Source organism: Haemorhous mexicanus, chromosome 4, assembly GCF_027477595.1.
Source record: "Haemorhous mexicanus isolate bHaeMex1 chromosome 4, bHaeMex1.pri, whole genome shotgun sequence".
NCBI lineage: Eukaryota > Metazoa > Chordata > Aves > Passeriformes > Fringillidae > Haemorhous > Haemorhous mexicanus.
The window spans coordinates 6,855,733-6,977,199 of record NC_082344.1 but is presented as its reverse complement, the minus strand read 5'-3'; the positions used below and the strand labels follow the sequence as shown (position 1 = coordinate 6,977,199).

Below are 121,467 nucleotides of genomic sequence, written 5' to 3'. Positions count from 1 at the left end.
CTCAGAATTTGGCCCAAACTTGATTCAGTCTAAATACTCGTAGACTTTAACTCCAATCAATATGCAAATCATTATAGCAAGGTAATTCTAACAGAGTTTTCTGGGAACAACAGGGCTGATTTAACAAAGCCAGAATGGACATTTGAAATTACAATCTCATCATCTACCACAGATTCCCTCCTGTGCCCCTTGCAGAATTCAGTGTGACTTTTCTGGTTTCAGTTTTCAAACTCAACTCGATTCCAAAGGGCTGTGCTGTACAGGGGGGCTCACTGCAACTTAGGGCCTGACATAGCCAATCACAAATATCAGCATTCCAGATTGGGTTACAGGTGGCATCATTTGTTTCCTCAAAATTAGAGCTCTTCCAGTGTGCAATGGCTTTTAACACCCAGCCTTTCAGATCCACACATCACTTGAGACTCTGCCAACCTTTCACCAGGAGACATGGAAACAGCCTTCAATACCAGTGCTAATGGAGCTCAAGCAAATGTGAAAAGCTTCAGACTGCTTCTGAAAACCAGCTAAGATATCAAATGCAAGCACATAGAGTGTACTGAAAGGTGCACAAGCAAAGAAAGTTCTTCTTAAAAAGAAAATCTCAGCATACTCCTTTTGTCTCCACTTGTGTATTGCTGGTGATGGATACTCAGCAAAATCAGAGTCTGACAGCAATCACAAACTCTTCTAACAAGACCTGAGATGCTTAGGTGATTTCTAATGCAGTAGAAGGGCTCAGAGAACATGGAACACAAATCCAATGGAAAGCAGGCTTCACAAAACAGCTTTTAATTAGGATGTTCTAATTAGATGCTGAAGAGACACACAATCACCCACAATTAATTCTGCTCTTGATAAGGCTTAGGGAACAACACAGCTAAGTCAGAAAAGACACAGGCAGTTTAACACTTTAACTTTCAAACCTGAATCTTCCAAGAGGCAATGGGAAAACATTCCTTACTTTTTACTTGTTCTCCCACTGTGTGGCCTACTGAAAACCAAAAAACTCATTTTGCATAACACCTGCAATTTATTTTTAAACAATCCAGTCCTTATGACCATAATTAGATTCATTCCATCTGCTGAAAAACTAGGCAATTAGTAGTTCTAATAAACTAGCCATTAACTTGTACTTAGAAATGACTGATTTTAATAGCAGTATATTTAACAGTTTAAAGGAATCATCACATTTGTCAATTAGCACCATCAATTTTTAATTAAATGATCTTCCCACAAGTGGAGGGGAAAAAAAAACCACCCCGATGTTTCATTAAGTTTATATGGAGCAGAGAATTCTTCTGACTTAAAAGGCAATTTTTAAAGGCTGTTTTGGCTAAATCAACATTTTGAGATGTAAGTTGATACACAAGCTAAAGACAGAAAGAAGTTGCACAGATCTTCAGACAAAGATCTTCTCTAAGGAAGTTTTGTGGTCTTGCTAATCAGGAAAAAATAGATTTCATCAGGAAAAAAAACACAGACATTGTTGAAAACTACAAAGAACTTTCAGAATACATCTATGAATCCTAGAGGGAGAAGGTGTTAATAACCAAAGAGGTTATTTACTCAGCATATTGCATTACAGTGAGCACAAAGCAGTCAGTCAGTGCAGGTGACACAGGATGTGTGCAATCGCCCTCATTTTAACAGATAAATTGCACATCTTATAAGCAAGGCCATCAGGATTTGAAGCACTTCAGGCACTGTAGACTCAGGAGGATGAAAGCAAAGACTTGGCACTCTGAAGCTAACACATGCAGAATGTGATTAGTCTTTCCTGTGTCATTTACTAAACCTGCTAATTAATCTGGAGGGCCTCACACAAGCATCAAATACACAGACTAACTGATATGGAAAGCAGTCCATTTACTTCTCTATTATACCTAAACAGGTGCAGAAATAAAAAGGGGTGGGGGGGGGAATCCACTTCTCATTAGCTCAGACATTCTTTTCCAATCCTAAATGTTAAATCTCAATAAGTCTTGACACTTCAGAGGTGCAGCATGTGGAAATGGACTCAAGTCTGAAGGATATTACAGCATACAAAAAAATTCCCCTTGTCTTTAAAGACTCCCTTTGTGACTTGAAAAAATCTACTGTGGGCACAAAAAGGCATGTCAAGCCAAAAGCACCGGCAAGATAAAGATGTCTCCTTTTAGGCAGCAGCCTGCACTTAAAATCCAAAACCATTTTTCATGTCAAAGACTTCTCTAATGACCATCTCATCAACAATATCTGAACAGATAAAATATAGTCCCCACTTCCTACTCAAAGAACAATATTAACAATAATCTGACAGAGCTTGATGTATGAGATCTCTTCAAGGAAGACTTGATTCTTGCTTTGTGCACAGATTTTATCAACAATTTAAAAATACAAATAAGATAGTCTGACCTATTTAAGAGTATAAGGAAATATGATTGATGTTAGTTTGAACAGTGATTTTTGATATACAGGCTGGTAGCATTTCACCTGTTGTCTTCAGCACAAAAGAGACTGCAGAGGTGATTGAAGGGATCCATCCAAGGATATAAAGGAGCACAGAAAGGCATTGTTGCATCAACCACTCAAGAGTTCAGAGGTGATCAAGTGCTCTGCAGCCTTATACATTTTATATTTAATTTCTAGCCTATGACCATATGATCCTACACTCCACTGAACAACAGATATCATGTGAACTTCACTGAAAGGGTGATCAGACAGGAACCAGGACTGTCTACCCAGTTCAAGGAACTGGAACAGGCTGTCCAGGAAAGTGGTAGAATCACCACAGTCCCTGGAAGTGTTCAAAAAATGGGGCACCTGGGGACATGGCATAGTGGTGAACACAGCAGTGTTAGGTTAACAGCTAGACTCCATCTCAGAGGTCTCTTCCAGCCTTAACAATTCTATGATTTACGCTGTACTCTCATTTCACCCGATAGAGAGCATGAAGAGAATGAATCTGTTACCAGCAAGACATGTGGAGATTTCCCATTCCCTCTTCATGGTTTGCACTTAGCCCACAACAGCAAACTCTGAGCTTCCCAATTCCCTGAATTCTGGCAGAATTTCTTCTTCTACTTCTCACTACCTTTGCTCAGCAAGAGAGTTTTGAGAACATCAGCAAGGAGCTCTGCTTTGCCCCCAGCTATTAGCACACAGTTCTAGTATAGCTTGGAAGTAATGAGAAACCACTACAGGGAGTCACAAAACAATTCCTTCAGTTGGGTTTCCAGCTACAAAAAAAGCTGCAGTTTCCAAGCCATCAATCCATACAGCACAGTGACCTTTTTACATAGGTAGATGCCTAAAAAAGAGTAAGAAAGAGAGCATTTGCTTATGCTATCACACTCCTCACTTCAAATTATTTTATGCAGAGAGGATTTCTTTAATCTGATTTTATATACTTTAAACCCATCCCTTCATCTTTCTGCCGTGTACCTTTTCCAGTCAGCCTCCCACTGAGTCCACAGAACCCTCTCAAGCACACAGTGGCAGCAGAGTTAAGGGAAATATCACCTTCCTCTGCTCCCAGCATGGCTCAAGGCAGCCCCAGCCTGAACAGCAGGTGCTCCCAATCAAAGGGCATTCCCCATCACAGAACCTGCCCCTGCCAGGCAGAAAGAACACTTCCCACTGACAAAGTCAAACCCTGGCAATTCTGCCTGCCAGGGGTGGATTCCTGCTCCCAGCAGACTCTGCAGAGAATTCACCTCTCAAGCTGTGCTCTTCTGAAGCATCTGAAAAGGTGTTTCACAGAAATTACAAAAACACTCTGGACAATATGGACCTCTCGCCAAGTCCCAACATTTCATTCCAGAAGTCATAGGAATTTAAGGAGGTACAAGACCACAGTTCTGTCTTCTGACATCACGAACTACCCTTCCTCTGAAACCACTAAATATTTTGCTGAAATGAAAAAGGTTTAAAGCAGATACTTGGCATAAGAGGTTACAGCCCACCCTGTTAACATTTAGGAAACTAATATGCAATTTTAAAACAAGACCCAGTTCTTTAAAGTGCCAGACACTATTAAATATAAATGCCATGGCTTGTGTAAGCTATAAAACAGTGAGAAAGTACCAGTTTCCAAACAGTTTCATTTGCTGAAGGAAGCAAACTCAGCAGTTAGAAGTGAACCAATTACATTGCCTAGAATTAGAGATGAATACCTTTATGACAGCCACTAGTGGCACCAAGATAATAAATTTCATTGCCTGCAGAGACTGAGTTCAAGAGAAATAACTCATGAAATGAAAGGCAAGATTAAATTGGCAACAAATATACTCTACAGAGGGAATTTCTGTATTATAAAAAGGTAACATCTGAAAACTAATTTTTTTTCCCCCCCACAAGAATCTGTTCCATACTCCAAGAAAGCCACTGGACTAGTCTGGCTGGGCTGGTTTTAAAACAGCAGTGAGGACATGGTAATTTAATTTTACTTCAGTAATGTTTACTTCAGCTATTTTAACACTATTTAGTCAGTTCTGGTCTATCACATTTAAAAATACATTTGTATTTGCAAATACACTACAGATCTGGCAGAGAGTATTTACACACATACTTTGTGAGAGTCTACAGCATAATTTCTGAAAATGAAACAGGAAAATATTTTGGTATGTTCATAGCCAGTGCAGACACAAACAGTGCCTCCTGATCCATCACTGGAAAGCCTCCCACAGACCCCCTGCAGCCAAGGCTTTTACTAGTTTAGAAACAGACTAATGAAAACAAGCTTGGATAGAACAGAATTCTCCTGACAATACTAATTTCAGCAGACAGACAAGTAGATGGATAAAGGCCTAACTGCAATACAGTTTATGATAAGTGTTGTATTGATCTCACTGAGGCTGTTTATATGTTTATACACAGCTGTTTATACAACCTGTGCAAATAAATCAGGTTTAACACACTTCCCTGTACTTTTGCTGAAGCACTGCTCAGAGACACTGCAGCAAACTAAAGCACTCAACAAAAGAAAAAAGCAGGGAATCACCAACTAAATAAATGCAGGTTAACCATCAAATTTCAGCACCATTATTCTAAATGTACCATAATTAAATGCAACGAATTCTACTTTAGAGAATGCTCTGGTACCAGGGAAGAATTCTTTTAAACTTTATGTGCAGCAAATTATTCATTGTGCCATTCACATTTCCAAAGGATTTCTACACGGTCAGAATTTAAAACACAAAACATTCTGTGCTGTGCCTTTCAGAGGCACAAAACAGCCTTGAAAAAAGGAACTGCAAGCAACGTAGTACCTAACATCACATTCAGCAGTAACTTATTATCATGCTGCTGGGCAGTACAAATATGAACCAACTCATGTATGTAATAACTAGAACAGATAATGCAGTAGCTGTATCAGCCATAGCAGTCAAAATATATAGTCCTGAATGAAATAAGAGCTTCCTAGCTGACCTAGGATATCAGAAAAAAAAATATTTAAAAGTATACAAAGACATGAGTAAAATTTTACTCCTGTGAAGAGTTTTTGCCTCCAAAATGTGCAGGATCATTACAAGAAATATTAGATGTTACCTGACAGCTTCAGTTGCTCCAGCTTTGTATTAAAGGCACAAATCACTTCTACCAGTAACAAACATTACCACTCAAGTTTTCTTTACATAATTTTTTTTTTCATTTTTGTATTGAAGAGAAAGAATTTTCTATCCCTCTTAAACCACAGTTTTTGCATTGTTTCACTGCAGGTTGTTTGAACCACTGAAGCCTCACCCTTGAAGGCATGCACCACCTCTCACAAATCAGGCAGTATTAAAAGAAATAAATTCCTTCAAAATTCAAAACAGCCTTTTTGGAAAGTTTGCCAGAGACCATCCAAGACATTTGCAAAAAAATTTAATCCAGAATAACACTTAAATCATTTGAACACCACAAAACTACTTTTATACTACAGATTACTGACACCTCATGGAATTTATCTTCTGTTGGTTTGGTCTCAAAAATTATTTTTGAAAATAGCCCTGCAGGAAAACAAACATCAGAACTGTAACTGCACAGCATGACAAGTGTTTCTTGCAACAAAGATGTCTCAAATAAACCAAAATAAGCCACCATCAGCTTGACTGAAAGATTCTTTTTTTAAAATCAAGGATACAGTAAGAAGGAATGGATCTGTAAGGATAACTGGGCTGGCAGCACCAAGACACAGTTTAGACAACCTTCTTCTCCCACCTAGTGGCAAGAAGCAAAAAGAACAAGGTCTTTGGGAGTGCAAAGAATTTCCATTTCCTGGAGCACCTAGCCTTTCCTACTGCAAAGACAATGGTTTTACTTTAAACTACTTATATGGGGAAAATAATCTGTTATTTCATCATTTACATCCAAAGTCAAATCCGAAGCAGTCAGTTTGAAGTAAGAATAAACAAGAGATAAATAAAAAATTTTATTTACTGTCCTTTACATACAAAGTATCATTCCTCAGATGAAAATGTCTGTGAGAAAAGCAGTACACCCATTCTGAATCTCTGCACACAGTTTTTTGACAAAATTTTTAAAACAAAGTCTAAAAGTTTTGCAAAATGGCATTTTGGTTTTGACTAAAATTTTTAAAGCAGCTTTGAGGCATCAATGTCTAGATGATACTTTAATCACTATCTATTGAATTATTCAATAATTCAGACAATTATTCAGTATTTTAGAAAACTGTACATGGATAGAAGGTAGAAAAGAAGCCAAACAACTGAAGGTACAATACTTACAATTTTCAACAGATGGCACTTTACAGCAAGAAACCCATACTGTCTAATTGAAACAGAGCAAAAGCAACTGGAAGGCTGAGTGCACTGACGTGCCATAGTCTGCCACAGGGGGAAAAAAAAAACCTAATATCTTCAAATTTGAAGGCACAGTTCTATGAAACTGAAAGTACAAAGAAGGAATCTAAAGCTAAACAAAAACTGTGAACTAACATGCTATCTCAGATATTAACCACACTGAGATGTTCTTCACAAAGGTGAGATATTCCCACCTTCCTTGCTTCTCAGGCAGAACTTACAGCTTCACTCTTGCTGTAAGACAGCAAAGAAAAAAGGACCATCAAAATGTCTTTATTACTGCATACTGGCAAGGATCTAAGTAGAGGGCAAGCTTCACATTTTTAAAGCTAATTTATATAAGATTAAATCAGCAGCCACAATCAAGCAGCAATTACTATGCTAGACAAAAAAAAGTAATATATGATTTGTAAATCTTGTGAGGGTTTATAGATTAGATGTTGCCACCTAGGAATATTCACCATTGTTAAAATGACTCATGCCCATACACAGAAAATATACACCTAGAGTATCTCCTGCCCTCAGAAGCATGCAAAAAAAAAAAAAATCCTCAGACATCTGAGATGAATTCTTGAAGTGATATGACAAGTCTTAGAAAAAAACCCCCACATTGGCACACACACAACAATACCAAAAGATTTTACTGAGCATGATTTGTCCCAGAAACTTCACCTGAAATACAGAAAACCTTTTGTAAATCTTTCCTCTGCTCCTGAACACCATTAGGGACTCCACAGAGAGGTCTGTGGGACTGAATAAGTTCTCCCTTTGGCATTAAGCAAGGGAAAACTTCAGGCACAGGAACATACAAGAAAGGGCAGTGTTACACCTCTGGCAGGGCAAGTACTGAGCCTCCAAAATCCATGATAGCTACATTCTTCCTCCTGATTGTAAGCAAAAAATCTAGGCACATAAGGATCTCCTTCAGCAGTCAACAAACAAACAAGCAGCAGTGAAGATACAGCAGAAATGCAGCAACTACAGTAAACCAAAAAAATTCAATCCAGGTGTTGGCCTGGACAGACTTCAGAGCTCTCACAAAAGCACAGCTGCAATTTCAGCACATTTTTCTTCCTGCACTCAGATGCATCTCTTGCACAGATTAAAAACTCCAAGCTATTCATACAATTAGAATCAACAGATCCACATGCTTTGCCGTTGATTTTCAGACTGATCCATGATTTTGGTGCCAAGGAAAGCCTTGCTAATCTGGTACCTACAATGAGGAAGTTGTTTCCACACAGCTCCAGCCAGCTTCAACATCATAAAAATTTATGCCTCAATCCATTCATTTAGTGAGAGATTTCCATATATCTGATTCAGGCTGCTTCCAGTCTTCTCCTGTTAGTTCTTTCAGGTTCAAGTCTTTGAAAAACTCCAAACGATGACTGCAAACAGAAGAGAAATAAACAAAGTCCTAACTTCTGTAATAATCTGTAAGAGCAAAGACAAACTGAGAGTAATGAAATCAGAAAGAAACAGTCTCTTCACACAATTTCATCTGCTACTAACATCTGAAAAAGACAAGAGGTTTTTTTTGAAAGGGGTACTATACAGAGAATCCTTCTTAAAAGATAGTACAGCCATTCTCCAGTGCAATACAATAAATAAAAATAAAATAAAAATTCCATTTGTCACAGAATACTGATGTGCTTTATTAGCAATAGCTCAGATTTTTTTTAATATACAGTTGCAAAGCTTAATTTTTCTTAAATAAAGTAATTTATCTAAAATTTACTCATGTTGTGTGACAGGTTTCATAAGAGCTATAGTGTGTCCTCTAGAGCTGGTTCATTTATACAAAATGTCCAGGAGTAACAGGTTTTGCCAGATCATCTCAGCCTCACAGGCAAAGAAAATAAACAGGCCCAAAGCACAATTTAAAAATCCAAGTTCTCTGTTTTTTCTATTGATATGGGGTATCCTTTAATTCTATTTTTTGTGTTTAGTCTGCCTTTTCCATTTTTTCCACAGCATGGAACCATCTGTAGAGGTGAAAGCTTTCAAAACAGTAGGGGAGGAGCAAAAGAGACTTACTGGAAATGTATCTGGTCAAGTTATCACTAAATGGCACTTCAGGAGGAGCTGAAGTCAAGAAGGAAAAGTAGAACATCCTACCCATGATTTAGATGAGGAAGGTGATGAAAGCAGATACCCATGGTACTGAATGTGTAATCTTCTATGTCCCTAACATGGAAACCAAGCACTAATTACAGTGCCACACTGCTTTATACAAAATATAGCCCCAGTGGACCCAGAGCTAAGTACTACAACAAAAATACTAGGGCGGCACTCAATCCAAAAACCAGATCAGCTTTTTCAAGTATTCCAACAATAGTGCAACCCTTTTACAGAAGAGCTCATTTTATGCTTACAAATCTGGTTCCTGTCCCTCCTGCAGCTGGTGTGGAGGCACAGGAAAAAGTGCTTCATATTTTCTCTCTTCTCCTGAGCCATGAATTGCAAATGCATTGAACTTGTCAGTGCATGGTGGAAAATAACTCCAAGGAAGAAGAGTTTTACCCTCCCATTTGGTTTTCCTTCTGGTCACCTCAAACTCCAGAGGAAGTTCTTCCTGTTAAATGTAAGGAAAAAAAAATAAATAAGAGGTATTGGCTATCTTTAGATGAGAAAATAGGTAAATAAAAAACATTATGCATGTACTTGAGCACTTACTTTCCATGCTTTTCTTCTGCCAGAAAGCAGCAGCAGTAAGTACTGCCCATGGCTGTCAAAGAATCAGAGCAGTTTTCCTAAAATTATGTCGAGTTATTAGTGCATTATACCACCACAGATATGTACACTCCCCATACTGACACAATTTCTGTGTCTAGACCCCCTCACACATGTGCCACACAGGCATTAGAACTGCAAGTGTAAATTAACTTTTGGGATTTTATCAGTGCTGTACTTACGGGCAAAGCTCAACTTCCAAATACTGCTCAGTTCTGTCACTCAGAAAGAATGCTTCTACAACTGAAAAAAACCAAACCAAGCAAAAAAAATTAAAAAAAAAACAATCCCAAGCTGTCAGTATTTTATATTAACTACTCTGAATTATCCTGACATCTTCACATCCCATTAATGCAACTCAATTTTCACGGGTTTTGACCTGGGCCACGCCAGAGCCTGACTTGCTACTGACACAGTGACTACAACCCAAATATTCAAAATGCTGTGCCACAATTCCAGCTTCAGAGCTCTTATTTTTAGTTGCTGTGATCACAATGAGCTTTATAAAGTACTGTACTGACTTTATTAGCTTTACCAATTCCAGTTTTGAAAACACTCACCTTGATGCAGCAGGAAAATGAGGGAAAGAGGATCATACATTCAGAGCAGGGCACGCACCCCACAACTAAAAATGTTAAATCTCAGAAATTATAAGAAAGCATTTAGCTCTTCAATGGTTTTTCCTTGTAAATGGATATTTTGGACAGGGGATTACTTCCAGGTGTACTTGAAAGCTTCATATGACATTTGAATCACATTTCAGGAAAAGAAAGTGGTGTTTCTCATGTAAAATTACAACAGTGCTTCTCACAGCAATGGCATTATTAGAAAACTTCAGTTAGAATTATGATATGACTGATATCTTTATTTATTTTTACTCAGCATAAAGTATGCTTTACTAAGCATAAATATGCTTTACTAAGCATATTTATTATAATAACATCAGAGGATTTCAGTAGAGCTTGAATCATTATATGTCAATAATCAGGAAGTAAGGAACTGCTAGAAATATTCAATTCTTGCATTACTCAAAGCAATGGGTAAAAGTGACAGTATGGACAGGAAAGGAGAAAATACCCAGCACTGCTATGAGAGTTTTCCCCATTTCATTTAGGTACAATTTGAACTGCATTTCACAAGGTGAAATTTGTGTGTTTCACACCTTCCTATTCCTCAAAGGATCTTTGGAAAAATGATTAAAATACTTAACTTCTTAAAGCAAAAGTGGAATCAGTCTTTAGGATTTCACTTCTCCTTCCACAAGGGCATTTAAAGATATATAAACCACAAAGTTATTTTGATACCCAACTACATCAAGCCTCTGATAGTTCACAAGTTACATCAGTAACCCAAAAACTAAGTTTGAGTGCATATACTATTGACAGGATCAGGAAGTCAACATGAGAAATATTGAAATCAACCCAGACCACTGAACTCCAGTTTTGGGAGTTTTCTTGTAAAAAACAACCATCACAGATTAGGAAGTCTCTTTAAGAAAAGACCAGGCATATCAAATACAGAGGAACATCAGTGCCTACAGAAATCAGATATATTTGCAGAAGGGTTTCACTTACCCTCATAGTCCCAGAGTCCACCAAAAGGTTTCCCTGGCTCCCCGGGAGGTGCTGGGGGGTCATTGAAGAAAGGAGCACGAACTTCCATCAGCAGCCCTGCACTATCCGGCCTCAGCCCAATTGTGACCGGCTCGTGGCTCACAGGCAAACCATCCCACGTGTGTTCAATGCGAAATTCCATCTTCAGGCACTACACGGCTGAAAAAAGAAAAAGTTCTGTCAAAGATCTCACATTCCAGCTCCGCAGGAATTGCTCTTTGGTTGCCCAGGAGGAAAAAACAAACAAACAGTACAAAGTCAATTACCAAATCATGTTTATAGACATCAGATCTGAAACAAACTAGCTTTTGTAACAAAAACCTAACAATGTTACCTAACTGTGACAATCAACAGTTACATAAATGCTGTTTTTCATAGTTTTTATAGCCGCAGGGTTACAAATGACTCTGAAGTCTTATTAAGCTTAAAGCTTTTCACACATACATCTAAATAAACACCTTCCAAAACCACCAGAAATATTTATGAAGAAGACAGATAAACAAAACGGTCCCCACTACAGGAATTTAGAGGATTTGGTAACATCAGAAAGACTGAGGGGAAAAATTTAATGTTTGAGACATAAGGAAAGGAAGCAAGTAGCTAAAGCTTCCATTTGCAGTCACTGCCAATCAGCCTTCCCTTAAACACCTCCAGGGGCGGTGGGCAGCTCGTTCCAAAGTCGAATCACCCTTTCTGTAAAGAAATTACTCCTAAAGTCCAACCTGTCTCTCCCAGGTGCATTCTCGGGGGGTGTCCTCTCCTCCTGCCGCCGCTTCCCCGGGTGAAGTGGCCGCTCCCGCCCGCCCACAGCCTCCGACGGCCGGAGCGCTCCGCGCCGCTCCCGCTTCCCCGCTCTGCTGCTCCGGCCACAGCCTGCTTGTTTTTCCCGAAGGGAACTTGCAGCGCCGAAGGGAACTTTAAGCACCCATCCCTAACCCACGGCCCCCCAGGCAGAGTCTAACGAGGCGTTCCTCCCACCCGGCCCCAGGGCCCCGCCATGGCCGCTCCCCACGTGACGGGGGCGGCGCTGGCGGCCGGGCCCGGCCCTGCCCCGGCCCTCGGCGGTTGTGAGGCTCCTCCGCGGGGCCCTGCGGCGGCTGTGGCTCCGCTGATACCGGGGTACCTCCTCACCGAGCGGCAGTGCTGGCAGCGGGGAGGAGCGGAGCGGAGGGGCGGCTCTCCCTGCTGCCCCCGCCCCGGGGCACCGGCGGGTGAGGGGAGCGCGTCCCGCCCCGGCCCGGCGAGCTCCGGCCGCCTCCCCTCCTCCGGCGCGGCTCCGGCTGTCCTCCCCTCCTCCGGCGCGGCTCCGGCCGCCTCCCCTCCTCCGGCGCGGCTCCGGCTGTCCTCCCCTCCTCCGGCACGGCTTTGGCTGTCCTCCCCTCCTCCGGCACGGCTTTGGCTGTCCTTTTCTCCTCCAGTCCGGTTCTGGCTGTCCTCCCCTCCTCCGGCACGGTTCTGGCTTTCCTTCCTCCCCTCCAGCCGGACAAGCGGCTTTCCCCCCGGGGCTTCGCGGAGTTCGCTCGGGGGAGGCTGGGAGCGAGGCACGGCCGGGTGAGTGTGGGCACTGAGGGTTTATATTCGGGAGCAGTGCGAAGGTTTGTGTTCCGTGGGTTTTTCCCAGTGAGGGAAGTGCTTTTAGTTAGCGAAACATCAGCGATTAATAGCTGCTAATGAGGGTGATGGCCAAAAGCACATGAGGTTTTGTATGAATGGGTCTTTAGTTACGAAACCGCAGTGTGAAAAATGCGTATTTTATGATTGGCTTTTCGCAGATATTAAAATGAATATTATATGTGTCGTGTTAGAAAGTTATGCTGTGTTAATTTTTTTGAGTAGTGGTTTAGGTTGTAACAATAGGTTAAAATGGAAACTATATATGTGAGATATTTTTTTAAGAAAGGAATGAGGTACTCGCACCAGATAGCAGCCGCAGGACACCTAAATCTTTCAGAGAAAAAGAATTTATTGCTCCATTATCAGAAGAAACTAACTTCTTCCTGCCTCGATCAGCCCTGAAGACACCATCAGGATTAAGAGGAAGAAGCTGACACTGCCCAGACAGAATCCTGTGTTTGAATGGAATTTATGCATCCTGTATGGTGTATGAACATGCAACAGGCTATTGCTTTTTAGGGTTAACCCTCTGTTAACGTGTGTCCTTTTTCGGGCTTATTTTGCCCAGAAAAATATACCCAGAGGTCTGTAACTCTTTGTTTTTATTGTCTCGTGTTGTCCTAATGACAATTGTTCAAACTTTTATTACACTAATTATATTACTATTTTCATAACTATTTTATTACTATTAACTGTAAAAATTTTAAAAACAAGTGGTTGGCATTTTTCACACACAGGGTTTCCTACGCTTTAGAAAGCTCTCTTGCCAGTTATTCCTGAAATTTGCTTTGTGCACTAAAATCGGTATTTTTAATTCTGTGTAACTTGATGGATTTAATATAACTTAACATGACTTAATCAGAGTACATCTGAGTTACTCACCAGCAAAATAACTGGCCAGACAAATTTGCTTCTGCTGAGTTTGTATTCCTGGGAGCTGGAGATGGGGTAGGTGCTTTGTCCCAAGGAATGTCGCTGTCCCTAATTAGTGCTGCAGGAAAATTTGGCAGCACAGCAGCAGCAGCAGGAGCAGGTCACAGTGCATGCAGCGTTTGCAGCTCCATCACTCAGACCTCAGAATTTCTCTGGGTATCAAGTTCCGTGTGGTGGCAAAGGTGAAAAACCAACTTTTGATTCCAAGGATAGCAGAAAAGCTTCTGTGTGAGATAACACATGCATTCTGGTTCAAAAATCATTATCTCTCTTGGGCTTTGCAAGAGTGTTTATTATTCTGTGATGTGAAAAATTATGTTTTTTCAAATCTTGGAATGTTGCCTTTTTGTATATATTTCTTTTGGCTGTTTATTTTGTAAGTCTTTAGAATCTAAGTAGAACTTGGACTAAATTCACTGTGAAATCACAGAATAATGAGGTTGGAAGAGATTTCTAAGATCATCGAGTCCAACCTGTGCCCTACCACCTCAACTATACTACAGCACCAAGTGCCATGTCCAGTCTTTTTTTAAACATATCCAGAGATGGTGATTCCACCACCTCCCTGGGAAGAGCATTCCAGTACTTTATTATTCTTTTGGTAAAAAAAAAATTTCCCTTTCCTATCAAAGAACTTAATCCTTTAAAGAAAAAATTATATGTTTTCACAGTTCAAGATTTGAAATTGACTTCTATGCCAGCTGAGCCCGAAGTTGTTTTAGGCTTACTCTGAACCTGATGCATGAATTAATGTTTCCCTTGCTTCACAAATGTGAAATCAGAGTTGTAAAACACTGAATGTGTGCAATGCATCTGAAATGAGATTCTCTGAGCAGTATTATACTTAATGTTGTAGAGTGTTTGTCCTGTTAAATATGTAGCTGTAAAGAAGGTTGAGTTTTACCTGAATTGTTTTTGAAATATTAGTAACCAGACCTACAAATAATAATCCTCTATTCCATTCCATACTTTTGTGGTATATGCTGAACTTTTTTCAGGATGTATTTACTGCTTTACTGTTGAAAGTGAGCTTCTATAAGTGATGTTTAAAATCTGTCCCTTTTTGCACCTGTGGCATCTCAGGTGTGCATCCTGTGGCTTGTAAGAGCAGCAACTCTGCCCTTCCTCTTTCCTAACATTCCTTTGCTGTTACCTCCTTCTGTGCCCACTGTCTTTTTCCTGTGTTTTCCTTTAGAAGTTTAGAACTAGTAAAAGAACCATGGGATGTGTATCAACAAAAATAGGCAAGAAGTTGTTTAAATCAAAATAGAGCCATTGCATTCCCAGCTTCCTTTTTCTTTGTTACCCATTGCAGTTACAAAAGCGTTACTCAGATTCTTACAAAACAGAGCCAAAATAATTCTTAAAGAAAACAGAATATAACAGGAATTGAATTTATTATTATTATTTTTATTATTATTATTACAGTTCCTATAGATTTTTTCAAGTCCTGGGGTTGTTTTTTAAACAGTTGTGCTAAATAGAAGAATTTTAGAAGCTTTTTTTTTTGCCCTTGAAGCATTATATTGTTAAACATATTTCTGACTGCCAGTTCCATTTATTTAGATTGAGACCTGTGTTATAACCATGATTCTCAAATGTGGTGTTTTTCAGATCAGAGGCTAAAAATGGCACTTGGACACTCTGAAACCAGTGAGGTTCTGAGAATTACTGCTGAGCAGGTATGTGAACTCAGGCATGGAAGTAGTAAAACTTTTTTTGATTATGTTTTGTCATAAACAACTTTCAAATCATGGAGCACAACTCACTTAAGTGTTGCCTGGCCCTGTTTTGGGTCCTTCAAAAAACTCCCCTAACAGTGAACTATGGTATTTTTGGTGCATTTCCAAAAGTTTTATCCCTGAAAAAGCACTTGATTTGTAATTCAGTGCACTTTTTCACTTTTCTAAGAGACTGGTCTCATGTTGGGCTAGCTTTTTGTGCTGGGTGCCATAAGCCTGTCTGAAAGCTTGTGCAGAAGCTCAGGCTTCATTGCTTTCCTGTTGCTGAGATGCATGGAAATGAACCAAGCACTTACACAAACCCATGGTTGTTCTTATAAGATTGAGTTGATTTTCCCTCAGATGTAATTATGCTTGAAATCAAAGCATGTCCAGGGGAAAAAAAAATTAATTTTTAATATTGGGGCAGCACTCAAAGTTTTTTGAACATAAATCTGAAAGTGATTCTGTGGCATGTTGTGTACAAATTACTGTACAGACAGATTTGGGTCTCATATAAAAGTTTAAAACCACATACATTTATCTGCAATTACTAATGAGTAAATTATTATTCCAATACAGGAACATGCCCTTGGTGGTGATGGCACATCAGGATTCAGGATGATGGACCAAAGGTAACTGATTCCAAGTGATAATTGGGAATACTGCAGTGTATTTGAAGGAAATTGTCATGTGCTCAGAGGAGTGTAAATATCCAGGTGAACTGGGTCTTGTATACATCTGTCTGTAGAGGTCTTACTGTAAAAGTTGGTTTTAGGTGGTATTGTGTTTATTCAGTAAGTTAAATTACTGACTTTGCTACCACAAGCTGTAAAATAAAGGATAAAATATGAATAAAGGAATTTCTGGTCTAAGTTCTGAGAGAATAAATAGAAGTTCTGGTAAGATTGCACTGATCTAGGTAACACAGGTAACTGCTGTCTGTTGAGATTGGGGGATGTTTTTAAAAATGGGTTTTTGACACTCTTCAACTAACAGTTGTCTATCAGTAAATAATTTCATCATCACTGTAATTTTCTCTTACAAAAATAACCTAGATTTTCTTGTTAACTTTTAATATAGAATTTTCAGAGAACTGCTTTTAGTTATGAAAATATTAGGACGGAGAATGTATATAAGTAGAACTACAGTGTTCTGCATTGTCTTTTAGGCCATTTTTGCTATTGGATGTGAAAGCAGCAATGAAGTCTAGTCTTTTAATATTTGGTATTCTGTGTGAATCAATGAAATATATTAATATTGTATTAATGGTCATTTATTATTTCCCATAATATGTTCTATTTCTGTTATGTAACACCCTTGCTGTTAACGATCATTATTTAAAAGTAGTGATTAAATTTGTTCATTTGATTCTGGGGAATGTTGAGCTTGGGACTCAAGAAAAGTGACTGCTCTGTTCTGGCCTCTAGATTAAGAATTCTTTAAAACTAGTTAATTATCTGAGCATTTCAGCATTTATGAGACTCATTCTGATAGTGTTTTTCAATTTCTTAGCTTGTCAGCTCTAATTACAGAGTATGGAAAACAGGTGGAGGAAATGAGAGAGCAGCTACAGCTTTATCAGGTATGGGCATTCCCTACATTTCAGACTGGAAATTTCTCCTTTTAGTGCTATGAATAGGTAGGGCACTAGTTTTTGTCATGCTTCACAAAGCTGCTGGACTGCAGGCTGCCTCAAGGGGATGAATGGAGAGCTTTTGTGAAAAGGTTGGGAGATTGTCCAGATTGCAACAGTGTAATCCTGGGGGTTGAGGTGGAAGGGATCCATCTTCCTTTCACATCACTGAAAACATAAGTGATATTAAAACTTTTGGTACACAGAAAGCAATTTTTGCTTGTGATCTTCATGCAGAAATTACACACTGCTTTTGGTTTAATGCCCTTAATTGGTTTGATCTGTCCATCATAAGGATTTTGCAAATAGTCTTGCAGCTTGATCAATTTTTGGACGCAGCAGAAGCACTATGGCTTCCTTGCACTAGCAAACAAAACATCCAGTTTGGTTCATGTAACTGGAGTTTCTTCTCAGTTAATTGCTAAACTTTCTTCAAATGCTTGCAGCTTAAAAGATGAGTTATCCATTCTACCCCTAAAAACTTGAGTTAATTAAAAATCAATCTGTAAAAGCCATAAGAATTTTAAAAGGTTAAGTTTAATGTCTGTAATAACCTCCAAATGCTGAGGTGTAACAGAACTTGGCAGCCATTAAATTCAAGTGGCATCCTGTGACTTGCCTTAGAAAAGCAATTGACTTTCATTTACTGTATTGTGCTGGACTGAAATGTCCATCTTTTACAGTGTCAGTCAGAAATACAGGATGGCAGTGTTACCAGAGTTTGTGTCACTTAAATGAGTGCTAACTCTTGAATGTCTTTGTGTCAGGCACAAATGGGTGGGATGAAGAAAAAGTTGGAAGAAGTAACCAAGGAAAATGAAAGGTAAATAATTGTACTGCCATGTTGCTACTACTGTTTCTCATGATTTCTAAACATTAAAAAGCTTTTTTTTCCTAGAACCTTGATATCTTCGAAATCTTCTACTTAGTAAATTCAGGAGCCTAACATTAGAGTCTTGAAGTGCTTAATACAGATTACAGCACCAGATAGAGGAGATTTTACCATGTCACTAAAAGAACTAGATGTGAAACTATTTCAAACTGTTCATTTTGTTTATAGAACATAACTGAATAGATTTAAATTTAAATTTGACTTGGAAGGAAGTAGTATGTTCAGGTGAAAGGCGCAGTACATTTCAGTTGTTTAAAAAATCCCTTTTAAAGTAATACCTTGCTGAACTTAGTTCTTTGAATTTCAGGCTGCATGCAGAGTTGAAAGAGCCTCTTGAGAAGCAACTGGAGGCTCTTCCTTTTGTGCATCTGGAAACTGATATTCCTGCAGGTGAAGGCACAGTGAGAGCCCTTCAAGAGGAACTACAGCTGGCAAAGCAAGTGTGTGAGATGAAACATTTAGATTGTTTTATTTCTCTTGTTGTGCCTTGGCAGATTAGGGGAGGCTGTTTTATTTCTTGAATCAGAAATCATTTGGTCAGAGTTCCTTGAGGCTGTTTTGAGCCCCTCTTGAACTTAAAGATTAAAGAAACTTCTTTCCTAGATTCATAAAATAATTTTTAATATTAAATTTTAAAAATTTTAATAATTTTTAATATTAATCGGTAATTTTACCTAGTTGACTTGATCTGTATGTCAAATTCATGATCAGCAACTCCATGAAATATTTTGTTCAATTCAAGCTTTTTGTAGCAACTTGTCATGTTAATCAAAACTATTGTAGTGTGATGTGAGGAGGGAAGTGTGGGATGTAGAAAATAGTATCTAACTGAAAAAATACAAGTGAATTTTGTGCAGTTTATTACAATATACCAATTGAATTTTGATATTTGAATAGTGTCTATGCTGTAGGCCTGCCTTAAAGACCTGTGAAAGTTTGAGCTCTTCAAAAAAAAAGGGCAAAAAACTGGAATTGGAATTTGAACTTCCAAGCATGTGTTTTTCTGCACTTGAATTTAAACTTTAAAATATGTGCAGAGAAAAGTATAGCTAATGGCATTTCTTCAAAATAGAAGTGAAGACCTATCTTTTTAGACCATGATAGATGAAGATAAATGTGCTGTAATAGAATATTGTTCTGTAAATTAGGAGAGAGACCAGGCAGTTGAGCGCTGGCAGACGCTGTCACAGGAGCACGACCGGCTTCAGCAGCAGTACCAGGAGCGCCTGACCAGAACACACGTTCTCATAGCTGAGAGGAAAAAGCAGAGTGTAATTCTCACTTATTTTTGTTCTTTTTTTCTTTTTCATATACATATATATGTACACAAAATAGCCATGTGCATATAAATAATCCTGTGTTTGAATTGCGCTGTCGGAAATCTTCAGGACAGTTAAACATCTGGAAAAGTTGCTTAAGATTTCTGAGTTCTGAGGGAAAAGTCTTTCTTTATCTGTTCTTCTTTGAATAGCTGGAAAAGTAGTCACCATTTCTTGCTGTTATTCAGTGAAGAAGTAAACAGGTGAAAAGTCATGTACACTAGTCTTTGTCTAATGCTAGCTTGTGTTTAGCAGCCTCTTTCTCTTCTGCTGAGTCTGGGGAAGACCTTTCAGGAAATTCTTAGAAAAGCTGTTCTTCTCTGATGAGCTATATAAAGATGCTCAGTGTGTTATAGAAACTTTTATGTACTTTGCTACGTGTATTTCTAGGAGAGAACATACAAATTCTTTTAATATTTCTTCTCTATTTTCAAACACACTTGACTTGTGGGCACAGCTAGAGCTCATCTCAGATACATTTTTTTACTGATTTTTGGGTTTTTGTAGTATTAAGTTCACCTTGGCAATGTGATCTTTTCTGAGAAACAGGATAAGTGTCTGTGCAGCTGTTGCACTCTGTCAAATTTCATAATGATTTCAAGGAATAGTTAAGAGGACTCTGATCTTTGTGTGGCTCCAGCTTTCTGCTCCTCTTTCTAATATTAGATTATTTTTTGTGTTGTATTGTCAGTTACTAATAACATACTCACAAAGGAGAGTATAGAGAGTCATTGGTAGCTGTTGTAGGGCTTCCAGATTCCACTTCTTATTAGTAACTAAATTTTTGGTGCATTTTAATGCCACCTTGACAAGAACGAGGCTAAACAGCCTTTTATTCTTGAATGCTACTTGTCTCCCAGAGAAAACAGCTCTTCAGTTAAATTTTTTTTTTTTTAAGTTTAGCTTTCAATGAAGGAGCAGCAAACAGCTGTCAGAGGTAAATAGAAATAAGTAAGATCAAGTAGAATTGGAATTGACAGAAGGCAAGGAGGAGAGGGGACATCATAAGGACTGGATGTAGAAGGTAAGGGAGGGGCAGAAATAGTTCCTAGCATATCCTTGGCCTTGAGACTGTTAGATAGCATAATTAGAAGACACTTCAGTCCTCTCTCTTCTCTGAAGACACCTGGCATGCTGCAGATGCTTTTTCTGAGTTATGCTAATTCTCCTAGAATGATGGAGTTCACATTCAGAGACTCAAGAACTTAACTGAGTTGTGTTTTTTAGGGATAATCCTGTATGGCAAAGAACAAATTAAAATGTCCATAACAGGCATTTTTTAGTCAATGGATGCATGTCTGTTATTTTGCTTAACTAAAATGCTTTTAGTAGCACCACAGTCTGTGTGACTCTTTAAAAACTCTGTTCATGTGTCCTTTCATGTTTTTATAGAAAGTGCATGTGAGGTTTGGAAGGAGGCAGTTTGTGACCCAGGGAAGATTAGATAAATTGTTCAGTAGTAAATCTAATTTTATGGGGTACGAGGTCAACAGCTAAAAACAATCCACCTGAAACCTATGAAGACACTGAATTTCCTGCTACATGTATAGGTTTTTATTAAATGTTTTCAGTTGACAATGAAGCTTTCTAATTATTCACTCTTTCTGACTGTAATAATTGTAAGAAACTCTGAATTCTCTTTTTAGGATCAATTGAGTAGCATTCAGCAGCTGACTCGCCAGCTGCACATGGTGAGTAAAACCTTCTGAACAGTGAACTAGTAATTTATTTCTTTTCCTAATAGACCCTCAGAGTACAAAACCAAAGCAAAAAGGCCTTCACACATACCTGGTGCCACTCAAATTTGCAGACTTCACTATGTGGCTAGTGTACTTCACACATGTCTTCACAAAGGAAACATTTCTTTAAATTATGCCCTCTAGCATATGCTAGCTCTCTCTAGTTTTTATCCATTCCTGTTTTGTTTCTGCTGTCTTCAGTGTATCTGTCACCTTTATGCACATTTTGCTGAGCTCTAATAACCTTCCAGTGCTTTATCCACATCCTTAGACTGTGAGACTTCTTAGTTAATAAGCTTTTGCCTAGGCCTTCCAAAATTGAAAGTTTAAATAGAATCTCTCAAGTAGTTTTTTGTTGAAAAATTGAGGTGAAAGAGGGGGTGAGGTTTTTGACTGAGCAGCTTGTTTTTGATTCCTGTATGATTTTTTTTGAGTGTTTGTTTTGAATACTGGCAAAAAGACTCCTAATCCACTCCAACAGTCTACTCTTGTTTTTATCACTGAAGTCTTTTTTCCTCACATCAGAGAAAAGAGTTAAGACAATATTTAAGATAAAGATAATCCATTTGTTTGCATTATCCAAAAAACATTTGGTACCATCTGTTACCAAAAGGATAAAGATATCATGGGATAAAGCATGAAGCCCATTCTTTTTTTTTTTAAACTAACAAACTGAAAAATAGGAAGTGAGGAGACATGTTCATTAGTCACGTTTTTTATTGTGGTGAAACAGCTGTGTTTCCTAGATGTGCTCAGGTTGGAGTTGTTCAACATATTTATGCATGCTCTGGAAATGAGATTCAGTATTGAGGCAAGAGGGTTCACTGCTGATGTTAAAATACTTAGGGTAGTAAAAACTGAAGTAAACTGCAGAAATTTGCAGAAAGATCTCATTGATTATGTGAGTTCATCTGTTATTTTGTTGTTTTTAATGAAACCAAAATAATAGATCTGGGCAAGATGGGGTTTTTACTTTGAGTGCTCTATGGTGGTCTTGAAATGAACTGTTTGCACTTAGAATAGGTATTTCAGAAGTAGGAAGTGCCTGAAAACAATTCTTAGCAACAGTTAAAAAAGCAAGAACATTAGCAATTAATAGGAGAGTGGGGAGAAAAGGAGAATATTGTGCATTTTGAATGCTGCCTGCCATTGTGGTCATCTTGACTATCTCAGTGTAAGGCATGTGTAGCATTTTCAATACTATAATGCACATGTTACAAATATCTCTTTATTTTGCAGACCAATCAGCAATTTCTGAAAACTGTGACAGAACAAGACGTGGAACTAGAGCAGCTACAAAAACAACTGAGGTATAAACCAGGCAGGTTAAAAAAATAATTAACATATTTTCTGTAGCTTTTCCTGACCTGCTGCTGTGTCCTGGGTCTTGGTTGTACTGCAAGCTAATTTCATCCTCAGAGTTCAAATGGTTTCAATAACTGTCTCTGAAGTTTGCTAGACATCATTAGTGTTATGGTAACATATTTCCAGTCAGTGTTGTTTGGTCCAGCTTTTCCCTGAAATAATCAACATTTGACCTTTGATTTAAAAGAAAAGAAACTGTCAGTATCACATCACAATTGATTTTGAAGATAGGCTTTCATTAGAATACAGTTTGCTCAAAAGCCAGTTACATGGTTACTCATTACAGTTCTGAAATTTGAGTGTTCAAACAAGCTTCCAACTTTTTTTAATAAAATTTACTTTCACCTCTTATCAATAAAGAGCTCTAAACCATAGGTTCTGTGGAAGTTAAAGGTAACAGAAGTGTTAATTACATTCCTGAAGTATATCCAGAGAAAGAAGAAATAATATCTGTGACACAATTTCATAATTGTGGTGTTTACAGCTGAAGCCTATTCAGTGCCAGTTTACTGTGTCCCTTCTCTCTTTTAACTAGTGATAGTTGATGTCAAATTAAGATTTTATTTCATTCAACAGTGGATTTATGAACTGAGAGTAAAATAAGAAATTCAGTCATTATCCATCTCTAGTTCCAGACACTGATTATGCTCACCTTCCTCTTAGATCACCCTAAAGTCCTTGCACCCCTAAAACCAGTGTTTTACTCCCAAAGTTAATGGCAGTAGCTCTGTCTGGCCCTAAGAAGTGCTGCAGTGTTTCTCCAAGAAGTCTGGAATGTTTTCACCAGTTGCTTCTATACCATGAAGCTGTAGTCTACATGGATTATATAGCATATGGTGAAGACATTTCTAATCCTTTGAAATGTTTTCCATAGTTTTACATGATTTATGGTACTAGAGTACTAAGTCAGGAAATGCAAAAGTAGATTTAAAAAAAAAAAAGCAATTTGTGTGTTAGAGAATTGAGGTTTAAATTGGATTTGTATGGCCTGGATAAAAAAATAAATTAAGAAACTTGGCTTAGCTAGGGCATGGATCTGCATTTCAGACTCTTAAAGCTCTTACACAGAGATAACTTGCCAAGATTAGTTTACAGGTATATTGTGCAATAAAGAATAAAAGCTGTATCTTTAGAATCAATTTGTTGCCTGTAAAATGCAGACCTCTTAATTGGATCAGAATCTGAACTTGGTTGTTAAAATGCATTGTTAATACTTAAGGTGTTCTAATATTTTTGACCTTTTTATGTTTTTCTTATTTTTCCCTTCTTACGCTGCCTTTTGAGTTTATACTTTGTTTTACAGCACTTCTAAAATATTTTGCAGGAGGCAATTTAATTTCTTCCTGAATTTCCAGTACTTCTTGTAGGAGAAAGATGCAATGTTTCAGATGGATTAAGGTCAAAGTTTTGGATCTACACTGAAGACCGTGCGTTTAGGAATAATGTTTTTGTTGTAGGTTTTTGCATCTTAAAGAAATTGGAACCAAATTAACTTTTCCAATTAACTGGGCTGAAATAAAGTATTTGCTGTAAAATTGCTTGGATTATGTATACTTTTCTTAAGATTTTGATGTGGATACAGTACTCTAGACTTTCATGCCCTTAATTCAAAATCAGTATTTCTAGAAGAAATATTTACATGAAGTTGATTGTTAAAAGTATGAAATATTTTCCAGCTCTTTCATGACTATTGGTGCTGCAGTTTGCATGAGCTAATCTAATACATGTTTGCTCTCTTTTACCTTTATGATAGAGTCAGTCATTGGTTTTTAAATTTAGCCTGATATGCAGCCTGAAAAATTGGGTTACACCCCAGGTGAAGGCTCTCTGTGTCTTTCTGTTCCCACGTCAGAGGAATGGGAGGGTTGCTTTTTTCAACAGATTTTTCTACTGAGGATGAAGAGCCCCTAGTCATTAATATGATTCACCAACTGTTTCTGGGGTTTTTTTTCCCTCTTCTCCTTCAGCTCACAAAAACTATACAGATTACAAAGCACATCAGCTGAATTCTTTAGAAATGTATAATGATTGTTTTAATTCCTGGTCCTGTTGCTTTAAAAAGTAAAATCTAATTCTGCAAAAGATTTCTCTATTACATATCTGTGACTAATTATGCCTAAGTCATTGAATTACTTGAAGTTTTTGACTGCCCATTCCTTCTTTAATCTATGCATACACCTTCCTTATAATCTGTGAAGTAATTTCCACAGGACTTTTGGAATTTGGTATTCCTCTCTCTCTCTGTGCCACATAGGGAGAAGGGGAAAACCTCTTCTGCCCTGTGAGAACAGTACTGTGGAATTTTTCTGCTCTTCCCAGCTATTGAGCCATTTTTTCCTCCTCTATTATAACTGTTTGGGTTTTTTATATGCAGGCAAGCCAAAATAGATGGGCAGGCAGCAAATGCTAAGCTTGAAGAAATGATGGCATTGAAAGAGAAGCTTCAGAGCCAATTGGAGAGAAAGGTATTCTAAGAAAGGAATCATTTCTGTTGCAACTGAGTGGACAGTCATTTTCTAAATGCTGCCATTAAGTGAACTGCAAGTTGTTATCTAGATTGTTTTATGTTACTATATCTTTATTTTGTTCAGCTCAAATCAGGTCTGGATAATACTTTCATTCATTCCAGGAAGAAGACAGGATGTCTGCCCAGGAGAGAGAAACAGCATCTGACAAACGCTTGCAGCAAATGCAGTCTAACATAAAACAGTTGGAAATAAGGTAAAGAGAGCTCACTGTGTGTTACTAACAGAATACATGCAAAAATTTATACCCTGGCTCTACAAAAGTAGAGGGCTTGTCTGTCCTTGCATATTTTATGGCACACATGTTAGGAAGTAACAGAAATCTTTTTGATGATCCCTCTGAGGCTCTCTTGTCCTTTCTCATGCCTGCCAATACTGACAATCATAATTAAACAATAAGAATTCCTGAGCTGTTGTGAAATTACCAGTGGTTTTCTTTGTCTAAAACTATAGCTGCAACTTCATTGCCCACATCCAATTATTCAATTCCTCCACAGAGGAAAAATTTATTTCTTCTGGGGCTGTTCTGTTCTGATTTAATATAGAACATTTTCAGTGATGTATCCCAGGATATCACTGGCATTCTTCTAAGGATCTTCTGAGATTAGATATCCGAGTTAACTCCTATAATTCTGTTTCTTTCTAGGACTTGATTGATCATCAAACTCAAAGCACTCTGTCCAAAAACAAGGAGAAAACAATGCAATTTGGGCAATTTATGAATAGATACTTACTAATAGCTCAGTTTGAAAGGACCAGTGTCCTGATTGACCATCACATTGTCCAATTTCTACTGTCTTGTAGATTGTGTGTGACTGTTCAAGATGCTGAACGGCTGAGAACAGAAAAAGTAGCCCTGGAGGAACAGATCAGAGAGCTTCAGGCCAAGGCTGCCAGTCTAGAAAGTGAGACATATGATGCTGTTGCAAAAGTCCAAGATTGCATACAGCTCTTGGAAGAAGCTAACCTGCAAAAAAGTCAGGTTAGTCATTGGATGAAGGCGTTTCCTAGAAATCAGGATATTTAGTATACACAAGCTAGTTTCTTTCATGTCTGTTGTGCTAAAATTAGTCATGCACAGAGAGCAGCCTGGGATGTGACCACTCATCACTCAGATTTGTCATACAGTATATACTTCAAAGCATATATTGAGTGCCTGGATCAAGGTCATCTAAGTGATAACATTGTACCTAAACATGAATATTCCAAAGTTTTTGGCAAGAGTTCAGAGTTTCTTACCCAATACTGGTGTCAGGAAAAAAAAGGGGAAGGTTCTGTTACAAATTTATAACTGTTAAAGACAAGATATAGGAAACAAGGAAAGTGCAGAGTCATCAACAAAGAAACCTAGACATGTGGAGGGCCTTAAAAGAAACTTTTGTGTACAATGTGTGATTAAACTATCATAGAAAATCGTTTGTGCCAAAAATATTGATATGAAAACATGGCTCAAGGAGCCAAAACAAAGCAGACAATTCTTAATTTACTCCTCTGGCTTAAACATGCTGAATTTTCTCAAACTGGGAAGAAAATTCAATGAACATAAGGAAAAAAGATAATGTTCAGTTAATGAACAGAATAAAAACCATTCACATTAATATATCTGTTAACACTTTGTGTTTCCAATTGTTTTCTCCTTGCTCTGTAGGAAATTGAGGTGGAGATTTTGCTCTGGGTTCCTGTGCTTTCTTGTGTATAATTCCATGCTCAGGCAAAATCTCCAAGTCCCAGTAGAAAAAGGCATCTACTGACACTAACTCTTTGTGTGGTTCTGATTTACAAGAATGTGCATTTAGTGCCACATGTGTTCAGTGTCAGTGTTACTGAGTCTCAGTGTAAAAAGTAAAAGGGAAAAGAAGGTGTCTTTTGAGCAGTGTGGATTTTTCGCTTGATGCTCTTAGTATCACACTGAAATATCAGTCATATTTCATTTTGTTATTTCTCTTCTAGGCACTCTTTGGGGAGAAACAAAAAGAAGAAGAGATCAAAAAACTGCAGGAGGAAATGTCTCAACTTGCAGAAAATACTGCTGCAAGAATTAGAAAAGAAGTAAGTTATGCTGTTCAGAAAGATGGGAAGATTTTTTGGTTCTCCTCTGGTGCATGGGCATCACAAGCAGTTTTCTCACAAGAGTTTGGATAAAATAAGTGGCAAGGCAGCATGCTGACAGCACCATCCTCTTCAGCATTCATTGTCCAGACGTGTTCTAAACAAGAAGCAAAACTGTTGGTGTCTCTGCAGACACTGGCATGGAGAAGGCTGCACTGTGAAGATGTGAATGGCACTTGTGGTGTCTTCATTTGTGCTTTTTTTCTCCTAAACGCCCTCAGTTAAATAGTGTGGATTAATAATAATTATTTATGTCATAAGAGCTGCCAGTTATTGCAGTCCCAGGTATTTTCATGCTTTATATACATGCACCACCTCTATACTACATATATGTGTCAAAAAGCAAGATGGAAAAGTAGTTTGTGGGACTAATTTTGTAGTTTTGCTTTGGTTACAGGTAGACACTGCCAAGAGGCAGTGTAACATGCAGGTTTCTCGGCTGACAGAAGAAGTTTCAGCTCTTCAGATGGTATGGAGTTGAGTGTTAAAAATATTTTCAGTAGGAAAACATTCTAAGACTTTAACTAAGACTTTTGCTGAAATACTTCCACTAGAATTCAGTATTTTAGGTCAATCAATGTGTGATTAATGAGTAATTGTGTAGGACAGTCCTCTCTTGTTGTACAGCACATTACATCCTGCATGTCTCCAGAGATGAATTCACAGGCATTTTGACAGTGAGATCTGTGCTCTAGAAAATATTTCCCATGTGATGGCACTTCTTAAGTATCCCTGTTTCTTTCAGAGATACACTGAACTCAGCCTTCCATGCTTATCTGTAGTTGTCTGTGTACAACGGAAAGCTGATATGAAAGCTGAGGAAGTATCCTAAGAGAAAGTCTGTGGATCACAGATATCCTATTTCTGAATGAACCAGGAACTTGTAAGAATTTATGCAGGTGACCAAAAGAATTCAGTGCTCATGCACCTATTTATGCATTAAATTTATTTTTATAAGGTGTCATTTGATGTGTCTTGGTCTTTATATTGAATGATACTATAGAGAAAATAATGAGTAGGAAAATAAAATCAAATGCATCCATGGCAGCAGCAAGAACTGCATTTACACTGGGTGATGTTTGGCTTCAGTACTTCTCGATTTTTTATTCTGATTTATTAAATCTTTTTTAAAAATTGCTTTTATGAAAAGGAATGTGGAGAAAAACAAAGTCAAATTGAACGAGCCATTAGAGAAAAGAGAGCAGTGGAAGAAGAACTTGAAAAGGTAAGGCAATTTAATGTATTTTACATCACATTTAAGATCTCTTTACAGAAGGAAAAATACACAGATTTTTTCTCCATTTTTCATGCATTTCTCCGTTAATTTCTTATTTTATTTTTGAGTAGATTTTCCTAATTGTAAATTTTCATATATTTACTTTAAAGGTTGTTTGCATTCTTTTTTTTAAATACAGAAGGTCTTTTAAAGCTGCAACACCAAACTGAAAGTTCTTTGAAAAGTGTCAAAAGTAAAAGAGACATGTTTAGCATAACTAGAAGAATACTGGATGCTGGTACATATTCCAGTTAAGATCAGTAGACAGAAAGCAAAATAAATGTCTGATCAGATCCTTGGAAACTTTCCTCTTTTTCAAGTGGCAGCAACAATGTTAGAAATACAGTTTAATTTTAAATCATGGGAAAAGAGGGTGCAATGAGGAGTAAACTGACATTAAGTTTACTCTTCAGATTTACAGGGAGCACAGAGAGCATGAATCTGACAGTAGGAAGCTGGAGCAGCTGCATCAGAAGTATTTACTTGCAGAAGCTGCCAAGGATGACCTGCAGAGGAGTCTGCAGGTGACACAAAATAAACTCAAACAGCTGGAAATGAAGTAAGTGATGTTACAGATGTTTACAGAAGTAAGACGAGAAAGCAGTGGGAATTACTTGGACTATTTAAACTTTTCAATGTGTGTTGTTAGGGCTTTGTCAAATCTTTTTATTCAGTAACAGACATGGTATCAAGATACCATAATTGTGAAACCAAGATTGATTTTATCAATTTCATCATCATGATAAAGTTCTTAGCTGATTTGTGGATAGCTCCCAGTCTACTTCTTTCATTCTCTGGTTCAGGAGTTGTTCAGTTCTTCAGTTACAGCCAGACTTTCCCTCTCTTTTAGCTCTGAGGAAGAGAAATCCCGCTGCCAGGAAGTTATCTGTAAATTGCAAAGCACTCTGGATTCAGAAAGAGAAAAGAGTTCCTTTGTCAGTGAACAAAGGCTAAAACTTCAGCAGGAGAATGAACAATTGCAAAATGAAATGGAGGGTTTGAGAAAACTGGCAGTAGAGGCTCAAAAAAAAGCTAAAATAAAGGTATGTTTTTTTGGTTTTTTTCTTTGTAATGCAAGGCTAATATTTGCTTAGTAAGGCAGCAGCTCTAAGAAAAAAGCAAAAAATGTTTAAACTAAGATTGAGAGTTTCAGTGATGCTTCCTGGTTGCTGCTTAAAAGTAGTTTTATTGTTGCATTGTGTGTCCTCAGAATTCATGGGGGACTCAATCTCTGCTAATGAAATTGTATTTTAATGTGTATTAAATTCTCCTTGATCAGAAGACCCCAAATGTCCTTTGCTTTAAATAATAAGCAATGAATAGATTAAATAATGCAACTCCCAATCTTTGTTTATTTATTGTCTCTAATGTGTCAGAAATCTTTGTCTGTCTGACTTTCTGCCCACAATGTTCCTCTGTTTGTGTGTCCTTCATGATGACAGGGCAGTCAACATGGTGGACACACAAATAATAAATAATTTAACAGTGTGGCTGTCAGACATTGGCTCTTGTTTTCTGGGCAGAGGAAATTCTTCTCTATGCTTAGCTGCAAGCAAGAGTACTAGCTGCAAGCTGCTTTGTTCTTTTTGAACATGTTCCATTAAATGCCCCTGAGCAGGCTGCAGGTGGGATAAGGAATCAGTAGTAACCTCAACAGATTCAGGGTACCTGTGGCTTCTGGAGGGAGGAACAGCTTTCATCCTTGATGTGCTTTCTGGGAGCTGGTCCTTCCCCTCTGCAGTGTAAGATACCAAAGAAAGGGACCTGTGGATCTGGAGCAATGAAAACAACCTCAGTATGCAGTTTTACAAGATGTGAGTGGGGACCAGCTCAAATTTGGCTTTCACTTTGCACTACAAGATAAAAAAAGCTGTGAAATTGAGCAGGGACTCTTGTACAAGTCCAGAACCCTTTGCTTAAACAAAGGATGAAAATCTTGTAACAGAGAGGTGGTGGATATGAAGCTCAGAAAGCATATACTTAATCTTTGTCTGTCTCATTTTTAATCAGGAAGGCTTCCATTACAGTCACAGATAAGATTCACTGCTTGATTTCATTTCCCTCTGATGTACAAAGGGTTGCAGATGCAGTTATGAAACTCCTAACACATTTAGCTAGATGAAAAAGAACCAACTTGTTTCTGTGGAGAAAACACAAGGGAGAAGAATAAAGATTACTTACAAAAATAAGCATCCACAGCTCATTATCCTTATTGTCAGTTGTCCTATTTGCTTAAATTGGCTTTGGGAACACGTATCTCTGAGTATATAATTAGAAGTTTAATTATTGTATCTTACACACTTCCAACAAATGTTTATAAATTTAACTCGGGCGTTGTAAAACAAATATTAAAAAAAAAGGTAAGGAGTGAGAGATTTGATTGTGCTGGATTTGTGGGGTTTTTTTAGATAAGCACAATGGAGCATGAGCATGCAGTGAAAGAACATGGCTATGAAGCTCGACTCAGGGAGATGGAGGACACCAGTCACAAGTCCACCACGGAGCTCAGACGTCTCTTGGTAGCTCAGCAGAAAGCAACAAACAGGTGGAAAGAAGAAACAAAAAACCTCACTGAAACTGCAGAAGCCAGGATCAGTAAGCTGAAGTAAGTGCAGTTTTGTTCTCCTTCTGCAAAGTGTGGTTCAGATACTGTTTGTGAAAAATTTGTGGTGGAAAACCGTGAAGGGCAAACCATCCAGACTCAAAGATGTGCTTGCAGCAAAACAAAGAGTGATCTAAACAGAACCTGTGATCCTCTCTGAAGTTAGCACTGAAGGAAACTTTCACTGTTTCATTATCTTGTTGATAATGTCCGAGGTTTTGTAATGACAAAAAGTAAATGGAATATATTCCTTTTGATTTTTCTCTTTCAAGATACAGCACACTCAATTTAGACAATTTTAACTTTGGATTATGAGAATTTCTGTACCTCTTCAGAAAAGCCATAACATCAGTTGTGGAGTGAATCTCCAGACTTCTAAAATAGACTGGACAAAAGCCTCTTGGAATGTACATCTAATGTGCTCTTCTGAGCAGTTATAAATGAAGATAAAAATGGGTTGTGTAATTCTCCTAAGGAAAAATATGATATAAATTTTTCTCTTAATTCATCCCCATTTCTAAGCTGATGCTTTTAGAATAGAAGAATATTTTAGAATATTACTAAAAGAAAAAGAATAGAAGAATATATTAGAATATTTAGAATATTGTAGAATACAAGAATATTTTCAGTTTTGCAAGTGTCCCCTGTGCTTCATCTCATTTCTAGGCTCAGGAAGCACTGTCAGATAGCTCAAGTAGGCTATTAATCTGAGATTAAATTAGCCTGGTATTTTTATAGAACTGCAGAGAAGTTTATGTCCTCAAAATCTCCTCTTCTTCAAAATTGGAGGAAGTTGACACACTGGTCCACAAAAACTAGGAAGCCTTATTTCATAAGTCTAATTTCTTTAAAATTAGTTAGGAAGGAATATAGCATTGCATTACCTTTCAGTGGGTTTGAGAACAAAAATTCAGGTTATGTAGCTCTATTAACTTGATAAATTTGAAGCAGCCCTTTAATGACTTAGAGTGATGCACTCATGTGGTTCTTTGCTGAGTGATTTTAGAAGTTGCTTTGCTATCATGTTAACATGGAAGCAAAGCTTTTCCCTATTAAAACTGGGAACCTGTGAATTCTACCTTTCCTTTCCTTTGGGGTAGTCTTGGGTTTTTTTAATGTTTTATTACAAATGTAATGCTTTGCATATTCTCAGCTTCAATCATATTTCCAGTTTCCTGTGCAATATCTGTAGTTACAGTTTCTGAAGCATAGCTTGGCTGTCAGAATTCCAGTGGTGTGAGTGGGATTAGAGCCCAGCTCTCTAAACACAAGCCAGGAAGATCCACCTTGCCACTATTGTTAACCTGGATATCCCTCTTTGCAGTGAAGTGTGTGCTCATCTTAACCTTCCCTAAGCAAACAGTTACAGGGGGCTTTTTACCTTATCTGTTCAGATACAGGCTGGCTTTATTTTCCCTTAAAACCTCCTGCATTTTGCCAAGGTTATTATTAAACAGTTCTTTAGGAAAGGGAAAAGTCTCTTTCAGAAGACAAGAGTATTGAGCTTATGAGACACTGGGAGCTGATTCACTGACAGTTTTAGTGGTGTAGTTTCACTGTATGTAATTAGCTGGCTCTTACTGATACCTTCTTAGTATCTTTTGTAAATGCAGTAACTGGGAGAAGAAAATTATTTTGCAGTCTTTCATGCTAAGGTAAATTTTAGCTCTTAAACTCGTAGTTTATTTTCTGTAAAACAAAATACAAAACTTCACAGCTGAGCCTCTAGGTTCATCATTAGATCCTGGATGTGGTTCAGCAAGTTCCACTTAAAAGGAGAAAATTGCAGACTTCCAAAATAATTAAAGTTATCTGTGATATAGCTGTTTTCCTTTTAAAACCTTTACTCTGTTCAGTGTTAAAATGTTGTTACAGCAGACCAAAAGATTTAGACCTTATTTTTCTGCAGCAAAATGCTGACATAGAAAATACAAGGAAGTCTGCTTTGTGAACCTGGATGAAAAGTGGGTAATAAATCTTGAAAATGTCCCTGTTTATGTGACTGCAGTAGATATTTTGGTGCAAGTCTAAAAGCTAAGTCAGTTACTTTATGACATGGTTTTGTGTGTTATGCCTTTTCATACTGTATAAGCTAGAAATAGAAGTCTTTATCAGGCATTTGCTCTACCTGGCAAGGCAGCTGGCAACAGACACAGGAGGGTTGTCATTTAGACTGACATCAGGAATTTGGTGTTAAATCTGTGCAGTGATGCTCTGATATCATGGTGAGAAGTAGTCTAACTGAAGCTTATCAGTATTATCTGGAAATTTTAAAGCCAGCTTATTTTTCACTTTATATGCATTGCCAGACACTCAGCAATGTAGTGCAAAATGCAGTTGGTGTGAAGATCAGCACCAGAATTTACATTGTAGTAGTTATTCAGCACAGAAGTCCTTGCTTATACTATAAATGTATAATTATCATATTTCTTTTCATCTATCACAATAACATTTTGACTGCAGGTACAGAGGAGCAAATAGCTTCTTATTGTGTTGGGAGCTAAAATCAAGTTGCTGATTATTTAAAAAGCTGAATAATTTTGCAGCAAATGCATTTATCAGGGAAATTTCACTAAGAACACAAAATAAGACTGATACTGGTAATGGATTAATTAATCTATTGTTAATTAAATGCTGTGTTTGAAAGGTCTCTTGAGGCTAATGCAGGAAATGTTCTCACCCAGCCTTGTGGTGGGGTCCAAGGGAACAGAGGATCCATGTAAATACATGAGCAAATACAGAAGATGTGTTGGTGACATGTAGCAGAATTAAATTTTTTAACAAAAATACAGTTTTTAACAAGATTCATTACTCTTGCAGCGTGCTAATGTGTTTTATAGCTGAGTGGTTTTCTAGGAAGTTAGAAACTTCCTAACCAAGTCCTGTCCATGTGTGTGGGGGAAGCATTTTAGATTGCATTGCACCAGGAGGTTGCTGTTAGTGCAGCTCCCATGAACACTGACTCAGTGTCCCATTTGTTAGTGTAGGTGTTTCCCATTCCTTTGCCTGAAAGTCATGGTGGTTTTCCAGTTCTGTCCTCATTGCTTTCATTTCCCATGTGAAGGTGTCTGAAGCATTTTGGCTTCTTTATTAAACTGACCAGCAGCAGCTGGTAACTTTTCCACATTCCTTGCTGCTCATTTGTCATGTTCTAAGTCTGCAGGGTTTTGTTGGTGAGGTGTAATCCATATGCACAAAAGAAGCATTAAATAATTTCAAATAATTCTAAGGAATGAAGCAGCACCAGTGAATGTTAGGGGGTTTTTGATCTGAAAAAAAATTAAGAAGTAAAAGTACATTTTGCAAACTGTAATGATAGTCTATAATGTAAAAAACAGAAGAATCTAGTAGATCAGTGAAAAAGCTGTAGATACAAGTGTTGATAAGTAAATTGATACTTCTAGACTTGATTGAAAATTATTCTGTGCTTTTCTGGACCTTTGGATCTCATTCAAGTTAAACATGTAACTGTTGCTGATAAAACTGAACTTGGAATTCAGAACCAGGGCTGAAACAGGAGGCAGTGCACTGAATACTTGTAGACTAAATTACATTTACATTTTCTTCATACAAATGTATTACAGTCTTCATTTATGAGAAAAGCTTTCTTCCCTCTGAGCCTCTTAGGATGCTGCATGCATCTTAAAGAAGATTTATGGGTAACAGACCTCATCTTCACCTTGCAGAAGGGCAAGGAGCCAGTTTTGCTTCCCTCTCCTTGTGCCAGTCAACCCTGAAGGTATCTAAGGAGGTCACTGCTCCTTGTGACACAGGTCATCATTCCAAATACAAACCTTGCTCTTGGCAGCGTGGCCAACAACTTACTGCCAAGTTTATTCCCTTTATTCCCACAGTGTTTACTCTGGCAGAGTCAGAAACCAAACTGCTCTGACCCCTGATTGCATCCACGGTAAATGGACTGGGAGTTCTCATGTACTGAAGTGAACTTAGACAGCAAATGCTTCCCATTATAAAATAGTAGTAAAATAGTATAGAGTGAGTGATCACTGTGAAAAGTTGTAAAAAAAAAAAAGTCATCTTTCATATTCTTTATAGGAATTTAATTGGAAAACAGAAATATAGAAATTTTATAAAACTGTCAAACTTCTTTCATAACAAAAAAAGATCTTCTAAGTCTTGGTGAATAATTTAAGTATTTTATGTTCATCAGATTAACTGATTCTTGAGTTACTAATTTATTCATTCCCCCTCCTCCTCTATATGTGGAATGTTGTCCAAGTAATCTAAATAATCAAATCAGACTTAATGTTGAAAAAGCCATTTTGATCTCCAGTGTCACTTCTCCAGAGATGGGTGTTGAATTTGATAAGAACTAGAAGCAATCCATGTTGCTGCTGTTGCTGATCCACAGGGTGTAGAGCTTCCAATTGTAAAGCTTTAGGCTCTCAGTTAGAATGTCCCAAAAATTTAAGGTGATCTGCCTTTGACAGTCATGGTAAAAAAATCAACATCGAGTGCTTTTTACTTTTCTTGTCTTCATCTGAAAGAATTTACTTTTGAAAGAAGTGAGGAAAGCATGAACAAGTTTTTAAAAGCTCTTGCTTTCACTGAAGCACTGTAATCCAGAAGATTGGTTCCTCTGGCCACATCTGGATAAGACTGCTCTTGTTACTTTACAGCATCACTGTAAAGCTCTGTAGCTCTTCAGACTTCAGCTGAGAGGAATAAATGACAGCACATAGGAAGTGGAATCAGCAATACCAAAGGGGTGTTTAGGAAATTTGTAAATTGGAAGGAAATAAACTTCAGTAACAGCAGAACAGAGGGTAGAGTGGGAAGGGTTGAAAGAGACAGTTCTGACAGCAGAATTCAGGCAAAACCAGGGTAATTCAGTCTGCCAGCTTCTGCTCAAATAAAATGAAGTGACAGACTCTATGCAAGTTTTAAAAATAAGGGCAGATGATTGATTTGTTCTGTAAAGCCCACCTTTTCAGGTCTGTAGATAAATGCACAAATACAAAAGATGGTTAATCATATCTGCCATCTTGTTGGCATATTTTTTGTAGTATCAGTATTTTTTGTAGCTTTTTTGGTCCTTACCCTGAGAATGAAAAGCTGAGATAAAGAGAGAGAGAATTTTGCAGGTGAGCAGATAAACCCTTGCCAGACTCTGCACCAGTGGCCAACACCAAGAGCTTATTTTTGCTGAACATGATTCTGGTTGGAGCAAGAATAAGATTCACATGGATAAACAAAGTTTTCTATTGAATCAAATGACTGAATCATCCCAGAATGCCCTTCAAGTGGACTAGATCTGGACAACTGCAGACAGGGAAAAAGGTCAATCCTCTAACTTGAAAACTGACAGGAAATTGACAGTTCTCTGGGCTTTGCCATGGATATTGCTTTGGCCTGTCAGACACATGGATGATTGCTCAGTTTAGGTACAGTTTAGCTTGAATAGGGGTAGAAATAGGTATACACAGGTCTGTTCTTCTACAAAACAGTGCATGAAACAATTTATAAACATTGGCCTTAACTATAAAGGGGGTAAGTTTTCCTTCCATGAAACATTGCATTTGAGGAGCTTTAAAATCTGAACTCTTTAATTACAGAAGTAATAAAATGCAGTAATAATACACAATGTGAACAAACAAATTAATAATCCTATTCATGTGTCATTATTGTCTAGTAGCAAGATATAATGTTTGGGGAGGGGGATAAAAAACACTTGTAGCATAAACTCCTTTATTTGAGTAACTATACAGAATGGCTTCATTTCCTTAATAGTCACTTGCATGATAATTGTCAGTACTTAACAAAAGGGAATCCTTGCTATATTGTTTTTATATTTAAAGACTTTGCTTAGCTTGAGCCATCTGACTGCAGCTATTTTGGGTGTCTTTGTTCCAGTTTTTGCCTCTGACACATTTCTTTGTCATAGTTGGAGTCCCTGACTCATCAGTAGGCATGGATGGGGTTTGGAGTTCTCTGTTTTTATCTTTTCTGTGATTGAAAATAGTCTGCCTCTGAGGAATGACCTTTTTTGGTGGCAATATATGAAATGTTGGCTATGAATGCTTTCTCCATTTCCCTGCATCCTGAAGAGTACATGGAGTGAATTGCATGGCATCTTGAGATGAGGAAGTTGCTTCTTTTTCTGAAACATTATTCTTGGCTGCACTTGTGCAATGTTTGGCAGCCATAGCTGCTTATTTTAAGATGTTCATTAAAGAAAAAAAATATTACCAGGATGAGAGACAGCTGCAGGTACTGGCTGTATAGAAAATTCATAATTACTAAGAGTAACTGAAGCATATTATAGTATAATTCAACGAAAAAAACAGCTGGCACATGCTATATTTGTCATGAGAGCTTTGCAGAAAGTACTTGCTGCAGCTGGTGGATTTATCACCCGTCTGCTGAAATGCTGGAAGCTCACCTTTTGTTTCCTGCTCACTTAGCAAAGACAATGTGCAGTGGGGGCTGGTGTAATTATCCAGCAGTTGGGGTTATTGCTCATTTCTAATACTGAGATCTCATAAGTTGTGTTTGGGGGAGGGTTAACACAGACTGAATCAACTGTCTAGCTCAATAGCCATCACATTTCCTGATGCTTACAAGGTTAAACTGTTTCCTTTTAAATATGTGTTCAGTGTGATCTCATTATAAAAATAATTTCTTCATCACAGCTGTGTATGAGCCTGTAAACTCTGTTTATGGTCTGTGCTGCTAAGCATGCTAATTCCACACCTCAGCACAAGCACAGGAGACAGGCTCCTTTCAGTAACTCGGAATTTTTAGGGCACCTACAAATTGGTCTGCTATATTGAAAATGCCTCGTTTGATGCTTGCTACTAATTACAGAGGACAAATTACAAAAATGATGTTACATACTAACATACTGCCTTGATCCTGCAATCTTAAGTCTTACTTTATATAAAAGTGTTCACAGGTGATAACAGGTATAACCTAGATGTGATTTTAACTGTTTAACAACATTGAAATATCTCCCTATGTACTTTCATTTCTATGAAAGTTCAAAGTTGTTGAAGTTTTTGTGATACCTACCTGGGACTGGTGAAAGAGGTTGGGAAGGTGGGTTGAGAACAGGTGAGTGGAAACTCCTCACCAGATGTAGTGGTGACCTGATGTTACAGATGCATTGCAACCTTGCATTTCAAGTGCCATGTATCAAACTTTTATGAAGCACTAAGGTGAAAAGTTTATAACAGCAAATCATTGTTAAGAACAAAGTGTCATCATTAAAATAGCAGACTTTAAGGTGAAAGTCTGAGGTTAAAGTATCTGCTGCCTTACCTCCATTTCCTCAAAAAGAATAAAGGCTTTAGCTTCCCATGCAGTTTCAGCAACAGGTGAGGTGGTAGAGACTGGTCAGCGGTTAGAGCAGCTCACCTAGGTTTGCATCTTTCCCTGGCCAAAATTCCTGGAGATGGGTCTTTAGTCATCCTTCTTCTTGTGCTGATAGAAGGCAATAACTGTTTCCTTTAGGCACTAGCTTAGAGATTGTCTGTCATAACCCAGATGTTTTTTGTCTTCCATACTGTGTAAATTGAAGATCACTAAAACTCATTCAGTATAAAAGTAAAAAGACTGCTTTGAAGTAGGTGGTATTTTCCTTTTCCTCACAAAGTGTCACATTGTTGTCTGTCTCACAAGTATAGAGTGAGTTATTTTTAGGTACTTCAAAGCACCTTTTAAATGCCTACATTGAGGTCTGGTTATGGAACACTAATTAGAATGTTAATCTCAATATTGAACTTAGTGTGCAAAATGCAGCTTATATTTATTGCATCCTAGATTACATGCCTCCAAAATAAGGTACAATAAACAGGGAAAAAAAAACCCTGTAAAATGTCAAGTGCTCTTGACACTGTCTTGCTGATTCCAACAAATACATCTTGTTCCTCTGCCATTACACTTCTGAATGCACAGCATGAAGAAGTGCTGTGTGGTGCTTTTGAAATGGGTGGCTTAAGAGTAACCCTGCAATTAAAACCCACCATAAGCCTCCACAATTCAGGGAGCTATCTATGAAATTACATTCCAATAACTGAAGTACTACTGTTTGCCAATCAGCATCTTTTCTTCTGATTCCCAGAAGTGAGCTGCGTCAACAAAAACTCCGTAGCCAGGAGCTCATTTCCCAGCTGGAAATAGCAAATGAGAAGGTAACTGAGGTAAGATAATGACTGATGTGACAGCTACTTTCAGTGTGCATACACTTAAGATCTTAGCAGAAACCTATTTAGGTGAGTTATGTTGCTGGCTTAGAGAAAATTAAGGATTTTTGACAGGGCTAGTCAGTAACAGTTGGGAAGCCTCACTGTTTCTTGCTGACTGACATGTTCCAATGGCAGGAAGACAAATGAACTTTACTCTCAAATTACAGAAGTGAATGGGGAAATCATCTTTCTGTCTTTCTAAGTGACTAATCTTGCAATTCTGGACAAATTTCAGGAAATGCTTCTGAACTTAACTTCTGCCTGTGAATCCCTGCAAGCCCCTAAGCAGGAGCAGGCACACTGGGATTATGGATAATGTGGCACATACACTCACCAAGTTCTCCACATGCTGTGTGTATGCAGAATTTACATTCTGTGTCCATGTATGACTATAGCTAAAAGCATTATCCATTAAAGATGAAGGGCAGGGTTGTTTTGGAATGTGCATTGTTCCATAATTAATGGGCACTTTAGGAAAGGGCTTTCCTGTCAGCCTTATAAATCTGGGATAACATCCAGTTCTATCCAGAATAAGTCCTTCTGTCTTGTTTTTTTGTAGTGCTGTGTTATGTAGAGGACAAAAATGATACGAGAAGTGAGTAAAGGCTGGTTAAGAAAGGCTTTTTGAAGGGAACAGATGAGATCTGCAGCAGGTTTATCATCCCATTTGTATTATCTACTGTATTTCTTTCTTCTGAGCTAAATAGCTAAACCATTTCTGTTTTAAGGTTGCATGGATAAAATAACCTGAATTAAAATGTTAGCCTCAATCCATCCTGCTGCAAGGTGTTGAAATGAGTAAAACTTCCCCTGCAGATTGATTGATTGGAAAAGTCAGATGATGTCTGACAATTGAGCTGGAAATTCTCTATAATGTGTCAGCAGTTTGTCCTCAGGCTTTTATTGTAAGGGGAAAACAGTTCCACTTCTGATGTTCCTCTTGTGTTAAGCTTTTTTTTGCTCTTTATCCACTGAATGAGGGTGTTCAGTGAAAAAGAACTTGGCATTGTGATGAGAGATTCTGTTTCCACAGGATGAGACGTTGATGACGGAGTATCGGGAATACATTGACAGGCTTCAGAGGCGGCTGAGCCAGGCAGAACAGAGAGCAGCCACAGCATCCCAGCAGGTACCCAGCTCACAGAAAGTCTTATCCAAGCACATGGAATGTGCAAAAGTACTCATTTGACATCATTCTTCAGGCAGAGGTGATCACTGATGAGCATTATTACCAACACGATTTTAACAAGCTTGGATTTTGGACATGTCACCTTCTGACAGGGTGTTTATTTGACAGCTTAGGGTTGTGGAATTTCATATGAATGAAGCCTGCATGGTTCACAATGTGTGAATGAAGGTGTACAGGCCTTTCCAAATGCTTAAATAACTGTAGCTCCTGTTTGCTTGTCTGCTGGAGTGCACCCACTGCAGTTACCATTGGCTGTGTCTAACAGCTGCAGCAGCTCCTGTAGTGGTAAAAATTGTAGACAGAGTAGGAAATGCTTGTTTCTTTCCAGGCCACTGGAGAGGTGTAGGAGAGAGAGTGTATCCCTCTAGGTATTCAATTTTTCCATAGTGTTTCAGCTGTACAACTTGAAGGAAATCCCATGGGGGTTTATACACTGAGTTCATTTTTTTGCCAAGGAAGTTCATTACTCAAGTTGGCCTCCTATTAAGTGAAGATGGTCTTTCTGCCTCCTGCTTTTTTTTTTTTTTTTAACATTGATTTAGGAAAACCATTTGCAAATTACAGCTTGTTAATGTGGGTGACCCCATGTGAGCTGCAGAGAGGAGAGATGTTTGGCTGACCTAAATTGCTCAGTTAGGACAAATGGCATTATTTTTTCCCAACAGCAGTGAATAAATGGGCATAGCTGCCAAGCTGTCATAACATAAGCTGTGGTTCCTGGCTCTAAATGCTTTCTGTCATGACAAGGTCTATTCAGCTGCTGAAGATTTGCTCTGAAAGAGGAATTTTTTTTTTTTTTTTAACCTCCTGTTTGTTATGTGGATCTGTTTAGCTCTAATGCTTCTAAGATGCTGTCTTCCCATAAAACCCCAAACATCCTTATGCCACATTGCAAGGGAATAAACTTGTGGCCTTGGTGCCCAGAGAGGAAGAGGTCTTGCTGTTTCTGGAAACATTGGTAATTAGCTGTTCCTCACCAGGCTTTCTCTGAGAGATAACAAAGAGAGCTGATGTTGTGCAGCCCAAATGCTGTTGCCAGACTTCAGAACTGCCTTGCCCTTATGGCAGAGGTTACTGCAGAGGCCTGGCTGCTCTACTTCACAAATGTTGTGCCAAGCCCCTTCCTTTTTCTCTCCACCCCAAAAAAAACACATGCTGGCACTGTCTCTGCTAAAGGTCTCCAGTAGTGCTGCAAGAATGTCCCCTCTTCTGAATCTGGGTATTTATTCTCTCCTAGGCCCCAGAAGCCTGAATGTTCACATGTGAATTCCATCAGAGTAATGATTCTCTCTATTTCTAACCTGTAGGCTGAGGGCTGCCTTCTGGCTTGTGTGTTCTCACTGCTTTATTCACCTTCACTGTAAAATTGTATCAGATACAGACTAGAGCTGGACTAGGAGGGAGCCTAAAAATTACCCTTTTATTGTGGTCAGTTCAATGACTGTAAATCTTAGCTTATTCTGAAATAATAGTGATTCAGTAAGAACCATTAAAAAAATACAAAATGATGCTTGCACAAATTTAAACCATCTATCCTGTAGGTGTCTTTTGAAGTGTATTCCTGCTCCCTACCATCTTGTATTCTTTGGGATCTGAATTAAGACAAAAGCAGTAGTCATCTACAGAGTGCATTGTAACTTCTGCTGTTCATCCCAAATTCACACTGCCTGTGCGTGTTCCCCCTCCTTCATGACACATTCAGTATGGAAGTTCTACTGTTACTATTACTTTGATCCTACAAATAATTATTATGAAGCTATCACCTGCTTGTGTTTCATTACAGCTCAGCCTGATAACTACACAGAATAAAAAAGCTGCTTCCCTGAAGGATCTGGAAACTATTTAAACATGTGGTTTTAATCATTCATTTATCAACTCCCATTCATGCTGGGAGTTAGGAGGTTGCTGGAGAAACTTCATATTGGAGCACAACAGTCAAAAGCACAGCATGGCTTGTAAAACTTAAATTCTGCTAAGAAAAGGAGTGGATGAAGATCCTGTCTCTGTATGCACAATAAAGATCAGAAGAAGTCTGCAAAATGTTGTCGTTCAAGTCCTTTAAAAATGAAATTAAAAAATCTGGCACAGTGCTGTGGCACATTCAGGGTTTTTTGGTCTAAAATCCAGTGGCTCCAACTGTGACGAGATTGCATCCAGGCAGTAGCTAACACTTGTGTTGAAATTCATCTGGGCTTTGCTCATGTGCAGTATTTTTCATTTTTCATTATAGTGCTGGTAACTTGGGAACAAGTTGAGGATCCTTTGTGCATTATAATTAGACTAATTACAGCATGAGTGCCAGAGTTGCTCTTTTGTTGGTCAGTGTTTGAGCTGCACGATGCCTCCATTGCCTTCCGGTGTAAAGAATTCAGTTTGGTTTGGTTTGATGGCCCTTAGTTGCAGGTAATAATGAAAATGCTGCTGTGACTACTCAGCTCATTCCTAAGTTCTGTCATCTTCCTGCAGTTGTGCTTTTTCTTCATAATATACTATTAATTTCATAATTATTTTACAATTCCTTGTTTTTCTGTTGGTCTGCTCCATTGGTTTGGACATATCTGGGAAATTCCATTCTTTTATTTCAATTTGCAGAAAGGTAAATCATCCAGCCTTTACACCTCTTTTGAAAGAGTGGGTTTCAGTTGTACAGATGCCAAGATGTGGGAATCCTCATGTACATGGGTTTTTTTTGATAGTTGAGACAGATCATAGCTATCATTCTACAATTACAGCAAACTCCATTTTCTCTTGTAGCATATATTACAAGCATTAGATAGGTGTTTGAGTGATTTTAAAGTGCTCACATCTTGGCCTTAACTGACATAATTGCTTGTCCTTCCACTTAAATGTGAAGAGTACAGTTCTGGTTTCTAACCTCTCATTCAGCTGCTGGCTAGGGCTTGATGGAAATGTCTCTTTTGTGCCCTTGGCAGTGGATCTTCACCATATTTGCATTTCAGAGGACAGAGCTCGGCTGATCCCCCCATGGAAACAAGACTTTGTGCTGCCTCCTGAAATCTTGGCTGTTCAGGTAGAGCCTGGAAGATGGATACACCCTCAGAAACAATTCCTGCTTGCTGCCAGGGAAAGCCACTAGTTCCTACAGTGGTTGCTTTTTCTTCTTGATAGATGCCCGTATCCACTGCAATCTCTAAATCTCAATTTTGGTTAAAAGATGTGAAAGATTCTCCAAAACAACATGGATACATTTTTCAGAAGCTCCAAGTGTTTGTTTGGGTGAGATTTTCATCAATCAGCAGAGTGATACAGAGGCAGGCAAGTACCAGGCACCTTGTTCCATTTGCATAATGCACAGCTGAGATGATGACAGGCCACCTGGAAGATTTTGTGTGAGCCATTAATCCCCTTCACTCCTCAAAGGCAGGCTCTGGCTGTGAAGTGAAACCTGGCTGGAAGGGGCAGGCACTTCTCAGGATTTGGGTATTTGTTCCTGGAGGCCCAGAAGGGCACCTGCATGCTTCCCTGTTAATTATGGGTATATTCATTTCACCCTGGGGTGCAGCTCCTACCTGGTGGCTGTTTGCCAGAACAGCACCTGCAGGGATGACACAAAGGAAGGGGCATGAGAGCAATTCCAGCAGCTGACACAGGAAAGGAAAAGGTTTCTGTCCTGGTCACAAAGAGGAATGTGGTGACATGGAGCTCCTCATACACCCAGCACCTCCTTTTTTTTCCTGAGGTGGCTAAAGGAGGCTGCTCCCAAATTGGGAGGTCTGTTTTTTTCAAGATGGATTGTTCAGCGTGTCCTTTCACAGCCTTGCCTTGCCTTTTCTTGCTTGGCACCAAGTCCATTCCATATTTCTGCATCTGGAGTTTAGAGGAGTCTTCATCTCCTGGAAATCCTGCTGTACAAGATGTTCCCTCAGTAATGCATGACCCCAGCCAGTTCAGAGTGTGAAAGAACTTTCAGCCTGATTATCCCAAAGATCCACAGCTTCAAACCTCAGGTTCCTTTTCCAGTGGAACACATATGGAGATCATGGACTGTGCAAGGACATCCTCTGTCTACAAATGTAAATGTTTTGAGGTAAGGAACATCTCTGTGAGGATGCCAAGGGGAAAGCCACAGTGTGCTGCAGATGGGACAGGCATAGTCATAACAAGCAGTCCTTAAAAACCTTAAAAATTTACAAAATCTTGCAGCTGCAGTGTGCATGTTGATACCTGTACTAATAGATGAAAGCTGTTCAGACCATTGCAGTCAAGTGTTTTGGTAAGAACTCAAATACAGGGAGGTCTAAACCACTGCTGGCAAGGATACTGCAAAAATGTACAGCATTTATTCACATACAGACAAAAGGCACAATTCTACGGAATATTTTAACAAAAAATACAGCTGTTTCAACTAGGTCTTTAGAAATACTTCAAAAAAGGGAGAAAATAAATACAGGATTGGGCCATGTAATATAAAATAGTCATCTCTACATATACTTTTTTATTTCTGTTTCTCTTCATGCACCTTTTTTTTTAATTAATTTCAGCTGAACGGACACCAAAGCTAGGCACATAGTGAAAAATCTGTACAAGTTTTACAAATGTCATCACAATTGTCTCAAACTTCTGAAATCAAGATTTGTACACAACATGAACCCTTCATTTAGATCTGTGTGAGTTTATAACCTAACAAATGGCATTCCAGGCAACTCTACAGACATTCAACTAGCCTACGGTTGGACAGAACACACGGATCATATCAAAGATCTCTTGGTCAGTCAGCACAAGGAAAGGTCACACTTGGAAACAGAAATCCAGCAAATCCCACTCAAACACAGGGGTGGGTTTGTCACTGCAGTACCTGCAGCACCTCCTGCTGAGGGCTAAGCACAGGGACAAAACTAACCTACAGAGCTGGTCGTACCACAGCCTTTTTGGTTTGGGGTCAGCTCCACTGGAAACCTCCCAAAGCTTTCTGCCCTCAGTGCCAGGGGACAAAGCAGCTAAGGCATTCACTCTGCACAACATAAGTGTTCATAGTATAGTGCAAATTAACAAGGTACCTCTGTCCAAGGGGTGTGAGGTCAAAGGTTTACTCAGAATCCAAATTTAGGGTATTCCATCTATGGCTTGACAATTCCTGTGTGGTCATGAGCTTCTTTCTGACAGAAAATACCAGTGCCTGTCTGGAGAATGTTGCTGGATGTTTTTTACCTGGCTTTTACCTTTTCTCTGTCTGCTGTTTATACTCTGAAGACATCCCAAGAGTGGCTATGTAACCTCAGTCAGCAGTGCCCTGCCTGACTTTCACCTCTGTAAATCATGTATTTACTCTGACTTCTTGGGACCAGCAACAGGATTTTGAAAGTGTATTATCTTACATAAAATTGCCCTTCCTCAAAAGGTTAAGACTTCTGAGTTTTAAAACAGGGATGCATTCTGGTGAAATATTTAACTGATAATATTAACTTGCATAGCAAGATAGGGTGTTAAGCCTTTTTTACTTTCTGATTGAATCCTCAGTCCTGTGGCAGAGGAATTCTGTGTTGTCAGTGTTCCCTGCTCCGGAGGCAAGGGTCAGGCATTCCAAGGTGAGTGGATGCCATAACAGCAGGCTTGGAGTGGGAAAGGAGAGGAGAAGGAGGTTCTTTATGCCTGTCTCTCTGTTAACACATTGCTGCTGCTAGTTTCTCACCAGTACATACCTCTCCTACGTCTATGAAAAATTCCAAAATGGACAGGCTCCCAACTCTCCACTGCGATGTGTGCACTCAGTACAAAACAGCAGCCTCACAACCTGTTCATATTATTGCTCACAGCTTACTCATTATTGCCACTTGCAATTATTAAAAAAAGTACATAGTCAGAATACAAGTTCCCTTTTCCATCAAATCTAATCCATAATAGAATGAAATAGTTTTTTCTTTGCTTGACTGTGAAGAGCTAATCACAATGTATTGCCTTTGTGTTTTATCCTTTTTAAAAATATATATTCGTGTCCATTTAAAGCAACCTTTTAGTGTCATAAGCCTGACTCTCCCAGTACATATCATTAGTGCATCTGTGGTGGCCTTTGGGAAATCCTCCTGCCTAGTGCCATAGAAAACTTCTCTCTGGAATTGTCACCACACTCCCAAAGGCAGGTGTCTGACCATGGGTGACAGGTTATTCCACAGAGTGCTGGAACCCCCAAACCTGCCCCTTGCTCAGAACTGAGCCATTTGGGAACATCCTTTGTGTCAGTCCCAATCTTTCAAGCCCTGCCCTGTCCCTTCCTCCTCCAGTGCAACGTCTGGCTGTGCCTGGTCATCATTTACATGTAAACTCTGAAGCATAGGGAGGGGTTTGAGCTGCCACCTGTGCTCAAACTGAACACAACAGAACACATTCTGCAAAGAGAGGAGAAAGAGCAGCCCCTGCCCAAGGTTGGGGAGCATTTGTAATGGGACTTACCAGTGCAGTGCAGGATGGTCTAACAACCATCTTCCATTCAATACACATGAGTTAAATTAAGAGCTTGTGCTTTTCCACAAGTCAGGGGGAGGGAATAAATTTTCAGTGCCTTTTAGTTAGAAGGAATGAATGCAGCCTGATTCCTCCTACACCCCCCCAGCCCCTTTTAAAAGATTTTTGTGAGTTGTGTGCATCCCAACTCCTGTTTTAGTAGCGATGTCACTCTTCTGCTTACTCAAGGAAGCTGCAAATAAGGGAGATTCAACCTTCTCACAGAAATGGGGAGGGTGAAGGGGTGTGGATGGGGCAGAGGGAAAAAAAAAAAAACCCAAAACAAAACCAAAGAGCTTAAAACAGCTTTAAGTGCATGTAAACATACTTATACAACTCAGAAGAAATGGGCTTTCATTTTGTCAGTCTGTAGCTCTAAGAATGCTCCTCTCTCACACCGATGGGTAAGGTGGCTTGTAGGCAGTGTGACTCTGGTGACCCCGTCCCTGTGTCCAGTCAGGTGGCCAGGATGCTCCTCCGAATAATGTCCGTCCTCCTGCCGATGCTGCTGCTGGGGCTGAGCCTCTGCTGCCTGCACTTCTTCTCAGCCACTTCGGGCTCCGAGTCGCTCATTTCAGCATCCGGGACGTAGCCATCGTTCTCACTGTCAGGCTTTAACTTGCTCTTTGTCCTCTCCTTGGCTGCAACTCTGCCCACGCCCAGGTAGGGGTAGCCAGAGGTCTGGCGGCAGGCCTCCTCCAGGCTCTCCCCCTGCTGCTGCCTCTCTCCCTTCTTTGGAATTCGGAATCCGCCCCAGTTTTTCCCCGGGCTCGTGGGCGTGGTAGGCACTTTGACTACTGTCTGATTAGAGTTTACTTTGACCAGACCCCCGTTACATTTAGGCACTATATCCCTCCGAGTGCCAGGCGCTGCTGACCTCCCACCGGAGTGGTTGACAGCCCTTTTGTTTTCCAGTTGCCTCTGAGAGAGTTCCGTGGGTCTCAGGGGTTTGTGGTTGTGTTTAGAAGTCTTTTCCTTCAGCTCTGCCTTCGCCCCCTCGCACTGCGGGCGATTGTCCCTTCTCTTCCTGTGCTCTGCTAGAACGACGCCGTTCTTCTGCTGCGCCGACGCGATCCGCGTCTCAGCAAAGGGCTTGTCAAAGTTGAAAAAGCTGCCTGGAGCTGCACCTCCTTCCCTCGGGCTGGGCTGCCTCAGCAGGGATTTGCTGTCGTTCCCAGACCTGTCTCTTACCCTGTCCCTCTTGTGGGGTTTCTTCAAGGAGTGGGCCAGAGATGTGCCCATCTGCTTCCTGAAGAACGCGGAATGCCACTTCAGGTCCTCGATCTTGGGGGCGTTGGGGCCCAGCGACGGGCTGTTGAACAGCACCGTGCTTTCCATGGAGGAGAATGAGGAAGGCACACCTGCATGGAAGCAAACTAAGTTCAAGTCAAGCAATCCCATAGCTGTGTAGATAAACACCAGCTTGCAATGTACCTGTTTTAGCTCTGCTCCTCATGCCTGACGTGTTCACATCAGAAATGGGTACTTGGCTGCCTGTCCTGCACTGTTAGGTCACAACTCTGTGGCTATGTCATGGTTTCATCTTCCTGTACCTGCACCTAATTACACTTGTAGCAAACTCAAGTCCTAGCACTCCTCTGTCCACTAAAACAAGGACACTCCTCAGGGACAGAGGCAAAAAGCAACCAGCAAGTGGATCTCCCTGATGCTATCTAAAACATGGTTTATTAGTTACTCAATAGTTCAAGGATAATCTGGCCTCCAGGACAGCACTGCAGGAATTTGGAAGGCATTCATCTTTCTGAGGAATGAAATGAGAACAAATGAGGCCCTGTTTGTCCTTCACAGCCTGTGAGCAAACCTTGTCCCTGTGCTCTGACATGAGGAAGGGAACACTGAGGCATACCTGAAACTCTTTCTTGTTCCAACTGCTTTGTGTAGCTGTTGAAAATCTGTTCCTGAACTTTGCAAACAGATCTCTTGATTTTTTCTCTCCGCGTCACCATGTAAGTGAGGTTACGCACCTGCAAGACAGCAAGGGCATGGGTTTTACAGGAATTGTATTCCCAGGATATTGCCCTACCTGTGCTTTGAATTAACTCAGCTGGAGTACTACACACCTTTTAAACAACTGGTGTACAATTAAAATTTAAAGCATTTAAATTTAAACAATTTAAATTTAGCCGCCTTCAACACAATTTTTAGAGAACAGTCTGTTTAACTGACAAATTATCTGTTGAACTGACAGGCAATTTAACTGACAGATTATTCCATCAGATTTGGAGAACCACAGCACAGAAGTAACTTCTACAAACACGTGAGTCACAGACACACGAAACCTAGGGAAATGTTGGAAATCCTTGAATGTACTCAGTATTTAATACTTCCCAGGTGAGGGAATGACTGAGAAGCACAGGTGGATGATTCTAAGGCTGCTCTCTCAGTGGTCCAAGGTAGTGTCCTGTGAATTACAACCTTGTGGCCTGGTCTGGAGAAATGTAACAAGTGTGTTTGTTTTTGCAAAGGTCCGTTTTTTAAAATCCAAATTATCTTGAATGTACAATCAGTGGGATCAGAGTAGTAAAACATTAAAATATTACTAAAATCACGTGTCCTGTTTTGACATCACATTTAGACATGGAAAGGATACACACAGAATAATTTAAGATCCAGAGGACATAGTTACAAACTCTAATTATTTAGCTGAGCAAAGAGAAGATGACAAGAAAGCTTGAGCTCACGGAGCAGGAACAAAAGATCCCAGGTAACAGCTAGGATCTGGGCCATCTGAACAGCTACAGAAGGGCCATGGGCTGGAGTTAAAACTGGCAACTCATTGTAAGAGTAATTAGGCATCAGGATCCTTTACAAAGGATGCAGTACATCCATGAGAACCTGCTGTCCTGATTTCAAGATCAGACAGTATTATGAAAGAGAGGCTCTGGTTCACCTACAGGTTACTGAGGTAGGACCTCCTGAGCCAGCTTTCGTCCATGGCCCATGAGCCATGTACTGTAGGGACGTGAAAAACTAATTTCAGTGTTCTTTCTGGCTCTAAGAGCTCCTAAATTAACCCAAAAAGAAAGGAATTCAGGATCAGATGTACTTGTTGAAACACCAAACTGATCTTATTGAGCTGTTCTTCAAACATTCAAAACCTAAATAAATGGAACATCAGTTACCTCCCAAACCTACACTGATCATCCTAGTCTGGTATGCCAATGAAAAACAGATCTGCTGCAAATCAAGAAAAGTTTAATCATCCTTTTCACTAGGTGAAAGGAGCATGCAAAGCCCTTAAAGGCTGAAAAGGCTTCAGCTGGGGGCTGCAGTACAGTCCACAGCCATCCGAGTTAATCAGTAAAAAGGCACGAGCCAAAACACGACACAGTCCAGTCGCAGGTGATTGAATGCCACATGCCAAGACCTGCTGGCCCCGTGACTGACCTCTGTGTGCAAAGGGCAATTGCTGTGCTCTGGAGAAATTTAGTGTTAATGGCCTTGCCTGACAGCACAGCTCTGAGCTGAGCTGCACTCAGGGTGAGCACAGTTGGGGAACTCAGCTAACTGTGGCCAGCACGGGCAGTGCCGGGGCTTACCCGCTCCAGGTCCTGCCGGAGGTGTGTGAAGAGCTGCAGCCTCCTGAACAGAACATCCTGCTCCCGTTTAGCCAGATTGTCCTCCTCATCCTTCTTTGGGGTAATCAAAGGTTTATTGAAATTGGATTTCCTCTTCAGTTTCCAGTACTGGTAAAGGAATTCCACCGGCTCCTCAGGCAGCCGCAGCACTTTGGCCACTTCCAAAGACTCAACAAAGGTGTAGAACTCGTCCTCCAGCTGCTGGAGCTTCTGCTTGCGGAGGCTGACCCTGTGGGCCTCCTCCTGGTTTTGATCCATGCTGTGGAAAGGGTCCATGTGGGCAGGAAGGGAGGTGTCCTGAATCCCATTCCTGTTCTCCTGAGCTGGGCTTTCACTCAAAGTCTCAGCGTCCGCTTTCTTGGTGGAGCTGTGCTTGGGACAGTAGGACTTGAACTTCACCTCGTCGTTCTCTGCCAAGATGGTCTTCATCTCCAAGCCGCGGTCAAAGGCGCAGGTGACGTGAAAGGCTGTTCTGCAGTTCTTCACTGAACACTAGAGAACATGAATTACAATTTACCAAATAAATATAAAAGTTGAGAAGCCACGCTGCCTAGAACTGTTGGAGAAATCGGGGCTGCTTTGGAAGAAGAACCCTGTCACCGCGCTTTGCTTCTAAGCTGCACGCACTTCCTTGCTCCCTTTAATTAGGTTTATGACTTCGAGCTTTCAGGCCAGCCAAGGATCAAGTGGCCCAGAGGGACAGGAGTGTTTAACTCCCCTGCAGCCCCACCATGCTGTTCCATGCACAAAAAGCCACAAGAGGGACATTCCCACTGACACCAGAACCACTTGTGCACAGCGCCATTACCAAAATTAAGTGTTCCCCTTTGGAATGTGCCAGCACCATGGGGAAGGAAAAACATTGTGGTGGCTCCAGGCCAGCCTGAGACTTTTAATTAAAAGTCTTTCCCAGCACCTGGACCCATACTATCCAAAAGGCCTCAACCAAAGGGAATTTTTTCCCCCTTTATCCCTACTTTATAATGTCAAATATTAAATCACCATCAACCATTACTTCATTTCACAGCCTTCACTTCACCTCGGAGAGGAGGAGAACAGGAAATTCAACAAATGTTGTCATTTTTCTTCCTACTCAGTGAACTCAGCCATCATAGAGCGACGGGCACTAGTTCAGCTGATTTAGCACTTCATTTCCATTATATCTAATTTCCTTTTGCAAAATGCTATCATACATACCACCAGCCACCAGCTGAAAGGTTTAAACACATATAAATATGTATATATATACAAACACACATACATATGTGTTTGGACCCACTCACACCTCTGGGGAACAGGATTTGAAGTGGAAATGAGCATTAGTGCTCCTAACTAGGAAACAAATCTATGTTTAACCCAAGCCACCGACCCTGAAAGAGCAACACAGCGCACTGGGATGTTTGTACAGTGCTTTGTACAGAAGCCAAATCTCTCTCCCCTCTGGGTTTTCCTGCTCAGGTTGACTCAGCAGCCAGATGGCTTATAAAGGTAAGGCAGGGTTTAAACTGCACAGGTTTCAAATGAGCAGTCTTTAATAAAAACAACATATCAAAGGAATTTAAAAATACCAAAGCATCTTTTGCCCTTTTCTCTCCTACTAACAAACAGGCCAGGAGCATCCCAACTGGAACACTGGGTACAGTACAGAGAAGTGCTTTAGCCATAATCAGCTCTTACTACAGCTCATGTTTGGCTGGGAGAAGAGAGGAAAGCCTGTCTCACCGGGAGGAAATCTGCTGAACCTGGGGGAATAAGCAATCTTGCTTTTCCCAGCTTACTGCAGCTGCTCCCTGACCAGCCTGACACACACTTCCAGCTGCCACTCTTCCTAATTGTTGTGCACATATCAGAAGGTGGCCTGGAGAACAGACAAAAACAGCTTCAGCTACCTAACAGCAGCCAAGAGGAAGGGGATGGCTCTGCAAGGAGGGATTATGGCTGCAAATTTATATGCTGTGGACAGATTTATTTTCTCTAGTTAACACTTACTATTTCATACATTCCTCACATGTGGACTGTGATAGGTTTCACTGGAACTAGTGCTGTGTTGCTGATTTACAGCTCTTCCTGGCAGACTCAATCAAACAACTTGGGGCAGAGGAGAAAAGAAGATCTCAAGATCATTTTTCAAAATAATTTTTGTAATTTTCATTTCAAAGTAATTTTTGTGTCCTAATGCTGGTCTGACCACCATGGATCCTGTAACACCAGGCTAGCCCCAGAAGAAAGAGCCTCCTTATGAGACTGCAGTATCATCCCTCTCTGTCTCAGGGAGCTTCCTGAGGATTGTTTTGCTGCTGGAAGTGCTCTGAGGATGAGGAGCATCACCACAATGCTAAGCTACATTTTACTGTCTTTTTCTACACAAGCACCTGTCCTTACACTCCCACATTGTTTATTCTCAAGTAAAGGACATCAACATCTTGTCTGCTGTCCCAGTGTCTCCTATTTCAAAAATCTGAGGTTTGGTAATATGTTTTCTAAGTCTTTCTAGATTTTTAAATTTTTCTTTAAAGGATTATTTAACATTTCTGAGTGGTTTTCCACTCTAAAGGGTCTACAGGTGCCTTACAACCCAAAATAAAAATGCACATGAAACAACACTGCCCAGTGTAAAATGCTCTGGTGCAGATCAGGTCAGTTAATTCCATAACAACAACCAGCAACACATTTTCCTACCTCCTAAAAACTGACAAAAGAAAACACACGTGGTTAATTGTGTGGTTAAATTACCTGTATAGAAGCTCCAACTTTTTCATTGCAAAGGCTGCACACCAGTGCCCACCTACTGCTGGGAATGTGGGAAACTTTTGTGATGGGCTCCATTTTTTCGGGGCTTCCGATGCTCACCTAAGAGAAAAATGGTGAAAAAATTGGAGTGACTATGACACTGTTAACTGAAAAGAGAAACTATTTTATTAGAGAAGTCAAATTCCTTGTGTGTATACACAAGTTAGTGTGTCCCAAATTCCTCAGTTTATCAGGATCTAAAATTCTTTATTAAAAAAAGAATCAGTTTCTCACTTTGTGAACAAACCAACCAGTTTCAAGGTGAAGCCCACCAATTTAAGATTATCATACAGGATGAACACGTTGACTCTGAGAACCCACAGGAATTCTGTCAGATTCAAACCTTCCTGATTCACCTCTAATGTTCTGTTTACAAAGTGAAATGGTATCTGGTGTCCTTGTTAAATGAGCTTTGCCAGCAGCAAAGGCCTCATTTTCCAAGGCCTAATTCTGATTGACAAGGGGGATTTAATTAGTTTCTTTACAGGTGAAGCATCCTCCCCTGCCAGACTTTCTACCTAACCAAGGAGCTTTTATACTTCATTTTGAAGTTGAACAATGCTTTAAGGAGGTTTTTTTCTCTCCCAGAATCCCAGGACCAGCACCTGTGGAGTCTTTGCTTCTTTTTTTGCCAGGGTCATGATTAAATGTGCTAGATGGTATTTCTTGTTCGGACTCAGGTGTTTATTAGTTTTTATCTATATCACAGTCTCACAAACAGTGAGTTCTACAGCACTTCACTCTAACAAACTAAACAATGGAGCTGTATCTCTCTCTCTACAAGGCTTTTAAGGATAAACTATCTAATTAAGAAATGGCACCTAAATTATTTTTACTTTTAACCCAGTAACTCGTGTCCTGCAATGTGGACTTTTCTGTCCAATTGCACAAAACCACCCAAACCCATGAAGAAGAAGGTGAAGAAGAAAGACCAGCCTCCACCCTAAAACTTCCATCTTGCTTTATATATATTACTATAATCTAAAACCTTAAACTCTAGGTTTTTCACCCTGTGATTTAACACATTTCTATTCAAACTACACACCCATAATCCCAGTTCTACAATTTTTACAATTCCATTTTGCAAGCCCTCTCCACGGCCTCGGGTCAAATGCAGCGTTCTCTTGGGGTCCAGCCCAGGAAGCCTGCAATTCTCAGCAGCCAGGGCTCCGAGCAGCAAGCAGCACCCACCTCTGGAATCCAGAGAGCGCAGCTGACGTGCACCCACTTGGTGCCGCTGCGGGTGGGCTTCATGGCGCCGCCCTTCTTGGGGCACAGCAGGCACTTGGGCCGGACGCCCAGCGCGCAGGTCCGGCACAGCCAGCTGCCCTCGGGCACCTTCAGGATCCCGTAGCACGCCTGCATCCCCACAGGCAGTGGGGCAAAGAGAGCACAGCAAACACCACGGGGTTTCTTTGGTTAGATGCGGCCTCACACAACTCTCACAGTTATTTTTAATCAGAGGGAAAAGTGAAGGATGGATGGCAAATAATTAAGGGCAGGTTTTTCAGGAGATTGCATCCTTACCCTCTATCCCAATTACCATTGGCTTGAATGCACTTAAGTTGCAGGTTTGATGCAGTCAGAGAAACCCTACAGATCTGAAAATACCAACTTTGCTCACTGTATCTTGTGGATGTATCTGTGTATCTGTCACTTAGAGCTGTCACAGGCCTAGTCCTTTATCACAGAATCACAGAATAATGAGGTTGGAAGAGATTTCTAAGATCATCAAGTCCAACCTAAGCCCTAACACCTCAACTCCACTACAGCACCAAGTGCCATGTCCAGTCTTTTTTAAACACATCCAGAGATGGTGATTCCACCACCTCCCTGGGAAGAGCATTCCAGTACTTTATTATTCTTTCGGTGAAAAATTTTTTTCTAATATCCAACCTACACCTTCCCTGATGTAGCTGGAGACTGTGTCCTCTTCTGTCAGCTGCTGCCTGGTGGAAGAGACCGACCCCACCTGTCTCCAACCTCCTTTCAGGAAGTTGTAGAGAGCAATAAGGTCACCTCTAAGCCTCCTCTTCTCCAGGCTAAACAACCCCAGTTCCTTCAAACATTCCTCACAGGGTTTGTGTTCCAAGACCCTCACCAGCCTCATTGCCCTCCTCTGGACATGCTCAAACGTCTCAACATCCTTCCTAAACTGAGGGGCCAGAACTGGACACAGCACTCAAGGTGTGGCCTCACCAGTGCCAGATACAGGGGAAGAATGACCTCCCTGCTCCTGCTGGCCACACTATTCCTGATACAGGCCAGGATGCCCATGGCCTTCTTGGACACCAAGGCACATTGCTGGCTCAACCAGCAATGTTTCCAAACACTGAATGACAACAGAAACTTGTTAAAGCTTGGAAGGAAGGACAGGCTGATGGGAAGGCACCTGCTAGAGTAAAAAGCATCCATGGAAATGGGCTAGAACTGTATCTCTTCTTTTACATTACGAAAACTTCTGAACTACCACAGAAAGGTGTCACACAGCAGCACTTCCTTAGCACAGCTCTCTGGAATAAACCCCACCTGTGTCCCTACTGATTGCTCTTTTTTACAAAAGTTTGCTACCACCTGACACCGTGCTGCTGCCATACCTGGTGCACACAGATATTGCATTTGTCACAGAACACCATTTCATTGCCATCCTCTCCATCTGGAGACTGGCAGACGTCGCAGACAACGTCCTCGTCGTACTCAATGCCCAGCCCTTCCTCTGTCTCGATGGCGTGGTTCATGTTATCGTAGCAGCGCTGCTCAAACTCCTCCATCACCCTTTCCATGGTGTACTCATCCAGCTCCAGCATCCCTGCAAAACAGTACTTGGTCACATACTTGAAGAAAAGAGTGGTAACCACCACCACAAACAGCTCCACTTTCTTTCTGAACAGCCAATCCCCACGTAGACACGTTTCATTCCTAGATAACCATGCCAGTTCCAGCATAAACCAGGGAAACTGCAAAAAAAATGGCAAAGTTGTCTTATAACTGTATTAAGCTAACAAAAAGTGGGGTGTCCAAATCTTTCAAATTCTATGAAAAACTGTCCAAGACTGAATCTGGCTTCCTGGTCTTGTTCTCATTTTTCCTTCTGGGACAGCACCATCTATGGGTTTTGCTCCAATTTTGCCACACAGATGTTGGCTGTTTGATGAAACATTTGGAAGTATTTTGAACCAAAAGTGATGGAGCAGGGGGAGAAAATCAATGACAAAATCTGCTATGATACTTGGAGGGAATCTGCAGTTTATAACAACAGTTGTTGGTTTATCACAAGTTCCAACCAACAGGATGCAATCCCAACTGAGGTCTTTCTCAGACCCTACAACAATAAATTAATTTGTTTTAAAAAGTGAAAAACTGTAATAAATGCAGCATCAAATCTGGAACAATAACTAAATGCAATATCTAATATCAAATTTGCTCTTTTCCAACAGCATCCATCAGAAAATTATTCATGACACACAGCTACAGACCCATTATGTTGTGGTATTTTATAATTCAGATTTGATTTGAAATTGAAAGGCCTCCCTCTTCAGGTAACTCCCCCAGTTTATATCCTGGGCATGACCTTCCGTCATGTAGAATATTCCTCTGGTCAGTTTGGGCCACCTGTCCTGGCTATGCTCCCTCCCAGTTTCTTTTGCTCACCTCCTCCCCAACAGAGCATGAAAGAAAAAGGAAAGAACAAGGAAAAAAAAAGCCCCTGACTTAGGATAACCACAGACCCCAAAATATCAGTGTGGTATCAACACCATTCTCGTTACAAATCCAAACCACAGCACTTGTAACAGCTGCTGGGAAGAAATTAGCTCTGTCCTAGCTGAAACCAGGACAGAGAGGAGATGGCAACCTCAGGGTGGGTGTTTCAACAAGAAAACTCTCCTTTCAGCTTTCCCTGTGAAAAACTGAGCCAAAAATTCCACAAAACAAAAAATAAAAAACCTCTCTAGCTCCTCCAGATCAGAAGACAAACACTCCACAAAAGTACTTCCAGTTTCCCTTGCTGACAGGTAAATCCTTGCAGCAGGGATCAAGGCATCCCATGCTACCCAAACTGAGCAGCTGAAAAGTAGCAAGAGGGAACATCCAAAATCCTGCTGATGAAAAGATTTTGCCCTGCAAGCAAGAATTGCTGCACCATCAAAGCAGATGATGGCAGGTTTCACAGCAGCTGCCAGCTGAATCCTATCTGCTCTCACTTGTAAGTGACCCTTGGAGATGTGACTGACAGCCTGTGTGTTTGCAAGGCTCACAGAAAGGGGAGCAGGAGCTGCAGCTCCTGTTCAGATGCTCACAGTCATCCTTCTGCAGAACCACTGCATGCTCTCAGTACCTGAGGCACTCCTACAGGGATCAAAGAAAACACAGGGAACTCATGGCCCCAGGGACACCATAAGGAAGTGCTCCAGGTGCAGATCAGGAAGCAGCTCACTTTTCAAATGCCCAGCTGTAGTATCTGTGGTGTGCAGTGTCTGACCAAGCACCCATGTACATGTTTCAAGACCCCCAACACTGCCTGGTACTGACAGGAGCATTTCCTTCCCTCTGCATACAGCAAAACTGAGTGGGTAACAAACAAACTCCATGAAACTACACCAAAACTCAAAATCCAACAAATTCTAGCTGCTCACTGTGCCATGTGCAGCATGTACTTTTAAAGGTTATGCTGGTGTAGCAGAATGGGGCTCCCTGCAGAGGTACAAATCTGCCCCTCTTGTGCTGCTCACACCCCACCACAGGAGCCCTCACCTGATTTTGGCAAAAGACCAGACTGGATAGAAGGATACCAAACAAACAAAAGTATATTTTTCCCCCAAGGAAAGGCAAGGGAACTTGCTGCTGCTGTTCTCCTGAAGATAACTGGAAAGGTAACCTAAACTCTGGAACCATAAACTGAAGTACTCTAAGCCCAGCACTAAACCTGAGCAGGGCTGATGTGAGATCTGGAAAAAAGGCCTGGATAAGAGACCAGGACAAGACATCACTTGTTTCATTCATGTGTTGGTTTAGAAAGGAGAAACAGAGTTATAAATGGTCATTTTGTGGTTTACCAGTTCTTCAGCCATGCCACCAATGGGCTACAGCCAGGTAAAACATGTTTGACTAAACTGCAGCCCAAAGCAGGGAACTGCCACAGGACCAGAACAAAAACCAAAGGTGTCCACCAACCTGTCCAAACCTCTTCCATCTGCCACAGCATTCTCCCTCAGCCAAACAACGTGGCAGAAGTTCTGTGCTGACTTACATCCTATTCAGTTCCACTGAAACCCTCTCCTGAAGAACTCACCTTACCAGGAAAACATTCCAGTTCACCCTTCTCCCCTGTCCTTTCCCTCACACAACCCATTCTGCAGTAAAGCTCCCCTTGTGACAGCTCTTCCTCCTGCTTCAAAACTACAGCCCACAGTCACAGTGAGGCTTGGGAGCTCCCTCCAGTAAATCAGTGCAGGAATTCCTTCCTGTCCCATTCCCTGTGCCACTCAGCTGGCACAGATTTTCTAAACCTGCCAAACAACTTGTCTTGCCCTCTCTGCACTGAACACCCCGAGCTAAAATGATGACACAGATTTGTGCTGAAGACAAAAATAAATAGGACTACCTGGAAAAACTACCTGAGAGGTCTCTCTGACGTTCCCTTTGAGAACCAAGATGGCAAACTGGGAACTTTGTGAGATGGAAAGCAGCAGAGAAAAAAACAAAATGCGTGGCCAGATTCTAACCAGGTCTGAGCAGATAAAACACAGGAGATATCAACATCTATCTTAGGGTTTAATCACATCAGCTCTGCTCACATGATTACTATCTCCTCATACCTCTACTACTTCTTCCCATTGCTGCCTGTGGAAACCCAGGGCACTGGGAATATTTCCCTGTCTGCTCTGGGATGTCCTGACCCCCAGGGGAGCACTGACTTTGACCCTCATTCATGGAGAAAGTTTCCTAGACTTCAAGATAGACTAAAGTCCATACAAGTGTGAAATAGATTATAGAGAGTAGTGCAGGTGTATCACTTGGTGAGAAATTTAGGCTTGGGGATTTTTAGTGTGTTGTAAATAGAAGCAAGATGGAAGGCACAGGGTGTGGTCCTAAGTTTCTTCTTTATGCTTCTTCTTCCTTCTTCTTCATGGGTTTGGGTGGCATTTTATAATTGGGCAAAAAAGTCCTCATTGCACGTACCAAAGATCAGTTATGGGGTTAAAAAGGAAAATAATCCAGGTGTCAGTTCCTAATTGGACAGTTTAGTCTTAAAAGCCCTTGTAACAAGAGATTGCTGGCCATTTTGTGCCTTCTAATGAAAAGCTGCTTAACTCACAGTAATGAGACTGTTTTAGTAATTAGAAATAATAAAACACTTGAGTCCAAACACAAATTACTGTCTCAAGTGCCTTCAATCCAAACCCAAAAAAACCGACGACCGGTACCCCCTGAAATTATTCTTAAGACTGCCAGCTTTAAAAAGCAACATCAAGGCAACAAACCCCTCATGGCTCACCCATTTCTTTGAATTCCTCGTTGGCCAGCTGCAGCCACGCCACGTCCACGTCGTTGAGGTCGTAGCGGCACACGCTGTCCGCCAGGGTCCGGATGTCCACGTAGCCCAGCTCCGGCGGCTCCGCGCCCGACGACACGATGAATTTCCTGGGCCGCGTGAAGGTGACGGCTTTTGTCTCAGACACCACTCTGAAACAGACAAGGCAGGCAGGCATGAGGAGGGCTCAGCTCTAGAGGATTCCAAATGCTTGGCTCTAAGTGACTAACAAGCGGCAGCGGCAGCCTCCTAACTGTCCCAGCAATCACCTGGCACCACTGAGGTGGGAAAACAGTTCCATGCACTTCCAGAACTGACTGGGGGTATTGTAACAACTTCACTGGAGCTAAGAGTTTAACTGGAGTTGTCTAGAAATCCAATTCATTGCCAGAATTCTAAATAAAATTAAATATTAGAGGACAGAGCTGTGCTTGCTCTTACCTGAAATTCACACTTGTTTAAAGCCAAAGCAGGGACGCTGTATTTACACAGTGGCTGCCACATATACACACATTAAACTCTGTTAAGACTTTCTGGTTAAGACTAAAAAAAATACTTTTTTTTTTTTAATCAATCTGTTTAACTAAGATAGTGACTACAAGAACATTCAAGGAAAAAATGAAAAAAACATTTCTGGCTATCTCAGTAGAGGACGTTGCCCTTTCTCCTAGTCAACAGCACAAACTGAAATTGAGCTTGTACGAAACCCACCTCACAATACAACCCCAGTCCTTCCAGGAGCAACTGGCCACACTGCCAAATGCCTGCCTCCTGCACTACCACTGGAGGTGATTTTTTGGGGTGCTGGTGCCATAAGGGAGGAGACTGCACCACCCTGTGTTGCCACAACTCTCTGCTGGGAGCAGGACAGCCTCCACACCCCACTCTTATTCTGCCCCCAACGTGTTAACTCCTAGCAGAAACCCTGATCTGCTGCTGCTGCATTTGCACAAACAGAACTCTGTAAATCCTCTACCTATTTCAGTCTTGCACATCCCTCAAGCTTCCCCTCTTCTACCTTATTTCAGACAAGGAGAAATGGTGAGCAAGAGCCAAATGCTGAATTTGGAGCTTCTGAGGTGCTGTGAAAACTACAAATGTGAATGGCCTTGACAGACTGGCTGCACTGCCCAAACTGTTTCTGGTCATATTGCACAGAGCTCAAATGTTACAGACTACTGTGTCTTCACAGACAATGTACTTTACACTGGGCACTTCTCTCCAAATCTTCTTTATCATAAATTCCTTCCAGAGTACCTCTCTGTGGAAACCACAACCTCCAGGCAGCACCCTGCCACAGTAGTGGCACAGAAGAAACAAGCACGGTGACTCTGACCTCAAAACATCTCCCTTTGCTGGCTTTATTTCTGCAAGAAAGAAGTTAAAAAAGGGCAACCCTTACTACAGACTGAAAGGCATGGAGCTGAATTGTCATTCTGAGCACACATTTACAGTGATTCTCCACACAGCCTCACTCCTGCCTCCTGCTCCTCTGCCCTCACCAGTCACTACCTTTTATTCACTGCTATGCTCCTTACTAGCACCAGCTCCCTGTACAGCCTTGGCTCCCATCCTACACCAGCTATGATCTGCCTATTGCTCATTCCATGTACAGAACTACCCCCTTCCCTCCCAAAGTCAGGCTCAGAGCTGCTCCTGCACTCCAGCAGCACCAGGGCAGGGCTCTCTGAGTGTTTTGTGAGGGAACAAAGAGGACAATCAGCAGGAATCACTGGGCCCCTCTGACCAGCAGGTGCTCAGCAGGACTACACAAGATAGCTCAGCAGAACTAAGGAGTGGTGGCTGCTGTGCCAATACCTACAACTGTGATGCCTTCTTTCCCTGTCTCTCACCATCTTAAATTGGGAGCAACATCTCTATTGGCCTTTGGCAGAGAACAGCTCTGTCCCAAGTGAGCACCTGGACCTGCTATAGCCACCAAAGCCCCTCCCGGACAGACACAGGGCAGTGACCCCTGGGAGGTTTTTCACTGCCCAAGTCCCCAGGTGTGTGGCCCTCCCACAGCCTTGGGAGGTGCTGAGCAGAGGAGTCAGAGGGGAGCAGGCAGTGTGAGTGCACATGTACCATGTGTGTGTGTGTGTGTGTGCCTCTGCAGGGACTGGGAGAGGTCAGTGTGGAACAGGGAAAGGGTGTGCTCCCATCTCCTACACTGCAGAGCAGAGAGCAAAATGCCACCTTGTCCTTGGAGCTCCAGGTCCAATCCTTTAGAAGAAGGATGGACAGGATTTCCCTGATGTGCAGGTTAGCCCCTCCTAGTGGGGCACTCTACAGGGGGCTGCACAGAACAAAAACACCAACAAACCTTCCTGAGGCCCCCTTCATCCAAGGCTAAGGCTGGATTAAGATACAGACCTTACAAGAAGCAGTCAGTGATCCATCATCACAAATTTTTGGCTATGGATCAAGGATTGAGCTGCTGTGGTCCCACCAGCACTGGTGGGTCATTTGGTAATGCCTTATGGGCCAGCCTGGACTGACTCAAAGAGATCTAGAATGATTAAATGTCAAAAATCCTTACTCTTATTTTCTTCAACCCCTACCAAGCATAAAATGGGCTGCAGCACACTCCTGCCCTTAGGACTGCAGTGTTTAATTTGAAACAGGAAATAGTGTCTATGTGTAACAAACATGGCAAGGAAAATAAGGGCCTTTTGGATAGCAGCTAGAAAATCTCACATGATTTAGTTACATGAACATCTGGATGGTTTTTAAAACAGCTGAAATGTTGTACAATTAATTTCTTAGGTTAATAAAAGAAATCACAAAAAAAAAACTATGAAAACAAAAAAAAATGCTGTGTTTTCTCTAGCCCTTAAGCCTGGTTTGTCCAACTGTTCCTTGAAAAGAACCTATGGCTTGGAATTAAGCAGAAGGAACACCAGACAAGGGCTCTTCCAGCAATGATAAATGAGCTCAAGTCTGGCTTAAAAATAGAAGCTATTTTTAAGGTTCTGTCATCACACCCCATTGCCAAAAACAGTTCTCTGACATTTGTGATTCACATGGGCAGAAGAAGCCTGACTCTTGACCTCTCTGCCCATTCCAAAAGGTGATTCCAGATCGCTCTTCATGTCTGAGAGCCAAGACCCTCCTGTGCAACAAAGCTCAGGAAGCCAGGGCAAGGTAGCACAAACGTGTGTGTATTTGTTCCCATTCCTCCAAATGATACCTGGCTACTGGTTCTGGGATGGTCCCTGGGCTAACTGGCACCTGAACTCCCTTTTCCCACTCCTGCCTCCAGGGATCTGCCAGCACATAGTATTCATCAGGGTTCAGCTGGAAGGAGTCATGTAACTTCATGGCAGTGATCAGGTCCGTTCTGAACACCTGCAAAGAGAGTGACCAAGAGAGAAAAAGAGAGACACTGACATTTGATATTGACCATTGACAGCTTCAGGGTAAGCACAGAGCACACTGGGCAGCAAGGGCACTGTACCACCAGGGCACTAGCCCAGCTCACTGCAGAACAGGGATTGGCTTCATGGCAGGGAAAGGGGGTGGCTGAGGGCACAAACACTGACAGGATGATTTCCCCTAACTGCACTACAGGTCCTGGAGCTCCTCCTGCTCTGGAGACTTGCTCTAAAAGGTGTTACCCACTTTCACCACCATATTGGCTGCAATAAAAGCTGCAGGAGCTCCAAGCTGTAAAACAGCAGCACAAAGAAGATTCATTTTTGCTCACAGGCTTTCTGGAATTTTTTTTTTCTTCTTTTTAAATTATTGGAGCTCTGACTCATACCAAGACATTCTAGAAATTCCCTGTGGTAGAAATCATGGCGTGACTCCACCATGACCAGCCTTCAAGAGGAAATTCTAAGAAGATGACTCTTTGTGCAAGTACTTATAAAAATAACCCCAAAGATAAAAAAATAAGACCCAAACTGGAATTCTGGTGGCAGCTCCCCATTCAGCACAGCTATTTATTCAATCAGCTACAGACACCTCTGTGTCACAGCTGTAATTTTCCTTTGCCTCTGCAAAGGCATCCAGCTCTAAAGCCAGCAGGATGTTTGGCAACCTGTGGGCTAGCAGCCACGAACAAGCAGCCATGCTGTCTTCAAACAGCCACAGAATGAAATAAAAAAGGGATTCACTCCTGTGGCAGGCCTGCTGGGGCACTGCTGGGGCAGCTTCAGCCTGTTGGCACTGCAGAAAGCCAAGTGCTGCTATCACAGGCATCCCAACTACAAGCCTGCACTTGCTGACACGAGTTCCAGCCCTTCCCACCCCCTGCTCCCTGCAAAAGGCAAGGCCCTCCTCACCTCCACAACACTAATTTCTAACTACTCCATGCCTCATTCAAAGGAAAGGGTTAAAAAGCAACCAGGTGACAGAAGATTAGCGCCACCAGGACAAGAGGATGACAGGTAGAGCTCCCTGCAGACTTCTCAGTCAGTGGTTGTCAGAAACAACATCCACAGAGCCCCACACTGCAGCTACAGCAGAAAAAACTCTGGATTTTCAGGGCAGTGCTCTTGGACTCCCTTATGAGGCTGCTAAGGGGACAAAGTGACCCATCCTCCCAGCCCCAAAGCTATGGCCATGCTGTCACCTCAGCCCCAGCCCACTGCTGCATGTGGCTGAGACAGAACCAGATGTGCACAGAAGCTACCCAGGCAGCCATTCCATCACCCACCACCCACACACCTGAAAACCCTGGATTTTTGGGAAGTATTTTAGTGTATCTGATGGCTAATTACACTTCTGAGAATATTTTCAAGTGTGATTTGCCTTGCCACACTGTGCATCTCGAAACTTCTCCTCCCTCCCAACACACACATACTGTCCCACTTCTGTCTACATATGTTTCTGTTTCTACACTGGTTTTGTCATTAAAATAGCATAAAATCATGACATCTTTCTTAACACTTGTCTTGACATGTTCAGAAAAAACTGCCAACATTAAAAAGTAAAGAAAGAGATTGCCATATGAAGAACGGGGTGAACACTGGTAATGAAATATAACGAAATGTTTAAAACAATGAAATTACAAGTCTTGTGAGGCTTCAATCAAGAAATGAAAAGCAAGCTACAAAATAAATGGGCTCACAAAACAAACAAGCACAGCTGGCCAGGGCATTCTGCACTTTTAAGTGATTTGACTTAAAGCAATCAAATGTCAAATTAAGAGAAGACTAAAAATATAAAATGGGACGCAAACCTTGCTCAATCTCTGAGCCAAAATAACTCAGGCTGTTGGATAAATTTGTCACAAAACTCCCTCAGAAGCAAATCTAATGCAGCACCTGACAGCCAAGAAACTCCTTTCCCAGGCCAGTGGCCCCATGACACCATTCTTTCTGCTCTAGCTGCTGATGCAATCAGAGTGCCTGGAGGAAAGCAGAGCTTACAGAAGTGCTGGCTCTCAGAAGCACTGAACACTTCAAAGCTAAAGGGTGAAACCCTGGCCACGCTGAAGTCAGTGGGAATTTTGCCACCAAGTTCAATGAGCCCAGGATTTCACCCGGGGTGTCCCCGAGTGTCACTTTCCTGCCAGCAGCGAGCGGCGACAGCGCAGGGGGGAGAGGCTGGGGAGCAGAGCTAAAGGGAAGCACCAGAGAAGCTCATCCAGACTGAAAAAACAGGAGAGAACAGCACAAAACTGCAAAGATTCTGACAGCAAAAGGTAAGGGAGAGGAGAAAACAGAAGCACACAAAAAAACCAAGAGCAAGACTCTTAATTATGTCAGATGATTTCTTGCTAGCCTTTCACGAGGTGGTTCCCAAAAGCAGGTTTAGGGGCTACTTCTAAGAGATGCATGGAAGGTAACTAAGGAAAACAAACCTACTGTTAACAAGAATAAATTCACCAGGGATCTCCACACTGGCAAAAAAAAGTCTTTAACAGCCAACAATCAAAGGAGTTTGGAAACCACCAGTACTAGACATAATTCACACTGAACGGCATTCTCCTTGTGAAAACTCCTCTCTGAGACTTAGGTACACTGTCATTAAATGGGAGATTAATAAAGCAGCTTTTCCTCAACACCACCCACTAATGTGTAAGGAATACATGTCCTGGGCAAGTGCAATAAATGAGAAATTCCATCTCCCAGAGCTACTCCTTTCTTTGCAGCTTCTACAAAGTCTGCAGCATAGTATTTTGCCTGAAGACAGGAAGATTCAGCAAGAACACTTCCAAAGAAATGGATCACATTTTGTGTGTTACTAACAGCTGATCCAACCTGGAAAGTTCAAAGATTTTTATCTCCCCTGATAGCATTTCTTCAAAGCACTAGACGAGACAGAACTGTCAGGAAGCAGATTTCTAGTTTGACAAGCACTTTAGCAAAGATCACACACACCAAGCCCCAGTACAAACTATGAAATAAATGCACCCAATGTAAATTTCCACTGTTCACAAATCAAGCTGCAAATAAACTCTGATGCCTAAAATAGCACAAGAAAGACTCTGCAGCTATGCTGAATGGGTGTCAGACTACAACAAAATTCACAGATAGAAACTAGTGCTGGCAGTAGCTGTGCCAACAGCTGAACTCTAATCTTCAGGGGAGGGGGGAGAGGGGAAGAAGGGGCGAGGGAGGGGAGGTATGTGCCAGCCAAAATGTAGGGGGGAAAAAAATAAATAAAGAAAAAAAGTAAATCAGAAAAAAATGGATCCATTACCAGAAAAGATGTATGGATATATTGTGTGTACAGGTACTTTGAGAGATGTGACAAAATGCAAGTCAAATTCCAGAAATACCTCGGAAGGTTTCCTGTCCTCATCTCTGGAGCACGAAGTCCTGCGACGCTGAGATCTGGAATGCTGGGACCACGTAGACAGACCTAGGATACAGAAATGATAATTTGCAGGCTTCTGTGACAACCCCCCAGGAAACTCTTTCAAGATGAACCAGAAAATAAAAGCCACTCAATCCTAAATTTCTGTGATCACTCTCCGGGGTGTGTTTTGTTTCTCATTTCCCAGCTGAGGTGTGCCTGTCCTGGCTGCACTGCACTTACCTGCCTTCTACACAGCATTCCCAAGAAGCCATTTCAGAACATCCTTCCCCCTGAGCATCAATAAATGACTTCCTGCAGATTAATAACTGACCAGGAGCTCTGCCAACAGCCTGGGATGTACTCTTTGAAGCTAATGTCCTAGATACCTACACTGGTTACCTGATTTCTGCTGGCACAAGCCTCTGCAAAATGAAGCACGCTGCCACACACACAGCAGAGCCCACAGAACAAGCTGTTGTTTCTTCTCCCAAGCAAATCTCCCAGTGTGGCTGCATGATTTCTGTCTGCATAATTATTCACTACATTCCAAACAAATTATACCTTTTTGCCTTGAAAGTGTTTGACAGAGTCTCTGTCAGCTTTCAGAAATATTTTAACAGAAGGAAAGAAAAAAGAGAAAGAATCTGCACTCCCTTGACAAGACAATGCTTTGACACCAGAATATGTTATACCTGTGCAAATCAACTAATTTCAACACAGTGAGATTTACAGGTACACCAGGTATTTTCCACTGCCAACTACACAGCAGCAATGAAAAAGAAAAAAAAAAAAGCCAATAAATCTTTCTGTTTTGCAGAGATAAAGGACTTGTACTAGGTCTACCTGATAGGGAAGCGGAGACCTATGTCATTAACTCAAAAATTGCAAATCTTGTTAATTGCAGACAAACTGAAGCAAACTGATGCAAAGGCCTTCCCACACTGCTGATTCCTTCACTGTCTGGGCACAAACATGGCAGGAGCAAAAAGGGTAAAGCTACAGTCTGTAAGAGCAGCACCAGCCCACAGAAACTGCTCAAGGATCAAAAAACCCTGTTCAGAAGCACAGGATGGGATAAGTTCTCTATTAAAAATGTTAAAAAATCATTTCAGAAGTGAAGTAGCTGTTGAACATTTTCATTGGAAAGATATGACTGAATACATTATGTTTTAGTTATCTGTTTGTCTTCTCTTTTCAGTTAGTGATACATTAAGAAATCATCCCCAATAAATCTTCTCTGGAACACAGCAATGAATAACAGACATTACAGAGAATATGCATAATGGTCAAAATTGAAGCAACATTCTCAGCAAATAGCTAAAAATCTTATCTCCTGAGGTAAGAATACAGAGAGGATCCTTTTAAGCAAATATTAGTGTTTTAATATAAAAGAGGGTGAAGTTATTGGCACTCTTCCTTCTTTCTATGAAGGGAAAAAAAGGAAAAAAAAGAAAGAAAAAATAGTAACTGACTGCCATTTATTAATCTGTGAGAAAAGCCAGACTTCCAAGATCATTTAACTACCATTCCATTTAATTGTTCCCTTGAAAACTGAAGAAGAAACACAAGCATGAGTACAAACTTCTTGTGAGGATCCTATCAGACCATCCTCAAACCCTACTTAAGGTCAGAAGGGAATAAGTAAAATCCCTCACAAAAACTGTGACATATACAGCTAAAATGCATGACAAAAAAATCCAGATTTCCTGTAATGCAGCAATGTAAATATTAACATTTTCACACTCAGATGTGATTTCTTCAATCAACAGCCTCCCTAGAAGACACAGACCACATACACACCCACACAGATTACTATTCAGTTCTCATGGGTTCTGATATTTTCCATTAATATCTGACCAACTAGCTGCCACTGCACCAGCAAGTCAGCACCTTAAAATTTCCAATTCTTTTGTGGATCTGAGTGGTTTTGTACACTGTTGGACCTGGGAGAGAGAGCCTGCTCACAAGAGAAAGAATTAGGAACAACAAGTTGTATTGGCAAGGTGTGTTTGATTCAAGTTTTGGTGAGTATTGTAAATGCAGGCAACCCCAGTGAGGGGAGAGAACAATGCATCTGACTCCATCTTATCAGAAGGCTAATTTATTATTTTATTATACTATACTAAAGAATACAGAAAGGAGACTTACAGAAGGCTATAAAGATAATAAAGAAAACTCCTGACTCTCTCCAGAGCCCGGACACAGCTTGGCCCTGATTGGCCAAAGAGTGAAAACAACTCACACCAGAATCCAATGGAACAATCACCTGTGGGTAAACAATCTCCAAACACATTCCACATGAGCACAACACAGGAGAAGCAAATGAGATAAGAATTGTTCTCCTTTTCTCTGAGGCTTCTCTCACTGCCTTTCAGCTTCCCAGGAGAAAAACCCTGGCTGAAGGAATCACGTTCAGGGAATGTGAATGCCATGGGTGAGAGATGAGTTCCTGAGTCTGGAGGCTTTAACACAGCTGTTCCCAAGTAAGGCAAGTAAGCATCTGGCAAAATTAGTGTAGTGGCAGTGTGATGTACTTCTGGGTCTTTACCAGTTTCCTTTAATTCAGCTCTGATGTCAGTTTATCATAAATTGAATTAATAAAGAGTATGGGCAGCTCTTTCCAGGTCCCTCTCATGCCACAAAGAAGCTACAAAGGTGAGGAGTAAGACAATCCCTGCCATATCACCCATCTCCATTTCCTCACTGTGTCATCTTACACATCAGAACAAGTGTCTTAAATGCACACTTCTATGTCCATGAACACAAGGGTTTGGCCACTGGATTAATTAACTGTTCCACATTTCACAAAAGGGCAACTAACTCTTATCTTCAAAACTACAGGAGCTTCACTTTAAATTATTTTTTAAGTGCTATATGAAAACACACTACATAAAATTTCCATGCTTAAGAAACAAGTCAAACACAGCCAGCCTTCCTCAGGATCTATTATAATGAGGGTTTTTTTCCACTGAATAAGGAAGGTAAGTTTCTCAGGTAGTTCTGTCCCAGCCTCTTCCTTGCACACAACACTGGCGAACTCACAGTGGAAACACTGTTACTGAAGGGGCTGCTGGATTTTTCTGAGCAGAGTAAACTACATAATGCTAGGAGAAAACAGTGGAAGAATTCCTCATGGGACTGAGGTTTTACTACACACTGCAGCTAGCAGATGACCTTTGGCAAGGGCTTCACGTCAATAGGGAAAACATTTACTCACTGAATAAACAAAGCCAGACTGTAAGCCTTGAATTCAGATTCAAACCAGCACCACTGCTCAGACAAGAAAGGAAGAAATTGAAAGAGCCAGCCAAATGACAGCAAAGTATCCAGCCCATCACAGTATTGAATCTAACTACTTTTGAAATCCCAGAGTTTCAACTCTGCTTCCATCAAAGCTAATGGGAGAATGTCACTGTCGTCACCAGTGCCAAGCCCAAGTCACTGAATTTCCCAAAGCCCTCATTAAGAAACCATCCACCCACTCTGCCTACACCAATAGAAATGCAGGAGGAAAATTAAGGATGTTATTTGTCTATTTTCATATTTTCATACTTAATCCAGAAAAGAGACCTCACTGAAAGCAGAAATTCACAGCCCATTGCACCTACTTCAGTGGTTAATGATCTGATTTGTACATCTGAGTGCATGCAGAACCATCCCTGGATTATACAGAAGGCAGAATCTACTCTGGTGAAAACAAAACACAGGATTCAAAAAACAGCTCTTCTGTACTATGATTAGCACATGAACCTAGCTCACTTATTTCAGGAAGATTCCAGACACTTGACCAAAATCATTCTCTTTCATTAAGTATCTAAAATCTCTGTGTTCATCAAGTTTTATGAGTACTAGCCCTAGTCCTAAACTGGATTAGGATCACCAAGATCAGAAAAACAACTAAAGATCAAGACAAGAGTTAAACTCTGTTATGGTAAAATAGAATTTTTTTTTTTTTTTAATCCTAAGGCAAGTCTGAATCAGTGGGATTTGGAAGATATGAAAGTTGTGTAAGATACCATTATACACCTCATGGGAAGAATGAGTTTCACAGCAGATGGAAAAACAGTGAGATGTTAAGAGAGCCCATGCTACCATAAGCCATGTGAGAAACAGTAAATATGAAAAATACACAACTCCAAGGCATGAAGCCAAATACAGACATGCAAAACATGCATTTCCATCATTGTTAAGACATCAGAGATAAAAGGGATCTTATTAAGAGTTACATTTATGGCAAGTCTAGGATGACCACAGTAGCCTACCAAGCATCACCACTTTGTGAGAGAGACCAAGATCATTTGGATTCTTTTACAGTTCAGATTCTTTCAGACGACCAAGGTGTTTGTGTTTTAAATGGATTTCATCACTGAGAACAGCAGGAGAGGGATCATACTCCTATGACCTGCTCTGAGTTTTCCTTTTGCATTTATCTACTTGAAGACAAAAAGCAAAAAGGAATCCCAAACCATGAAAGAGGTGTAATCCTCAGCAAGGGAGGCAGAGCTCTAGCACACCAGTGGTGCTGCAAAGGACTTCTCAGACTCAAACAGGAATTTTTTTTCTGTTCCCCAAGGCTGCTATGAACACTTCACACTGTAAATACAGTGTTCTCATAATACTGCCACAGGGTGTATGTAGCACACACGCCCCCTGATAATAAAAGAAAGCAATCGAGGAGTGTGCATTCTTTTTCCCCACTTGTGAAGAACACAGGCTTCCCAAAAGGAAAAACTTAATCAATTTTAACTGCATCATTTTATTAAATGATCTTTCAAGAATACGTTTTCATCCCAAGAAAAAAAAATCCAATCAAAACGGAAAATTGCTTGGAACCAGTAAAACAATCCAAACCCTCAGGGAATTCTACCCCACAACTAAGACACTGCTCAGCACGAGCAGAGAAGTCTCAGCTATTAGGTATCATGCACAAGGCTGTTGTAAAGGCACCTGTAAGGCACCCAGCTGTGTCCCTGGAGAACCACCTGCTGCTCCAGCCTCTGAACACTTCAAAGCCTCGCATCGCTGCGAGCGCTTCTCCCGCGGTAGATGCACGGCTGCTACCCTGCTACAGCAGGCAGCACAACAGAGCAGAGCAGCCCTGACACAGATCCATGTCTGCCTGTCACTTCTGCTTAGCAGCAGCCCCTCCAGATGCCTGTGCTGCTCGGCAGCTCACTCTGAGACCAACGAGGCGCCGCTGCCAACGCTGTCACCGAGATCTACAGCCCGGGGAGAAAACAGAGGTGCTCAGCCTCTCCATTTAGTGCCTGGCCCACAACTCCTTGCAGCAGGATCTCCGTGCCACTTGGAAACATCTCCCTGCTTGGACTCAAATTCCAGCACAAAGCAAACAGAAGCCAACTGTTCTGTGGGCAGTTTTCACTACGTCAGGTACAGAAAGAGCTGGCTGAGCAAAAATCTTCAGGCTTTATCACAGAGAAAGCAGCATACAAGCAAACACCACCTAAAGACACCATTTCACAAAGCCAAATTTCTTTTCTCACTTTCCTGGTGCTGGAGGGCTTGCCCATCTATCTTCCTTATCTTTATAACACATTATAATACAATAATCTCATCCAAGATCAAAACAGAAGAAGCAATAGCCTTTTATCTCTTGTCAACAGCAATGCTCCTTGAAATTTACTATCAGCTGACGACTCCCCAGCTGCAGCTGCTGAACAATGTGTGGATCCATGCGATCTCTGCAGTGCTTTACAGCACCACAGCACAAGTGCTCAGTCTCTGACACTCATAATGAGCCATCCCTGCAGCTCCCTGCCACAGCACTTTAACACAAGTTGCCACCTGTCATCCCTTTCCTCAGCAGCACGTATTTGAGCTTTTATCATCTCACAGAACACACACATAACCACGCACAGGCACACGTCACTCCTTTAACAGTCAGGAATTCCTCGACCTCATCTTGTTTTTCAGCACAAGACCTAAGTGTCACTCGAGCCTCAGACCAATTCCCTTGGTAGCCATGTTTTACCAGAACACTTTTAACCCAAGTTTACCACAGGTTATCAAAGTCAATTTGATAATAATAAAGCACCTCCCACTCACTGGCTGATAACAAGATGTTGTCAAGGCCTTGAAAGTCCAGTGGACTTAGGTGTACTCAATCTAGCAGTCTTGCGGAGAAAAACGAATGTGCCTCTCCAAAAATGAATCATGGCATCACAGAATGTGCTGAGCTGGAAGGGATCCATAAGGACCAAGGAGTCCAACTCCTGGCCCTGCACAGGACATTCCCAAGAGTCACACCATGAGCCTGAGAGCATTGTTCAAACACTTGCTGAGCTCTGTCAGGTTGGTGCTGTGACCACTGCCCTGGGGAGCTGTTCCAGCGCCCAGCCACCCTCTGAGTGAAGAACCTTCTCCTGATGTCCAACCTAAACCTCCCTGGTTCACTTCATGCCATTTCCTTGGGTCCTGTCCCTGGCCATGAGAGTGAAAAGATCTGTACCTGCCGCTCTGCTTCCCCGCAGTAGGATGATGAAGACCACAATGTCTCTCCTCAGTCTCTTCTTCTCCAGGCTGAACAGACCAAGGGACCTCAGCCACTCTTCCACATCCTCCACCATCCTTGTGGCCCTTCTCTGCATGGCTTCTCATGGCTTAATGCCTTTTTTATATTGTGGCACCCAGAACTGCCCCCAGCCCCGGAGGTGAGGCTGCCCAGCCCAGAGCAGAGCAGGACAATCCCCTCCCTTGCCCAGCTGACCATGCTGTAGCCCCCTAGGACACAGCTGCCCTCCTGGCTGCCAGGGCACTGACTCATATTCAATTTTCCCTCAACCAGGACCCCCAGGGCTCTTTCTGTGGCACTGCTTTCCAGCCTCTTATTCCCCAGTCTGTCTGTACCTCCAGAGCTGCTCCATCCCAGATGTAGAATCCTGCACTTGTCCTTATTGTCCTTCATATGGTTGGTGATTGCTCATCTCTCCTATTTGCTGAGGTCTTGCAGGGCCTCTTTGCCCTCAGGGGAGGTGACAGCACCTCCCACTGAAGTGTCCTCAGCACATTTACTGACACAGTTCCATGTCCAGGTCATTTAAGAAGACATTGAAGAGCACAGGGTGAGGAGGGAGCCCTGCAGAGCCTGCACACCAGCTGAGGTCACCCCACTCCCTGTAATCCTCTGTGCCTGACCCACGAGCCAGTGGCTCACCCATCATGGAACAGGTTATCCAGCTGTGTGTTGGACATCTGGTCCAGAAGGATCTTATGAGAGACAGTGTCCAAAGCTTTGCTCAAGTCCATAAAGATTGCATCTACTGGCTTTCCTAGATCAGTCAAGAAGACCACCCTACTGCAGAAGGATTCAAGAGCAGGACTTCCCCCTCACAAAGCTGTATTTGCTGTGACCAGCACTGGTTGTGTTATCCTATAGCTGTTGTTCAATACCTCCCCAAATAATCTTTTCCATTATTTTACCATGATTAAATTGATCTTTTCCATGATTAGGCACTGAAGTGATACTGACAGAATTGTAGTTTCTGGGACCTTCCTTCTTGCACTTATTGAAAATTGTGATGATGTTTGCCAGCTTCCAGTCAGCTGGGATGTCTCAGGATTCCTGAAACCATTCAAAATTCATCAAGAAATGTTTTTCAGTGACATCAGCTATCTTCTTGAGGATTTTGTGATGAATCCCATCAGGCCCTATGGATTTGTAGGGATCCAGCTGCAGCAACAGATCCTGCACAAGTTCAGGGTCAGTTGGGAGTTAATGATTCTCACTGCCATGATCCTACAGCTCAGGGCAGTGAGACATCCTTGGGCCATCATCAGCATTGAAGACAGGGGCATTAAACATCTCTGCCATGTCCTACCCCTGTTTGTGAGGTGACCATCCTCATCCTATAACAGGCTGATGCTATTTCAATTCTGCCTTTTGCCACTAAGATATTTAACAAAACTCTTTATTGTCCCCCACATTTCTGACCACCTTCAACCCCACGTGAGCTTTGGCCACATGAATTTCTCCCTACAGTGGCAAGCAGCATCTCTGTGTTCTTCCCATAGCACCTGACCTTGCTGTACTCAGAATGCACCTTCCTTTTCTGGCTTACATCCAAGAGGACATCCCTGTTCAGCCCAGCCAGCCTCCTGCCTTGCCTGCTTGACTTGCAACAGGAACTGCCTGTTCCTATGCCCTCAGGAGGTGGTGTTTAAAAATTGACAAGTGCTGATGGACCCCAGCACCTGAAAAAACATTTTCCCAGGGGACTTTATTTACTAATTCCTTGAAAAGCTTTGTGGCCTGCTCTCCAGAGCTGCGGTTTTCCTGGCACTTTTCCTTCTGTCAAATGATGGTGATCATTATGGGAAGTCCCCTCCTCAGATGTGATACCCTATTAGGCAAGAAAAGCCTTTCAAATCACTCTTCCAGACTGCTCCAGCAACTTCACCACAAGCCACTCTGCCCCCCTCTGAGATCAACCTTCAGGTAAGATGCTCGTTCTTACCACCTGCCACCACTCACCAACCCTTTTTCAAAGGCACACAGTGACCACTACTCTTGCTGCTCTGCCCAAATTCTGAGCACTGTGACTACATCACATTCTGTTGTTCAGTCACCATCCCTTACCTCCTGGCAGGTTCAGATGAAAACCAAAAAAACCTTCTTTGCTTTCTTTGCACAAAGCTCTGCACATGCAATCACCACACCTCAGGCCAGCAGCGGCTGCAATTCTACAGTAAATGACACACACCCCCAAGGTTATGTACTCAGTAACCTTTGTGAAGGCACCCTGGGATCCATCTCAAACACTACAGGAATCCACTGGGATTCAAAGCCCTTTCTAAATCTAAGATCCTCGTCATTCAGTCAGTGCAATGGATATTGGCAAAATTCGTTTAACTTTAAAATAACATTTGTTTAGCAATGATGGAATAAGGGTCTGCCTAAATTACAGAACTCTATTCCATAATCCATAGGTATTAAATCTTTCATTTCTCAGAACTCACGTGAAACTCTGTAAACCTTGGAAGTATTTTTCATCTGCAAGTGTCTTCAGTTCTCCTCTCAGACACTTTGCATGTAGGAGTGTGATAAATTGATAACCCCTCCAAGAATAAATGAAAAACCAAGCAAAGTCTGAATAAAATCATGCTCTGAATTCCTTGCTCATGGAAAACAGCACACAAACTCTCTTGGACACCGAGGAATGCCTGGATTTCACACAATACCCCTTATACAAATGCCCATGAGTTTCAGACCTTTCTCAAAAACAAGCTGTCCACATGTCAAACCAATTTATGCAAAAAGGAATGCCTTGAAGCTATAAATGGGAACTCCTCCACTGCACTACTTGATCTCACCAGGAAACAGCATATGGAATATTCAGCACAAACCACCTTTGCAGATTTACAGACCAACGAGGCTGAAAAGCCAGGTGTCAAACACTGAGCAGAAAAGCTAAAACAGCTTCAACTATCTAACATTTAATTAGAGTGAGACCCCAAACCATAAAGAGAAAGTTTAGCAACAGAGGAGCAAGCTGAAATGCAGTGTAACAAAATTTGCTTAGAAACTATCAAAGCCAGCCACCAGAAAACAGGAGTGTAATGGATTTGAGGTGAACATTACTGGTTTCCTTTCTGCAGGCTTTGAAGAATGCAGCATGCACATCACAAGGCTTTTATGAATGCCCATTATAGCTGCTCTACCACACTATCTGGAAGGCCACAGGAACAAACAAGTTCTGCCAAGTGACCAAAGAATAAAAGCTTTCAGGAGCAAAAACTCTCAGGCACTTCCCCAAGCCTCCTCTCTCAACACCATTCCTCTGTATTTAGACAAAAGTTCAAAATCCAGAGCAATGCCTGCAGTCATTTTTCATTCAATTATATTTCACGGGTAAGATGTTCAAAAGTGACCTCTAATTTCAGAAAATGAAATCCCTGAGAACATGCTCAGATATCCAGGGACTCACTTCAGAACTGCCAGGCAAAACTGGCACTGACACCTCCTGCCCAGTGCTTCAAATATGCTATTTTGGCTTTGTGATGAAATGAGGATTTAGAATTTTGATTCTAAGGGGACACAGCTTAACAAGTTCTAGTAGTTAGGTTGAAATACATGAAATAAATACTTTTGGGGGCTTAGCTTTAAGAAAAGAATCAAGTCTGAGGGCAAAGAAATGATGAGGAAAGCAAGGGTGCTGACTTTAAGCTGCAAGACTCTAAAATCCTGCAAAAAACACATAAACACCCACACTACAATATCTTACATGAGTCAGTAAATACAAGGATATACTCCAGGACTGCAGCCATGTTGTTAAGCTTTCTCCTGTGTTCTGTTTTGCCCCTAAATGAAAGCCATTCTCCCTTCTTTCATCTCACAAGATGAGAGCACCTTTTTCTCCCTCTGAAGAACTACTGTATCTCCAGAATAATGTATTTTTAGCACTTGGGTATGAGCTTTGTTTCCTTCTGTCTACCAAGGAAACTGATTCAGTTCAGTGATCCAAAGAAAAACAACTTTTTTTTTTTTAATAAATTCCATTATTAGTGGCATCATTATTATTACATTCCAAATATTCAGGATCCTGAGCTCAAGAGAATAAAATGTAGATTTTTTTTTTTTTTTAATGCCAAAATATTTTCCAGGTTGCACAAGCCTAGCCCAAAAAATCACCATCATTCAGGTTAGCCCAAACACATTTCCTCAGTGACCCTTCATGATGAACCTGAGATGCCTGATCACAGCCTAGTAAAGCATGGTATGCAAAATCAGCTGCAGAACTGCAGCAGCTGGAGGCACAACCCTCATTTAGGATGAGGGAGAGCAAGGCTGAGCCCTAAGCTCAAAAACCATGAAGCAGCAAGTCCACTGGAGGGTCAAGAGGCACCACTGACTGAAAGGGAAGCAGGTGTTTGCCAACAGGATTCCAACCAGCAATTGATTAAAATTGCTGCTTTTCAATTAGATGATGTCTGTTTGAAACATCCAGAATAGTCAAATGGAATTGTTGTCAGCCTCTGGAAACTGGGAGAAGGAAAAACAGCTAGTGAAAACCCTGAAACCTTCGATACACACCACAAAAAAATCAATAGAAATTTTTCTATATTTTGGGAGGGGAAACTTGCTTACCCTTCTAAGAGTACTGTAAGTACAGTGGATCAGAGATACTACTGGCAAAGTAAGAATACAGAAACAAACATAGTGAAGAGTAATCAGTAATTCTACCAAAGGCAAGAGAGATCCTGTGAAGGTGAAACCTGTAAGGGGACACCCTTGACATTCAAACACAGTTGCAAGGAACCACTGGTATCTCCTGTAACAGGAAAAAAGGAAAGGACCTAAGCTAAGTCAGTCATTCTTTTCAGGGAAGTCTGAATGACAAAAAGCTTGGAAGTGCTGACCCCACATTAAACATTCCTTCTGAACATGTATATTATAATAGAAAGAATATGCAGGAACCTATATCTTAATTCACCCAGTAACAAGAGGCAAAAAAAAAAAAAAAAAGAAAAAAAAACTATAATCGAGGAAAGAACAAGTGCAATGCAAAGGAAGTGGTATATATTTCAAATTATACTTGAAAACACTTTTAAAATCTCACTACCTTTGCCATGCAATTTATTCAGTGAAGTTATTTGCAATAACCAGGCTTTAAAACAGACAGATCCTAAAAGGGCAAGAGGTTTCCTTTTCTTTTCCAAACTCATTTTCTTATATCATGATCTATGGAACTGATATTGTGGAAAATATAATTCACTAAGTTGATAGCTCTATTCCAAATAGTCATACATCCAATGGCATTACAAACAAGCACTGTGATCAGCAACAGGTCAGTCAATTGTATCTATTTCAGAACCTCAATTCCATGATTAACTGCTTCATATGTTATTTGGTAAAAGCTGTTACACAAGGCACATGAAGAGATCAAAGGCTTTAAAAAAAACCAGCTAAGATAGTGAAAATAAAGATTAATAATATGAAACACTATTTCATAAAGCTTCGAGGGAATGAAAAAAGGGTGAAGCTAAATTCTAATGGAAGACATCATGTTTGCTGTTACTTGTTTGTCTTACAAATATAAACACAGCTTTGTTTCTGGGAAGTACACATTACCTTTAAGGAAGTACACAGATTTCAATTTTAATAACCTCAACTAAACTTCTAACCAATAAAAACATGTCTGATTGGTTTGGGGTTTCTTCTTCCAAAATCCCCCAACTGCAGGCATTTCTCCAAAACCAAGCCAAATCCCTCAGCTCTAACAGATTTTGCTCAACCCTTATTTGGATTAACTCCTAATCAACCTGCTAATTCTTACCTTCTCTAATCCCTTCACCTTTACCACTTCATTTCAGCACCAGTTTGCCCATGGTTGTTGAAAGAGGCAGCTTTGGCCATACCTGAGCAGATCCCAGGCAGCACAGACACAGCTCAGAAATGCATGCAGGTGAAGCAGTCACCTCCGTGGGGCTACAGTGTACCACAGGGATAAGTTCTCTCAAAAGCACCTAGGAAACCACCCCAGTCATTTTCAGACTGAAATTTTAGAAAAAAAACCCAGGCTTGAAGATGTGCATCCAGATAGGTCAAATTAAAGCCACAAAAACCTCTCTGACAACTGGCTAAGCTGCAGTATTGTCAAGTGCAATCTACTTGCTCATTTGGGCAGATAAGACACCTTGGCACATCCTCAAACTGGTATTTTGTCCCTCCCCCCCATCCCGTGTTTTTTCTGCTTAAATGAAAGATAAGGATTGTGCTTAAATGTAAGATTATCAGTCACTGGGATCCAAACACAAGACAGAGAGAGACACCACAGTGTGTGCCAGTTCCAGCAGCACAGGAACAGTTGAAAACCATAAATACGTCCTCTATGCAAACTAGTAATTTGCTGAATTCAAATTCTTGTAAGCAATTCCTCAAAGAAAATCTTCAAATGCAGTGAGGAACAATTTTTATGCTCTGTTATTCTTTTCTGCTTAAGTTTAAGCACCATACTTGCCCACTGTGTAAGAGGGTGTGAGAAGACAGAAGCAAATTTAAAATCCTTTTGCAAACTTCCATGGGCAATGTCAGCAGATGTCTCCATGCTCACTCTGTCCTTATAATGATTAAATTATGCTGCCTGCCAAGATCTCCAAGATGACCACTGGCTTTTTGTGGGACATGAATTTGTAGAGAATTTTTCAAGTTTGACAGAAGGTTTATATAGCATGGATTTGTATGGCAAATGACATTACAAACAAGCGCTGGAATCAGCAACAGGTCAGTCAATCAATTTAATCTATTTCAGAACTTCAATTCCAAGATTAACTACTATTTTAATTGGTAAAAGCTCTTCTTTTATCTTATTCTCCAAAACTACATGTTTTAGTTGAGCTTTTGTTTTATCTTACTCACTAAAACCACATGTCAGTTCAACGGGGGGATCCTGGATCTCCTGTGCTCAGAATGACTGAGCTCAAAACCAGATCCTTACAACACACACTGCTACCAGCTCAGCCAATATGCAGAACGCCTCTGGCACACGAAGCACCGCGTTAGAACACGTTTTCCAGCTCGTAACCTCCTGCACTCTGCACCAAAGGAGCACTTACTGCCATTGTCGTCAGAGTCCTCACTGCTGCTAGGAAGCCGATGTCGTTTCATGATCTCCCCGGGAAACAGCAGGCAGCCTGGGAAGCAATGAGACAGCACTTAACCCCAGGTAATGACACACACACTCAGCAGCTTGTGCTTCTGATGGCATGCGAGCATTTACAGCACACAAAGGAAAACAAACAACTCCAACAGCAGCTGAAAGATGAACAGCGAACCTCTCAAGGGTGCTTAATTAGGCTGTTATCCTACGAGCAGGTGAACAGCACTGGAGAGTGGCAATGACAGTCCCACCGATGCTTTCCCCCCTCCAAAAAGCTGGCTTTTGTCCTGAGAGGCGTTAAAATCACTAAATATCCGCAGCCAATGTGCTTAACTTCCCCTGCCTATTCTGCCTCTAGATTCGCAATACAATAACGTTTTTACTGCTTGTGTCAATATTTACTTTGGCTAATATATTTTTGGAGCAATTTTGTTCCTGCTTAAAGTGCCAGATTTACGAAATAGGAGATTAAAGTCATCCACTTACACATGAAAAAACAAAACATCAGCAGTAGCAAGCCCAGTTTTCCCAGATTAACTAAACATGCATCATCTATGCCCTGGAAAGCACCACCCTCTAAGATGAGAGGGTTACTTCCTCCTGCAGGGACATTTCAGCACCATGCCTAACACTAACTGTTCTTTGGGAGTAAGATTATTCAGATAATTATTCAGAGGTTCCTCCAAACTTCCAGATTTCCACCGAAATACCAAGTTCATGGGCACGTGGGGCTGTGATAAAAAGGCCAAAAGTTCCAAATCTTTTTAAGTGCTGTTCTCAGGGCACTGACACTTCCACGTGTATTCCCTGTGGAACGAAGCCAAGCTCAGTAAAAACAAGGAAGCTGTAAATAGCTAGCCAGTATTTACATGTAAAAAGCTATTAAAAAGTGCAAGTTGAAGAGCAGACAAAGACATGACAAGACAAGTCCAGAAAGGCATATCCACCCTAAGTTAAACTGACAAGGACTCTAGATGCACATCAAAACCCCTGAGTCTTTGCTTACCACATATCAGTCGGGGTATCAACAAGGTCTGGGCACTCTGCTGGAAGCAAATCCCTCATACCTACCTCTGCACACAGATTTGGAGATCAGATGGCAAAATATTCTTTTGCTTCAAGCTAAGTGCAGAAAATTTAACCTTATTTCCATGTGAGTTTGGACTTCTTCAAACCCTCTCAACAAAACTCTTTGCACTGATGCTTCAGTGTAAGAATTAACTGCTCCAACTTTGTTCACTGAGAGCACAGCTCATTTTAGGAAATTCAGTAATGCCTTCAACTTTTATAAGGCTGACACCCAAAACAAGAAAACCCAAAAAGCCTAACAAAGCTTGACACTATTTACAATAAAGCACAAAAATATCTCCTTCCAGAGAACTTAATACAGTTCTAAGAGCATGAGCATTGCAGAATTGCCTCCTCTTTCTTACTGCATGTGCAAACAGAGCTGGGGGAAAGCCTCCCTCCCACAGACTGACTTTTCAGAGTGGGATTTTGAGTTTTGAACTGCAAACTTTGCTCACTAAAGAGAAGCTGAATGGCTCACATTACCAAGACCTTTTGTCACCATTTCATAGAGTAAAAGTTCACATACAGTGTCTGATGCCAGGGAATAAAGAATCATCAATGGCAGCCTCCTACAGGGCTAGAAGAATTCTCTCCAAAAACTGCTTTGAAGCAGGCCAGAACTTTGTGTGTATGGGAGATGGAAATGCTGCCAGTGGATAAATACCCACACCAGCCAGGACCATCAAAACCCACTGAATACAGATCTGGTACAAATTTAAGAGATCCAGAGCCAAGTTCCTATACAGTCACTTAGAAAGACAGAAAGCCAATATTCAGACCCAAAACAGGCTAAGACAGAGCTGAAAAATCAATTAGGTCTTACAAGGCCAAAACTAGGGGGATGAATATCTAACTGTAAGGTACTTTTTCTATAAGTTCACAGATTAATAACAGCAATTTAAAAGAAGATATTCACTTAGCAAAAATCTCCCATAAACAAAGTAAAGAAAACTTGGAAGAAAATGCAGGAAAATTGTCCCATCTCAGAAGTGTAATTTGTATATTTCTGGTTCACTTCTTGGTTTATTTCCCACACAGTCTGAAAAGCACAACACACTGTTAAGCAAAACAACAGAGTTTATGCACACTAAGACACACCTGTGAACTTGCAACAAACAAGAAAATTTGGAGTTCTGCTCCTTCACATCTTTCTGGACAAGTGCATTTTGAGTTGATCTTCTCCCAATATCCTTTCTGCAAATTCAAAAAATAAGGAAAGAGATGGAACCTTCTTCCTCCTACCACGTGTCTCCAAAAAACAAACCAAACATCTCCTTTTTGGTTGCTGTTTAAAGGAAAGACTGGTAATCACAGCTCCCAGTTTAAGCACTCTCCAGAGTTTTTCAGGAAATAATCCAGAGCAGAAGCCACTTTCCTAAGCACAGAATATTAGATAAGGCAGCTAATTTCCTTGTCCACTCCAGTCAGGCATCTGAAGTTGGCCACACTGAAAAGCCTGTGTCCTCAATTGTAACATTAAAAGAAATATCCCATTTGATGAAGCTCCTGGGAGATTGTTTTATAGATCCATGGGGGGGGGGGGGGGGGGGGGGAAAGTTAAAACTCAGAGATCTCATTCTCCCATCTTTGAACCTAACCCGAGTTTACAAGGAGCTAAATCATGATGAAAAAACAGCATTTGGCTTCTCAGAGCAAGACTCAAACCTTGTAAGATTAACCCCCTGGAACTTTAGCCATTAGAAGAACAGCTTTTTTCAACCTCTAAAATCATTTTAAACTGCTGCCACCAGATGTTCATATTCACAGATCAGAACACATGTTCTAGAGATAACACTGGAACACTTACAACCATGCAGACTGAAATGCTGCTGGTTTCTGTCAGGTGGTGGTGACTCAAAGTCACACAAGAACCTGTTAAAAAGTGCACATTAAAACCAAACATGGGTTATGGATAGTGAGTTAGATGCAGACTGACACTGCCAGTTTTTGCCCTGTTCCAGCAGGCAGACACCATGATCACTATGCCTGTAAGCAAAGAGAATTCCCACTTAAGCATAAAAACACCAAAACATTTGAAGCCAGCTTTAACACCAGGAGCAAAAGCTATGCACCCCAGCCTGCAACACTTGCAGGGCAGGAAGAGACACCCAGATGACTGAGCTCAATTCCTAAGTGCCTGCAATCACATAATTGCTGTCCAGCCCAAAAGTTCCCACAAAAATCCACGGCACCCACCCATGGCACAGAATGAGCTCCCAAACCCCTTCACAGAATGAACAAAAGAATTATTGTGTCTTTCTCTGAAGCAAGGACACAGTCAGGCAAGCAGTGCTTGTGGGTGAACCCTGGAAACATTTCTACACCTGTTTTTCCCAAATTCTTACAGCACCCCAACAGGGTGTTTGCCCAACACACTGTTCACCTAAAGGGAAAGCCCAGCACCTTAAAAGCTGCTGCAGTCCAACAAGCCTCAGCTGACAAAGGCTGCCTCACCAAACCACACTCTCTGTCAGTTTCCAGTGACTCCTGTGAATTCCTAATAACTCAGCACAATAAACTTTCAGTTTCATTTCCTCGAAAGAGGATTGTTTCTTTTTGTTAAAACCATCCTTTCAGAAATCAGTCAGACCAACCCACAGCATGCTGATCGTGTTTTCTCCTGACACTCCAGTACAACATTCACCAATTTATTGGGGAGGAACCAAACTGGGCTCAGGCTAATGCCAGCTTTCAGCCAAACACAGCTTTTGAGAAACAGCCATATTTCTGCTGGCAACGCAACCCCAATTCCATGGGCAGCAAAGCATCCGAGAGTGCTCCACGCAGTCACACCACCATGATAAATGGCACCAAGGGGACACAGACCAGGCCTTTTTAGTCCCCAGTGACCCTCAGATGAGCTGGCCACACCAGGGCAGCACAGGTGAGGCCAAGCACAGCTTTCAACATGCCCTACTGTGCTGCTGTGTTTTACAGAAACACATCACCAGTTGCTTTTCCACCCTTTTTAATCATGCTTGCCCTGGAAGTTAAGCTCTGGGTTTTGCTCAATGATTAGATACAAACTTTAAACATAAGGATGCAACTCTGGACTTCCATGGTGCCTTAGCTCAAATTGTTTTTGAAGGCAAATTTACACCACCTGAAACTGACTTCTGTATTTTGGAGAGCTTGGGAAGCCTTTTTCAAAACACTTGTAAATGCTGTGCAAATGAAATGACTAAACAATAATCCAATATAATCAATGTCAGGCCACACAATAGCACTCAAATTTACATGTCCTTGTGGAGCTGAGCAACAAACATCTCAATCTATACAAATAACTAGATGCAGGTAGGCATACAGACTTTGCTATCCACTTCCCAGTATTTGATGACAGATGCAGTGCAATGGGTTAGACTCAGCAACCTGACACAGCACAGCAAATTTACTATTTTTAGCAGTGTTCATGCTACTCCATCCTTACCTCTCCACGAGATAAATTACCAACAAAACCCAAAGACCCCACTGGACAGTGATGTCAAGACCTTTCCTTTTTTCTCCCACACCGGAGTCCCAGGAGTTGCACTGCTAAGAGTGTAAAAAAATGCAAAGAGCAGAAATCCAGACACTACCCCATGAAACTGGGACAACTGCATGCACACACACACCCCCATGTGCCACATACCACGTGCACAGTTAAGAACCCCACACAGTTCTTCACTCAGTTTGACCTCAAGTAGAGAGGCAATCAAAGAGAAAGATGTAAAGTGTGCCAGTCCTTGTTATGCAAATAGCTAAACAGAACCAGATTGTAAAAAAAAAAAAAAAATTATACATGGGAAAATCTACATCCTCAGGTCAAAGGTTTTCCACAGCACAATTCTTACTGAAGTGTTTTCAAGGGCTGCATAAACCCCTGGGTAAAAGAGTGTATAATTCAAACTCTGACAGACAATTAACTGTAACCATGTTAACGGGTGTCACTGTAACAAACTGCACTGAACAGCTGCAGAGACAGAATGGGAAGAAAGCAGAGTTATGACAGATGTACACCCTGAAGACAAACTGATAAACTGGCTTTTCCTGAAAGTAACCCACTAACTGCAATGAAACTAAGACCTAATTATCTCTAGTACACAAGAAATTGCTTCAGAACACCTATTGTACAAATGGAAGTGATGTGTGACACAGCTTAATAAAATGGATAGAAGATGCAGACATTTGGCTTCTATTATTGGGCCCTTTTTAAATAGCTTATTTATAACACCACCCTTTCTTCACTGACACCTGACATCATAAGAAGCTTTTTTGCTTCTACCCTAGACCTAAAAAAAAAAAAAAAAAAAAAAAAAAAAGAAGAAGCACAACAGAAATAAGCTGTATTACTAAAATCCAGCTAAAACTTTTAAATTCCATTATGGAGCACCGTCCACAGTGCAAAGAGTCACAGACCTTAAATCTGGAAGAAGAAAATCCTCCAAGTCTCATGAAACAAAGAATTTCTTGGCAAACAAGGCCAACAGTGTTCTCCACAGGGAATGTTTCTACCGAATTCAGCTCACCTATTCAAAATTTATCAATACAAGAGAAAAGCACAATTTGGCCATATCAACCCAACGCTCCTCAGGAATCCATGAGCTCATTTATGCATCTGTGCAAGCCAGCTCATAATGCTAACTTCCTACCTGAGCAGTGGCAGCAAATTATTCCCAAACTGTGGGAGTGCGTGAAACTGACCATCCAAAATCTGGAGCAATGCATAAACTGGGTTCCAAGAATTAATGCAACCCAACCTGCACCCACTGTGATTCATCTCTTCCACCTTGGTCATCTCCAGCTGAAAACAGGAGCATGAAGCAACACATGGAAAAATCATTTGAGGAAACACTGGAAGTTTTTTGGTTTTTTTTTTTACTAGTTCTGTGAATTGGGAACGAAACCAGAGAAGCTGGAAGGGAAATCTGCAGCTGTGAGAGGAAAGGGGAGTTTATTATTATTATTATTTTATTTTAAACATATGTATTAAACATAACTCAAAAGCAGGGAGCAAGTGGTATCTGAAGCCAAAGGGAAAATCCTGCCACTAAAACATACAATCCTTGCTGTTTCAACAATATCCCACTGAGTGTGAGAAACCTCTAGAAATAGAATCATAACAAGCATATTTTGGCATAACTTTAATGAAGGGTTTAGGTTTGCAAGTGTGGGCAGCTTCTGACTTAGTTAAAAGACAGCACCTGCTTAAAAAGGAAATTATTCCAAATAACAGCTAAATCTTTCTAAAAAATGGGGCTGGCACAAAAGCATCTTCAGCCTTTGACATTAAAACATCAACTAAGACGTGTGGCTAAATCCTGTTGGAATTTCTAACACTTCCACGGCCTGTTTCACTGGGAAGGGGTGGTGGGGCTGACAGATCTCAGGATGCCCCGGCTCTCACCTGCCGGTGAAGCTAATAAACTTTCTCAGAATGAGGCGATCAGCCGAGGAGCCAGCCGGAGAGGGCCGGCAGGAGAAGTTGGCCGGCGGCAGGCGCTGCTCGCAGGTGCGCTGAGCCCCGGCGGCCGCGCCGCGCCCACGGCTGCGGGATCGGAGCCGCGGCTTCGGGAGTCACTTCCAAAGCCGAAACCCGGCTGCAGCCCGGCCGGGGGCCGCGCAGGGCGGCTCTCCTCATCCTCCTCCCGCAGCGATCCCATCTCGGCTCCGGCCCCGCACCGCACCCGCCGAGGACCGGCTGCAGCGGCGCCGACCCCGGAGCCGCCGGGGCACGGCCGGCTGAGGTCACGGAGCAGCCTCCTGGCCGGGCGCCGCCGGGCTACACCTCCCCCGCGGGGGTGGCACCTTCCCGGCCAGCTGCACGGCCGCCGGCTTCCATGAGAAGCAGCCCGGCTCGCCCCCTCCTTCTCCTCCCTCCCGGCTCCCGCTCCTCCCCGCCGCCGGCCGCACCAATCCGCTCGGCCACGGCTGCAAATCAAACTTGGTGCCCCCGGCTCCGCCGCCTCTGGCTTAAAGCGCTGTCACTGCCCAAAACGGCCACGGCACCTTCTCCGCCCGCCCCCGCGGCCACGCCGCCACGGAGGGGGTGGACGGGACGGCGGATGGAGCGGCAGCTCGGAGACGTGCTCATTTTCTCTGTCCGTCTCTCCTCCCACTCCCAGACAGTTCTGGAAACTGTGTTATCACCTCTTGTCACAGGAAACCAACCAGCAGGCGGTGCAAACAAACAAACACCCTTTGCCTCCACCCTTCCCAAAATCATCCTATCGGGAACGAACGGGCGCGAACGGGAAGGGAAAAGCAAATAATAAAAAAAAAATTCCACAAATAAAACCGAAACAACAAAACATCCCCCACCACCCGCCCCCCCCCAAAAAAAAAAAAAAAAAAACCGGACACCACCAACATTCTCCTGGGAGCTGGCGACTAAGCGAGCCCAGGGCCGGGCAGGGTGGCTTTGTCTAAGAGGAACAAGTGGAATGATGGCTGGAGCCGCACTCACCTCCCCAGGGAGAGCGGCCCGTTACACAGAAATGCCGCAGCCCCGCTCCGTCCCGCTCGCCAGGCACCGGGGCAAGAGCCGAACCGCGGATCTGCCCTGACCGACGCCCAAGCAAGTTGGGGCGTTCGCCGCTGCTCCCCGCGCTCCCCCCGTGATGTTACGTTCGCGCCCCAACACCGCCGGACGCCTTTCCGCTCCCTCGCCCACAAACTCCGGCCCGGCCACGCGGATTCGCCCCTCGGCCTGCGCCGGGAGGGGGCCGGGCCCCCCCCCCGCGTCCTGCCCAAGTTCTCTGCGCACCCCCCGGGCCGCTCCCGCTGCAGCTCCCGCAGCCGGGGCGAGGGGCGGGCGCGCCGGGGTCGCCGTGCACCTGCCGGCCGCTGCCCCGATGCCGCCCCGCGCCCCAGCGGGGCCGGGCAGCGCCGCACGCATTTCCCCGCCTTTTCCCACTCTCAAACACGTGCACTTCGGGGCTCGGGCAAGTTGCTCTGCAGCAGGAGACACCGCGCACCCGTCTGGGGGGACGGGGCCAGCTCTGACAGACCGGCGCTCCGCGCCTCCAGCGGAGCGCCCACCGGCGCCCACCGAGCGGGAGGCAGACCGGCTGCGGCTCCGAAAGGCAACTTCTGTTTAATTTCACCGATGAGCAGTTTTTATGCTTTCCAAGCATTTTTCAGCCCCACAAGCCAAATCCAAGTGCGACTGGGGGGGGGGGGAAGAACAAAGCTGCACCGCACACCGAACACCTCCTCTCCCACGCTCACGACTCCCCGCCCGCGGCGAGAAGGCGACGGGTCTCGTGGGCATCTGGGTAACACGGTGCCACACAGTGGCCATGACTCTCCCCCACCCCCTTCCTACACATCAGTATCCGAGCAAGACTTGCGCTCTGCCATTGCCATCTGGCTACCAAGTTGCTCCAACGCTTCCCGCTTCCTACTTTCCGCGGCGGGCGATACCCGGCGCTGCCCCCGCGGCTCAGCCTGCAGCGACGCCTGGGGCGCAGGGCCGGCGGCACGGCACGGCACGGCGCGGAACGGCACGGCACGGAAGACCGGCGGCTCGCCTGGCCGCTGCACCTGGGCAGCTGCGCGGTGCCCGCTCGCCCGCAGCGGAACAAAAAGGGAGCCGGCACCGGCCGGCCGCGCCGGGCGGCAGCGCTGCCTCCCCTCCCGCCTCCGCCCGCCACAGCCCCGCACAAGTTGCTTGTGGGATAGCGGAGCCGCAACTCGGCCGCCTCCCCTCGCCCCGTACCGAGCGGCGCGGCTCTTGGCGCCATGTTAATGACGTACTATCTTATTTCCACTAGGCAGCGACCTTCGGCACGAAACTGCTCTCCCGCCGCCTCCGGAGCGACAAAAAAACCCCATCAAATATGGCTGTGCTGGCGGCTCCGCGGCTGGCGCTGCGGCGGGCACGGTTACCTGCTGGCGGCGGCGCGGCGGCGGCGAGGGCGGGCGGCGCGGCCGGGCTCCCCCTGCGCGGAGGGCTCGGGGCCGCCGCATGAGTTCGGCGCGGCGCCGGGCAGCGGGCACGGAGAGCGGCTCGCTGCGCCACACACACACACACGCACACTCTCTCTCTCACACACACAGATTCCCTCTGACTGACGTTTGTACTTGTTATGGAGGAAGGACTCCGTGAATCAAACTCGTTTCTGGGTCACTGCTGCCACAGGGGGGAGCTGCTTTAATCCCCTGCCAAAACTGGAAGGCGAGGGAAAGGGGGGAGAAATAATAATAATAATGCAGCGCCGGGGTGGGGAGGCGGCGGCGCGGCCCCGGGGGAGCCGCCGTTAACTCTTGGCGGGCCCGGCCGCACCGCGCGGGGCTCCCGCCGCCCCTGGCCGCCGGAGCCCCCGGGGAGCGCGGCCGCCCGGCTCCCGCCGCCGCCCGCTCGTGTTCCAGCGGGCTGGAAAATGCAGATGGGAGGCAACGCCGGGCGGCTGGGAAATGATACGTGTCTGCGCCCGCATCCCGCCCGCGGCACTGCTGGCCTTACCCTGCAACCATTAACGCTTCTCTCCGAAAGATTTAAGGCGATTTCGCAAGCAGGAATTCTAGCGCTGCACTGGCTCCCCGCGCAGAACGCGTGAGTCACTATTTGTCAAGCAGAGAAACTGAGGGTACCAAGAGTTAAACGCCGTGGCCACATGCGTAGCGCATAATTGCCGGGGCAAGAATAAAACTGCACGCTCCCTATTCTCAGCCCCCAGCGTTATCCCTCTGGCTCGTTAACTTTGATACTTCTCAAAGACTAGAAAGAGCCAACACAATCTGCGGTTCAGTTCACATCTCTCCAGCAGGAGAGGAAATTATCTTAAATTGGCACCAAATGACATACTAAACTTCCCATTACCTAAAAAGCGTGTTTGAATGCAGATTTCCTTATTTTTTCCACATAAATCGCTTTACCTCACGCCATACACCTGTGCTCCCTGAGTGAAAAACTCCCCCTTTCGAGCAGAATTCCTGAGCAGATACAGGCTGAGGTAATAAACACCACAGAGAAGATTCAGCATAAGCTCAGACACAGAATTAAGGCGATCTGTGTAAAGTAATCCCCATAGTATGCAAATACAAATTAATGCAGCCTCCACAGCAACATCAGCCTGCCAAGGAATCACACCTTAGTTCAGCAGAGGAATTGGGTCGTTACTCATCCGTGCAAACCGAGTCATTTATTCTGCTGTCTCACGCACCCACCCACCCACACAATAATGGAACAGTGCTTACATTGGATCTGCACATCCTAAAAAGTTGTGCTTTACTACAAAAACGTCCTCCCCCCTGGAGATATTCTTTCGCTGGGAAAATCAGACAGTCGTGTTTTTACTCACAGAACACCCTGAAGCACCTTCAGATTTTAGAGTCCAAGACTTTGATTTCCTTGTTTTCTACTACACAAAAATACAAAAAGGCACGCATTCCCTTCTTTTTTCCTGCACTTGCCTTGGCATCCAGATCTGTAAAGATATCTGTTGGCATAGCTTTCTGTACATCAGCAGATTAATTAGGAGCATCCATGATGATCCATGCAACACACCCCATAGTATCATAGTACCTGATGATTATAATAAATTTACTGACACACCCCTGTCACCTTACCCTGAACTTCCAGGGCTGTTAATTTTCAATATTGACTGCAGACTTAGTTGTTCTGTGTTTCCTAAACCTGTTGCTGTGCCATGGTATAAACCCCAGAACAGAATAGGTCAGTTTTTCCCCTGAGTGGTCTGAGAGCTCAGGAGCTCAGGGACTGCTTCTCCCAAGTTCATAAAGAGTAATCACAGTTAGCAAAGCTACTGTCAAGTGGCATTTATTATCCAGAGGCATGCACTTCTACTGGGCTGAGATGATGATGTTTCTTCTAAATAATTTTAAATAATATTGTCCATTGTAAAAGACCGAAGAATCAAAATGAATGCTATTTGTTCCACTCTTCTAAATTATTTCCAAGAAGTTCAGAACAAGCTTCTGAGAAGAGCTTAAATGTGAATGGGCTCTAATTTCTCAAGAGGAATGACAGAAACTTTCCTGTCTCAAGCTCTTTGGATTTGAGACAGTATTTTTGTTTCCCTGTAATTAGTTTTCCTTTGCATATATAGCCAAGTTTGTATTGCACATTGTATTTTATGAAACATTTCTCTTGGAAGCCACATTTAAGATAACAGAAATGTTTTCCTGGCTGTGTTTTTAAAAAGTACCAGCTATCTCCATAACTGTAGAAATCTCCCCAAATGTGAGTCCTCTGTGCTCCACAAGCAGCTAGCCCAGTCTTTACAGGAAGGTAACACAACTGGAACAAAGATGCTATTTTGTCTCTGAGTACAGTGCATCCACAGAAACTCCTCTGGAATAATACACTTCTATGTTTTAAAAGGAAATACTAAAAAAATCAAAGGGCTAGGAGCTGGAAGAATAATTTTGGCAGTGATTGGAAAACAACAAGGAAAGGTTACTGCTTCAGCACTACAGGTATGAAGTTGTATACCAGTATAGCTGTGGTCAAACCAGAGAGAGTAGTCTGCTACCTGCACTGACTAAATGTCAAGGTGATGAGGAAAACTCTGCTGTGAGTCAGTAGAAGTTTTGACATCAGCCTTTGTCTCTAACAGGTATTTATTACCCTCTCAGCAAAGCAGGCACTTTGTCATAATAAATAATGTCATAAGGCTCTGTGCCTCTCTCACTTATCTATCAGTGTTATCATTTATTGCAGGAACACTCAGAGAATATGTATCCAGCTTAGAGTTAGGCTTTGTGCTAGCACACAGAACTTCTGGTCCCTTCTCCAAGTTGTTTCATCAGATACACTCACTCATATATTAAACTTTATTTTAATTTTTTTAAATTAGTTTCTTAATATGTCCCTCTTGGATTGGTAATTTTTTAGCACTTCCACAAATCCAAGGAAAGACTACGTGGCTTTTCAGGACCCTTTTGTGGAAATCTGTTGCTGCAGCAGTGGCTAATAAAATTAATTTCCTTCCTTCCTTCCCTCTTTCTTCTTCCTTTTTTTATTTTCTATTTTGATAATACTCCTTTTACAATTGAAATCTTTTCCACTAATTCATGCAGTCCTCACACATGAAGGTGGAGCTAACAAAGCTGAGTTTTTCCTCACTGTAAACTCAGTCCAAGAGTACCACTTAAAATTCAAAACTGTTTTGGTCTTTTGGCTCCAGTTTTCAGGAACTTCCATTTTCTCTTTTTGATTTTGAAGACTAGAAACTCGAGGAGAAGCACAGCACAAATCCAAATCAGCACTGTCAACACAAGATTGTACTTAAAGAGTGGGATTTTCCAGAGAGCTTTCATGTCTCCTGTGAGAGGTATTTTATAGAGCAGAGCCATAAGACAAATGCACAGTTGGGCCAATTCCTTTCGAGGTCCATTTTGTCTCTAGCTGCTCTAATCACACAAGCAAGGGGAAAAAAAGATCTTGACTCGTGCCTATGTAAATCTATACCACTTACAAGTTGCATAAGTGCAATATTTTTAACTCCTGCAGAAATAAAACTCTGTGCAGCTCCTGTATGGGCCATAGAGGAACACAGTTGTCACAGTTTTGTCCAACACAAATACACCTTTTATGGCAAGGTGGCACCTGACTCTTCACAAAATTATGCACAGAACCACCCACTGATGGGTGCTCTGGCTTTTTCATCCTTCTCATTATCTACAACTTCCAAAATTTGGTGTGTCTGGATCAGGCAGGTAAAAAAGGCTGAGCTCAGGTAGTAAATTATTGCCTTTGACTCTGGAGCTGAGGTTTACAGCTACCAGGATTGCTTGTGAGAGTGATTGGTTTATTCATAGGCCATACACCAAAGATGTGATTTCTCCTGTGCTCACAACCCTCATTCTTCTGGTTTCTAGTTCCTTTGGTTTATTGAGATGAAGTCATGAGAGATCTCTAACTGGATGTATGGGACAGTATCCCAGGAAGGGGAAGGATGAGGATGGAAAGGGATGAAAATGAATCCTCAGAGCTGAACTTTTTATTTAGTGAGCTTGCACAGATGGACCTGTGTACTCTTTTTAATGACAAAACTTAAGAAGTAGAGATTATAACACTAATTTTATCTGTGGGTAGACAGGGGCCTGAAAAGGTTATATCACTCACACAAGTCACATGTTAAGTCAGCATTAAAACCAAGAATAGAAACCTGAAGTAATGCCTCTCAGTCCAAGGTTTCTAATGATTAAACCATATCCTCCCCTTTGGCCTGATCCACAGCACAGAACACAGTTCAAAGTGTACCTCCATGACATTTTGCACATAGATATCTTAAAATGTTTCTGCAAGTCAGACACAATCAGTGCATGGATATGCAACTGCTGACACTGAAAAGGAAGCAGGGACAGGAATGCCCAATAGGTAAAATTAACTACACTCAAAAATTCAAAAGTATAGGTACTGAAATCACATGCTTCCAAATTGTTGTAATTGAAAAGTGGAAGCTGGCTGGAAACCAGTAGAACAAGAAGCTCAATGGAACACTGGAAACAGACTTGCAGGTCTGCAAGTTAAGCTGGATGAAGATGATGCATCACCTTTAAGGGAAATAACACAATTTTGTACACGATGAGAGAAGTAATTAGCAGCCAAGGTAATGCCCTGAGGATTATGAAAACCTCAGGCAAGTGAGAATTTAGCAGCAACAGATCAAATCTCAGCTGAAGTATCTACACGTGCCTATCTGGCAGCTCATCAGGCAACATTACAACAGCTAATCTAAATTAACTTCAACATTAAATTGTGTTTGTGCAGGCAGAAATCACGTAGTGAAAGAAAGGTGCTGTGACAAGACTTGTGGAAGAGTTCAAAAGAATCTGATTGCAGATTTTCTGATTGCAGAGTGCAACCTGATAACTGCTTGCTAGAAGTGGAGCAGTGGTACCAATTCATCACGGAGGTACAGAAAAAATATCTTTTTTTTTTTTTCAGTAACAACTTAGTGCCAAAATTACTTTGAAAAAAAAATGCAACTCTGGATCTTTAGGATGCAGAGAAATATTAACTCAAAAAAAGAAAGATCAGGTGTTCCAATTGCTATGAGCAGCTTGTGATAACATGTCTGCAAGGGGCAGAAATCCTGGAAGTAACTTCCCACGTGGTCCTTTTGGGTTCCCTTTGATACTTGATGGAATCACCACAGAGCTGCTCCTATTTGTGGTGTCCCCTAGGACAACTTCTTCCAAATGCAATGACTCACAGTTCATTGAATTTAAAGCTGCTTGCAGGCCATGAAACTGAGTTTTGCCACAAGGGCCAAGAAATCCTACAACCTCCATGGCAAAAGCAAACCTAGCACAATCAGCCATAAGACAGGAGGTGTTCTGTTTGCCCTCAACAGGTATAAATAAGCCCCTCTTCTCAGTTTCCATGCTTGAAATCCCTCTAATGGGGTGTGGCAATCAAGATTTCAACAAATGGCAAATTTTGTCCTTAAATCTGCATATTTCAGATGCAGTTGTTCTGAAACCTACTTCAATTATTAGTAATTTAACTCAGTAGTAGACAAAATAAAAGTGTGGAAAGAAGTGATCACTATTAGATAAAGGAAATCTAGTCAAATAGACAAGTGTTGTTTATTTCAGCTCTTTTACTTTATCAATGTAATGTTTTAGAAATTAAGTTATTCAGTGTTTAACAAGTAGGCAAAAAATTATTGAGAAAACTAAACTAAATATCTTTTTCTTGTGGCAATACTGATTGCTGAGCTTTTCTACTGCGTAAATAAGCACAAGAACCAGTTTGGGATGTTTTAACCAACATCAATGTTATAAAAGCTGCCTCATGGACTTAGATTTCACTACTGTTTGTGCTCAGAAGTTCAACAGTATCCAACAGGACTTGGAACAAGAGGTTTGGGATATTCAGCACAAAAGAGTGTTTGCAGAATAGGGGAAAGCTGTGCTCTTACCTAACCCTCCTCCATCTGTCCCACCCCCCCAAAGAAGTGGGGAGCTATTGGGATAAAGAGGGCAGTTTATGCCATATATCCATGGGCAGAAATAACCCTGCAGACCCCACAACCTTGCAGAAGCTGACCCTGTCACTAACACATACCCAAACCAGCACAGTTCTCACTGTTACACTTCCCCTTTGCTGAGAGCTTATCAGAAATACACACCCAGTGAAAAATCCCTCAACATGAGAAAAGCCCCAGTACCCTTATCAGGGAGAGAATTGTTATATCTCTTTTGCAAATGGGATACTGAGACATAATTGTAAAGAGATCCAAATAAAAACTGCCCCTGGCAAAGCAAAGACACTGAAATTCATGATTCAGCCCTGACATGTTACAGCAGACTAATCCTTCAGTGCTGTTTGAAACACACACAGCACGAGGGGGAGGCTACCCCTAACACTGCCTCTGCACTCTGAGTGTGCCTAATCCCAAATTTCTGCTCCAGACTCCACGAGAGCAGTGGGGGTTACAGGAGGTGACACAGTTTTTGAGCATGAGGATGTCCAGAGGCAGAACCCCAAACAGTTGCATGGTAAATTTTCAGAGCTCAGGGTGTAAACAGCCCTCGGGTCATTTCGTCCCATTTATGCTAGTAATTTTGAGGTTACTTTTTTTTATTAATGGACAAAGGAGCTTATTGCTTATTTAGAAGTTACAGCATCTTTGCTCAAAGGTGAGACTGCCACAGTTATTTTTAGCTAAGTACACCAGGAAGAAAAATTGGAAATCAGATCATTACTTCAGTTTCTGTGAACTTTGCTTTACTAAGCAAAAAAAAAAAAAAAAAAAAAAAAAAAACAACAAAAAAAAAAAAAAACACCACCACCACCAAAAAGCAAAAAGTAGTCTGACCTTCCAGAACAACATTAAAAAAGAAAAAAAAGACTGATCTGCTTATGTGGGCAGATTTTGGCACAGGGTAAACACCCATGTTTGCTCCTCCAATTGCACAAGTCAGAAAAGATTCTCTCTGTCTTTCATCCAGGCTTTTAAACCATGGCACATTTGTCACTCTGACAATCTGAGGCGAGTTACTTTCTTCACATGGAAGAGTAAGAACTGGGACAAAGTAAATGTGCCAACTGCCTGTAATCTGGTGTCCCTAAAGGGACATCCTATAGTGGGCACACACACATCCTTATGTAGCTGCCAAAGGCGCAGTTCCAGCCTACTCAGCTCCTCAAGTGTTCATCCACAGCAGCATCTCTGCTAAAGGTGAGCCCACAGTGCCTCAGATCTCCTCTGGGAAAGGGCTACTCAAGGTAGAGGCTCAGGCCACAGCACACAAGAGTTTACAGAAGATAAGTTCAGGAAAGCCTGAAAGAGTGCCAGCCCCAGTGCCATGCCAGGGTACAAAGTGTGCTGGCACTCTGGTGTGGTGCTTTGGATCAATAAGGTGTGTAATAAAGCACATATTGACTGACAGCCTGGACAGACTCACAGAGACAGCAAAGGGATTTTTGCTCTTCCAGCATGTTGGCAGTAGAGCCTTGAGCCTCAGTTTGTCTTTACTTTTCTTTACATGTTTATCTTCTGCAAGAGCTGCTCCTCCGGCTTCTTTGGGGTCTCTCTCTTTTTAAAGAGATTCATCATCCTTCACGCCTTCCTTAATAAAATGTTGGGAGTATGGTGCACTCAGTAGTGCCTCACACAAGGTTTAGAGATCCTGGATCACTTGTTGGCAAGAGTTTGACCTCAGTGAAGGAAGTCAGGGATAGCAAAAAGATGCCCCACCCTGGACAAAGTAAAGAGAGCCCAAGATCACTGGTTGTGTGAGCCCTGGCAGTTCAGGTGAAGGGAATTAATAAGTACTGAAAATACTGAAAATGAGGGGGCCTCATTGACCAACTAAGATGGTTGTCCTTCAGAACACAATTAACATCTCCTGCTTGAATGTTTTAAACCCCCTTAAAATTGCCAAAGATTCTGTAATATTGAATTCTATATTTTTTCCCCATGAAAAAAATATCAGTTCAGAAAACCAAGCTACAACATCCACACAAAATCCTCTGCTACTCCATACACACATGCTTTGTTTTCACAAGTATCTCAAAGCCTGAAGGTCTCCAAGCCCAGCTAAGGAAAGAAGACACTGATACTTTTCTTACTTTGAAAATTATTTCCATGCACTTAGAGTTTGTAAGCAACCACTGAAACCAAAAGCAGGAACTGAAAATCTCTTTTCTTTGTGAATGGGTGTTTATGCCACTAACATTTATGGCATTAGGCTCTTCCCCAGGCCTGTATTTTATAATTACAGAGATTTCTCTATAGCCACTGCCATTCAAACTGTATGATGCTTCCTAATAAAGTGATGTATCACTCACAACACTTTGTGCCCTGATTGAAAACCACCATCTCAACCTCACAACCCAGTGAGGAATTAGCTGACAAAGGGTTTAAAAGCTGCATCTCATTCCCAACATAAGCACCAAATGAAATCCTACCTAACAAGGTGTTTGCTGATCCTAACCCTGTTCACACTTCACAGCAGAAAAATAGACACTTTCAACCCTGTGAAAAATAACACTTTTGTTCACATACTGCATACATAGGACACCAGCTAAAATACCTTTTTTTGTACTCTAATCTCTATTAATTCCACTAGGTTCATTTTACAGATTTTATTGAGAAAGCATTTTGTTTCATATACAGGAAAATCTCCTGTATATTTAGGCCACAGCTCACAAAAACAAACAAATAATCCATTTTCTGATAGATTTGGCAGGTGGAACAAGTTAAAACAAGGGACAGAGACACTAAAAACTGAGCTCCAAAAGCCTCATCCCAGCAGAGCCCCATCTAATTGCCATCCTGATTGGACTCAATGATCCTAAAGGTCTTTTCCAACCCTACTGATTCTATGATTAAGTTCCTAAAGTTTCTTAAGCTGCTTGACAGTGCCAAAAAAACCCACAAGAATTTCCTTAAAGAAAAAAAAACACTTCTGCAAACAAGTGAAGTTGCAAATTTTTTTTTCTTTGCATTAAGGTTACGTCACTTATCTCCTGGGTACAGATGACATTCATAACCATGTGCCTGGACCCCAGCTAAATTATCTCTTTCCCCTAAATAGTCTGAGGGAAGAAAAACAACAAGAGTTCTGTACAGGAAATTAGGAAGAATTAAGTGCCCTTAAGTCTTGAGCTTAATTTTGAAAATTCTTTCAGTTGAGCCTCGAAATTTATTTTTTTTCTGTGGTTTTTCATGTATGAAAGATTTATCATTTGTGCAGGCAAGCTCAGGAGCTGCAAGTGTAGCTGCCCAGCTGCAAAATGTGGGCACAGCACCTGCTGCACTAAAGCTCTCTGCAGACAAGTAGACACATTCCAGCTATTCATTCCAAGCATTTTAAATTATCTCCACCCTTCAGGAGATTTCTTTTTGCCTTTGTGGAAAATACTTTAGTGGACAGGTTCCTGCCCACCTGCATTCAGGTGCTATTCATGATCAGAAATTCACAGCCAAATTCACAGTAGGTAGTACCAAAAGCATTCTAAGATTTCTACAGCAAAAATGTAATGACTTCATTTTAATAGGTAAACATGATGAGCTCCACAAATGATTGCTGAGGCATTAGACATCATTAGTCCCACAGAGAAAGCCCTCAAGTCCTGCACTATCAAATTGTTTACCACTAATTTACAGAGGCTGAATCCACAAATACATTTCTATCATTTTGCAGTTGCCTAATTAATTACATATATTAAGCAAATTAAACTGAAGGATGCAGCAAGTACTCCCAGGGCAACCAATGTCTGTGTCACCAGCAATTTGCTGCTTTTACATTCATTCACAATTTTCTTTTAGTGGCAAAGACAATCATAAAAGGATGAAAGCAGGAATCTCATTGGTACAGCAGAAATCAAAAGAGATTTCTATTGCATTGAAATGAGTGAAATAACTCCAAGAGAAGAACTTTATAAACATGTGCAGGAGTGAACACAGGTCCAGTCCTTGAACCATGTTGTGCCTATTGTGTAAATGCATATTTTGTGTCACACAGACAACAGAAGCAATGAGTGAATTATCACCTCAGTCATTTATTTTAAATGTTCACATGTTTGTGTTAATTTTAAGAGACTGATTTTTCATGGTGATTCAAAATCATCTGCCAAAAATAATTTCTGATACCTGTGGAGCTTTATTTAGATTTTTAAAAAAACGTTGGCATTCTTTTTTCCTGTACTACAAGAGCACAGGGCATTTGAGGAGCACAGGCCATGTCTTCTATCTTCACATACAGAAAAAAAACAACTCAACAAACCAACCCAAAACATACCCAAATCAGAAGGAAACATACACAAGGGCAATTCTACAGCTGTTTGGTGGTAAATGATAAACCACACTGTGGCCCTTGGTGGGTGTGCAGAATGTGTGATCCAGAGTTTGGAATGTCCTCATTTCCTGATATTTTCCTTTTTTTAATCTGTGGAAGAACTGCTGACTGCCACATTTGACAGGGAGAAGCAGACTTATTCTTTGATGTTTTAAGTGTCAGACTTGGGAATGACTAATTCTTCTGTTCTAGTATTACAGTAGCAGTTCTGAAAGAAAACAGACATAAAATGCCTCTACCCATCTTTTTTTTTACACCAATTTTGAGACAAATTTTAGAATCTTCTTGGAATACTCTGTGAAATTTTAAATGTGCCCTGTGACACAAGGTCAAAACCCCTCTCCACTTATTGATACCAGCATTTGTACTTTGAATTAAAGGTCAAATAAATCAAACAAATCCTACACAACTAAAAGAACTCTTTCACTCCACATCCTCCAGACCCTTACAGTGGTTTTACTTCAAGGTCCAAATTCATGCCATAATTACAGTAAACCTTTGTTGAATGAACAGAAAGTCCTCTGATAAACAGCAAAGGCAGGAAACTAAAGAATACCATTGATACAGACCATAGCAATAACATTTTCAGAAGAAAATTGCTTGCAAGATACACCAAGCTCCAACCATCTAAGAAAACAATCTGCAATTTCTTTTCTTACTTCAAAGCAGGAGATGGCTATAAAGTTTTTCTTTAAACCCAAAATCTGATGAGCCACCCCTTCCTAGGAATAGGTAATTAAAGCATAACAGAATTTCACCAAAATATTTATAATCTACATGATCAAAGCAGATAGCACTTTTCAAAGTATCTTTTCCCCAGAAGTCACAGGCTAGCTCTGTCTTTCAGAACAACCTTTATATTCCCTTAAAGGTGGCTCTGCTGCAGTAAACACAAAATTTCCCCTTCAAAATTCTTCTCTGAATTGAGGAAAACCTGTCTTGAGCTTTCTCTTCCATTTTAATACTTATTTCCTCTTCCCCTGTTCCTCTTGGATATCTTAGATTTTGTTTCCATTCCTGGCAGTTGTTCCTTCCTGGCACTTGGACTCTGTTGACCACTCAAAAGCATCACAATCTAGGCAGCTGGGGCTTGCTTGGATGGAACAGGCTCAAGAATCCTCTCTCTCTTTGGCATCTTTGGTACATGTCCAGAGCACTCACTAGTTCCCTATCAGTCACTTTTTCATGCAATTTACCATAGCCCAATTGCTGTTCCAAATCAACCAACACTAACTTTCCCCAAAACAGGCTGCTTTCTACATCTGAGCCTCAGGACACTCCAATTTCCAGCTCATTTTTTTCAGAGAGCACATGGTTACTGAAGCAAGCTGATCCTTAACTCTGTGTGCAACATATCACTTGGGAATCTCCATTTTAGCAACCACAAGCAGTTTGCAGATTTAGCTTTTAAAATTCTCTTACATTCTAAATACATTCATCTGTGCACCAACCTGATTCTCTAAGGAGTGTAGAAGACTAAGATTAAAGTCCTCTGAGCACACAGTTGTCCCCATTCCACACAGAGCTGCTTTCTGAAACAGGAGGCACACCAAGTTTGTCCTCACTTCTCAGTGTGATGGTTTTCACCATCCCAAATGCAGCTGGCAAAATCCAGATTTCTTCTCATGGTATTAATCATCAAAGCCTTTCAGTTCCTTCACCTGCCAGCTGAGCCATTGGCTGTTTACCTGGCAGAATGTCCAGGGTTTTGGTTTCACCACTACTTCTGCCATAAATCACATTAGACTTGTGGAACTCTTCATAGAAGTAATGCTGAAGTGAATTTCTCTTTTGCATCCCAAAGCTGGCATTTCTCAGAGTATATTGTCTCAATTGTTGTACACTTGGTAAATTGTCTTTCATTCTCACCAAGTAAATTAAGTTTGCTAGTTTATCTGTAAATACTGATGTTTATTTATACTTTGGGACCACCTCCTTGTAAAAGCAAGCTGCAGAAGCAGACAGAAAGCAGCAAGAATCAATTTTGGGGCTTTTGGTTAGTTACAAACATTCAGAGGAAAACCATAATGGTACATTTTTTGAAAGCATCCATGCCATGGTTTGAGCTGTGGCAGTCAAACTATCCATACTCTTGGTGTTTAGAAAAAAACAAAAGAAAACACTTTGTATAAACAAACAGCCCAAATAAACAGGAAGGATTTTCTCTGGAAAAACTCTCTGGAGTTCTGTGATGCCACTGAGTCACATTCAGGTCTGCAAGTACAGTTCCATTAAAGTCATCAGCAACAAGAGATAGTCCTCCTGCACTTCAGAAATGTGTTTCTTCTATACAGCTAAGAGTCCCTTGAGGTGATTTTAGTGGTGGAAATAAGATATACTGCTCTTTTAATTCACCAAAGAATATCTCTGAAAGGACTGAGTTCTATTTCACTCTGGTAACCATCAACAGAATTTCCTACTGAAATTCTCTCCCATACATCTGCAAACACCAGGATTAAACAGATGCTTTAAAGACTGAGACACCAAACTACTGTACTGACAACCTGCATTTTTCAGGAGGAAATATTATTATGTTGAATACAGCACCAAAATGCAGATATTTAAGCCTATTTTTTGGGCTCACACCACACTTCTAATATTTTTCTTTTAGGTGGATGGGAATAGAGCATAATTGAGGCTGTAGTTTCATTAGCAAGTTTTGCAGCACGCTCAGAACAAGTCTGAAACAGGTGTAGCTGTAAATTAAACCCTCATGCTTACAGGTGTTACTGGAGGGAAAGAGAAATGCTTTATACTGGCTCTGCCCTGCCCTGAATGACCATTAGCAGTTCAAGCACTATCAATATATGGTCCTGTAACCTGCCTTTTGTTTTAGTTTCATCTAAGAGGAGCTCAGTTTGTGCTCTCCAAGACAGTTTGACAACACAAACCAACAAAAAACAGGGAAGGTGGATAAAAAGATTCCTGTCACAGGGATTCCTGTCCCTCTCAGAACTAGCACATTAACACATGTGCACCCTGTGATGATCAGCAGAAATACCTGAGGGAGAAACCATTTAAGAAACCCATAGAAGAATAATAGGGAAGAAAAGGATAGAGAAACAGCATGTTTAACATGAGGGTTCTAGCCCTAAAAGCTCTCCTTGATTTAATAACCTAGTAGCTTTTCAGAAATATTACAAAGCCTGTTAACTGTGGAGTAACCATTTAGGAAGAAAAAAAAAAAAAAAAAAAAAGCCAAAATGTCCATTTAGTATTAAAGCACTTTAAGGAAATTTAAATGGGACAGAGGTAGAAAAAATAAAGTTGGAATAAAATGTTGCATTTCTCAGACATTTTTTTCTTTGAAAGAAAAGAAGTCTGTAGCAGTAGCACACAAATATTTTTTAAAACAGAAATAAATACAGATTCTGAGCACTAAATGAACTTCATATCTGTGTCTAGATTTTCTTAAGAAGAATGAGAAACAGATTCTGCTTTCCATTTCAGGAGTGCACCATCACTAAAGGGTCAAGGAGCTCTCCAAGTTGTAATTCATTCATTCACTACATCTAACTACTTTACATCTCTGAGTCTGACCATTCAATATTTATCCTCCCTAAACTTAAGGCATGTAACAAATCAGTGTAAATAAACAGGAATTCTGACAAACTGAGCCACTGCCATCTTGTCTCTCTAAACTAAACCCAGGCCCATGGACCTAGTAAAGATATTAATACTATAAATTTTGATACCTATTTTGATACCAATAGGCATTGCTACTTTTTGATGTCAATATCCATTGGCATCACTACCCATTGATGCCTATTAATTTCAAAATTGTGATATTAACATGCATTGATATTTGTACAGATCATTACCTTTTTATATCCATGGGCACCAATACTTTTATTTTTTAGTGCCAATTTCAATATCTGTCTTGATGCATTCATAGGTAAAGTTATCAGTACACCTCCTAATTTTGAAACCAAATTTCAATATTAGAATGCTTCAAAACCTATTTCAGTATGAATTTTGATCCCAATAGGCATTCAAAGATTATGGTGCCTGTTTAAAGGACTCAATACCTTAATATCAATGCCTATCAAAACTAATCTCAATATTGGTAGGCACCCATAGCTATCAATTTCAGTGTTGATTTTTATATTGTTAGGCCTTGATATTTACTGATATAAATAGGTATCAAAAGAAGGCATCAATACTTAAAATCTATACATTTCAAGACTTACTCATTTCAATAGTCATCTTTGCCTAATGATTTTGCTATCAGTAGGCATCTATACCTATTGATATTGATACCTTTCAAAAGCAAGAGTAGTTAATATTTATAATTTTTTATACCTACTGATATTGATACAGTGATTTAGATAAGAATTGATACCTTACAATACTTTTTGGTAGAGGTACTTATTGTTATGGCAGTCATCAGTAGACATTAATACCAACTGATAAGTATCAATACCTATGAATCTGATGCCAATTTACTTGCATACCCATCAATATCAATCTATAACTGGATATATTAAGAGGCATCAATTCCCATGGATGTTTACATACTGGCCAAAGAGCCATGTGAAGCTTTGGCATGTAGGTTACAGGTTGTATTATTTGGTATGGAGTTTGTCCACTTCTGCTGTGCTTCCTGGAGCAAAATGTTGAGGAAAAAGCATATTAGGTGTGCAGAATCCTGCATTTCAAGGTTAGCCAGTGTGTGCCAAAATCACAGATGCAGGGGTCATTTGTTAATAACTGATCCTTGATATTTAGACAGAGGAGAAATATAGAACAGTCTTGGTATTTCATTATATCCAGGGATTCTGAGTACTTGCATATGGCTCAGATTAATTTGGTTTTCTTGGAAGTCAGTTCTCTTTAAATCAGGTTCCTCTTAAGCATCTCTCAAGATAGCTCAGTTTCAGCCCATGGAGATGCACTTCCTTCCTTCAGGTTTTTGTAGAGTTACTAGTTCTACCTAGATTTCTCTGCACAGTTCTGGATCCTCTAACCTGCCCACAGTTTTATTTCTGAAGGCTGACAATACAGCCAGCCTTACCCCTTTTTTCCTTTCAGCTGCAAACATCCTCCCTCTGTCCCATACACACCTCCAAACCCAGCAGGGAGAGACAGACACACTCCCACAGAGCTGTCTAAGAAGCTGCAGTGCCGCATGGAAAGACAGTTGGATTTACTGGCATTGTTTCTAACTTTAAATATTTTGTCAGCTCTGGATTTGGGGTTTAAATTTGCTTGTGTGACTACAGAAGAAATGACAGCTATAAAAGCTTGCTCATGTTATCCTAGCACAGATCAGTGCTGCAAGGGGAGTGTCAGCATGTGTGTTGTCACTGGCACCTCCTGAAGAGGCAAGCTTTCAAAGTTCACCTCTCGCCTGCTGGAGAAGGCTAGGATGCCCAGACACTCCTTGCTGGTGGTAAATGTCACCATGGTATCACATTACCACATCTAGTTTAAAAAAGTCTGACATTTAAAAGATATGAGCTTGGAAATCTCCTCCCAACTCCACCACGGATGCAGTACCAAGTGGCAAGCAGAAACCACTGTCTAGAAATTCAGGCCACCTCCCTTCAGCACTTTTGGTTTCTCCAAGGGCATTTTCCATGCAAATAGTGACTCTGCTTAAATCCTCTTACCTTAAAAACATTGACACAATCACAAGCTTGAGAAGCAGAGCTGATGGCCAGTACTGAATTAGGGAATTCAGGATGGATGGACCACACTGCAGCAACACTTGCCACACCAAGCCTGAGAAAGAAAACTGAGAGGCCCCCACCCCTCAGTAAAGTCTGTCACCATAAATGGGATCCCAGCATCTGTGCAGCTGCTTCATTAACAGAACAGTCATGATGCAGGATGGAGATTTTCAATTAAAACTGGAGTCATTTTCACAAGTCATTATAGATCCATTAGATACAGAAACAGGATGATGCTCTTTGCAAAAAAAAAAAAAAAAGTTGGAGGAAGAAGATTAAATGCCTCAAAAGACAGAACCTTGGCTTTTAAGATATTTTTCGTTATTTCTCAGCCTAAAGTGAGCTGTTCAGCAGCTCTGTGAGGTTGGTGCTGGAACACTTCCTATCTCCTTTGTACTTGGTTTAGGAGGGTCACACTGGATCACAGCCTGGCCTAAAGCTAAAGCATCTTCACAAAACTGCTCAAAACTTCCAGTCGTCCTTCAGGGCTTCACAACCTAAACAAAGGCTCTCTCCATGCACTCTGTCTTCTCCCTCCTTACAAGTACTTCAGCACCACATTAACCTCACTTATGAATGCAGTGAGACACAAGGAAGACAGAGGATCATTCACAGCATTTGGGCACCCAGGGGTGAGGCATTCATATTTTCTGGAAAAATCCCTTCACCCAGGATTTTTCTCCTGGGAAGCTGAGAGGCCTCCAAGAAAAAGGAAAACAATTTTACCTCATTTGCTTCTCCTCTGTTTTGCCCACATGTGGAATGTGTTTGGAGATTGTTTACCAGCAGGTGGTTGTTTTATTGGTTTCTGGTGTGAGTTGTTTTCCCTCATTGGCCAATCAGGGCCAAGCTGTGTCAAGACCCTGGAAAGAGTCAAGAGTTTTCATTATTATCTTTTTAGCATTCTGTAAGTCTCCTTTCTCTCTTCTTTAGTATAGTTTAGTATAGCATTCTTTAATATAATATAGTATGATAAAATAATAAATTAGCCTTCTGAGAACATGGAGTCAGATTCATCATCCTTTCCTTCATCTGAGGGCAATGCAAATACAATAGATGGGTACCACAGGATGGGCTACAGACCCCCTGTGACACTGGGCTCTTGTACTGGGCCTGTCTGGGATGGAGTTAATTTATGAGACTGTCTTTAACTTGTTCCATGATTTTTTTTTTTTTTTTTTTTTGCTTTTGATCTTCCTAATCTCTCCCTCATCCTACTGAGAGAGGAATCAAGTGAGCTGCTTTGTGGGTGCTCAGCTGCTGGTTGAAGCCATATACCCTTTCATCACCAAGCTACAAGAAAGGAGAAGTGAAAGAAAGCTTGACAAGAGCTGTTAAAGCAGCAGCCTTAGCACAGCAGAGGGAAAACCATTAACAGGGAATCATGCAGCAGCCATCTTGTGTGGGAAGGATAATACCCTCCCAGCAAAAATCCCTTCTCTTCACCCCTTTTATTGAGACATGAACTCCTGTGCTGTTTAACACCAGCCTCTCCACACAGAAACACTCACAGACTTTGTGTAGCCTGTGCCATAGAGGAAGAGGAAGGAGGTAGAAAATATTTCCCAAGAATAATTGATCAGTGATCTCCCTATTTCCCAAGAATAATTGATCAGTGATCTCCCTATTTCCCAAGAATAATTGATCAGTGATCTCCCTATTTCCCAAGAATAGCTGATCAGTGATCTCAGCACAGCAGCAGCCTCTTTTCTGAGGATCTGCTCAATCCCTGAAGACTAGGGAGATCCAGAGAACCACGTGGGCTGCCCACTCTGGCTGCCCATTCTTTGCCATGCACACATCTGCATCCCAAACTGGTAATGCTGTGGTCCTGCATGAACCCAAAACCTTGCTGGGAGTAATGGTCTGACAGCACACAACAGCCAAGAGCCCTTTCTCCCTTTCCCACAGTAATTTATCCTGTCTGTGAGCTCTGAGTGTGAGAAAGGAGCTGCATTGGAGGCTCTCAGCATAGAAACCTCAGAGAGCTGTGCTTTTGCAGCATGCATTAAACACAGCTCCCCAACACTGGGGCTGAGCTAGGTACTCACTCAGAGTAAGAACTGGAGAAGGAATTTCTGAAATAGCTGGAATTCCATGCAGGAATTTTTCCCCAGCTGATGGCTCTGAAGGAGATGTTTTAAAGTTTTCAGACCAGCAGTGCTCAGATCTTCATGGCTCTGAGCCCAAAGCTGTACGCCTACCAGTAAGGTCAGGCTCTGACTTCCCACTGTTCCTAGAGCAACATAAAGCAACTCTCTTTGTGGGGCTGGGATCCAGGGCACTGGCACAAAGGCTCACTGACTCCAGAACTGGCTGGAAACATGGAAGGAGGCATTTCCGGGCCTGTCCTTGTAGAAGCCTTCTCTGTGGAACTGGAATTGTGGAGCAAACTCTAGAACAGCCACTCTCTGGACTCTTCTATATGGTGCCTCTGTCAGAGGTTGTTCTTGAACCCTTCAAGAACTCTACCTTCATTTTTTAGCTGGTTGAATTCCTCATTGCTTGCCAGTCTCCTCTTTCAACAGCCATCATGAGATTAATGACTTCCAGGTCATCAGCAGATATATTTGATGGCACTCAAGTCCCAATTCTTGCACAGTTCGAAGACTGTCAGATCTTTGGGGGCCCCAGAGCTGCAGGTTTCTGAATTTCTTGAGGCAAAACAGGCAGCTATGGACTTCTGGTAAACAGGAAGAAGATGGTGAACAAAGAGAAGGGAAGGCATTACACAAAATGGAAGCCAAGAGGAGTAGGAATTCAGCAAGGGAAGACAGAAGGAGAAAAATTGAATCCTTTTAGGGAAGGAAAAGTATTTCAATTCCCAATAGATACAGATGAATGAGGAAGGATTCTTCAGGATGCTGTGAGAGCCATCAGCACTTGAGATCCTCACCTTGACCCTTCTGTATTTAGTCTTCCAGGATAACCTCATGGTGGCAAACCCCAAACTGAAGGATAGAGCCTAACAAACTCCAACACTGGAGCATATTTGGATCTGAACTTGCAGGTCAGATCCCTCCTAGAGGAATCCAGTTGTTTCTAGATCCCTTTGAACACTGAATACATATGCAGTAAATTGGAGCAATCAAGGGCTTCACTTTAAAACCACTCATTTAAAATCCAGCTGCTAATATAGACACAGTTGTAGTCTTCCCATTACTGTTCTAAACCTTGGCCAGGTACTTTCTCTCTTCTGTTTTTACTTACAAACAGGTAATTATTTTCTTGTGGTAAGATCTGAAGGACCCAGTATTTGACATTTACAAACGTTTTTATCCTCCACTAAATGAACTACACCCATTGCCTAGCCAGGAAACTTCCCTCCTGCCCATCACCACAGGTGTCTAAATGCTTGTTTAACTTCATAATCTAAGGATTAAATACACACAAGCCTAAAATTAAGGATTACACTGCCTTTGAGCTAGTCATTGGAAAAATAGGGTATCCATTTCTTGGAGTTCCCAGGCTTTCAGATTTAAAAAAAAGCGTGCAATTGTTTGGGAGAGGAGGGGTGGAGCAAGTTCATTTTTCACTTTGTTCTTGGAGTCAGGGTTGAAGAGAATCTATTAGGCAGTGTAAGTAAGCCTGTAAAATCATTGCCTGTGCTATATGTATTTTAGACACAAATTAAGATTATTTTACCTTCTGTGGGGAAAAAAAAGTTTCATTCTAAAAAACCTAAAATCAATCCCTGTAAATCCTAAGGACTGTGAAGTCAAAGATACATTCTCAGTTTTGTGGGGTTGAACTAGGAAGGGTCACGTGTAATGTTTGACCTACATAGTCACACCACATACACATACAGAAATGCTCCAAAGCTTTTCAAGGGCACAGGGTTCTGGGAAAAGAGCAAAGAAGGTCCCTCCCCATAAAATTTACCTGCCAAGTACAAATCTTCCCAAAACTACATTATTGGCTATAGCTCTTGTGCACAGCACACCTGAGAAAACCTTTAATTGCAAAGCACTACTGATCGTTTTGTGGATTTAGGAGCCTCTGGAAAATGCAACCAGCAAGTTGCAATTCAGCAGCTAATAAGAACACACACACACAAAAATCATTCTCTTAATAAAGCTGAAAAGCTCATATAAATTTCAGTGTCCTTGAGATACTGTAAGTGCACCCGAGGTCAGTTCCAGCTGATGTTGGTCCCACAGGGAGTTTTTTACCTGCTGTTCACTAAGCTGTAGTCATTCTTACTTTTTATATCAATAAATCATGGGATTCATGCAATCAGCTACAGCTCATTGTAGCCTGGTATCCCCATCTCATCATCATATGGGGCTCTAATGAAATTTACATAACCAGCACAGTAAAGGCCAAAATATAAGCCAAGTGAGTCTTGTCTAATTATTTTGTTCAGAATTTAGAATCATGTTCACTCAATTTCAGTAAGTTAATTTTTGATGGAATCTACATCTAGATCCAAACCAGTATTTTCCAAGTTCTGTTGCAAGGAAAGGTGAGATTGACCATAGTTCTAACACCTTTTCCCAACAGCTCCCTTTAAATAATCCACCTTCTTCATTGACCTAAGCCAGTCCCAGGAATCTGAAGGAAAATTTAAGAATCAAATTAACCTTTTGGCCCTCCTGCACTCTCTCATTTTCTTACCCACTCTTAATTTGGGATCTATGCATTTCTTTGCAAATACATTGCTTCCAGCACTGCTTGGGACTTTACTGCTATTATTGTAACTTGCCCAGTCATCTGCATCATGTTCCTAATGGTTTGTCTTTCTTGCTGAATAACTGTTAAAGGGAAAACTCAGATTTGCAGTTCAGACTTAGGAAGAGTCTATCTGGCAAAATGCAGTTTTTTGTCTTAAGATACTGCATTTCTACTAAGCTCCTTCTGGAAAAAACATTTAGAACACCACACAGGAATAGGTTTGGGACTGTAATAGCAGCACTCACACACAAAGACAAGCCTGTATCATTTACAAACATCAGAATTGTGACATTTCTTCCAGTGATAAAACTACCACAAAGTCTGGTTTATTCTGCAGCCTCCTGAACTTTGGGTGTCAAATGCCACATATTTTTGCCATTTTTTTCCCTAGCAATGGTCTCTGTCAAATAATCCTGAAATTAATTAAAAAAAAAAAAAAAAAAGAGATAAAGGAATAAAAAGCCCTACAAGGCACTTGTAGGTTTTGAAACACTGTATCTATTTAATATTAGAGTTATTTCAAATCCTGTGAGCCATCTGGAACATGATGGCTCTGTCTTGACTGCCAGAAATGGGTTTCTTTTGTTTATTCACTAGTAGAGACAGTTTCTAGTCTACAGAGAGTCTTAGTCTTATCACTAAACAAACCAGGTAGTCAGTCATGAACAAATGAGTGCAGTGAACCCTGTCCTTAAATGCCCCACAGCAGCAGCCTGCCTGCCTCCCTTGGGATTTCCCAGGAGGTGCTTCATCTATCACAGGTAGGCAGTGCCTGAAAACACAACTGCTGCTGGTAGAAATGGGTTTTCCTCTATGGAAATCCTTTCTTTCTGCAAACCCCAGTGCTTGAGAACTTGTAATTTCTAAGGAATTTTCTGGAGAAAATACAAAGCCTATGTAGAAGGAAAAGGATATCTCAATGTAGATGTAATTCTATATAAAAATAGGTCAATCAACCAAGGCCTTTTGTCTTTGCTCTCAAGAGACATCTAAAACTTTATGTTAACATAATATGATGCAAATAGATTTTGTGTATGTGGAATGGGTGTAACATCCCTGTTACTCACACTTAAAGGAAATGAAAGACTTCTAAAAATCCAGAACTTGTAAACTTATCACTTCTGACATTATTAGGAAGCAAGCATAGAAGGAAAATTCTTTCAAAAACCAAATCACACCTCACCTCAAAACTCTTCAGCCCAGAAGTTGGGCAGAACCCTTGTGGTACCATTGGCCAGACACAGAGTGGAACAGCCTTGTTTTACAAAGCCAGTTGACATCTGTTTGCCTGAGACAAGCCTGTCCTGTTCTTGTGCTCTCAGCAGCCTCCTGGATAACTCCTGGAGCTCAGAGGAAATCTCACACCCCAGCTGTAATCATGCCCTTCTGAAGCAGATGTGTGCTCTTATCATGGCCTGCTTGTAAAGCAACAAAGTCATTTACTCTTGCCTAATCAATCTCAGCTGTTAAGAGCAAACATTTGCTTTAGACATGGCCTTTATTGCTCAGTTACTTTACTGCTTTTCTCCCTCTTTCACCTCCTTTAAGGATATAGGAATATTGCTTTACTTTCACACTCAAAAATCAGAACAATTCCCTTTTCTTTTTTCTTCCAGTAAGATCCATGCAATAAATTTTTGCACATTTATTTCCTTTTCTTTTTAACTCTCACAACTTTGTCCACAGAAATCTAATAAATTACAAAATGGGAAAAAACTGTGATATTGTACTGAATTTTAAACTTGCTTCTACAAGATAGGAAAGAAGGAGCCAGTGGATTACTGTCCCAAACCAGAAATATGCTAACAGCTACAACCTCATCAGTGTTTTGCTCTGCCATTGGACTGGCAGAGGTTACATCCTGCAGGTCTCAGCTACAATTTTTCCCTTGCAGGTGAACTATATTCAAAAACCAGTGAGGTAGCATCAGCCTCCCATTTCTTTTCAAATACATTTTTGATCATTTTTTCAACCTCTTCTGCCTATGGCATTTAAGGCATTTATTTTTGCCAATGAAATTAATGAAGCATTTGAGAAATTTGCCTTAAAAATATCTGAGAAAAGCATGAACCTACAAAAACCAAACCAAACAACAGCTCCTTTGTGCCAAACTGTGGGCAGCTGAGCCCTGGGCCAGGAATGCCTCTAAGAGGCAGATGTGCCCTCTCTGCTGTCACCCCCTCCCCACCTCAGTTTGGGGACTTGCCCCCCCACACCCTACAAACTAGTTCCAGTTTTTTGACTTTTAGGGCACACTAAAAGGCCCATTTGTTCTCCCTAGATGGGAGAAAACTAAGAGGACCCTGGTGAGAGATCATAAAATCTACTCCATTCTCACTTCCAAGAGCAGTGATTTGGATGCTAATGATAGGAAAACTGAGGGAGAAGACTCCCCAGAGAAGCCTGTGTGTAAAACTATTCCCAAAGTGTATCAGAAACAGAACTGGACACCTAATTTCTAAACATTTATTTTGAAAAAAAAGAAAAAATTCCATTCTGGTGCCTAAAAAACAAAGGTCCCTTATTTTCAGAGGTGCACAGCACATACATATCACACTCACCCAGCAGTCTCTTGTACAGAACATCCCATTGCTCAGCTTTTTGGATTTGACCAAAAAGGCAGGAAGATAAAACAGGCAGTCTAACACACAACTTGGAACCATGGGCAAGCTAACACATAGGAACATGTCACCTTCATTAATTACACAAAAAAAGCAGCATAAAATATTTTTTTCAAGAAACAGCATTAAGAACCTGTGTGGAGTGAAAGTGCAGTGAAAGAAATGAATATGATTAATAGTGAAATAAATTTTTAGTTTGAAAGCAAAGATTTTTGGAAGCTGAAATGTTTACATTAAATCTTTTTCTAGTCCTTGGGACTAATAATTTTAAATATGCCTATTTGCTGCTATGTACTTGACAAAACCCTGGATATGCTATGCTCTAAAGAAGAGAATAAAAGATAATTGTCACAAACTTTGATCCCAGATCAAGGTACAGTAAAGACCTTCCCTCAAGATGGCACATCAGTGAGAGCCTGGTATAAAAGGTGTGATCCTACAACAGCAAGAACACTCATTCTGCCTCAACAAATATCTGCTACAGTTTGCAAAGCTAGCTGTGCAGCCTTATTTAAATAAAAAAATGCAGTGGAAAGTCTTTTTTTTCAGTTAAATCTGAATATAAAAGTATCCAATTTAGCAATAATTGTGATGCTTTTTGCTTTACATATAAATGCAGATTCTCTCTCCTGGGTCATCACCAAATGGAAAGGAATTGTGTCACTGGAGAAGACCATGATGAATCCACAATGTTGTACTGAATAATTAGAAATGCTCAGCTGACAGCACTAAACTACAAGTATAGGAGGTTTATAATGATTAAAGTAGACCAGCAAAATATATTTCCATTATAAACTAAACCTTTCCAAAGAGAGAAAACCATGATGATAAAGAGGCCAATGTGGAATTAATCAGAGCTACAATGGCAATACCAACATTTATCTTCAAGAGATGATGGCTGAACTTGTCAAACAACAACCAGCAGAGAGTTCCTTACTGAGGGTAGATAAGTTCCACCTCTACAAACTGAATATTTTATAATCTGCTTATACAGCAGCTCATCCCTACAGCTGTCCCTTCATTTTAAATCCACCTGCTGTTTTAGCTGTGCAATAAAAAGCTGAATTCCATCTTCAGCATCAAAAAGGGTGAAAAAATGCACAAGCCCCTGCTCTTCTGAAACTAAAGGTAAAGCAAACTTTGCTTTTCTTTTAACTAAATGTTCTTCCTTTGTACCCCACTTCGGATATCTCGTGGCAGAAAAAGAGAAAGGCAAATTATTTGTAGTAGACACGTGATGCAATGCACTGCATGATGCAACTATCACAGAATTCAGTCCTCAGCATCAAAAAGGGTGAAAAATACACAAGCCCCTGCTCTTCTGAAACGTAAATGTAAAGCAAACTTTTCTTTTCTTTTAACTAAATGTTCTTCCTTTATACCCTACTTCGGATACCTTGTGGCAGAAAAAGAGAGAGGAAATTTATTTGTAGTAGACATGTGATGCAATGCACTGCATGATGTAACTATCACAGATATGATGCTGAAACCCTTCCCTCAAGCTGGAAAACATCTCCATGCTGGCAGACCCCACTGGTATCCAGTTGGGCAGGAAGGTCAGCCTAAGAACATCCCATTGTAGCATCTATTGTTTGCCTGTGAACTGGGCCTTGTCCATCAAATTAGTCACTTGAAGAAATGAAACAGTTACTTGGTTAAATGACTGTTTCCCCTGGCTATTAGACAAACTGTTATACATCTCCAGGCATATGATCAAATGACTGAGTCTGACCTAAATTTACTTACTGTGCTAAACAGCCATAGGGAAATAAAATAAAAAAAAAAAAAAAAAGAATTACGCCTCACTGCCTACTGTCAGCCACAAAGAATATCTATCAGTCTGTAACTGCAGATGAAATGCAGTTTTGTGGTTTTCTGTGCCAGCTTTTTGGAGCAATTGCAGGTCAGGTGACAAAAGACATTGCAGAGAGTTTAGGGCTTTTTCTTGTTGTTTGGTGTTTTTCTTCCTGGAAGTTTTATGCTGACTGGTTTTGCACTTTGGGGACCCTAAAATGATATGTTTTAGAGGTCCTTTGACTAAGCTTTTATGGAATTTCCACTTGAGACAAATGCAAGATGAATCCTTACAAAAATACCAATCTCAAATACAGCAGAAGTACAAACAGATCATAGTCTCACACATTTGCTACACCAGACTAAAGACATGTGCACTTTTTAGAAATAAACTTTCAATAGGAGGAGGGGGCATTCTGAAATTTCACAGATTCCCTTGATTTCCAGAGCACCTGCTCAAAGCTATTAATATGCAGCCATTTGAAAACAGGTTGAGTTCTTTTATAATTATGTCACTTAAAAGAAATCTGGCAAAATATTACATTCAGTGAACAAGACTGAATATTTCCAATTGAAATTCAAATGTTTTGGGCATCCAACTGTCTTTAATTCTTTTATAAATAGATATTCATCTTTTGGTAACAGTAGTTTTCATACCACCCCTGAACATGTGGCTCATGGCCATTTTGAGAAGCTGCAGGTGATGAGAAAGAGGGCTAAGGGAGTGGTCTGCACCAACAAAATAGGATTTGTGTGCAAAGCAGAACATGCAGGTGAGTGTCTATGCAGTCTGCTTCAGCTTATGGAAAAACCTGCAGTTTTATAGGGAAAAAGAAGGAGAACTAGGGAATACACACCAGGGTGTGACAAACCTGGATGCCACAGCTCAGGGGGAGCCCAAGGACTAATATCAGCAGGGACTGCCTCCACCAAAAGCAGGACCTGTGTGCTGTGTGTGAGATCAGAGGGTCAGGCTCAGTTTAATGGAAGCACTGGTACCCAGCCAGGGCCAAAGGCTGTCCACAGAAGACACTGCAGGACTAAAAGCTTTCTCAGGTGCCACCACCTGCAGAACAGGGAATAAAAGAACATGAAAAGCAACTTTCCTGGTTGCTCATGAACAAGCAGCCCACAGTGACATGCTTGGATAGCTGTGTGCATGTGTGGAAAACTTGTGAGCTTAAGGGACTGTCCTTGCAAATGCCATTTAGAATATTGTCTCCCCCAAGTGTAGCTTGGCTGCTTGCTCTGTTACAACATTCAAAATGACAATTCAGTGTCATAGGTGGTTTAACTTGACAGAAATGTAACATAAAATAAGTTTTATTCATATTCCTCCCTTCATCTCCAGCTTCCTTTTGGCACCTCTCACCAGGCTCAACAAAAAGAGTTTGTTCTTGGTTATTCTTTTAACCACTTTTCATTCACAAAAGCTGCTATCATGGGACTTTTTAATTTATTTTTTTTTTAGGTTTTCTTCTTTGTTCTTATGTGAATATACCTTTTTACAAAAACAAATGTCTTTTATCCCAGAAGAACCAACTTTATTCCCAGTCCCAGGCACAGCCCAGCTTTATTTCACAACATCAAGCAACAGGACATTCAACAAGAGGCAGGGTGAGGGGAAGAGACACACATCCTGACACATTGAGAGCATGTTGACAAACTCCTTTAAACATCAAAAGGCTTCCTTCTTTTTGCAATTCATGTAAAGCTTTTGCTCCAAGGCTTTTGAACAAATTCTCCACTGGCAGTCCCTCAAGGATTAGTTTTTGAATATTATAGCTCACCAAAAAAAAAAAAAAAAACACTGCTTACAGATAAACCTTGGCTTCTGTGAGTCAAACCAGTGCCCCCATCCACAGCCACATTTTAAAATCTGGAGAAAATGAGCATTGGAGTCAATGTTTTAAAGGCACTTTGAATATGTGTCTGGTGGCTCAAAAATGTCTCAAGCCAACCCTTTTTTCCTCTCTCTAGATTCTGATGCAGTGAGCATTTCTCTACTGTTTCAGATTATTAAACCTGGATAATAATTCCTTGTTGCCAGCACAGTGAAGTTCTCTCCACCTGCCCCAGACCCCACATCCCTCCCTCCCCCCCCAATAATTCAAATCTCTGCTCTTCATATACCAAATAAAGAACAGCAGCCAGAGACAAGGGAGTTGCAGCTGAGCTGACAGAGACAAACTTCAGGTTATACAAAAGATCTCCTTACAAGCTATTCCAAGCAGTATTACAAGCAGAGCCAGCAATCTGAACCAGCAGCCCTCTAATTCTCAGTGCCTGTATTCCTACCTTCAGCAAAAAATCCTTCAGGGCAGCAAGAACAGCAGCAAACCTGTCATTAACAGCCACAGTGCTGTCACATCAGAGACTCCCCCACGTCACCTACAGCCTTTAGCTCAGCTGTTTGCCTCTTTGGGGACAACTTGCCCTGCCTGTCAGGAAACAGTCTGTACATTGGTTCCCTCATAAGCAACAAATAAACAAAACAGCCCTGTTCTTTGGGAAACCAAGAACTTTGGGATTTTTTTAAAAAAGAAGCCAAAAGCTGTCTCTGTGAACAGTCCTGTATATGAAGCAGCACAGAAGAACTTACATGTAAATAGATCATGTAGAATCCCTGTGGTTTGTTTCCTTTCCCTGCATCTGCACTGGGAAAGAGATTGGTTTTAGCACGTGCCTGCTATAGAAATATGTTTCCAAAACACATCACTGAAGTCCTTGAATCACAGCCAAACAATTGGCTGAGCCTCTAGAAACCTACCAATCATTACCTTGGGCACTGGCATCCAAAAGCACAAAAAGCACAGAAAAAGACCTCATTTTTAATGTCTCATCAGCCTTTGTGCTGTGTCAACATCAACAACAACCACCACAGATCAGGGAGCATATCTGTTCAACCACAGTTCTAGGTGCTACCCATTAGATAACAGCATCTGAAGAGAGAGAAACTTGAGAAAAGCAACTTTTCAGTGCAGTCAAAGCATTTACACCCCAGCTGAGCTGTTGCAGTGCCAAACTTAGGGCATTCTGATAAACACAACTCCAGAGAAATTTGCAGCATCAAGACAAATTTTGAGGTGACCAAAATTGTTGGAGCTTATTAATATCTCTGGCCACCTAAAATACAATGGCCAAGAGGTTTTACAAGGAAGTGAGTTGAGAAGTAACAAGAAATATGAAAATTTACTTGGTAGTGTGCTTAAGAGGCAAAAGAAATAAAAAGTATAAACATCTTCAAGTTACAAAGCTCCACAGTACTGAAATTGGCAGGAAATTATTTCATAGCATATGTCAGAAAGCTCAATTACCTAAATACACTCAGAAATCCAAATTAATCTAATAAAATACTTAAACCACTAAATCCTCATGTAGGTACTCTCATTCAGAATTATGCTGGATTTTGTGTTGCTCATCCTGAATTCTTTTTAACAATTAACCTGGAAGAATACACTTCACATCAACTGTAAGCCCCATTCTTACAATGATTTGCACAGTAAGCCCAAAAGGAGCAAAGGTGTTACTGAGACCACAACAGCACTGTGTTCCTGAATATAAACCCCTGAAAAAAGAGTAGATAAAAACAAATGTATGTGTGACCCCCACTAGGCATGCTGGCTTTCATAGCACTACAAACCAAAGATAGAGATAAACTAAGCCATATAAAAGTTGAGTTTCCACAATGCAAAAGATACCTTTACGTATCCAGTGCTGACAAATCACAGATTTTTTTTTTACTGTGGAGTAAGCATCAGGATCTCTAAAACAAAGCAGCACCACCAGCCACTGGACTTAAATGTGCAATGATGTGCATCTTCACTGTGATGAATTCACAAAAACTTTGTATGCCATGTACAAAAATAAATTACAAGTCATAACCCACAAATAAGGTACACACTCAACATGGCTTGTCAAATATTAAACATTTTTAAAAGGGTCTGAGTTCTGTCTGTTCCTTACATCAGCAGTAATTTCAAATACCTCCTTCGATAAAGCTTTAGTAGCAATGAGTTGCACAGAAGACAGAGGAAGCCAGAAAAAGCTCTAGAATGATCTAAGAGCCTTCCTGTTAACACCATTCCAAGAAATATAAAATTTCTACAAGTCTTCTCACAAGTTTTCTTCATTAGAATTGCTCAGCTTTACTTCAATTTGGTTAAATTTCTGAAAAGGAGCCTTCTCCGTTCTACATCCCGCTTCTCTGCCAACGCTGTTTGCAGCAACCTCGTCTCTGGTGGTAACACAAAACCAGAACTGCAAGTCTATATATAAATATGCCATAAGATCCCCATATCTGTTGGGAAATATGAGACTCAACTCAAACATATTTGAGAGAAAGTTTAAAAATCACACATCATTTTTAAACAAGGATTTCAACTCTCATTTTCCTCCTATTTGGTATTGCAAACTCCTAGAGCTCCTAGACATCCAACCACCTTATTCTTGAGCCATGTCACCTATATCAGATTATTTTTGTTGCCAAGGCAGCCTGAGCTCCTGGAATCCTGTTAAAAATAGGCAAAAGAGTGTCTCTTCCACAACAATTTACTCTGGAATGAACTTGATGGTGTTAGCAGCAGGCGGTAGGGGAGAAATAAAAAGCCTCAGAGAAAATCCCCTGCTGTTCTTTGAGTTCTTAAGGTCTCACTCAAGCATACAGCTTCAAACTCTACAAGCTGAACATTCCACATCATTGGTTTGCATTACACATATTCCAAGACTGAGGAAAAACAGTTGTCACAATGGGCAGCTTCAGGTAAGTGAGTTTGACAAATTTTCTTGTTTCCTCCCATGATTATACTCGAGACTATGAGTTTTGCTCAAAGTGAAAACCTATATTTTGAATTACCTATGGAATAATTCTCCAATTTTCATTCCTCTAAGAAAAATTAGTTTCAATGAATAATTTACTCAGCACTTCTTACTTGTGGGAAGTAGTCAATGCATGCCTGAAAAACAATTATCTGAAGATCTGCAAGACTTGTTTGTTTTGGTAGGTGGAAGTAAAGAACCAAACCCTGAACTGAGAGACATTTTTTCTTTAAGACATTCAGCCAGTCAAAGCTCTGCATCTGGAATTCCTCAGCAACTAAATGAGAATCAGCTTTTTTTTAATGAAAACAGTACAATAAAGATAATACAGGTCAAATACTCAATTACCTACTTCCAGAAGCAGTCAGCTGCTTTTCTACAGTATTAAAAGGTTTTGAAAGTTGACAAGACTGAGGGGTCTACCAATTACATTAGAAACATGACTAGCAACTAAGACAAAATTATCTAAGGATGAAAGTAAATTATTTTCTTTTAATTGTGAGGGATGACTCTGTAATATTTTAGACCAAGCTCTTTCTTTATTGGGGAAAAATTTCAGATAATTGTGTGTAAGTGCACACCAAGTTTTGGCCTCTTTTGGTACAACCTGGAGGACCACCTAAAAATGCTTTCTTTTATTTGTCTGTCAACAGCTCCCCACTGCTTCTATTTTCAGTCTCTTGATTTTCATTTTGCATGGCTTGATATGAAAAAAGTAAAAAAAAATACAGCTTATATTGATCCAAGATGCTCACATGTGTATCATGGGATTAATAGGATTATGCCAACGTGGAAAATATGTAGAAAACATGGCAACAGAAGAAACACTTTCTGACACCAAGCAAAAAATATGAAAGCTGACACATTAGGTTTTGTGATGTAAAAGTATTTTACAATGTCATTTGCAGACTATTCATGATGATAAGCAATGGCAGAGACATCAACTTTGTTTCAATATATGAATCTTGGATAAAAAGATACCTAAAAAGCCATCTGCATTCATCTGTAATGTGTAATTTCACAGACTTGCATATTTGCTAACTGTCTATCAAAAAAATTCAGAGTCAATTTTATGAAAAGAAACAAACTGATAGATCTGGAGGCCAAGGAAAGGAGAGCACATAGACACAGAACAGACACACAGCAGGAACTGAATCAGTACAGGCTCTCATGTTTTTGGCTGGGCCTGAAGAAAACCCTCATGTATATAATTATAGTTTTGATTCTCCTACACATTTATTGCTTATTGAGTCTCCTACACATTTATTGATTATTGAGTCTCCTACACAATTATTGATTATTGAGTCTCCTACCCATTTATAGGCCCATTATCTATGTGATGGAAACATGTTACACCTTATGTGATGATATTCATGTCCACCAAACAGCACATGGCTTAGGTCTGCATAAGGTACTAATCCAGTGCACACCATCCTTAAAATTCCCCTGCTGATATTAGGAATAGTTAAGAAAACTGTATGACTGTTATTTCCCTCAACTCCTTTCAGTCAAGACAAGTCACTACAAATTATCACTGGGATTTTTACGGAGAAAAAGTGTTTCTTGGAGGCACTCAGCACTTAAGAGAAGCTGGGGACTTTTGGGTTTAGAGATGGCTGTCAGCTCTCCATTCCTTCCAGGAGATGGGATGGGCTGGAAGCAGCAGCTCATGCTACTCTCCAGCAATTGTAAAGAGCATCTCACAAGAGTGCTCCCTATAAGTCACATGCTATCAAGAAGCCAGAATGGATGTAATCCTATGCATCATGAATGGATGAAATATCCTGGAGCCTGTTACCTCTCCATCTAATGAATCACTGCATTCAACTCTTGAAGTAAACTCAGTACAGGTCCACAGCACAGCATCCCTTCTTACAAAGGAAGGGGGAACTGGATTTCAGATAAAGTTCTGCACTATCATTTTTTGCTCATATTTAGTCTTCAGAAACAGAAACATTAGCATTGACTGACATAATCAACTTCTAGTCAGGTTTTCCTACTGCAAAATAAATTAGGCTGTTTCTATATTCTCTTCCCACACAAAGCTGCATATATCCTTTTTGCTGGTTGAAGAAATTGGAACTGGCTAACATTAGGCTCTTACATGACAATTAAGTTCAGCAGTGTTAAGAAAGCCTTCAATTCAGTTATTCATATTACTGAGATTGGGTTTGCTGTAGCATAATTGTTGCTATTTCAGATACAATATAACTAAAAAAAGGAAATGTTTTCTATTCCCTCTTTATTCTTAAAAATTGTATTGAAGCAGAATTTCAGTGAAAGATCAATTCAAGACAGGGGGAGAGAAGTTTCTAGGAAAAGCAAAATGTGAGCATTAATTATCAGTATGAATTGAGACAAAGTTCCTCCTCAGGATGTTTCTATCCTGAGGTTCCAGTGTCAAAGGGAAGAACTTGTCTTTCCCTCTGATCTTACATATTACACTAATTAATTTACTTTACACAAATTGAGAGGTGTTACTTCCCTGGCTCTCCCTCCTCTCCCTATTGTACATTTCCTTGCACTGATTTAAATTCAGACCTACACGCTTT

At 41.3% G+C, this 121,467-nt stretch overlaps 3 protein-coding genes across 16 annotated transcripts; 1 reads left to right on the top strand and 2 right to left on the bottom strand.

Annotated features, from left to right (window-relative positions):
• Nucleotides 1-6,381: 6,381 nt before the first annotated feature.
• Nucleotides 6,382-12,102, bottom strand: C4H4orf33 (chromosome 4 C4orf33 homolog). The gene is made up of 6 exons (XM_059843784.1): nucleotides 11,854-12,102; nucleotides 11,093-11,290; nucleotides 9,701-9,761; nucleotides 9,462-9,513; nucleotides 9,161-9,360; nucleotides 6,382-8,173 (listed from the first exon to the last, which is right to left on the bottom strand). Exons 2-6 carry the CDS (start codon nucleotides 11,271-11,273, stop codon nucleotides 8,074-8,076), a joined length of 594 nt encoding a protein of 197 aa, XP_059699767.1. The 5' UTR covers nucleotides 11,274-11,290; nucleotides 11,854-12,102; the 3' UTR covers nucleotides 6,382-8,073.
• Nucleotides 12,103-12,113: 11 nt separating this feature from the next.
• Nucleotides 12,114-42,298, top strand: SCLT1 (sodium channel and clathrin linker 1). Of its 3 annotated transcripts, none has more exons than XM_059843781.1 (21): nucleotides 12,114-12,342; nucleotides 15,293-15,360; nucleotides 15,982-16,034; nucleotides 16,915-16,984; nucleotides 17,803-17,858; nucleotides 18,235-18,367; nucleotides 19,076-19,198; nucleotides 20,893-20,937; nucleotides 22,225-22,295; nucleotides 24,725-24,815; nucleotides 24,980-25,071; nucleotides 25,680-25,857; nucleotides 26,826-26,924; nucleotides 27,382-27,453; nucleotides 28,135-28,209; nucleotides 28,674-28,819; nucleotides 29,111-29,303; nucleotides 30,669-30,865; nucleotides 38,946-39,024; nucleotides 40,103-40,198; nucleotides 42,042-42,298. In XM_059843781.1, exons 1-21 carry the CDS (start codon nucleotides 12,129-12,131, stop codon nucleotides 42,102-42,104), a joined length of 2,214 nt encoding a protein of 737 aa, XP_059699764.1. In that variant the 5' UTR covers nucleotides 12,114-12,128; the 3' UTR covers nucleotides 42,105-42,298. The 3 variants fall into 3 exon arrangements, with proteins under 3 accessions (XP_059699764.1, XP_059699765.1, XP_059699766.1); XM_059843782.1 differs by having other exon boundaries at nucleotides 40,103-40,277; XM_059843783.1 differs by lacking the exon at nucleotides 12,114-12,342 and adding an exon at nucleotides 12,464-12,682.
• A 2,388-nt stretch (nucleotides 42,299-44,686) lies between these two features.
• Nucleotides 44,687-89,037, bottom strand: JADE1 (jade family PHD finger 1). Of its 12 annotated transcripts, none has more exons than XM_059843773.1 (11): nucleotides 88,810-88,869; nucleotides 79,961-80,038; nucleotides 66,369-66,451; nucleotides 62,829-62,986; nucleotides 59,603-59,790; nucleotides 55,704-55,915; nucleotides 54,298-54,465; nucleotides 53,050-53,166; nucleotides 50,278-50,808; nucleotides 48,585-48,702; nucleotides 44,687-48,078 (listed from the first exon to the last, which is right to left on the bottom strand). In XM_059843773.1, the coding sequence occupies exons 2-11, from the start codon at nucleotides 80,010-80,012 to the stop codon at nucleotides 47,174-47,176; spliced, it is 2,532 nt and encodes an 843-aa protein (XP_059699756.1). In that variant the 5' UTR covers nucleotides 80,013-80,038; nucleotides 88,810-88,869; the 3' UTR covers nucleotides 44,687-47,173. The 12 variants fall into 12 exon arrangements, with proteins under 12 accessions (XP_059699756.1, XP_059699750.1, XP_059699753.1 ...); XM_059843767.1 differs by having other exon boundaries at nucleotides 88,772-88,811; XM_059843770.1 differs by lacking the exon at nucleotides 88,810-88,869 and adding an exon at nucleotides 87,518-87,794.
• Nucleotides 89,038-121,467: the final 32,430 nt, after the last annotated feature.

Excerpts from the sequence above, each read along its gene's own strand:
- C4H4orf33 (XM_059843784.1), bottom strand. The coding sequence starts at position 11,273 with ATGGAATTTCGCATTGAACACACGTGGGATGGTTTGCCTGTGAGCCAC. Across the intron at positions 9,514-9,700 it reads TTGGAAGTTGAGCTTTGCCC|CCATGGGCAGTACTTACTGC; the intron begins GTAAGTACAGCA and ends ATTCTTTGACAG. Across the intron at positions 9,361-9,461 it reads GCAGAAGAAAAGCATGGAAA|GAAGAACTTCCTCTGGAGTT; the intron begins GTAAGTGCTCAA and ends TACATTTAACAG.
- SCLT1 (XM_059843781.1), top strand. The coding sequence starts at position 12,129 with ATGGCCGCTCCCCACGTGACGGGGGCGGCGCTGGCGGCCGGGCCCGGC. Across the intron at positions 27,454-28,134 it reads AAGTTTCAGCTCTTCAGATG|GAATGTGGAGAAAAACAAAG; the intron begins GTATGGAGTTGA and ends TTTTATGAAAAG. Across the intron at positions 40,199-42,041 it reads CAGCCACAGCATCCCAGCAG|CTCAGCCTGATAACTACACA; the intron begins GTACCCAGCTCA and ends GTTTCATTACAG.
- JADE1 (XM_059843767.1), bottom strand. The coding sequence starts at position 88,796 with ATGGCGCCAAGAGCCGCGCCGCTCG. Across the intron at positions 66,452-79,960 it reads GGACTCTGACGACAATGGCA|GTCTGTCTACGTGGTCCCAG; the intron begins GTAAGTGCTCCT and ends TCTGTATCCTAG. Across the intron at positions 55,916-59,602 it reads CGAGGAATTCAAAGAAATGG|GGATGCTGGAGCTGGATGAG; the intron begins GTGAGCCATGAG and ends ACTGTTTTGCAG.